The sequence below is a fragment of the Rhincodon typus genome, chromosome 6 (assembly GCF_021869965.1).
Source record: "Rhincodon typus isolate 14 chromosome 6, sRhiTyp1.1, whole genome shotgun sequence".
Classification (NCBI taxonomy): domain Eukaryota; kingdom Metazoa; phylum Chordata; class Chondrichthyes; order Orectolobiformes; family Rhincodontidae; genus Rhincodon; species Rhincodon typus.
The window spans coordinates 76,612,065-76,756,243 of record NC_063337.1 but is presented as its reverse complement, the minus strand read 5'-3'; the positions used below and the strand labels follow the sequence as shown (position 1 = coordinate 76,756,243).

The following is a 144,179-nucleotide window of genomic DNA, read 5'->3' as shown; positions in this document are numbered from 1 at the left end:
GGAATTACAGGATTCACCCTGTCAAACTGCAGCAATTCTGTGCAAAGAAAAACAAACAATATTCATTAATGATGACTAAGAGACAAACGATGAGAGCAATTACTTTTGAAATATTTTTAATACTTTAAGTTTCCAAAATAAAAATTCTGATTTTACAATGTTTGGGGATGGGAAGCATGGAATGATTATATCTAGACTCACACAGTGAAAAAATGACAAGTATCAGCTGCTGATTCACACCATGTTAACTTACATAAGTCAAATTGGGTGCGGTGTGAAACAAGCAGCTGATCTCTTTCTGAAAAAGGGTCTAGGCCTGAAATGTCAGCCTTCCTGCTCCTCTGATGCTGCTTGGCCTGCTGTGTTCATCCAGCTTTACACCTTGTTATCTCTATAGCTGATCTCATCCAATTAGTTTCCTGGCAGAGGCTAGATTAAAATAGCCAAATACTGTTTATTATTTTCCTGGCTGAGGGAAATCAATATTGAGTCAGGTCGAGAATTCCAATGAGCAACACTACAATCAATTTAAAAGCATATATTTATACTAAATTCAATTGTTGAGGATTAGCACGCCTGCTACTTCAAGGGGATACCTTGGCCTCAAGCCTGTCTCCACAGCTGACTCTTTTGACAGCCTTGTTTTAGTGGATTCAGGAACATGTGTGGTTCAGCCATGAGAGTTTAGCATTAGGCAGATTTAAAATAGCACAGGCTATTCATCTCAACACACAGAAATGAATCGTAATACATTTAATCACAAACAATTAATACTGCATTGTCCATCATCGCCTGCTTAATACTTGAGCTGGTTAGTCACTCCATTTCTTTCAATGCTTCTCCTCCTCTTGTCCAGTCAATCTGGCTGCCATTGTTTGCCTTCACTCTTGTCTTTGTTACCCTGTCCACCAAAGACTTCTGTTTTTATTCCCATACTTATCACCTCAGAAATCCCCTGGGGCCTATCCTTAACCTCCTGTTCCTCCTCACTCACATGGTTGCAACACTGGTTTGAAATGAGGCATTATTAATATACCCACCAGTCCTATTTCCATCCACATCATACTGTGCCAAAATTCTTGCCAATGGAACTTGCACCTACATGTGAATTTTGGATGGTTGGGATATTACCTTCATTTGGTCTTACCTTTAAATCCATCCATGTCTGTATTATTGCTGTACACACTTAAAACCAATTATTAATACTCACTGTTCCTCTGTCTTTGGTCCATTCCCTTTGGTCCACCATGGTAGCCCTGACCCTCATAGCTTTCCCATTTTCAAAAGTCATAAAACATATGAATTAGGGACAGGAGTAAGCCATTCAGTCCCTCAAACCTGCCCCACGATTCAAAAAGATCGAGGATGATATGCCCCAGGCCTCAACTACTCTTCCTTTCCAGCTCAACACCAATCCTTCAATATCTCAAAAATCTCTCTACCTCCTCTTTAAATACTTCAGTGATCTTGCCTCCACAGCTCTCTGGGGTGGAGAATTCCAGACATTACATTCACTACTCTCTGGGAGAAGAAACACCATCACATTTCAGTTTTAAATGAGTGTACCTTTATTTTGTAACCGTGTCCCCTAGTTTGTAACTTCCCTCACTAGTGGATATATCTTCTCAATAACTCGGGTCCCTCAGAGCCTTTTATGTTTCAATGAGAACACCACTTATTTTTCTAAACTCTAATCAATAAATGCCCTCCCTGTTTCATTGTTCTTGATAAATCACCTGTTTCACACCAGGAATCAGCCTAGTAAATCCCTTTTGAACTGGCTCCATTGCCAGCACATCCTTTAAATATGGGAACCAAAACTGTGCTCAGTACTGCAAGTGCAGTTTCACCAACAACCTATACAGTTGTAAAAAATCTTCCTATCTTGTTCAACCCCTTTAAATTAAAAGCAAAAATTCAATTTTCCTTCTTATTTTCTTGTTGCACGTGCATGCAATTTTTTTTTGTGTTTCCTGCACAAGAACACCCAGATCCCTCTGTGCTGTACTTTGAATCCCCTCTTTACCTCCTACTGTGAGATCACTGCTTTGCCAAATTCTACAGAGATTCCTAAGCTCTCATTTTCAAACATCTCCTTATGACTGTGACAGTCTGTCTCCACAGATGCTGTCAGACTTGCAGAGTTTCTCCAAAATTCTCCCTGTTTGTTCCTCAAGTCTGTCGGTTTGTTCATATCGTTGGAGACTTCTAATTCCAGTTTGCTGTTTGTTTCTCTTTATGAACACTGGCTTGGGTGAGTTTTCAAATGTTAGTTGCAAGTTTGGTATTTCTGCATTCAAATGATAGTGCAACATCAATGAATCGTTTTTGTGGCCATTGGCAGATCAAATATATAATGAAATGGTGAGGGAAACATAACTGATAAATAACAAGAAAAAATGTTTACCCCTTTTCTTCAGCTGCAACTGAAAATAAGCACAATTTTTCATGTGCTTAATCCCTTTGTTTCCTTGATTCATGCTGAAAATAAAGCTTTTGTAATACTTCATGGCCACCATTACTTTGAATTTTAATTTTTGTATAGTGGTTTTACAGTTTTGTAGCTGCGTTAGACATTGAAGTGCACCAAAGGGCTTTGAAGAATATTTCATGACTGATATAACTGATTTAAGTGAATTTTGTGAGGCAACAAACACATGCTAATGATAATACATTTTAGAAGCATTCTGGACATAACTGTTAACTATTAACATGACCATATCTATTGTAAAGAGAAGAAAACTGATTTTAGATCATGCACAAATGAAATTATTCTACATTTTTTTATTCATTCATGGGATACAGACATTGCTGACTGATCCAGCATTTAATGCCGATACCTAGTTGCCCTTAAAAGTTAATGGGGAGCTGCCTTCTTAAACCCTTGCTGTCCACTTGGTGTAGGTACCCTCACATTGCCATTACGGTGGGAGTTCCATGATTTTGACATAATGACACTAAAAGGAACAGTGATATGTTTCCAATTCAAGATGGTGAATAGTTTAGAGAGGACCATGCAAATGGTCTATTCCCATGCATCTGTTAACCTTACCCTTCTTGATGATGGTGGCTGTGGTTTGGGAGGTGTTGTCTAAGTATCCTTGGTGAATGTCTGCAATGCCCCTTGTGGATTATACATGCTGCTACTGGTGAGTGTTACTGGTTGAGGGAATGAATACTTCTGCATGAGGTACCAATCAAGCAGGTTGCTTTATCTTGGATAGTGTCAAGCTTCTTGAGCATTGTTGAAGCTGCATTCGTCCAGGGAAGTGTCCATGAAAGCACAGATCTGGAATGTGATGGAATGGTCCCCACTTGCTTGGACGAGGAGCACTCCAATAACATTCAAGAAACTCAATGCCATCCAGAACAAAGCAGCTCATTTGATTGGCACCCTATCCACCATCCCTTCACCAGTGATGCTCAATAGCAGTAATCTGTACCATTTATGAGATCACTGCAGTAACTCACTAAAGCTCCTCTGCCAGCACCTTCCAAATCCACAACATCTACCATGTAGGAGGACAAGGACAGCAGATGCATGAGACCATCACTACCTACAAGTTCCCTTTGAAGTAAAATACTATCCTGACTTGGAACTTTATCACTCTTCCCACATTATTGATAGTCAAAGTCCTCAAAATCCTTTCAAACAGCACAATCTCTCCATCCCAATGCTGCAGCATTTCAAAATACAGCTCAACAAGAAGGTAATCAGGAACTGGTAATAATTCATGGCCAAGCCAGCGATATCCATACCCCACGAATACACAAAAAACAAACTTCCTGGCACCTGACCTTGATTTACAGCTTTTTATATGACTGTCATCAGGTTCATGCAAACCCATCTAATTTCAAACCATCTGTTAATTTTGTTTCAATATTGTTTTAATGAATTAAGTCTAATCAATACAAATTCTCGTCAGGTAACAGGCATCAATCTTCTGACATTCATCTGAACCTTTCCAGGGTGTCTAATTCAATCAGTCATCTACAATTGAACAAAACGCCCAAAATAATTTGCTGAGTAAAGTCACCATAGTCCTACTGGACTACAAACTGCTGTTTCATTAGAGAGAGAGAGAGAGAGACAGCTGGTGGTGGTCTAATCTAAGGGTCACCACGTATCAGAATGTGAGAGGTTGAGAAAAGCAAGACTTCGTGGTAATCTTAGCCAGTGCAGGAATTGAATCCATGTTATTGGTATCATTCAGCAGCTGTTTTGCCAATTGAGCTAAAGCTTGGCATTTTTTGACCAGCTAACAGTGTAGCTAATGTCGCTCACGTTTATGTGCAAACATTACAATAACTTCAGAAGTGCACTTAAATGCAAATATCCAGAGGTTGCTGTCAAAAGGTTGCTGCAAACAATGTTTAATTATGAACCTTAACATTGGAATGCATTGAATAACAAAGTTGCCATGTTTGTGTGTAAATGTGAAATTAAATCAATTAATTAAATCTGGTCCAGTCCAGTTCAAATTCACTTTGAACAATATGATGAGTATTAATTACTGTCAAACAATCTCACTGGCACTAAAAGTTATGATCCAGTCAGGTTTTAATTGTTGTTGGAGATAATAAAAAGATAAATAAATAAATAATTTCTGTCCTTTCATAATCTTTCCAATTCATTAATGTTTCCCTCCTTTTATTTCTCTCCCAATACATGATTTGATGTAAAGTCTCAGCATTGGCTTAGATGTTATTTCTCTTGCTTCTAGTAACAAGCTTTCAGATACAAGTCCCAGCTCAAGCCTGGAAACAAAAAAAAACTAACAATGCTGACATTCCAGTGCAGGACTCAGGGAACAATGCACTGTCAGTGATGCCACCTTTCAGATGAGGTATTAATCCTGTTTCAGTGAATGTAAAATACTGGCCACTATTTCAAAGAAGAGTGGTGCCCTGGTGTCCTGGCCAATAATTAACCTTCAGTCAACATCACAAAGGTAGTTTACCTGGAATAGCATATTATAGCTCTTTCAAATAGGTTGGCAGATGTGGGGGCTTAATTTACTTGTTGTGGGCAAAACCTAGGGCAGCCCACATACTCCCTCTGCCAATTGAGGAAATTGTGCCCCACATGAGTGTTCTCTTCATCCTTGCTCTTTCCACAGAATCTCTGCCTGTTAGCCACTTACCACCTCATCTGATGCCTCACCACTACTCTCTGCCTTCACCCCTGCACTTGCCTGATCCTGGACTCCTGGACTCAGAAACTGGGAAATGCTTGCAAACTACAGTTTTAGCCACAACGGCTCTGCTGAGATTATAGAGTTGCAGATCAATCAGATTGGCCAGGAGCTGTCTAAGATGGAAAGTCCATCCGAAAGACAGAGTTGTTAATCCTGTCTCCATTTGATGACTGTCCCTAAGACATTTTAACAGCTTTGCAGATGCTGTGCTAGGTAAGGCTGCAAATAATTTCAGGTGCAGTGTTGGAAATTGTGAAAAATGCTATCTTGGTTATTATCATTTTGTTGTTTGTGGAATTTTGCTGTGCGCTTATTAGCTGTTTTATTTTCACTTCACTACATTTCAGAAGTATTCAATTGTCTGTAAAGAACTTTAAAATATTTATTATATACTGATAAATGCATTTCTGTTCATTTTCTTTTAACTGAATTTACCAATGCTAATTTACACCTTTGCTCTTGACCTTCCTAGTTTGTTACGGAAGTACACAATTTCTTGCATTTTTCACTTTGATCCCATACATCAAGCTTGCCCCTTTGGGACATTATCAGCTCACAATTACAGCAACTTGACACACAGAACAAGTTTGAAACCCCAGTATGATGGTCTAACTAACAGCAGACATAACTAAAGGTCTTCTACAAAATAAAAATCAGGATGAACATTCTGTGCTTTGTTTACATTGCACAAGTAGTACACTACAATAAATCTTTCTGGCAATATCTGCAAGGCAGTGGTCGTGAACTTTTAATGATTTACACACCATGAAACATTGGTGTTTCTTTCATTCACCATTCACTACAAAAAAAAAATCAAAGAAAAATCCATTCAGTCTATTTACAGCCTGTCGATTTAAGTGCCTGGATGACTCTTATTCTGCTGGGCTTTCCCCGAAAAAAAAGTGACATGGGGGTGAAGCTCCCACCACCACTGCCCCAGCAGTGTGCAAGAGAAGCCCAATTGCTGATTCAGGTTTCGTATAAGCTTATTATTATACCTGTGTTTTTTTAAATATTCTATGGTTCTTCCTATAAAAGCTAGAATTTATTAGCTTTTGTGACAAAATTTTTTTTGACAACCTAATGTTGATCATATTTACTGCACTGTGAACTTGTATCTCGGTCATTGATAGCATCCTAGAGTGAGATTCTACTCTATTGAGCTTTGTGCTTCTTTCTTACAAAGGTAATTGGAATAATGTCTTTGACAGTAAGAATCTTTATGAGGGCATGAGAGATGAATACACAAGTGTGAAATGAATATTTTAATTGGTGTTTCATTTTTTATTGTGGGATGTAACCTCCAACATCAGGTGCCAACATTGCTGGAGGGCATGGAGCAGATCTCTGGGACCACCACCTGCTGGGATTGTGAGGGAGTGCAGCTGGAACAGTTGAATGGATCTCAATGGAAAGAAGGGTGCTCATTGATGGGAGATGACTGATGGAAAATGGCAGCAGGCAGAAGAACTCCTCAGGCGAATATAAATAACATAATCATTCCATGTGCACAGTGTAATTTGTTCCTTGTTTATCCTTAATTTCCCTTCCTGCTAGAATTGACCTCATGTCAGTGGAATAAAGAATCCTTATTTCATGATTTTGGGCTGTCCATGTGTTCAAACCTCATGTCACATTTCCAAAACCTTTCAATTATTGTTCTCTGTTCTGTGGATGTTCTCAGCTGATCCATATCCTCCCCATCCCCTGAGCCCTCCTCATGCTGTGGAGATGCATTGTTTCTTCCTACCCTTACAGCCTTCTCATAAGCTTCTGGAAGGAGTGTATCTTTCTTCATTGTAAAAAAGACAGTCATGGTTGAATCTGCACAATGCTGAAGCACTGTCCTGGTAGGAGTGCATTAGAGCTATGTATGGCTTTAACACAACATTTGAGGATATCTATAGGCAATTCAGCAGCAGTTCTTATAAGAATGCAACTTTAGCTGCATTATGACCAAATTTCTTCACTCAAAGTGTTGTGAATCTCTTAAATTCTCTACTCAGAGTGTTGTGAATACACCATTATTGGTGCATAGGTGTGTTATGAGGATTGGTGTTGTGAATCGTCATATAATCTAAGCGTTATGACAGTGTCCTGACTGTTTGCATTCATATGCAGAAAAGTGGTTTGACACTACCTGCACAATACAACAATACCTTTTCCATTTATAGAATTCAAGAGTGTGCTATCTAGGGCTTTGACTGTGGAATACATTCTACTGATTGCTCTTTGAAAAATGTGGAAATACTGCCAGCTAAAGAACTAGATGGCTCTGTTTCCCTAACTTGGTAGTTCCATTGAGAACAATTTTAATTGTATGGCCCTCCTCACTGCTGTGATGAACTGCAACACAGTTAATGCAACTGATGTCACCACAAGCTACTTGAAACAAATCTCTTAGCTAAAAAAAATCAATAGTGGTCACTTTTAGTCCTATGTAAGAAATTGGAGCAGTTATTAGGCCATACGAACTATCAACACCATTCAACATGTTTATGGCTGATCACGACTTCCCACTCTATTTTTCTGCCAAAATCCCCTGATTCCTTGAAACACCATAAAAACTATCTATCTCAGCTTTCAATTATGGTGTATTCACAACACTCTGGATAGAGAATTTAAGAGATTCACAACAATTTGAGTGAAGACACTTCTATTTATTCAGTTCAAATCAATTGTCTTTTTACCCTAACGTTGTGACCCAGTATTGTAGAAATACTGATTGTGAAAACAATCTCTCAGTGCCGACCTTGATAAGTGCATTCTGAATCTTTTATGTTTCAAATGAGAAGAGCTCCAATTTTTCTAAATTCCAGAGAATTTAATCACAGTTTGCTCATTCTTGTATCAGTTATAACAATTTACTCAACCTTAGATCAAATCTTACAACAGAGTCCAATCTAGTGAATGGTCTTGGTACAACTGCAGTGCAAAAATATAATTTCTTACCTATGGGCACCAAAATTTCATGCAGTAGTTATAGTTTTCCTCACACCTGGAGGTAGTAACAGAATTGGCATGAGGGGAACTAATTGAATGACTTGACCCTGGAGAGATACCTAGCTCCTTCTCACTACCTTCCCAACTAAGTGCTGGGCAAGAACGTCGATTGGTGACTTTGTTGACCCAACAACAATCAGGACCCTTACATGGTCAATTAATAGCCAACAGGGTCTGTGACTTGCCACTTCCCAAATTGAATGCCTTCCTGTCAGGAAAAGAAAGTGGTTGATTCCCCAACTGGGAAATCATGGTGGCCTGCCTGCTGGGTTGTTGAGGGCTTAACTTACCCCAATCTGGGACAATCAGAGGCACAGTTGGGCACAATAGATTGCTTCTAAAAGACACGCATCTCCTCATTTATTCAAACCCCTATGACTCCCTTTTCCTCCCGTCATCCATCCCACAAAAAGCAAAAGATAAAGACCTATCTGCTTGCTGTTGGATTCTTTGAAGAGTTAGCCTCAATTGGTTGTCTTTAAGACCCAGAGGCTGCTGAGTCACCAATATCCAATGAGCCAGGACACAAAAGTAATAGGCTGAGAAACTCACTGAAGCACATTGATCAGCTCTTAACAAGTTAACTCCTAGGTGATATGGTGAGCACCTCCACTTAAAATTGATTGTCACTGTCAGTTCAAGTGCACAGATTTGGGCAAAATCTTGGTTTTGTGAACATGGCCTTTTAAAAAGATGGACATCTGCGCTGTAGATTTTTGGTTTGAAATGGATGACCTGCATTGGGAGTCAGGCCTTGTGACCCAGGAAGGCCCTGTGAGGCTTCTAGATTCTTGAGGTGAGCTAGACCAAAAACCTGCCTGGTTACTCTACTCTGGGACTGTGTTCAAAGACTAAAAATAAAGATAAACTCAAAATTCCTCCTCCTCTCCTCCCCACACTATCCATGCTAACCAATGCCCCTGCACCTTTACACATGGCACCTCTTTACCTTTGTAACACCATATGTCCATTTATCCATCTGCCATAGGCTCTTTTAGACCCAAGGCAACCTATGTCCTTTCAACAAGCCCTATTGCTGCTCATACATGCTCTGCCACTCAATATCCATCTGCCTACCCCATGATCCATCTCACATCCTGTGGCATCCCATGTCCACCTAGAATGCCCCCTCATACCCCACATGCTCCAACTATCCACATGGCTCTGCATAGTCATTCTACCAACCCACTATCAATATCTCATATCACCCCCTCACCACCCACTGCTCTTCTATCTACCAAGTCATCATTACTCAGGAAGCATCACAATTGAAAATAAGTCTCTTGACTTCATCACTTTGAAAGAAAATACACATGAAATAAACCCACAATATAGTCGAATTGCTTAAAAATTCCCTTGTGTAAGCAGACACTTCACTCAATGATTTATGTAAACAAACAATCCTCTTAAGTAGTTAATACTTTAATTCACAAACAGTTCCATTGAATTAGCAGGTGAAACTATCCATCAATAGGCATCCCACTGTGAAAATTGTCGTTTAGAAAATCAATAATGCAGCACAAATCCTGTCATTGTTTAATAAGAACATGGTCTCTAAAATAGCTATCACTGTTTTTTTTTTAACCTCCACTTTTATTGACAAATTTTTGACAACTTTTCAAGTCACAATGGGTTTATGCGCATTTGACACACAACTGAATGTGGGGTTCTGAAGAATGGTCACTTGACATTAAATGTAAACTCTGATTTCTCTCTATACTCCTGCCAGATCTGCTGAGATTTTCCAGCAATTTATGCTTTTGTTTATGGTTTCGAACATCTGAAATTCTTTTGGTTTTTTTTTACACACAACATGGTTTTTCACAACTCAAAACTCACAACTCCTTCCACCAAGGTATCTCAGGACCAGATCCGTAGTGGTACATTACCTCTCCGAAATGAGTGAAATATAAAATATTAATCCAGCCTTCAATCATCATATCTCCACTTTCCCTTTCACCCTCACACACTCCCAATGACCCAGGTTTCCAGCCTGTGGAATCTTGCATCCTCTGCCCACCCTTCAAGGCCTTTCATACTCCTAGAGTCTCCTTCCACCCATGATTTATTCCCCTTCATCTGCCAAAGCCACCCCATTAAGTATCCTGGGTGGGTGCAGCTTTTACAGCATTCAGAAAGCTAAAATCCTTCCAAAACATAAGTAGTCAGTCTAATTGGCACCCAATTTAAGACTTTCAACATTCACATGCTCCAACACTGATGCAATGTTGCAGCATTATCTACTACATTAAAGATGTACTTCAACTAATCTTGAAGGCTATGTAGAAGTACCTTCTAAATCCACAGCCTCTACTGCATAGAAGGACAGAAGCAGCAGATACATAGGAACGTATTCCTGTCTATTCTCTGTCGCCTTTCACTCCCTCATCAGTCATAAATCTATCTAATACAGCCTGGGAAATATTTAATAACTGTTCTCAGGGAAGAGAATTCCAATGGATACTCTGAGAAAAAAAAAACTTCCTCTGTCTGAAACGGGAGACATCTTATTTTTCATTAGCGTCCTCTAGGTCTAATCTCTCCCACAAGGCAAAACACCATTGCTGCATCCACCCTGTCAAATCTCCTAAGAGCCTAATAAGGCTCAATAAGGCCAGTTCTCATACTTCTAAACTCCAAAAAATACAGGTCCAGCCTGTCCAACACTTTGTCATGATAAATCCTTTATCCCAGAAATCAGAGACAACAAAGTTCCAGTGAATTATACTCTGACATAAAGTGGAAAACGTATGTAACACTGAAAGTTACTTTATGTGAAATCTTTATGTGACATCTTATTAATTAATAAAATCATACAAAAAATATAGATTTTGTCTTTTTTTGAAACAGAGAATGCCATAGTTTATGTGATCACTAAACTTCTAATATGCTAGGCTCTCACCAATTCATCAGTTGTACTCAAATCAATTCAACAGTTGTGTCAACTTGATACACTTTGACGTTGAAGCTTATTTGTATAGAGTCATGTTATAGACCCAATATATTCTTAGTTACTGCATGAGAGAAGTTTTATTTCTCAGGCATGGGGATTTCTTGTTTCTGAATCCATTTATTTGATTTGTTTGCAGGAATTAGCCTCAGAGCTTTACCTTGTATGAGATAACATAATCTTTTCAGACTGTTGAGCAATTACTAACACAAATCGGTTAATAATTAACTTTAGCTGTAAAATTGACTCGATAATGCCCACATTTTCAATGCTAGGCATACAGTTCTTTGTCCAAAATGCCACCCACTCTGCAGATTCTCATGTAGGATGCACCAAGCAGCTTTTGTTTTCCCATCAGTAGTTGTGATGCAAGGGCATGATGTGGGTTTGCAGCATAGGGAGATATATTAACACCTTTCTGGCCAGTTTATCTGCCCTGGCTCATTGACTGCAATGTAGTGTATTGTAACACAACCCCATGCCTTATCCTCCCTCTGTCACTGACCACCCCAACATTCTCTTGGTCACACTACTGAAATTTTAAGAAATCAAAAATTCCAAACCATCCGATATTCCAAGAAAAGGTCAACTAATCACCTCTATCTGTTCTCTCTGCCCTTCAGAAACCTTGCCTAGCCTGGTGCACTTACATAATGACGGACTGCAGTGCAGCTGGCAGAAGGATGATAACTTTTAGTGGTGGAAGCTGCATGTGGTCTTACAAGGTAACCACTGTCAGCTCTGGACAGAAGATCCATCTTTAGACTGCACCACTTTGGCATCAGGAGTCTGGGCTAGCTGGCTGATGGATTATTGCGGGCAATGGCAGTAGAGAGAGGACATTGAATGATGTCACCTGAGAGAAGTCAGCTCCAAATAAGTACTGCCATTTCCTAGGATGGTATTTCGACATTTTAGAGGACAACTTGTTGAACATTTAGCATTGATCTCCACAGATGTGACAACAGCCATCTGAACTTGCATATCGCAACGACTATGCTTCAATAATGACAATGTAAGCTTACGTGACTTTCATCTGAGCTTTCACTGCAGCATTTAGATGTTGTGTGATTTCTACCTGAGCTGTAACAAAAATTGAGACATCATTCACCAAATGTTGCAACCTGATTGGGCCCACATGTGTCTTGATGGAGTTAACCATAAATTCCAAGCTGTAAATTTATAAAGCCATATGCAAGCTCGGTGCCAGTCTCCTCCATGTTCCTTGATAGTGACCATAGTCTTGGAGACAGGCCTGTCGCCAGCCAATAAACATGGCATTTTATCAAACTTATCGATCAGTGACACAGCAAAGTGTTGACTGGAATGCTTCACTCTTCAATTTGTGTGGAATCTCACAGTCTGGCAGGCTGACAGCTGCAGGCTGCACATGCCCAGTGCCTGATCATGTGGAGATCCCACTTAGATGCTTCCCTCAAGTGTACATGCAGCATCAATACTGCACAGGAATGTGAGGTCTTCATCTTCATCAGACTTCTTCCTTTGGCAAGTCTCACCCTGATTCCAATCCTCATCAGGTTGCACTTCTGGAGTAAATGAAGGAGGAAGACACAAGGATGAGGAAAGATGGGATGTAAATGCTGTATGGTTGGCTCAACTGCACTTCTTAAATCAGAAGAGTGCTCGCGGGTAAGGTGAATATGGGTCAGAGGAGGATTAGATAGGAATGCACTGTCTTCTTCAATGCTTTCTGTCTCCCTTCTGGTCATGACCTCAGTTACACTGCCACAGGCACAGTCTGCCCCACAAAACGTTTGCCTTGCCTGTCCCCTGCCTGTTAGCTGCTGCTGCCATTGCTTGTTTGCTGTCTTTCCTGCAAGTGGGAAGAGTATCAGTCAGTATCATGCAATATGTCTGGGTGATAGGGTTTGAATAGCTGGCAATGTATCCAAGTGGTGAGACATGGGTGTGACACTCACAACACTGCTATGAGTGTGTGAGGGTGAGGTAAAGCCATAAATGTGAGGTACCATTTGGAACTGACACAGATTGCTGGTAGGTGCATGATGCAGGTAAGGTATATAAAGCAGCATGTGAGGCTATTGTACACAGCTGGTAAAAAGGGGAAAGCTCCAGATTTAATCAGAAGATAAATCATACGTCAACCACTGTGGAAAAAACATAATGAGGGAGAGAGTGCAAATGCTACAGAAAAGGCCAGTAAAGTTAACAGAACATATTGCAGAACTGCAAACACCTTTGAGGAGGAGGATCTAGTCATTATTGGACTAGATAAAATATAATAAAGGCAAAATATAAATACTAAAGAGAGTTTTTGAAAATCAAAGAGAAAGTTTAAGATTTACTGGGAAGAATACATAAAGATGAAAGAGTAAATACTAAATTATTTATTTTGTTCGTCTAAAAATAATATTGGAACCCTCTTCTTAATTCATTTACTGGATGGTTTTTGACAAGTATATTAATATTTGGGATTAACTTGAATAGAAAAGGGATGTGTTTTAACAGTCACTATGGATTGTAAGCATTTGAAAATCAGATCATATTGAATGCAGTACCATTGTAGCCCATAGAATGGAGAGAGAAGAATAGTATTTTGTGATTTGGCAGCAATTGGAGAGGGAGAGAGAACCTTCTGGTTGGAAAAGGTGGAGAGAAAGAGATAAAGCACGGAGACATCCCATTGTGTGGGAGAAAGGTAGAGTGTCCCAATTTGGGAATTGAAGTTAAGTCAGATAAAGGCATATTATGAAGCAGAAATCAAAATTAGGGAAGATGAGATACCCTATTGTGAAGGCGAGAAATAGGTAAAAGTAACAGAGAGAATATGTGTCACATTCTGAATGTTAAATGTTGTAGCATTGGAAGAAGAGTTGCAGTTAAACCTCTGCAGGCTCATACTGTGCAGTCTCCTGAACTGAAAGCCAGCAGCCTTCAGCAGTTAGCCCACAGTAGGCTGAACATTCCTCTGCCTTATTATGAAAATCCAGTAATGATGTGAATTGCTTTGCCAACTGTGCAGGAATATAATTATTTTATTGTGTTAAAGCTGCAATACACTGACACTATCTTTGAAGTTGACATATTGAAGCAACAATTCCAAGTAGTTGATATGGAAATTTCAAAATCAAATGCCTCATAATAATAACCTATATTGAATATTGTATTTGGGTGTTAATTTGCTGGGAAAAAAAATTAGTTCTATTTTTAAGGACAACAAAACCAGTCCAGCTCGTCCCCGCCTCCCTAACCTGTTCTTCCTCCCATCTATCCCCTCCTCCCACCTCAAGCCGCACCCCCATCTCCTACCGACTAACCTCATCCCGCCCCCTTGACCTGTCCATCCTCCCTGGACTGACCTATCCCCTCCCTAACTCCCCACCTACACTCACCTTTACTGGCCCCATCCCCGCCTCTTCGACCTGTTTGTTTCCTCTCCACCTATCCTCTCCTCTATCCATCTTCTATCCGCCTCCCACTCTCTCCCTATTTATTTCGGAACCCCCTTCCCCTCCCCCTTTTCTGATGAAGGGTCTAGGCCCAAAACGTCAGCCTTTCTGCTCCTATGATGCTGCTTGGCCTGCTGTGTTCATCCAGCCCTGCACCTTGCTGTCTCGGATTCTCCAGCATCTGCAGTTCCTACTATCTCTGATTCTATTTTTAAGGACCTTGCTTTTTGACAAAATCTTCTTGCAGTTGTTATCTCATTGCTTTACTTAACCATTCTCTCCTTTGTATTTCATTTTTTGTTTGCTTTTTAATAAGCTGTCAATATTGGTTCAATTTCTGATGAGGTATACTAATACACTTCTCATCTTTTGAAAATCCACACTGAGTGTAACTAAAGCTTTAAAAGTAGCTATTCTAAAATCAGCTTCTCTTCTCATCCCTGCTTAGATTTTGTTGAGTATTCAGTAGCTTGAAGATAATGATGATGTTTGTCTTTGTGACAGTAAAATCTGATCCTGTGCCTCAACTTATGAGCTTTTAATAGATAGGTGAGATGAGCTCATTAATCATCATGCAAAATTCTAGCTCGCACTAAATACTTCCATTACCTCTACATTCGGAAAATACATAACTGCATAAACGCATCTCTAATAATATATTTAGCTTGAAAATCTGTAATGTGATGGAGTAGCGTGTAAATGTTTCATGATGCATGGTTTATATTTTAGGGTTATTACGCTAAACTAACTCAGTATGTGCCTATTAATGAATAATTTATTGCCAGAGCTTCGAGAAAAAAATTATGTGATGTTATTTGGAAGGCATTACAATAAATGTTTTACTAAACTATAACTTAAGCATAAGTATTAAACAGGATTATTGAACAGTAAATGGATAATTGAAAATACAATAATGGCATGCTGTAGTCTATGCCATATTTCTAGATGTAACTATCCCTCCTTAAATTGGTTGAATGAGGAGGCAATGGCTTAGTGATATTGCTACTGAACTCATAATCCAGACTCAGGTTCTGGGGACCATGGTTTTATTCCCATCACAGCACATGGTGAAATTTGAATTTGATAAAAATCTGAAAATAAATGTCTAATGATGATCATGAAACCACTGTCGATTGGCAGAGAAAAAAAAAATCTGACAAACGTCCTTTTGGAAAGGAAACTGCCAATCTTACCTGTTCTGGTTGCAGACACACAGCAATATGGTTGACTCTTAACTGTCCTCTGAAATCACAAGATCAACTAGGGATGATCAACAAATGCTGGCCCAGCTGGTGATACGCACATCCCATGAGAAGATATTTTTAAAAAAAAGATGAACTATCAATTTTTTTTAAATCATTTACTGGATGTGGACATCATTGATTAGGCCAATATTTATTTCTTTATAATTATTCATTGATGGGACATGGGCATTGCTGGCTGGGCCAGTGTTTATTGCCGATTCCTTGTTACCCTTGAGAAGGTGATGGCAGGTTACATTCTCGAGCTGCTACAGTCTATTTAGCGTAGGTACTCCCACAGAGGCATTCATGTGGGAGTTTCAAGATTTTCAAGAAAAGACTGATGGGCACGAACCGGCCAGGTTTGTTCTGCTTTTTATGTATAGAACATATCTGGGCTATTTTCTACCTTGTCAAGTAGATGCAAGTGTTGTGGCTGTGCTGGAATAGCCCAGTTAGTGCATGGCTAGTTCTGGAGCTTACACCTTCCGTCCTATTGCTGAAATGTTGTCATAGCCAATAGCCTCAGTCTTCTGGGCTAAACTAAATGTGAATTTTAAAATAACTGCCCAAGGAGTCTCATGATGCACCTATGATTTTCTAATGGCTTTAGAAAACAACTTGATTTTATAAGACAGGCTGAGAAGTGTTATTTGAAAAATAAATTGGATAAAGAGAATTTGTGGATGGTTAATCCAAATATATATTCCAAAAAATCTAGAATATGCATATATTTGAATTGAATATCTGGTTCTCTCCTTGAACAAATGCATGGTCAATATTGACGTGATGATGCATCCCAAAAAGATGAACATTTTTTGAAAGGGATTTTGACTTGTAAAGCTCAACTACAACATGACAGTATCATGACTACAAATCATAACCTAAGGACATATCAAACTCATTTTTTTAAGGAGGGAGAGACACTGGAATGTAACACCTAATAATGACATATATAAAAGGCAAGAAATACACCAGAAACTGAACTGGCATCTCCTGGGAGTTATCTTGGGCTGTGAAGAAAAGATGACAGTCTGGGCAAGTGGTATGTTTTATGCTTTCCCCTTTAAAGAATATACATGGATGAGGGTTAAGAGTCAGTACACCCTGGTCTCTATGTGTTAAAGGGGTGTGCCGGTGGACTAGTGTGCTAGAAGCCAGCTAGCCAACAAGCTAGATAGAAAAATAGTGGATAAAAGAAGCACTTTCTTGCTTTGTGTGTTACTAATCACCATCATCAAAATGAAACACCAAACATATTTCAATTAACCAGCAAAGGCAAGATTCCTGAAATTCACCGTCTACCTTCTAGCGATCCACTATTTATTGAATGATCTATAGAGACTGATTCATTCAAGTTTTATTTGGACTCACTTCTCATATATAAGCTGAGTGTGCATGTGTTGCATTATTATGTCCTGTCGTATTTAGTAATTAATAATCTGTTAACTCAATAATACATGGCTAAAATGGCTCCTCTTAAAAAAAAACAAACTTAATTGGTTGGGAGAAAGGCATACACAAAGGAAGGATCCTTGTCAAATTAATTTTATTGTGACCAACCGAGGGGTTGTTTGATTAAAGAAGAGGAGCCAATTTATCCATTCTTAACTGGGATCTTATCAAATTAAGGTATCACATCTCAAACCAAGATAACTCACAGAACCTCGCCTGGGACCTGATCGTAACAATAGGAAGAAAAGAATCAATACCATAACAAGTTATAATGAAAATTTCTTCATTTTTGTTAAACATCTGTACAATAAGTTTCCATGTTCTTGGGACCCAGCAAAAAAATTGAGAACCAATTAGAGACAGTTGAGATGTTGTTGTACTCATCATCTAGGTACAACTATAACTTTTAGTTGAATTTTTATGGATTCAATTTAAAATCAAGTTAGCAAATACTAATTTTATAATATAATATCTTAAAGAAAGAAAAAAAGACAGGTGCCATCAAAAATTTGGTAGCCATCGAAGCTTATTTCTTCCACTCTCCAAAGAACCTACCATCAAAGCGTGTTTTAAATCATGTATTTGATTTCACTGCTTAACTGGGTAGTTAACACAAACATTACTTTGAAGATGTTTTTGTTCAATTCCGATCTATGTTCACTTTCCTCTGATTTAAAATTTATGTTCTCTTGTCTGGCTTAACACGAGCGTGTTTTTTTTTAGCTTCATTCTGCTAATGCAATTTAATACTTCAATAAATTCAACTCACAACAGGTTACTTTGTGCCTGGCAAACAGACTGCCAGGAGTTTGAAATGAAGGAAACATCTGAGCCACCCCAGTTGATTTTGAGGATCAGGATGACATGGAATGACACAGGAAGCAATTGCTCTGCTGACTTGATGGCTGCTTTGGTTGAAGGTTCAATGTCTTTCTGTTTAATCATAATGAGTGCTACTGTTAAGCTTTTCTGTAGGCTCTAAAGTTTAAAGCTTCCCTTATTGTTTATCATTGTCCATCTGTTTTAACATGGGAACCAAAGTTATTTTTTCCTATGCACCAACTCCAATGCACCTGCATCCCATTGGAAATGTGAAGAATGGAATTACTCTGAGAAATGTGGTCTAATCAATACATTGTAAAGAATGAATGTGGTATGGTTTTTATAATGAATGTTATATTTATAGTGCCACTATGCAACCGTCATCTACTGTTTTCCATTGGCATGAACATTTGCCAGGTGAGCCAGGTTCTTCTTCTTTTCTTTCTTTTTCTTCTTCTTAGAGCATTTTGTCTCTTCTTCCCCCATGGCCTCTGATGACTCCCAGCCTCCGGCGCTGACTCCTGGCCTGTTGCAGCGGCCTCCCGTAACAAGCTTCCAGCGTGGCATCCTCCCGGCCTGGCGCAGCGGCCTCTTCCCATAGTGGCCTCCTGGTGTGGCATCCTCAGCCCAGTGTGGCATCCCTGGCCCAGCTTGGTGGTCTGAAGCAATCTCCTAGCCTCATGAACTTCAAGGTGAAGCCTGCATGGCCTGGAGCCAGGGCCCAGTGCAGACTAGAAGCTAGGGTCTAGTGTGAGCTGTTGTTCTGAACTTTTATTTCTGCATTGCTAGACATTTTATCTCTCTACTGTCTAAGATAATTTAACGAAAGAAGTGTACCTATATACTTAAGTCAGCGCTGTGTGTGGCGACGTATAAACTTTTCACTATATTCATTGACTGTATGTGACAATAAAGGCTAATTCTAATCCTAAATTCGAAGACTCGACCTGACCCAGCAGTGGAACTCCGACCATCTGGAATAGATAGAAGTTGGCCACATGAGAGATCAACCTCCTTCAAGTTCATCAGAGCCAACTACACAGCCTGGCCAAGTTCAACTGCACATGTAGTACCTCGTTCTAGTCTAGTAGCCAGGAGTACTTTAGATAAGGTTTGTGAAAAAGATTTAAGGTTGCGATTGGTTCAGTATTTAATGTGGGAATTGGGAGTTTTTTCATGAAAAACTTCTTGAATGCTATTGGACCTTCGCTCATCTAGTAAAGTGGGTACTACTCCATCACATTCCTGTCTTGTCGATGACGGAAGGCATTGCAAAGTTTGAAGGTGATCTACTCACCACAGTATTTCTAGCCTTTGACCTGCTCTTGTAGCCATTGTGTTTATGTGGTGAGTCCAGGTGAATTCCTGGTCAATGGTATCCCTAGGATATTGATAGTGGGAGATTCAGTGATGGTGACACCATGTGATTAGATTGTCTTTCATTGGTGATGGTCATAGCCTGGCATTTGTGTGGCACAAATGTTGTTTGCCACTTGTCTGCCCAAACATTGGTATTGTCAAGATCGTGTTGCTTTTGGACAAGGACTGCTTCATTACTTGAGGTGTTGCAAATGGTGCTGAATATTGTGTAATCATCGGTGAGCATCCCCACTTCTGACCTTATGATGGAGGGAAGGTCATTGATGAAGCGACTAAAGGTAGTTGAGCCCAGTAGACTGCCCTGGGGAAGTCCTGCAGAAATGTCCTGGAGTGCAGCTCACTGACCTCCAACAATGACAACCATTTTTCTATGTGCCATGTGTGACTCCAACCAGCAGAGAGTTTGCCCCCAATACCCATTGATTCCAGATTTGCTACTGCTCCTAGATGACACACTCAGTTGAATGCGGCCTTGATATCAAGGGCTGTGATTCTTATCTCATCTCTTGAATTCAGCTCTTTGCTCCATGTTTGAACCTGACACTTTTAGGTCTGGCACTCCAGGGTCCATCTCCAGGCAGCCATTGAATTTACATCTGCAGTCATTTTCGGTTTGTATCAATCCCCAATCCCCCTCTTTGAAAAAAAAGTGCACATTGGCAATTAAAATTTCAGCAAGTCATGTTTATAGATGATCCATGGTTATGATCCATGATTATGATACACTGGGCAGTTCTTAGTTCTGAAGAAGGGTCACTAGACCTGAAATGTTAACTCTACCTTCTTTACACAGGTACTGCCAGACCTGCTGAGATTTTCCAGCAACTTCTGTTTTTGTACACATCGGTAATGTTTGTTTAAAGAATTATTGGATATTGTACAATTATTCGATACACAATTTAATTTTGATTCAGCTCTTGACCACATTACAGCCTTGGTTCAAATGTGGACAAAAGAACTGAATTCCAGAGGTGAGGCTAGAGCAACAGTCTTTGACATCAAGGTCACATTTAAGGCATCAAGGAGCCCTAGCAAAATGAGAATTGCCAGGTAACAAGAGGCAAACTCTTGAGTGGTTGGCACATAGGAAGGTGGTTGTGGTTGTTGAGGTCAGTCATCTCAGTTCTAGGACATCTCTGCAGGAGTTCCTCAAGGTAATGTCCCATGTCCAACCATATTCAGCTGTTTCATTAATGACCTTCCCTCCATCAAAAGGTCAGAAGTGGGAACGCTCGCCAATGATTGCACAATATTCAGCGCTATTCACAACTCCTCAGATACCGGAGCAGTCCTTGTTCAAATGTAACAAGATCTGGATTATATCCAGGCATGGGCTAGCAAGTGGCAAGTAACATTTACACTCCACAAATGCCAGGCAATGATGATTTCCAATAAGAGACAATCTAACCACTGCCTCTTGATGTTCAATGGTGTTACCATCACTGGGTTCCGGTTATCAACATCCTTATGGTTACCATTGGCTAGAGATTCAACCGGACACAACACATAAACACAATGGTTACAACAGCAAGTCGGAGGCTCAGAATACTGCAACGAGAAGCTCATTTCCTGACTCATGAAACCTGTCCAGAATCTACAGGGCACAAGTCAGGAGTGTGATGGAATACTCCCCTCTGGCCTAGATGGTGCAAGTCCAACAGCACTCAAGAAGCTTGACACCATCCAGTACAAAGCAGCCCGCTTGACTGGCATCACATTCACAGGCTTCCACTCCCTCCACCACCAATGCTCAGTAGTAGCAATGTATCCTGTCTCCAAATGCATCACAGAAATTCAATAAAGATCTTTACATCTAGATCCTGAACAGTTCCATCTAGAAGGACAAGGGCAGCAGATACATCAGAACACCACCAACTACAAGTTTCCATCCAAGCCACTCACCATCTATATTGCTGTTCTTTCACTGTGCTGGGTCAAAATCCTGGATTTCCTTCTTGAAGGGCTTTATGGGTCAACCTGTAGCACATGGTCTACAGTGGTTCAAGAAGGCAACTCACGACCATCTTTGCCTAGCCAATGACACCCTTGTCCCACGAGTAAATAAGAAATAAAAGTATGCATTCTTTCAAGCCCGCAAAATTCCCCAAAACATAAGTCAAATATGTCCGAAACGTGACTGATAGCTTTAGTGTTGCCTCTCAGCTAGCCATTATAAGACTGCTTTCACCAATGCTGAGGTTGTGCTGCCTGCAGCCGGACCCTCCAGACACAAGCTTCCAGCTGCCTGCCATTTCAACATACCAACATGTTCCACGGTCCACTTTGCTGTCTCAGGCCTGCTGCCCTCTCAGTACTCCAGCAAGGCTTAATGAAAGACAGAGGAACAACACCTCATGTTCCATTTGGGGACCTTACTGTGTTCGGTACTCAACATCGAGGTTAACAATTTTATAGCATGAATAGCCCACCTCACGTCTGTTACCCAACACCACAGCAAATCCTGTCATGAAATGGTTGCTTTCATCACAGCCAATCTATTTTGACTACTCGTAGTCCCCATTATCACTGATCTGGCTTCTCTTCATCCCTGGCTTACCATCAACAATCCCTTTGTCGGCCCATGTTTCTCTCTCTCTCTCTCTCTCTCTGGGCTCATCTCCATCTATTCAGCCATTCCTTCCCCCACCTTCTCATCAGCATAAATACCACCTTTTACTAGCTGCTATCAGTTCTGAAGGTCAATGGACTAAAATATGTTAACTCTATATTCTCTCCACAGGTACTGTCAGACCTGCTGAGTTTCTCCAGAAATTTTGGTTTTTGTTTTCTCCAGACACAGAGCTGTTTGCTCTTTCTTCCAATGCCTGTTGAAGTCAGAAGCTATTCACTAGCCATGTAGCAGCTGCTAGGATAGAACTGCACTGGGACTATGGGCTAGGCAAGGATACATGCAAGGAAGTACTAAGAGGATGCACAAAGTTAACTTTAGTTTTCTTTTTCTATTTATGTATTGCTGGATAAAACTATCATCTGAAAGCACTGCCGACATTCTCTAGTGAGTGAGGTATGTCAAGGGGACAATATATAACTGGGTGTATGATAAATGAATTGTGGATTCATGTTGTGGGCATGATGGTTTCTTTTAAGTGAAGCCTTCCATGAACTGCCTCTCACTATATCCATTTGAAGTGGTCAATGTTGCCTTATACCTTCTTCTTTTTCCTCCTCCTTTCCATCCCAGAAGATATTGACTAAATCCTGATAATTGGGATTGTAGAGAATGCATTGCACCACTACAAACAGGAAGACCTTGTGATGTATGTACTTGCAGAGATCCTACCCATTCTCAGAGTGAAACATCTTCTTTATGATTGTAATGAAATAACTCTTCAGAGGCTGGCATGCTATCACCAATCACCCTTTATTTACAAATGTATAACCTTTGATACTGTTCTGGATGCCTGGAAATGGTGGGACTATTGAATGACAAGAAAATATTCTGGACATTAACAGGAAAGTAGGAATGAACTGTTATGAATTTTTGGTGATGCTCCATACCAACTGCATAAAGACTGAACACTAACTCTTACAGTAGGGGATATCATGCTCCATTGAGGTAAGGAGGCCAAAGTGTGGGCAGTCATTGGTATGCTATACCATCAAGAAGTCAATCTTCTAGAAAACTACCAGCACTTTCTTATTGATCTTTGGAGAGGCAAGTGTGGTTCTCCCTCACCACCCTGATGATTCTGAGGACAGACAGTTACAATGCATTGCTAATGTTATCAACTCCCAGCTGGAAGAAAACATGAAAAGATGACTAATCTTCAGTCACTAGGAAGGTCACACCTACACTGGTTTGAGGGTCCAACCTTTGCAAGGGAAGTGACACAATTGTCTAATTAAGCAAGGTAAATTTGCCATACTCCTAGTGAATCACTGAGCCGCTCTCTCATTAGAGAGAGAGACAGCTGGTGATGATTCAACTTGAGGGCCACCACCTCCTCAGGTGAGAAGGAGAATTCTTCACGGTAAGCTCAGCCAGTGTGCTTTATCTCCTTAGTAAATTGCATTCTTGACGTACTGTTTCTGGATTATAGCAAGATGGGACTAGAGCTTCCACAATACTGTCTCAAGTAAGGCATCCTAAGAGAACCTCTCCTTCTTCCTTTCCTCACAGAAATTTCTCTCTCTGCTACTACCTTTGCAAGTCCACACACTTTGAAGAGCAAGTGTCACTGCAATCTCTGCTTTCACAGCTCTGAAAGATAGTGGTACTTTTTGCCTTAAGTTGGTGATCCTTGAATAACTCCAAAATCCTCCAGCAACTTTATCTAAGAACACTTTGTCAAAAGTATCTCAGCTGCAGCTTGTGAATAGCCTTTTGAATAGTTCAGAGCTGATCTCGCTTCTTTGCTTATGTCAGGAGGAATAAGGTAAGTCGTTTATTTCAGATTCATTGGTCAATTTTGTCATTGTACCACTATTTCAGTCTGTTGCTATCTGTGATGTGACGATGGCATACGTTCAGCAATTCAGGCTACACAGACACAATTGTGTTAAAAGCCACACAACGCAAATGTCACACACTAAGAGCCTTGTTCAAAGCTGAGGTGATGTGGCTTCAACAGCAAAGTTGTTTGGGTGTCACTATTGTACTGTTCAATCCTGCCATTGACTATTATTTGATGTTCGTATGTAGAAAAAGATAGTAGCACACCAAACAGGATTTCACTGTGCTGTGAGAGGGAATAGTATATTGCCTATTGTAATTTCCCATTAAGTGCATTCTTCATCACAGCTGGTACTAGTTGTGGAAAAGAGGGGTCGTAAATAGATAGGATAAACAAGACTTAGGGCAAGTCACTTTTGCCCATTCTTCGCCTCTGCTGTTTGTTGACATTGTCAGTAAATGAAAACTTGGAAAATAAAAATGGATAAAGCAATTAATGTTCACAGAAAACATAAAGTTATGAAGATGTTACATATTAAATGCTTGTGTGTGGGTATATAGAGTTGCAGAAATTAGTGAATAAGACTAAAGTCAGAAAATATGTTCATTGCTTCATATTAATGATATTCTATTGTTTGATCCCTTGCTCAGTGTAAATCCATCTAATCTCAAAATGCAATTCCTTTAAAATCATTTTGCATTTTGTGTTATTTGTCTTATGAGATACATTAAATTACAAACGATGATTATTTTCCTTCCTTTTTTTCCACATAATTTCTACAATTTTTTCATTATTTATTTGGAATAACTTATTTTTACATCTTTTTTTGTCTCCCTTGTTCCCAGTTCTGGGCACACAACTAAAAACTTCAGCACATTTACTGTGCCTTCAGTCCCCTGCATTTTTACCATTGCCTTCTAGGCCTTGATATATTCATAGCATTAACCTCCAGCCCTATTTTATGAATTTATCAACAAACATCGCACACTGAATGGAGAATATGGTGGTCTGTATTCCTTGAGATAACTTTCCTTTAATCTTCAATCGGAAGGTCCATGGACTCACTCCATCTTTCTGGCTTGTGAGTGGAATAGCATTAATTCAATTAGGCTTCTGTTGTAATGGGAGTAGAAAGAAGTGAGATTTTAAAAAAGGAACTGCATATATATCCACAAGGTTACATAAGTCAGGCACTACAGAGATATCATTATTAATGGAGCTCGGCATTGAAGCCAAAGACTTGTTGTGGAGATATCAACAGCAGGAGAACATAGTGATTAATAATGAAAAGATGTAGGCACAGAAACATGGAACATGGAAATCTAGCAGCGCAATCAGAAAGAGCTTGCAGATGCAATAATTTAAAATATCATAGATATGTTCCTATAGTTAAATGTAACGCAGCCGTAAAACATGGGGAATACAATCTGAAAAACATAAAATGTCTAGTCATGTTGCATATTCAATAACATTTTCACAGTGCTTAATGTCTTTCATTAGCAAAACACAACTGTTCCTTCATCTCCAGAATAAATGAAATAAAAAAAAAATATAAGACAGCCTATGTAAACAAAAACAAAATGAAGATGAAAAGACATTAAAAATAAAATACTTGATAACCTAAAAGACTGAAAATATAGTATTCATTATCTAACCATGACAGATTGTAGCCATGGAATAAATCACTATCTGAGGGCAGAGGACTGCAAATTTGAAATAATTCATTACCTTAGAGTGAATTTAAAACAAGAATAATTTATCGAACTATCAAAGACAGTAAATATACAATAAATAATTATCCAAGAGTAGACATATTTTAAAATGTCTCTATTGTCTCTTGTTTTATATAAAACTTCTCAGTAGCATATCCTATAAACCAAGGTTGCAGTGTAATTCCTGTTTCTTTTTTAAAGGGATGCAGCTGGTGCTGTTCCTCTGAGTTTTGTTGGTGGTTTAAACAGTGCAATATATAAAATCAGTTCCTGATTTTGAGAGGTTCATTAACATTGGTGACAGATAAGAGTATAATTGAGGCATAAGATTCACTGCGCAACTTACGATTTGTAAATATGAGAGCCACACAGAACTCCGTACATGCGTGATCAACTTGTGAGATGACATAACAACAAATGAAAATTGTTCACAGGTGCACAACTTACACATATAAAACGGGTACCTTAGGAGCATGCGAAGCTGGCCTGCTAAGCAGGTGTTTTTAGACCAGGATGACAGGTTGAGAAACAAATGGTTAGGGTAGAGTCTCTGCAGTAGTTTCCTGGTCTCCCACCGAAACTTTGGCAGAGAACTGATGAAAACCCCCAGACAGGCAGTGTAAATAACCTTGAACATCCTTTCCTTCGACTTGTCACTTAAGTTAATGCAGATGATTGGGGAACCGCAATCAAACTTTCTGGCCTTTTATTCAGCATTTTCAATGTGAAGTTTGCATGACGCATTTGTTGATTTTCTGGATAAACTACCATATTTACACCATTTGTGTTGATCAATGCTTCTCCTTATTGTGGTCTGAATCATTTTTTTTTCTTTGGCTAGCTGTCAATTTGGTCGAGTTTGTCATAGAGATTCCTCCCTGAGTTTTCCAATGCCATTGTCCCAAACTTGCCTACACACCCTATCCCATGGTGTACCTCTGCAACAATATTAGCCTAATTCTGCCACTTGCCATAGCTGGAAGAACTTGCAGTCGATCATTAACTCTGTCAGTGCTACCATTGTTAAAAGGCTGTTGTGCACCTGGACAAGCACTGTATGTTCAAAATTGAACTGTACAATTTGTGATAGTTGCCCTAGATTGCTCTCCAGGGTAAGTGCATTCTGTTAGCACTCACACTCAGTCTATTTCTGCTACTGCACATACTTCCCACCAAGTTTCATGCTCGACCACTCTCATTATTGTATGCAACATCTCCCTCACTCTTTGTCACCACTCCCACCTTGTCCCCTGCAAATGGCCACATGACAAACCCTGCATGTCCTCTGCGCCGTCAGTGTTCATGCAGATGGGCAAAGGTATCCTGAGCAATTGAGTAGGCAGTGGGGAGGCTATACAGTGTGAGTAATCTGCAAGGATTGGGTGGGTAGCAGCAAGTGAGGGAAGGTGTCACATGTGATAGTGAGTGGTACAGCATGAGCCTTAAAGATGGTGGGATTTGCCCACGTGGAACAGAAAAGGTCATTCACACTCTTACGACATGAGTGGGCATTCCTTCGGATGGCTAGGCTGCACAGGCCAATGTGGGCAACTCAGACCAGGTTGGCAGGGCCTGGAGTTATATCTTTTTCTGCCACTCCTGGAATAAGAGGACACCCCTCCTCTGCATCACCCATCAACAAAGGTCTCTTTACTCACAAAGCAGAGCAACAATTTCCATTCATCTGCAATATTCGGGCAAAGGTCACAAATCATTCAAGGCAGGTCCAGACTGACTGTACTTGTTTGGATGCACAACAGACTTTTAAAGACAGCATTAGTGACTTGATGCTTGTCCGTTCCACGATATCTGGGCCTGGTGGGTTCTTCCAGTGGAGTGGTAGAATTGGGCTCTCATTGCACAAGACGGGTGTCAGAGGGACGAGGAAAGTGACGAACGAGGCAAGTCTGGGACAATAGCACAAGAGAACTTGTTATGCTTGCAGCGAGTAACTCTTCATAAAACTTAATAAAGGTGACACTTAGCCGAAATATTATAAGATTTACTCCAATTTTTTTTCCATTCAAGTTAACCTCACCAAGTGAGCTTTCAGGCTCTTGGGTGGGTTAAGGGGGTGTTGACACTGAGACTCTCCTCCTGCCCTTGAATTTGAGACTCTCTTTCCACTACCCCCATCGTGTGATACTCCCAAAGCAAAATACTCAGCTTCTTAACAGTCAGGATTTTCTTGTCTGACAACCTTAGGCTTTCGTGGCTCTCTGCAGATTCAAAAGGTGCAAGACATCTAGGTTGAGAAGCCCACTACTCTGCACTGATGTGCTTGATTTGTCTTTGACCATGAGCTTTTTCCCTGATGACGGGCTCACTTGCCCTGAAGTATGTTCCCTACCCCAAAATTAGTGCATAACAAGGAAAAACAAAATGATGAAATACCTGAATTGGAATGGATGTGAAGAAGGGATGTGTTGAAAGTCATAATTCAGTTACGGAAGATACCACATCAAGATGAGTGACCGTTGAAAAAAAAACAGAAAAAGCTGGAAACTTAAGAAATCAGGCAGCATCCATGGAGACTGAAGTACACTTAAAATTTCAGATTGATCACCTTTCTGACAAAATTAGGAAAATGTATCGAGTGAAGGAGTGGGCAAAGGAGCAAAAGGATAGTTAGTCTGTTATGGGGAAGACAAGAGAAATTAAATAATAAAAGAGGTGCTCAGCAAAATTTGCTTCTATCCACTCTTGTTACAATCTAAGTTGGAGGAGATGTGCTATTTCTTTTTCTCATTCCATGTCTCCAATGGTCATCATGAATTTTAAATTTATCCAATATGGTCAAGTGTGTTGGTTTCAGACTGTGTCACGTTAGGTATTAAGAACATGTCAACCAGATTTCTTTAATCAGCAACAAATAACCGGCTTATTATATTAAAATTATCAAACTTACCCAAACAAAGACAAATATTATTGACTAATAGTTTGGATTATGCAAACGTGTATTCATACACTTTTAAGAAACTACATCATGCACATACAGAAGTCTCAGGAGAAACAAAACAAAAACTCTACAGATCATAAACACCAAAGCGCTTTGGCTAAGTTAAACTCATGAAATAAGGATATGTCAGGGTTATCTCAACTGGTTTTCTGATCCTTTCATTATTCTGTGTACAAACTGGATACTGGACTGGTACGTGTCCCTAGAAAAAATGTTGATGAATTCCCAATGATTCAGACGGTGGGATAGATTCTGTGAAAATCCTTTGTAGGGTCTCTTCTCAAGTGGCAAAGATGATGGTAGGTGAGTTGTCAGCTCTCACTGTTTTCTGAGAGGAATTGAAAAGAAACAGAAAGGGAGCACCATCCTGTTGAATCTGAAGCTCATCTCAAATTCTCTCTCTGAGTTCCAAAATGCAGTTGTCTTCAGGAGAGACAGTGCCATGGTGTAATATCATTGGACTGGTAATCAAGTTTAATGATCTAAGGATACGGTTTTGAATCTCACCACAGGAGATGGCGAAATTTAAAAACAAAATTATGAAGTTAAAATCTAAACTGACAGTACCCAGGTAACCATTACTGATTGTCATAAAGAACTCAACTTGTTCATTAATGCCCATTAGTGAAGGAAACTGCTGACCTTGCTGCGACTGACCCACTTCAATGTACTTGACTCTTAACTGCCCTCTCAAATGGTCCTAAAGTGTCACACAGCTCATGAGAAAGTATGGATGGACAATAAAATGGCCTAGCCAGTGGTGTACACATTTCATGGACAAATAGAAATAATCTTATTCCATGCAAATTGGGCCATTTGATTTCTTTCTGAAAGTTTGCCAGACCTTTGGCTCCAACAGGGTTCCCTGTTCTTTACAGGTGCCTTATCTGTACCAAATGCCTTATCCTTTGTTAAAAAGTTTAAGACATATCTATGTGTCCACATAATATTTTTTAAAAATGGAGTCACATCTGTTCATAATATTCTGCAACAGTAATCAATCCCAATAACTATGTCTTCAGCCTTGCAGAAAAAAAATGTTGAAAAGGTAGGATTAGGCTTACCTGTCTTAACCCAGTTTAGTAAATAGCTTGTCAACAGTTATAGTCTTGGATTGCACTTGAAGGGTATATGGTGATATGAGATACTGGAGACAATTGGAACAGTGGTGCATTAGAGTATCATGAGTTATTCTCTTCAGGAAATGAGGAAATTAAAGGTGCAAAAAAAATTTTAAAATTATACTTGAAGTAAGCTTGGCAGTAAACATTCATCACTTTCACTGCATCATCCAATAATTGCTCCACACAAGCACGTGGAATAATTGATGTATAGGAGGAGAAGCAGTTCTTTAGTGGGTTGGTCACAGGGAGCGGAGGGTAGGAGAATCAGAAGCAAGGGGGAAAACAGTTGGCTCCCAACGGGCTACCTTTGCATGAAATCCAATTCCACGACTACTGTTTTACGAGTGCTTCAATGAGATCTGGTTATCGAGTTATTAAGAGACTGATCGTAACACTTCTTCTCTCGGTTATGTAGGCAGATTGCGATCACTGTTGCTGAGTTACTGATAACATTTTTTTTTAATGCATCCGCACATGAATGGATATAAAGAATCTCCATATGTAACGGCGTGAACACATGATAGCACCCACATCTGGTTGCAGCATGGGGTAAATCCACATCACAGTCAGCTCACAGCACCATCTTTTGCTTCAACAGCTTGATGTCTCAGATGACAAAGATAATGTGGTGACTACAATCTCTAATTGCAGTCTCTAATTAAGGCACTTCTTTAAATCTTGATTTTCGAACACAGTATTGCTTTGAGTGTGTAGGAGTAAGTGTATTTTTATCGCAGAATGTGCAATAAACGCAATTACTATTTCTTGGTTCATTTACCTCCAGAACGTTGTGATTTTTCCTTGTTAAAATGATGGTAGGCACATACTAAACAGGAGTTTCTTTTTGTTTGTTACGACCTCACACTCATTGTAAGTCACTTTACGTTTGTCCCTGTCCTTACTGTGTTCATATGATAAACTTCTAATTGACTTTTAATGGTACTGGGGAAATGTTTATTCATTTATTGCTGCACTTGCTTAGTAATAAGCAAGTACCAAAAACATACAAATTAGAAGCAAAAGTAGCCATTTGGCCCCTTGAGCCTGCTCTGCAAGAAATTTCAATGCTTTATGTGTGTATGCCAATGGTGTTACACACAGGTGCTGGAGTTAGTCTTGAAACTAATAGAGTGGTACATATTGAACCATTCTGGTCTGTTAACTAGAGCATCAAATATCAATAAAATGAATAAATAAACATCAACTTTCTGGCTCATTATAGGCAATCGTTTCTCACAACTCACCGTGTTGGGAAAGAATTCCCAGCCAAATGAAATATTCCCTTTCATTCATCCTCACACCACAAGGTTAACTTGTCTATTGAAAATATGAAAAGTTACTTAGAAAATAATGGAAGAGAAAACTGAAAATAAGCCAATTTTTTAAAAATGGATAGCTCATTTAAAGTAAAAGAAAACCAGTTACTTTCCTGCAGAAGTTACTGTGAGCTGTAACTTTTAAATTGACAAATCAGAGACATTTTACAAGTGAACTAATTGCTCTGTACTTTTTACAAATCACTGGCAACTTCCACAGAAGGACAGCTGAACACCAATGGCCTGACTAGCCAAAGAATGATCCTCTCAACATTGGGATCAAGAAGCAAAGACCACTGATCTGACTTTCTAGTTTATTTCTACCTCTGCCAATAATCTAATTGGCACAGTGGCTCGGTGGTTAGCACTGCTGCCTCACAGCGCCAGGGACCTGGGCTTGATTTCACTCTCAGGTGACTGTCTGCGTGGAGTTTGAACATTCTCCCTGGGTATGCATGAGTTTCTGCCGGGTGCTCCAGTTTCCTCCCATAGTCGGAAGACATGCAGGTTAGGTGGATTGGCCATGCTAAATTGGTCGTAGTGTCCTGGGGTGTGTAAGTTAGGTGGATTAGCCATGGGTAATTCAGGGTTACAGGATAGGGGGATGGGTTTGGGTGGGATACTCGTGTAGGGGCGGTGTGGACTTGTTAGGCTGATTGGCCTGTTTCCACACTGTAGGGAATCTATGATTTTCCATATTTGACTGTCTGTATGTGTGTAAGTGAGTTTGTAAGGGGATTAGTGATTTAATTAGTAGTATTACATGCTAATGGTTTACATCTTCCAATTAGGCTTCCAAAAAACAAGGTAAGGGTAAGTTATAAGTTAAGAGTCCTTGTTGAGGTAATGTATTAGCGTGGATACAGCATTAGCTAATGGGCAGGAAATCATGAGTGCAGATATGGGGTTCTTTTTCAGGTTGGCAACCTGCAATCAGTGGGATTCCACAGTGATTAATGCTGGGATTGCAATATACAACATATATTAATGACTTAGAGGAAGGAAGCAAATGTACTGTAGCCAAATTTGCAAACAACACAAAAAATACGTGGAAAGGCAAGTTGCGGAATGGATACAAACAGTTTACAGAGAGATGTTAGTAGGTTAAGTAAGTGGGCAAAAAGTTGGCAAATGGAGTATAATGTGGGAAAATATGAAGTTGTTCATTTTTGGAAGCAAGAACAAAAGTACAGTTGTTTCAGTGGAGAAAAACTTCACAAAGCTGCAACACAAAGGGATTTGGGGATACTTGTGCACAAAAGACAGATAGCAAGCACACAGGTGCAGCAGGGTAGTCAGGAAGGCTAAATGGAATGATGGCCCTTATTCAAGAGGAACTAGAGTATGAGAGTATGGAAGTCTTACTGCAACTGCACAAGGTGCTGCTGAGATCGCATCTGAAATACTGATAGCAGTTTTGGTACCCTTATTTAAGGAAAAATATCATTTCATTGGAGGAAATTCAGAGAAGGTACACTAGGATGATCCTGGTTTGGAGAGATTGTCTTACGAGCAAAGCCTAAACAGGTTAGGATTCTACTTATTGGAGTTTAGAAGAATGAGAGATAATCTCTTTGAAACATATCAGATTCTTAAGGAGCTTGACAGGGTAAATCCTGAGATGATGTTTCCCCTCATAGGAGATTCTTGGACCAGAGGGTATTGTCTCAGATTAAAGGGGCACCAATTTCAGACTGAGAGCCTGAGAAACCTTTTTTCTCTGCGGGTTGTGAGTCTTTGGTAATCTTTACCACAGCGACCTCTGGGAGATGAGTCCTTGTGTACATGTAAGGCTGAGATAGATTGATTCTTGATCTGCAGGGGAAACCAAGGATTACAGGGAAAACGTAGAAAAATGAGAAATGTCAGATCAGCCATGAGCCTATTGAATGGCAGAGCAGGCTTGAGGGGCGGAAAGACCTACTCCTGTTTCTACTCCTTGTGGTTCTTATCTGTTTACCCATTTCTATTGTTTAATCACTTACAATAAATAACAATTCTTGTTTAGTACAGAAACCTGGTCCGTAATTTCTACAACTTTGGGCTGAAAGTGTACTCTGTGTACATTACAAAAAAACTTTGGTGTGTTTTCAGGAAGAGTGGAGTTTGCTTTGTGGTGTGCTACCCTAATGGGTTGTAACAATGCCATGCAGATAATCTTGTTATTGTAAATGATCAGACTGCATTCTTCAGACTAATGTAGTGATGATTTGGTATAACATGTACAAAAAAATAAAATCTCTAAATGTCTTTAAATGTTTTATGCAATACAATGGCAGGAATGAAAACTGTAGCTTTGTTATCTTAAACGTTTGTCTGTTATATATTAACTTGCTTATAATAAATGAGTGAACATGTTTATTAAAACAGCAGAAACATATGACCATGCTAATTACTGGTACTGTATGATATGATTTCACACCACATTTGTAACAAAATTGTATCCTCAGTACAACATACCCCTTTACTAAGCCTTTTGATGTGTAAAAAACAACAACGATGTAGGCTTTTCCGATTGTTCTTTAAGCCTAAACACATTACCTCAGTCATCTAATACTTACTTGCTTCATAGAGGGCAGAGGGCCTAAATTCTGCCGGGGGCAAACAGATTAGGATTCTGAAACAAAAACAGAAGAGGCTGGAAGTACTGCACAGTTCAGATGGCATCTGTATAGAGAGAAGCAGAATTAAAATTTCAGGTCTGTTACCTTCTATCAAAGTTGTGAAAATTTAGCAAAGTCACAAGTTTTGAGCATCAGGTGAGATAGGACAAGGAAAAAAAATAACATCTGCAATTCTTGTATTTCCAACATCACTCCAAGCAGGGCATGGATGGATAGTCGTCCGGCATCCTCATATCAAGTAAGTCTGCCTGATAGTTTTTAGGCCTCTCAAAGGAAATCCCAACCTTCAGTGCCCTCCTTGTTGTTCAGCATTAAGGCCTGCAAAAAGGCCTGAAAAATGTATAAACTGAAAGTGGCTGATCTGGAGGATTGGCAATGTTGCCAATTTGTCTTCTCAGGAGCAGGGATTTGAAGGAATTTTCAGTGAAATGTCATTATGCTGCGCTTACAAGCAAAATAAACTTGTGTCAGCCATGCAAGTGATTCCAATCTCAAAGGGCCTCTGCTCCACTGTACTTACATTAGCATGGTAAATTCTCCAAGAATTTTGGAGGTACTGTCATTTCAAATTTAGAAAACTATTTCAGATTTACATTAGATTCTTTATATTCTTCTTCACTTTTCATCCACCATTGTAGCCTAGAAACTAGCAACATTTATGAGTTGTAACTTAAATGTAATGAGGTAAAAATGGACTTGACTTTTTTTCTGGGCATTGAAGACTGGCCTATGTCCATTGAGATTGAGGTGGGTACCACATTATTTTCATGTATATGTCTGCACATTCGTAGTGTTGGCCTGAGTCTGTTTCATTGCAGTTGTCTATTCCTTCAAATTACATCTTTTTTTTAAAGAAATTATTCATGGGTTACAGCTAAGCCAGCATGTATTGTCCTGGAGAAGGTGCTGGTGAACTCTTCTTAAACTGCTACAAGCTTTGGGGAAACATGTACAACTGAACTGTTAGTAAGTACTGTTAGTAAGGTAGTTCCAGGACTTTGACTCAGCGACAGTAAAGGAACTGGAACATTGTTCCAAATTAAGATGGTGTGGCTCAGAGAGAACTTACAATCAGTATTCCCATGTACCTGCTACCATTGCCTTTCTTAGGTGGGAGAAGTTACAGTTTTCAAAGGTGCTATCACTAAATTCTTGATCAATTACTGCAGGGATATTGTAGAGCGTGCTCGTTGCTGCTACTATGCTTTGGTAGTGGAGGGAATAAAAGTGGAGAGTGGTGGATAGGATACTCATCAAGCAAGCTGCTTTGCTTTGCACAGTATCAAGCTTCTTGAGTGTTGATGGAGCTGCACTCATCCAGGCAAGTGGAGAATGTTCAAATACACTCCTAATTTGTGCCTTGCAGATGACAAACAGTCTTTAGGGAATTAGTAGGTGATTTTCTTGTCACAGAAATCCCAGTGTCTGACTAGCTTATATAGCCACAGTATTTATGTGGAAGTCCAGTTCAGTTCATGGTCAATGGTAAGCCCCAGGATGTTGGGGTATTCTGCAACAGAAATACCATTGAATATCAACAGTCAATAGTTAAATTCCATCTGCTTGAGATGGTCATTGCTTGGGACTTGCGTTTTATGACATTTATGCCACTTATGAGCCCATTGTTACTTATTGCTCAGGTCTTGCTGCACATGAACACGAGCTGCTTCAGTATCTGAGGAGTTGTAAATGGTGTTGAATGTTTTGCAATCATCAGCAAACATACACACTTCTGACTTTATGATGCAGGGTATGTTATTGATTAAGCGGTTGATAATGGTTGAGCTGAGAACAGTGCCCTCAGAAACTCCTCCAGAGCTATCCTGGAGCTGAGATGACTGATATCCAACAACCACAATCATCTTCCTTTCAGCTAAGTGTGACTTTGACCAATGAGAGTTTCCCCTGATTTCCATTATTTGCTGTTTCTGCTCGGGCTCAGTGATAGCCCTTTTGTTCAAATGCTTGTTCAATGTCAAGGACAATCACTTTCACCTACTCTCTGGTGTTCAGCTGTTTTGTTCATGTTTGGATGAAGGCTGCAATGACATCAGGATCTGAGTGGATCTGGCAGAATCAAAACTGAATCTGGAACTTATTCATTAAGGGTGGTAGAGACAGAAGCTCTTCACACTTAAGAAATATTTAGAGGTATACTTGCTATGCTGAGGCATACAAGGCAATGCAGCAAGTGCTGGAAAATGGGATTAAAATAGTTAGGCAGCTGTTTCTGACTGGCTCAGACATGACAGGCAGAAGGCCCTATTTCTTTGCTGTAAATCTCCATGACTCTCTGATAACGGTTACCCAGTTACCATTAAAACATCTGCTTAATTCCAGCTTTTTTAAAATTTAATTCAAAGTTTACCATTTGCTGTGGTGTAGTTGGAATCCATGTGCCTGTAATAGTAATTTAGCCTCTGGATCATTAGTCCAGCGACAATACGGCTAAACCACCTCATCTCTGCAGCTCGCAATTTCTGTGCATAACAGGGTAATCCAGCAGCATTTTCTGAAGATTATGGAGCACAGTAGATCTGTTGCTCTTAACGGCAGGCTCTAATTTAAAGGGAAATTGCACAAGAAGAAAATGCTTTAACGTAAATTTTTGCAATGTTCCAAAGACACAGATGTGGCCATGGAAACATTATTGGTGAAGGTGGCCAGTACAGAGGTACTCGTGGGTGCCAGGAGACCTTCATGTACCATCTTCCGAAAATAATTGGATCAGATGGCCAAGAAGCTCAGTCCTCAGACTCTAGATCCTTTGGTCTGAATGCAATGCTATAAGAAGTCTAAAGACACTCACATAGAATTCCTACAGTGAGGAAGCAGGCCATTCAGCCCATCAAGTCTCCAGCAAGCCTCTTAAGCGCATCCTATCTTGACCCACCCTATCACTGCAGCCCTGCATTTTCCCATGGTCAATCTACCTAACTTGGACTGTGGAAGGGTACCACAGTACCCAGAAGAAACCCACACAGACACAGGGAGCACATGCAAACTCCAGACAGACAGTCACCCAAGGTTGGAATCGAACCCAGGTCCCTGGCGCTGTGAGACAGCAGCACTAATCACTGAGACACCGTGCTGCCCACTTGTATCCAATGAGTCATTACATGCCGATCCCAACCCCCCACCATCATCAATGGGTACCTTCAGTGAAAACATCTGAGCTGTTGCCTGTTACTGTCAGCCACGTAGTGGGGTTTCCTTAGAGCACTGTTTTCTTTTTTCCTTCCATGGGCTCTGGTGGCTGGACAGGTCAACAGACTGACGGCGGAACTCATGAGGGTTAGGGCCAAAAGCCCCAAACTCATATGTTTGGTTAAGGTCACCTTCACATGAGATTTCCTGCCCAACCTGCTGCTCACCTTGCTCATTGCACCACAACCTCATCACTTGACCTGTTTCCTCTCCACCTATCCTCTCCTCCATCCATCTTCTATCCGCCTCCCCCTCTCTCCCTATTTATTTCAGAACCCCCTTCCCCTCCTCCATTTCTGATGAAGGGTCTCGGCCCGAAACGTCAGCCTTTCTGCTCCTATGATGCTGCTTGGCCTGCTGTGTTCATCCAGCTCTGCACCTTGTTGTCTCAGATTCTCCAGCATCTGCGGTTCCTACTATCTCTGATTCAACTTACATAAGCATTCAGGATTCACAGCTAAAATTCTGACCACATCCCCATACACCTACCAATACTGACAGGCTCACATCTGTCTCCCACTGCCTATAGTTACCTTCATCTATGGCAGATCACTAAAAGAACAACCCTTGCAGGACAAAATGCAACAGGGTAGAAGGAAGTTCAGCAGAACTGCTGTAAATATAAAATGCCTGCATCTTTAAAGTCCTAAGAAAGAGATAGTTCCCTGTACTATAGGGCTGGTTGCAGTGAAACCAACTGCATTTAATGTCATAGAGAACATCGCGGATGATCTCACCATCCTGTGTTTTATCCATTCACATTTTTGAGGTCCTCCTGCATCCTGTTATTTGGCATGGCGAGGAAGATCCAGATAATGTCACCATAGATTTTGTTGCTTTCGACCCTAACCTCTGTGAGTTCCCGCTGTCAGTCAGTGGACCTGTCCAGCTACCAGAGCCCATGGAAGGAAGAAAGAAAACTGTGTTATAAAGAAGCCCCACCATTTGGCTCAAGCTAACAGGCACCAGCTCAAATACTTTACTGAAGGTAACCGTTGATGATGGTAAGGAGTTGGGATCAGCATGTAATGAGTCTTTGGACACAAATGGGCTGCGGCCAAGCCAGGGGTAAAAGACCATCCATTTGTCGCCTCTCTGCAGAGGCAGGTGGCAGATGAATACTGCTGAAGAGGATACAGATGAGAACCTCACTGAAGGTGCAGACAAGAGATGCGGATGTGTATGCACATCAAGTTGTTGGGTGCATTGGCTGAACTTCCAGTCTCCTGTCACTATCAGAAACATGGAGGAGCTTGGCTCCAACTGGGTAGATAGTAAGGCATAGTGCTTGCCTACTCTACAGCCTCTACTCCATCTCTTTGTTTTGATACATACCAGGGGCAGTGGTACAGTTGCTCTCTTAGTTTTTATGTGAAAAGGACACCTGCTCCATTGCTATTCCAACGATGCAGATGCAAGAAATCACCAGAAGATCTCCAAAGTACTCTATACGACTTTCAGAAATGTTGCATTGGAAGAAGATCAAAATAAATGACCTTACCTTCATTTTGGGTGTTTGACATTTTAAATAACGCCTGTGCTGGTCCATCTTGCAACTTAACAAGGTTGTAGTTTGCAAAGTGAACCTTGAAGATTCTGGCTGGATATTTGTTCCCCAAATAAGAAATCTAAATTAAGCCGTGGAATCTGAGGACTGCATCCATTCATAACCTCCCAATGCATGCAGGGAACCCTCCTTTGTGTGCCTTTCTACCCATACATTGGTCATGCAGGATGCACAAGAAGTACCCATTGTCTCAAAAGATACAAGGAGATCAGCAGAATGTATCGGTATACAAGTGGCACTATAAGAGGCAATTTCTCACTAAAGGCTTGTGAGCTAATATCACCATCAATCATTTGTAAGCTTATAGACCTCTTCCTTAAAGATCCGTGTTGCATAGTCAGCGCTGGCAATGTTGTTATTAATGATCACTGAGCTTGCTGAAAATCCTGATTGCCTCAAAGTTGCTGTGCTGTACAGCAATGAGGGTCTACAAAGGTCAATCAATTTAAGTGCTCATAGCCACACTGTTCATTTATTTAGTAGCTTAGCTGCTTAGTTTTCCTTTTTAATTAAAGTGTAACATTGAAAAAGGAAAGTGAGTAAAAGGCAGAAAGCACGTTGCAAGAAAATGCCATAACCTGAAGAGCAACTGAACAATAGATAGATTAACCTGCAATTAAATTCTGCTCAAATGAGAAATCAATACACGCATTTAGATTATACATACTCACTACCTTTGCTGAACTACTTTTCATATTTCTTGGAGATTACAGTGTAATTGCAAATAAGCAGTATGGTAAAAATAAAATATAAGTGTTTCATAATAATCTAATTAGAATCAATGCTCAAGTTCACACTGCTACCCAATTTAACATTTGTAGCTAATTTACATTCATTTAATTGAATTATCTACTTAACTAGTGGTAGATGTGTGATGAAGAATGCAGACTATCGCATCAGAAGTGCTGACCAAAGCCCACGTCTTTAGCCAGATCAGAACATCCACAAGATTGAAATTATACTCTCTCATTACGTATCAACAACTTTGCCAATACATCAGAATGTAAGAAATCGGAACCATTTAGTTCCTTGAGTCTATTTCAACAGTCAAGCATACCTACTTCATCTGCACTATCCTGTATTGTCCCAATCTTGAATATTTTAACGTACAAAAACCTATTTGACTCTGAACATGTTTAGTGCCTAAGCATTTGTAGTAATCTACAGTAGAGGTTTCCAAAGTTCACAACCTGTTCATTGAAGCTATTTCTCATCTCAGTCCTATATGGCCTACCCTTCATTTAAGATGATAACTCTAAAATATGAAAAGACCTACGTATTTTGTTTTACACCCCTCTCTGTAGGGGGTAGTGTAAACAATGTTGTTCAATAATGGCTGCCTGCAGTTGAGCATGTGTTCGTCTTACTCAGTGTACGACACAACAGTGACCCTGAGCCCTGGACTTCACATTGAAGGGGTAATCAATTTATCCTGTCCTGCCGTGAAAGAATTTTATATTCAGATCATCTCTCATTCTTCAAAAGTCCACAGAAAATCAGCCTAGTAACTCAAGCTCTCCTCATAGGACAATCACTTCATCCCAGAAGCCAATCTAGTGAATCATAAATGTTCTCCTCCCAAGTCAAATATACGCTTCCTAAGGCAAGAAGACTATAACAGCACACAGTATTCCTGATGCGGTCCCAATAAGACTTCTTCGTTCTAATACTGCAATTCATTTTTTTTCCTAATAAAGCTAAAATAACATTTGCTTTCCTCATCATTGTTGTTCTGGCATTGTCAACATTTTGTGATTTATTAGAACAAAAGAGACAGGAACAGGAGTAAGCCACATGGACGAAGGAGCGTGTACTGGCATTAAATATGATCATGGCCAATCTTTAGTTTTGTCACTACCTTCTTTTGCTTCTCTATATCATTCAGTTCACTGGGAGATCAAAATCTGCCCATCACAGGCTTAAGTGTATTCAGCAACAGCATATCCACTAATCTAATCTTGGCAGCAAAAAATTCCAAGGAGTCTCAGCCCTTTGAGCTTGTTCTTCATTCATGGGATAGTTTGGCCAGCATTTACTATCCCAGTTGCCACTGAGAAGGTGATGAAGAGCTGTATTCTTGAAACACTGCAGCCTATTTGATGCAAGCACACTCACAATGTTGTTAAGGAGAAAATTCTGTGATTTAGGCCCAGTGATATTGAAAAATGATGATATATTTCCAAGTCAGGATGGTGAGTGGCTTGCAGGAGAATTTACAGATGGTGGTGCAGCTATCTATCTGCTGTCCTTGTCCTTCTTGATATTAGGGGGCCTTGTGTGGAAGGTTCTTGATGAAGTGCCTACAGTGAATTTCTGCAGTGCATCTTGTAGGTGGTAAACAGTTCTGTGACTGTGCCTTGGTGATGGAGAGAGTGAATGTTTCTGGATATGGTGGCAAACAGACTTATGTCCTGGATGGTTTTATTCTCACCGAGTATTATTAGAGCTGTACTTATCTACACAAGTAGAGTATTCTATCGCACTCCATTTTAATGCCCTACACATGATAAACACATTTTGGGAGGTCAGGAAGGATTATAAAGGAACACCTGCATAGGTCTCCCGGAACTCAAATAACTGATCTCCAACAGCCACAAACATCTTCCATGTGTGCTAGATAGAGTGAAGAACTTTACCCTAATTTTAGTCTTAAAAGATCAAGCTGAGAATACATTATAGATTCTTCAGTCAGGGGAAACAACCTCTCAGTGTCTACCTCATCAAGTTGTTTCAGAATCTTGAGGATTTCAATGAAGTCACCTCTTATTCTTCGAAATTTCAGGGAACATAAAACCAAATTTATTTCTGTACAAGAACATTCAGGCTCGTCTCAATAACTATATTTCCCTGCCTCTTGCCATTCAAAGTCTATTCTGATTTTCTATTTTGCTGAGTAGATAACTTATTTTTCTACATTGTTGTGGAATCTCCATAAGCTTGTCCACATATTTAACCTATCAAAATCCAAATACTTTGCTTCTCTTCACAGCTTTATTTCTACTTTAATATTGTTTTATCTGCAAGAATAGATACATGACACATGGTCTCGTCATTTAAGTCATTAATATAGCCTGTAAAAAGCAGAGGCCAAGCACTGATCTTTGCAATACTCCGCCAGTGACTTCCTGATAACCCAAAAATCTACTGTGCTTTCTGTCTACTGACCCAAAATCCATGCTAGTATGTTATCCCAAACTCCACAAATCTTGTGTGTGGCACTAATTCTTTTTCTTTTCAACTCGAAATGCACAACATCCACTGATCTCTTCTTATACATGCTACCAGTCTCAAAAAAAAAGTGAATAATATGCAAACACAATTCCCCTTTCATAAATCTATGGCAACTCTGCCCAAACTTGTTATAATATTCGAATTATCCTGTTATCCCATCCCTGATGATAGTCTCACATCTTCTCAATGAACAACTAAGGCTCAGCCGTCTATAGTTCCCTGTTTTCTTCCATCATCTTTCGTTGAAAGTTTGTGACTTGTCAATCCATAGTGACCAATCTAGAATCTGGGCAGTTCTGGCAGATCAGAATCAAATCACTCACTTTCTCTGTAAGTCACCTCATTTCAAACTAAGTTATGAGCATCATGAAAAGGGATTCTGTCGAACTTCAGATCCAGGAATTTCTCTAGTATTATTTCTTTGAATGTCCTTAAGTGTCTTACTTTTGTTTCCTCCTTACTTTTGGAGTGCTCTTATATGAACATACTTACAAACATAAGAATTAGGAACTAGAGTAGACCACTAGGTTCTTGACCTGGCTCCACCATTCAATAAAGTAATGACCAATCTGATTACTCCACTATCCTACCGACCCATGATGACTTTTCACCCCCTTAGCAAGAATCTATTTCCTTTTCCTCAAAAAATAATCAGACTTTGCTTCTCTACTTTGAAGAAGAGACTTCTAAAGACTCTGAAAACAAAAGTCTTCATCTCTATCTTAAATAGCAACTAATTCTTAAGCAGTGACCCTAGTTCTTGATTGTCCCACAAGAGAAGTATTATCACATTCATTGCATCAAGAGTCTTCAAGATCTTCGATGTTTCATCTAATTTGCCTCTTATTATAATTTGCAGCACATACAAGCCTAGCCTGCTCCAACAAGTCTGGTAAATCTTTTTCTGAATTGCTCCCAAACCATTTATATACTTTCTTATATAAGGAGACCAACACTGTACACAGCACTCCAGATGTGGTCACACCAACTTTGTGTATAATTTAAGCATAACCTCCATAATTTTATATTCAACTCACATCACTTGAAACACAAACTTTACATTAGCATTCCTAATTAATTACAGTACTTGCATACTAAAACTTTACAATCCATGTAACTCAAAGATTGGTGTGTGAGAAGTATGTTCTCGGGCACTGACATCAGTATTGGGGAATGTGGAATCTGTACCATTAGAAAGGTTTCATCTGAACTGTGTTCAGAATCATATTCAAGAAATGCATTAGCAGAAAGTAGAGAGGATTTTAAATAGTACAGGCAAAGGATCAAATTTGGGAACATATGTTAAATTTATAAAAAAAATTGGAGACAGGGCAATAAAGCAAGGTATGATTATATGGGAAATTATAAACAGACTTTGATAGGAACAGATAAAGAGTACAAATCTTATTGGTAAACCAACAGTTAAAAAGTTCCAAAAATTAAAAAAGGAGCTAACTAAAGGCTTTATAACTGAATGCACCTAGCATTCAAAACAAATGAACTGATTGTGCAAATAGAAATAAATAATATTTGATGACTGTTACATGTGACTGTAGGGTGATATGTATTGGGACCTGAATATTGAAGAACGTAGGATATTTAGGAAGGACAATAATATTAGCACAATAGAAAGCGATGGCATGGAAATATTTTGGGTAAAGATGGGAAATGATAAAAGCAATAAGTCACTCGTGAGAGTGACAGATAGGGCCCCTAGCAGTAACAACAAGATAAGCTGAAGTATAAATTAAGAAATAATAGAAGCTTGTCAGAAAGGTATGGAAATAATCATGGGGATATTAAACTACACATAGACCCAAAAAATTAAATTGGCAAAGTTGGCCTAGATTAGGAGTTTACAGAATGTTTTTGGGAAAAGGTTCTTATGACGCCTTCTGGATTGAACCAGAAAGCAGACGGTACTAGACCTTGTATTGTTAAATAAGATAGAATTATTGAATGCTCTTCAATGAACATGCCCCTTTGGAGCAGTGACCATAATATGTTTGATTTTCACATTCAGTCTGAGGGAGAGAAGAGTGGTTCCAAGCCTAGTATTCTAAATTTAAATAAAGTCAATTATGAAGTCATGAAAGAACAGCCAATGAAAGTGAACTAGCAAATTAGGTTCAAGAATATGTCAACAAAGATGTAATGACAGACATTTAATGGGATACTTCATAAAACACAGGATAGATAAATTTCAGCAAGAAAGAAAAATAAGTCAGGGGTGGGGGGGATGGTGGGGTTTCCCAATATCCACGGTTAACTAAAAAGTTAAGAAAATATCAAACTTACAGAAAAAGCACATATTTGCACAAAGATGGGTGACACATGACAAGATAAATAGCATATAAAAACAAGGAAGAATGAAGAGAAGATTAAGGAAAATTGCAGTATAAGAAAATGCTAGAAATATAAAACTTTAAGAATTTCTACAGATACCTAAAAATAAATGGTGAGAATTATTCCTACAGCCGAAGGGATTAATAAACAAAGTAATGAAATCAAGAATTACACAGGTATTTTACGAGTCTTCATTTTAGAAGGATCCAAGGAACATCCCAGAAAATGTGGAAATCAGAGGATAGAAGGGAGGGAGTGTCTCAAGAAAACTAGAATAACCAGGAACATAGTATTGAGCAAATTATTGGAGCTACGGGCTGACAAATCTCTGGTTCCTGATGGACTTGATTCAGGTCCTAAAGGGAATTAGAGAGTAGAAGTGGGAAGGATGATTCCACTTGTGCGAGAATCTAAAACTGGGATTACTGTTTAAAAATATGGGGTCACCCTTTGGGTAACACGGTGTCTTGGTGATTAACATTGCTGCTTCACAACGCCAAGGACGTGGTTTCAATTCCACCCTCGAGTGACAGTGTAGAAGTTGCATGTTCTCCCGATTCAGCATGGGTTTCCATTGGCTGCTCCAGTTTTCTCCCACAGTCCAAAATGTGCACGTTTGGTGGATTGGCCATGCTAAATTACCCATAGTTTCCAGGGATGTGTAGATTAGGTGGATTAGACATGGGACATGCAGGTTTACAGGGCTAGTGTGGGTCTGGGTGGGATGCTCTTTGGAGGGTTGGTGTGGACATGATGGGCCAAATGGCTTGCTTCCACTCTGTAGGGGATTCTATGATTTCAGACAGTGACAACAAACAATTGTTTCTCTCGGGTGGTCGTGAATCCTCAAATAGGTTGATTTCAGACGAGAAGATCCATTCCAGCAGAAGGGAATCTTTTTTTAGCTTTTGGAAGTCCTTGTGTCACTGGAGCTGGAAAGAAGTCAAGTTTTTTTTGAGCAATTTAAGCAGACAGGCTGAAGAAAAGCCTATTCCTTCTCCCTGAGGACCAGTCAGTGAATTAGCCTGTGACTGCTCGTTTCTGGCAAAGAGATCAAATCACATCTGGTGGACATGCAGGAAGTCACCACAAAGAAATGCTTGAAGCCTCTTAAATACTAGGGAAAAGTTAGGAGGCTACCTCATCATGGCTGAGTGTCTGTAAAGGATGGGCTGAATCCTTTTTGCTGTTTATGAAAAGAACTTGCCAAATTGGCTTAATTATCATGTTTGTTTGTTTGTTTATTTTTGTCAGTGTAACAAACTCATGTTCTTTTGCTAAAGTACATTGACAGCTCACATGAATATGCTGAGTGACTGGCCACCATGGTAACTAATTAAAAAAAAACACATGATCTTTTCAGCCAGGTTTCACTCTGGAATCTGAATATTACAACAAACTGGGATCAAAACATTTGCTTTTCAGGAGGCATTTTCTAAAGTACCATATCAAAGACTGCAGAAAATAATAGGTCTTGGCGTGAGAGGTAACATATTGCTATGGAAATGATTGCCTAACCAACAGAAAACAGACCGTAGAAATAAATGGGTCATTTTCTGGATGACAAGATATAACAAGTGGTGTACCACAACAATCAGTGCTGCATCTTCAAAATGTTTTACAGATTAAATGAATGGGTTAAGGGATGGAAGGATGGTTGCTAAATGTTGCTGACAGCACAAAGGTAGGTAGTAAAGTAAAATACGAAGAGGACACAGCAGGCCACAAAAGGGATATAGACAGCTTAGGTAGAGATCTGGGAAAGGAGCAAAATGTGTAATTGTCTGACAGGGAGAAGGAAAAAGTATATTATCAAAATAGTGAAAGATTGCATCCCATCATTTGATTACTGTTAGCCTTTTATCATGAAGACAGCTACAAGATATTTATGTATGTATCTCTGGCAAAACTTACCTTCTCAGGTTTCTTGTCTCTGCCTCCACGTAACCAATGTTAATTCTCAGTAAACTCCTGCTTACATACAGAGTTAAACTTCTGCAATCTGGTTTCCACGTCCCTGGCTACTCTCATATCCCTTTACTCTTCTCTTCCTTTACTAAATTCTTTATCATTTTTGCCATTTTTAAAAAGCCTCTAATCCTCAATTTTACCTGTATGTATGTCTGTCATTATCTACCTACTATTACATCCTTTTGTCTAGGTTCCCTTTTTTTTATTTTAGTCCACATGCGCTTCACACCTACACAGCTTGCTTTGTTTGAAGATTTAAATACCGTGGTCTAAAATTTAATGTAATGAAGAAAAATTCATTGACCTGGTATGGTGAAAAAATCAGAACAGGATTGAAATAAAAACATCTGATTTGGAATGGGCACTGATGTAATGGGCCCAATGGCTACTTAGTAAAAGACTTCTATAATCCTATGAATCAAACTAGAACATTCTGTATACCAACATTATTAGAAAAAGCAACAATAAGGAGAAATACTCCAACTAATCCAATATTCATCTATCATTATATAATTTTTCAATGCTTTGAAGAACGAAAAATGCAAACCAGAATTTTATTTGTCAAACATTTCAAGTCACTGTCACATATTTTTATTTCCAAAAAGAACTGCCATAGAGAGTTCGTCATATATATTATCACTTTTGTCTGTTGGACCATTCTGCAAATCAATAAAAAAAACTCTTGGGTAAATGCACATCTTGTTTCACATTTACATATATAATGATGAGATAATGAATTTCATTTGAATAATTCTAATTCAATTCCCTGCACAGAACAAGCAGAGCCAATGCTATTTCAATACATGTGAAAAGCTCTGCTTTCAGTATCTGACCTTATGTAAAATGACTACTGTTTGGAAAGAATTCACACACTAATCAGTACTTTCCTACCATTAGAAATGTAATAGATGAGTTTAATGTCCAGAGGGAACAAGGTTGCAACTGCCCACATACTGTTCACAGCTAGATAGCAATTTAAAGTTTTCTTGCATTAGTCAGCAATGGATCTGAACCCAGGTACCACAAGGTGTGCTGACTCACTCAAATAACCAGATCTCAGTAGCAGATTGTTTCTGAATAGTTTGTCACTTTTTTTTAACATAGTTAAGCAAATATTTTTAAATTAGTCAACAAATATTCAAAAGTACTTAGTGGGATAAAGTTGTTGAACATCCAAATTTGCCCAACCCAACAACGTCCCACCCCAAAAAAGGTTTGATCCCTTCCCCAGCAGTTAACTGGAGACATAGTTTTAGCTAAGCATTTGTGCTGCCTTTCTTGAAAGGTCTCATATCCCAGGTTTGCAGAGGTTTGATGAAACATAGAAAGAAATGGCAATGTATTCTTCAGATACAACAACAGCAGAAGAAAAAATAGGATCGATGAGAGATACATATATTAGAGGCAATGAAACTAAAATAACAGACTGATTAAATAATTACATTATCTTAAATTTTACTAATGACAAATACATGGTAGGCACGATACTAGAAAATGTCTAAAAGGATAAAAAGAAATTTAGGAGAGAAATATTGGATAGGTAATCAAACTTAGAGAGGATACACACCTGATCTGGATGCACTTCGCACATGCAAATTAAAACAGGTTAGAGGAAATATCACACAGGAATGTTTAAAAATTCATTAGAAAATAAAACAATGCTGCAGGGTGGTGACATTTCCTTGAATTATGAGGAAATGGCCTTGATTTACCGATTCATTTCTGCAAATTACCTCAAACTACTAATGCTGTCTATTATCACAACAAAATAACTTCCCTCTTCAGTTTAGCAAAGGTCAAATTTATATGTAAATTAACTATGTTAGTGTCACCATGTCTTACTCCTTGCCCTCGTACTTTGTACTGAAATTAACTGGCAAAAAAACAAGTGTTCAACATTGCCAAAAGTTGACTCCACAAATAAACCAGTTAGTTGAGCTGATGAAGAAGTAATCTATAAGCTGTGTAAGTCCCCTTTCATTCTAAGATATTTTCTAATCAACCTGTTCATTGAAGTTATTACACTCCTCTAGAGAAGGTGGGACTTAGAACTCAAGCCTCCTGGCTCAGAGGTAGGGTGCTACCATTGTGCCACAAGAGCCATTCTATTCATTCTCTTTTAAAAATTATTTGACCTATTTTTCTAATCGACCTATTCAGAGATGTTAATACATACCTATGGAGCAAGGATAGGGACACTACCACAGTGCCACAACAGCTCTTCCATTCATTTCAATCTATATTTTTAATCAACTTGTTCAGAGATGTTATTACACACCTCTGGAACAGATGGGACTTGAACCTGGGCCTCTTGGTCCAGGGAAGGGACACTACCACTGCTCCACAAAAGCCTTTCCATTCATTCCAATCAGTTGTGGGTTAACTAATGTCAGCTGCTTTTGATCTGAATTCCCCCGAGTCAGGGATAGCCCATGTACATTGACAAAAGCATGAAGCTTAATTTTGCTCTCCATCGTTGGATAGCCTTCCAATGTTTATTTCTGGAGAAAGTACATTTGGAAAGGTACACGAGGATAATGGATTCCTTGCCCAACAATACCTCCACAAATAAGGTGTTCAGTGCTTTTAAGGCTGGTAACATTCCTATTATTACTGTAAAAAATAACACTTTTGTGTACTTTTCTCAAAGCATTGAACTGCTTGAAAATTGTTGCATGTATTGTAACTTCTGTTCATATTCCTCCATGGTCTCAACTCTGTTTCTGTAGTTTTCTCCTACAATTGTGCAGAATCTTTTTCATTGCTCCACTGAAGACAGCTACACCTTCAGATGCCTAGGCCTTAAGTTTTTTGCATTCGCACCTGCAACTTCTCCCACTCCCATCCTCCTGGTCAGTTGCTCCTTATAACCAAGTTCTTTGATTAAGCTTTAAACCAGTGATGGTCCTAACTTTTCTTTTATGCGACTTAGTGTCAAGTTTTATCTGATAACACTCCTATGAAGGACCTTTGGATGTTCTATGTTTAAGATGCTACATAAAAGTTGCTGTAATTGTTGTAATCACAAGCAACTCCACTGCACAGTTCAGTGCCCAACGGACCATGGAGTTTCCAAGTGTAAATTTGAATTTGCTCATATCAGCCAGGAAATCTTCAGGCACGTACCAAATATCACCTGTTTCAGTGCTAAAAAGAATGTTTGTGTGTAGATGTTGTATCAGAACAAAATTAACCATGATGTAATGCCCCACATGTTCAAATAGTCAGTAGTTTTATTCCATTTTAATTTATCCCTGCAAAATGGCCATTTGGATACGATCAACATAGATCATCAACAATTAAAGACTTTAAAAGATGAAGGAGGAATTGTAAAAGAAAGCATATGGTCACATGATAATTCTCAGTGATAATTAAAACTCAGAAAGATAAAAAGAATGTGCATATGATGGTCACTGTATTATTATCATTTCTTAACAATTCTTTTAAGTATAAGTTAGCATAAAATGAGAACAAAATATAAACTAAGGAGAAACAAACGAAAAAATAATAATTGCAAAATCTAAGAAATACAAATGTATCTAGTAGTTGTTCACCAATGTTACACATATACATCATCAAAGCAAAATATCAACAAATATTTACGTTAATTTTTTCAGGTTATCAAGACCATTCTCTCTACAAGCCATTTAAAGACTCTACCCAGCACATTTACTGCGACGGTAGAAAGTTCTGGAAATATTTTCTGATCCCAAGACATAATCACATTAAATCAGAATGCACATCCACCTCACCATTGCATCACATGTTGCTGAACCTCTAGGTTGCAGTATCCATAGATAACATTACACTGCTCCCAATTCATCTCAATAAGGGCCAGATTTGTATCAATTACATAGTTGCTTATCACAGTCTATATTGATCCCTACAACTTTGATCAATGTATCAATCAACATAATTAAAAGACTGAATCAAAACCAGGATGTACAAGATAGATGTTCCAGTATTTTAGGGAGAGGGAGGAACAGACTGGTTCTTGGGATAAAACAACACGGGCCTAGTTTCTTCCCGAGCTCCTGCAGTCTACTACACCAATGTTTCATGCTTCCTTCTCTACTTCTCATCACTACAACCTCTTTGAAGTTTCAGGCCTCACTATTTAGAAGCTCTTGTGCCACATAAGGCTAATTACCTAACCAGCTGGCAGAAAGATGATTGTAGGCATGGGAAATGTTCAGAATCCTTCCAATACTTCATAATGTTATCCAAGATCAACCTGTGATGATATGAAAACAAAAAAAAACTGCAACTAGTCAAAAATTTTTCTTCCGTGTTTTTAGATTTGGCATTTTTCAGTATTAATAATGTTAATCCTAACAGCAATTTAACCCTCTTCTATTTCACACATATGTACTTTGTATGTAATTGTAATTCTTTGTCTCTGCTTTATTTCCATTCACTCATGCTGTATTCTGTACGTTTTAAAATGCTGTTCATTTATAATATCTTTTCATCCTGTTCAGATAAAGGATCCAGCTGGTATGTTAAAATGCCTGGTCTCGTTGCAAGTTGTGCTAAATAGGGATGTTTCTCAACATCCAATGGATTCCCAGTGCATTAAACCAGGACTGATTGATTTTTACTCAATACGAGCAATTTGATAAATAGGGCAATTTAATTTCTACCATGGTGTCCTAATTAATGGACTTTTGCTAACAATGTGTTCTGAGAATGATGATACTGTGAATAGACAAAAAAAATGTCAAATCTATCCCCACTTCATTACAAAAATCAGAACATCACTAATTTCCTAATTGGTAATGAAATGTCTAATTAACAAAGACATCCAATTATCTGAAGAAATTCTACTTGCCTCTGAAAGCTCTATTCTAGTGTTAAAGAGGACAGACCTTCATCACAAGCTTTGAAAATCAGCCAACCTCCTATGACCCTTGAGGAAGTTTTTTATTCACAGAAGGAAGTTATTTTAAAAAACATGAGTTGTTCATTCAAAACTTCTCTTCACTTTTACATTTTTTTCATTAAGTTCTGCAGGTTGTTTAGAAAATAAATTGTGCATTTAAAGCATTACATATAACTCTGATGCTTGTTTCAGAATAATACTGCAAAAAACAATTAAAACATGCTTGCATATCCACATAAAACTCTTTCACATATACATGGCTATTCCCTACACCAACCTTCCCTAACCCATAAGGAACATTGATGAAAGAAGCAACAATGCTTGGAAATTAATTGCTAATCATACTGGACCTCCACTTTGAAATGTACAAATTGAGTTGCATTAGTGTGTGTCATTTGCTAGTTTTACTGTTTTTTGCGTTCCAGAACATTTCAACATTCCTTTTGCATCTCTCACACACCCTCTCATTTCCTCACAAGCTCCTCTTCTACATAACACACCACCCTTCCCTACATTTCTTTCCCCCTTGCACACAAACCTTCCCACGTCGATACTGCCCCCTCCCAGCAACCTCCTCTTAAACTTACACCAACTCTTCCACAGACACCACCACACGTAAATCATGGTTCTTTACACATCCACATGCACACCCCATCCATCACATACATTGTCTGCCCTCCCCTCAAATATCCCTCCACTTACATCACTCCTCCCCATCTGTACCCACCCTTCTCCACAAACCCTGCACTCATAGCCCTCTTTGACATACACCACCTCCTCCTCTGCTGCTCCGCATACAGCATTCCCTCTAGCAGCAGCCACAGCAACCACTGAATGTGGCTGAACAGCATGAGAACTGAAACTCTGACGGGTAGATTTGAGAAGATAGGTCCATCTCGCACCCCACTTGCCTGAATTGGTGCAGCCCCAACAACACTGAAGAAGACTGACACCATCCAGGACAAAGCAGCCCACTTGATTGGCACTACATCCACAAGCATCCACCCTCCCCACAACCGATGCTCAATGGCAGCAGTGTGTACTATCTACATGATGCACAGCAGAAATTCACCATAGATGCTCAGGCAGCACCTTCCAAAACCATGACCACTTCCACCTATAAACACAAGACCAGCAGACACATGGGAACACCATCACCTTCAAGTTCCCCTCGAAGCCACTCAACATCCTGACTTGGAACTGTATCACTGTTCCTTCACTGTCGCTGGGTCAAAATACTGGAATTCCCTCCCTATTGGCACTGTGGATCAACCCACAGGACTGCAGCGGTTCAAGAAGGCAGCTCACCACCACCTTCTTAAGGACAACTAGGGATGGGCAAGAAATGCTGGCCAGCCAGCGACGCCCACATCCCACAAATGAATAGATAAAATCATTCTCTTTGGTTCATCTGCAACAGTTGCTCTCCTATATTGGGCTCACTTTTAAATCCTTTTATCCCACAATTAGTCAGTGATTTCTCTTCATCTTTCTTGTATACAGTGACTCAGTACTCATTTCCTGATTTGGAAAGGAATCTAATTTGAGCATTAATTTTACATTCTACACAGCTCATATGTTCTCAGATTATAAACTGCATTTAAGATTCCTCTACAAACACTGTGATAAATTCCTTAACCCCTTTAAAATAATATTAAAGTAACAGTATTATATTATGGGCTTTGAAATTATGTTGTGTTTATAGTATAATTACTTAGCAAAGTTAAATAAAACTTCTTTGATATGTTAACAGAATCATTAAAACATTAGAATAGCTATTAAATGAACAGACAAGGGAATTTCATACAAATGTGTTAGTCATACACTAATTTTCACACTGCATAATTTAATAATGATGATTCCTAAAATATGTGGACAACCCAAGATATATTCCCGATTTGTACCAAAAAAGATCATTATAGCGTTAAATTAGAGAAGAATTACGCCTTGTAATACTGATGTTCTCTCAGGTCACATTTGGTCAGGTGCAGTATAGAACCATGCTGAACAGGGGTATTTTAGAATTTAATCTCTGATCTGTATTTCTTTGGTAATCCCACTAGGGTTGCTGCAGCAGTAATAAATTAGCCAAAGGACCCTAGTTTACACAAATATAGGATCATCCAGGATTCCTGCTTCAAGGCCAATTGCTGGAAAATGAGGGCATGGATGAAAGGATGATGAAAGGGTTCAGCAAATTTGTGAAGCTCCAAGCAGCATTTAAACCCGCACAAGAAACAAGGTGATTTTCACTAATTAATGTAGGGTAATTGGTGCCTGGAAAACTACACTACTACATCAATGACTATTCATTTGACGTTAGCATTTAGCTATTTTACATGATTGGAATATTGTAAATTGTCATATTGATGCTTGATTGATCTTTCAAAAAAAAACACAGGATGTAGTTCAGGGCTGGTTATTGTTAAATTCTGAACACTGCAACAACATGGATTGTTTTCAAAACAAAGAAAGGATTTTATGAGCTGAGACACAATGTACGACCAATAGATTCTCTTAACAAGGTATCCGTTGCCGCGACTTCCAGCACTTTGTACTGTCAATCCAACATGTTGACCACTTAAGTGACATGGCAGTTCACAGATCAATGCGAAAACAGATGATCATCCCATGTACAGCCTCGGATACTTACAATAATTTTTATGCACCACGGTGCCACCAGTTTCTGCAGTCAAGGAAAAATACCATGATGCTTCAGAATAAAATTTCAGGGTCTCCTAAAGTTTAAACAGCTGCAAAACGTTCAAGAAAAATTGAGATTGATAAAAATTTAAACTACCCATAAATATGAGCATGTTCTTTGTACAGATGGGAATTCTGCTGTTATGGGGGCTAAATAACTAAATCAGTCTTCAGATTAAACCAGTCATTTTAATGTTGAAAAATTTACCATTATAAAACTCTAAAATAATCCTATTAAATGTCTTCTAAGTGACATCTCCATAGTTTGTTCTGTTTTATTATGTTACATAATGATGACTTGAACAGGTTACATCATATCACTGATGCAGCTTGAGCAACTGAGTGACATAAATTGGGCATGCTTATGTGTACTTTATATATTTATTCCCAAAATTTAAAAAAAAGATTCCATTGGCCATTTTAACTCCTATAGCACGGTACAAAACATAGTAACTGCTCTGAAATTTAGATGGAAATAGGCATTAGCAAATACAAAATAACACCAAAAAACATGGAAAAATTCATAATATAAAATAAATAGTTACTAACCATGCACAAACAAATATGGTCTAAAACAAGATGAATTTGCAGCTTACACCTTATCTAAGCAATAATAGCACAAACTGCACAATTTATAATCACAGGAAAAATAAACAGAGTTCAATACTGGATCCATGACTTCATAAAATACAATTAGTACTCATGAATGGAGCATAGTAATAGCTATTTCCTCCAGCTATGTGGTGTATCCCTGTGGCGTTGAGTTCATGCATGACATGCATCACCTTGATTCTAATTAGACAGTTCTGTACAATACATTCATGCGTTCGTGCAACTTTACAACCATAAAACCTAAATGCTGAAATCTATTTCCCCTTTTTTTGTATTTTTTTTACAATCTTCCATATCTCCAAACTGCAACAAATGATTTTTATATTTTTTTATACAACTGATTAATTTGTCATTTACATTCGGAATATCAACATGAAAAGAGCGTTGAAAAGCACATTATTGTCTGTGCTTTCTTCAGAAATAAATGTATGTTTCACAGCAGGAGAAAAATTGTTAGTTCTAAGAGTTATATGTACTTTCTTAGCATGTCTACTTTCTATTTCTCATTAGAAAGCCGAGTTCAACATTCTGTTGCAGAATTTTAGCAGAAGCCTACAGTATCATTATTTACATCAGGAGCTTAACCATCAATGTCAAGACCTCATCTCCACATAATATGCTGTTTAAAATCACACACTATATTTTTCAGCATTTGAATTTATGAAGCCTAGTCTGAAAGGGAATGTGTAACACAATCGTATACTCTGTGAGGTCCCTCTGCGTGGTAAGGCCCATTGTGCCAGTAAGAATCACACACTGTTTGCAAGGAGTTAATTTCTGAAGCAGAAGAGTTGTTTTCCCGTTTTCTCGATCTCTTACGATTTCTCAAGATAAACACCAGCATGCCAACAACTGTAAAGGCAGATGTGACAAAGACAAGTAAAAGGCCAGGTACCAGTACTGAAATTGAAACTCTGCTAGTCTCCAAATAGGGATTCACGTGAGTCCCTGTCTCTGTTGATATGGTAATGTTACTTGATGAGGAAAATGTTAGATGAATTTTTGTGTACAACTCCGGGCACATCAGCTCATTGCTTATAGACTTTATATCTCTGTTCCAAAATTGCTCGGGAGATGCACATTTTAATTCGCTCACAACAACATCAGTGCCCATCCTCTCAACCCACTGCTTGAATGCTATGATGTTACATGAACAATCCCAAGGATTTCCATGAAGGTCGATTTGCACAACAGAAGTTAGCTGATCCAAAACACCGGTAACTGGGAGATACATAAAATAATTAGTGTGTAAACTTAGCTTGGAGAGGGAGACAGAAGAAAACACATCAACAGGCAAAGACTTCAAAAGATTGTTATGCAAAAACAATTCTCTCAGATTTGGCATTGAATTAAATGTGCCTGGCAGGATTAACTGAATTAAATTGAACTCCATATTCAGATACTCTGTATTTTGCAGACCGGCAAACATATCAGGGATGAGAGTTTCCAAGTTATTGTTATCCAGGTACAGCCAACGCAAATCAGTGAGATTAAGGAAAGTGTTGTTTTCTATTAACTTTATGGCATTATTTCCCAAATCCAACAAAGTCAAACTGCTGTAATCCAGGAAATGACTTCTCCTAATGATTTCTATATTATTCTGTCTTAGGAAGAGTTCCTGTGCTTTTACTGGTTTGGGCTGGAGATCACCCATACTGTCAAGCTTACTGCCCCTGCAGTTAACCTCAAGACCTGATTCAGGATTATTGATAGAACAGCTACAGGCTGTGGGACATCCAGCTAATAAAAGATGGCTATTGCTACTGTTTGGTAATACGTTAGCGGAAGGTCTTGTCTTTTGCTGCCAATTTCCGCGCGGCTTCGACAGTCCTTTGTGCACAGACGCTGACGTTGGTGACCTTGGATGCTGAAAGGCAGGGGTTGCAGGCAGTCCAGTAGCCCCTTGAGCAGGTGGAGCGGCAAGACTTAAATCATTATCAATCTTCCAAGGACATAAATCGTACTCAGATGTTTCATTCAGGTCGTTTCCTTGTAATCGCATAGGTGCCTCACAAACTACTCTTCCGATCAGGGCTGAATGAGAGATGTGTTCGAGCCATTCTTGAAGGGAAAAATAATACAGATTGGAGATAATCCTCATATTTTGTTATAACAACCATTGTTAGCTGCTGCCAAATTTTAAAATGTATCACAAAAGTATCTTGGCAAAATAATTGAGCAAAGTATGAACATAAAGGATCACATTCAACTCCAGACCCATTTCCAACAATAATTAGTACAACTTCATCCTGTGAAAAATTGCTAACGTAATATATTGGAGGCATTTTGAAACTGCACTATTTCATCACCCCAGCTTTAAATTTCTACCAAGTCCTAGAATGACAAGCAGCAAAAGAAACAAACCACGAAAATAAAACAATTGTGAAGGAGAATATCACAGGGGGAAAGAAAATGGCTCAGAAAGCACCAGGCTCTGTGTGTGCTGCAGTGTTTGCCAAGTGTTATGGCGACCAAGGGTCATCCTCAAAGAAGTAACACAACTGAAACTCTTGCAGCCTGCGCTGGAGCCCAAGAATCTCATCAATTGACTGAGCCGCCTTTCAGCCTCTCAAAGCCATTCTGAATGCAAACTGTGTGGGTCAGTTAAGGCTGCATTGTTCTGAGCTGTGAACTCGCGTTCACTTCAGACTTGGCATAGACTGTCAGAAATTAATGTACCCGGCTCTAGCTGCCTTCAACCAAAGCAGGCAGGCGGACCGCTACGACTACTCAAACCGTTTTACCCAACTCTGCCATCTAGTGTTAATATTAACTAATGATGATTATGAGCCCTTCCATTCAAAACCCCCTCCCTCCAAAACCCTTTTCAATGGCAACGCCGGCCCTTCCAGCTCACCTTTTAGGGGCAGCAGATCACAAGTGCAGTCCCAGGGGTTGTCCTCCAGCAGAATCTCCGCCACCCCGGGGATCAATTCCAAGATGCCATCGTAAGGCAGCGTCTTGAGCCGGTTGCCCCGCAGATCCAGGTGGGTGATGGGCACGTTCTGGAAAAGGTCCGGAGGCAGGGAGCTCAGCAGGTTGTCGTTGAGGATCAGTACCTCCAGCTCGTTGAGGTCGTGGAAGGCGCCGGGGTCGATGTCCCGCAGCAGGTTGAAGTCCGCCTGCAGGTACTCCATGTCGTCCAGCCCCAGGAAGGTGTGCCTGCGGAAGCCCTTGATCTTGTTGTTGTTGATGTGCAACCGCTTGAGCAGCTGCAGCCCCAGGAAAGCCCCCGGGATGATGTCGTGCAGGCCGTTGTTCTCCAGGTGCAGGGTGACCGCGTTGTAGAAGTTGGCGAACTCGTTAGGGAAGAGTTTGGACAGCGAGTTGCGGTGCAGGAAGAGCTGGTAGAAGCGGGAGGTGGGCGCGCTGTAGTGCTGCAGGTCAGAGATGCCTCTCCTCTCGCAGTCGATGTGCAGCACGCCTTCCACCTCGGTGCAGGAGCACATTTTCTCGCACAGGTCCGTGGTCGTGTTGCCCCAAACTAAAGCCACGATAAGCTGCAGCCCCAAGAGCAGCGCCAGCCACATTTTGAGACAGCAGTCTCCCATATCTCATGTCATGAACGGTCTCAGCGGAGGGCGGGGGAAGAGGAGTTTGTGTTGGGGGGGGTGCAATCTTCTTAGCAAATAAAATCAAATACGCGATATCACAGATTCCCCCCTTTAGTCTCACCGGAGTCCAGCGTGTCAGGGCCTGGACGGTTTGCCTGTCAGTGCAGGCAGAACAGAACCATTCGAAGCCCCGCTAGTTTCCTAAAAGGAGTAAGCATCGCAAAAAGCAACACCCCCCTACCCCCCACCCCCCAACCCTCCACACACGCACAAAAAAACTACAAATACTGAAGTAAGTGCACAATCAGGCATTGCCATCCATGGTGATCAGGCTGCGAACCCCACTCCTCTGTTTGCTGGGCCTCCCCTTCCCACCTTCCGTCCCACACGCACACAAAATAAAACATAAAAATCCGGACTCTCTTTAGTTGCACTTGGTGCCTGGTCCAAGCTCCCAGCTGTCCTGCTGACCGGTGAGCACAATGTGCTGAAAGGCGAAATTCTGCAATCTCTGCATATTCCGTTCAGCTAGCCTCCTGTTCTCGTTTCTGTTTCTCTTTCTCTCTCTCTCACTCACTCACTCTTTTTTTGTCCAGCATGTGCTCAGCTCCTCTGACGATTCCAGTTTGGTGTCTCTTTCTCTCCTTGCCCCCACCTCACTTGGAAGAACTAACGCACACTGCCGAGATCCCGGTGCCGCGGAGACTAAACCCACACACACAGACTCACGCACAAAATCTCGTCTTATCGATGCAAGTGGGAGGAGGGACTGAGAGAGAGCGAGAAAAAAAAATCAATTCACACCATCCAGCCAGATGTTACGGGCATGAATACGGTTACGCGTCCAACCCGAATGGCTTCATTTGCAAGTAGATTTTTTTTTTCTCTCGCCAATTTTATTTTTGCTCCACTCCACTCCGGTCTCGAGCTGCTTTTTGCCGAGGTATATCACTCAAATCCCGGATACAATTACACAGACTGCACATCAACTGAATGTCTGGAAAAGGGGGCAATTATATCTCCTGCAGTTTCTGTTTAATGCAGAAAACTCCATGGATTTTTCTGCCCCCCTCTGTCTCTCTCCCCGGGCACTTTTCAGCAATGGTGAGAATCAGAGTCAAGTGTTTTGACTCCAGAACTGCCAGGCAGGGCGAGTATTCACAAAAGCACGTTCTGTTTTGTCCGCTTCTGTTACTGTGCGTATGTACATTGGGTTCAATGCATGCACGCAGTTTTATATTCCTTACGTATAACACTCAAGGCGTGTGTCATTCCTACAGAAACTAGACGCCTCCACGTTAAAATAAAGAGACTTGGGGGTTGAGGAGATGGTTACTACGCTGTTTTAGCAACTTTTCTTGGTTAAGTGGGAGGTAGGGAGAGACCCGGCGTTGCAACTCAACCTTCTTCACTTTCTTTATTTTGGGGGGTTGTTAAAAAATGTTAAATTTACAAACTCCCCCATCCCCCCGTCTTTGAGATATTAAAAGCGGCCGGCAAACGGCAGCTTTCGCGCCGAACAAAAGCGGCAATTGTTTATTTCTTTTTATGCTTAAAACTGGCAGCCACAGCGGGGAGCAGGACCATCCAGCTCACTGTTTTGCGGGACCCTGAACGTTCAGTGCCGTTGCTTTTTAGAGCGAGAGAGAATGCGGGTTGGTGCTGTTAGATCTTGCCTGGTACAGTGAAAAGAGTACTTTCCTACACCCACCCCCCGCCCCCAAACCTCCCTTCCTCGCCAACGCTTATCTCCCCCGGAAACTGAATTTGCTGTTGTCTCTATCAGAGAAACAACTGCACCGCCCGAAAACAAATGTAACAGGGAAACCGCGATGAACCAACTATTGGGACGTGAATCAGACCATCTGACAGCTTTCTATTCTGGTGCAAGTTGGTGACGCGATGGGAGGAGAAGGGAAAATAGCAATTAACTTCCCCCCCCCCCCCCCCAGTCAAATTTGTTGAATGCTCTTTTTTTCTCTGTAGTAATCTACAGTTTGCTATTTCAATCTTTGAGAGCCGAGGAAAAAGGAAACTGGTTCTTCATTGACAGTATTTTCTTTCTGTCATTGTGAGACCATATCAGCAGATCTGCAATTTTTATTTTAATATGAGAGTCATAGAGACCGCCATGAACGATTCCGATTGCAGAGTGCAAAACCTGCTGGCTGTGCAACGGCGAGATGAAATTTGATAATCCAAACTGCGTCTTGTAGGATGTGCAGGTACTGTCTTTACAGGATTAAGTGGGGGAGGGTTTGTGCAGGATGGAACGGGCAGTGGAACGGAAAAATAAATGATATTGTTTGCTGAAAATGAGTGTCTGCAAATGATATTTAATCAGAACGACTCACTGCACAATGTGTTATTAGCAGCAAACCAGTGAAAATAATTGGAGCTTTGACGTTCCTCTGCGGTAAAAGTAAGCTGTCAGACATCGAATCGAACGATTATACTTTTATGAACACTTATGAAAATCTCCACGGAGTTTCCGTTAGGAGAAAAAAAAAGTTGGACTAATTAGCACAAAATAATAAACGTCTGCTTAAACAAAACACAAGTAAGCATTTGTCTTGCTATATCATTAATTTAAGTTACTGATATTCCTTTAGCATTAGAAGAACATATTGACAAGTATGAGTAAATACTACCCAGCAGATTATTCATAGTTTTGAAGTCTATTACGATTTGGCAGACGATACTTTGTCATTTTGATCTTACACTTGAGGTTTGTTACAAATCACGCAACATATTTCATAGATGTGGAGAAATTCTGATCTGTAATAAAATGCTAGCGTAAGAATAGATTATAAAAAAGACATAGATATGGTAGAACAGCCTACGCCATCCTGCTGCAGCTACTGCAAAGGCAACCTGAACCAAATGAAGATTGATGACAAACAAGGAAAGTTAATAATGAGAGGGTAGAGGCTGATACAGCACATGCAGTCTGCACAACAGCAATTCATACAGGACGGAAGCTGTCCTCTCTGCATTACTCAGCTCTTTGTATTTTATGCATATAACCCAAACTAAACAACAAGAATTCAGAAAGCAATTCAAAGCATTAACGTCTGTTGCACTAAAACCTAACTTACTGGTATGTATGCCTATTAAAATGTAGTTTGTTGCAAAAGTCATCATGCCTGATGTAAATGGTTTATTGAATTGGCTTTTGAAGTAGTCTGCTGAAATTAATCATGACTGTGGTCGAGATTTAACTAATTTCAAAGCTGATGATTTATATGGCCAAAGGCAGCTAATGCTGTGCTTCAGTTTATTTCGCCACACAGTGCTCAGTTCAGTAAGCATTTGTGAGCTTAATTATGGCCAAACTGCTTCAATTTGAGCTGACAGAGAGATTCTAAAGAAACCCTCAGCTGAACCAGTTTGGTAACAGCAATATTAGATTTAAAGCTGGACACTTACAATTTGATTCCTGATCTTTGCTGGCATTTTTATTTAGAGGATCTGACAGTTGATGGAATGGAGGGAGAGAGAGAGATCATTAAATGGAAAAAGATATGTTACTGTCCATATTTGCACAGTGCAAGGATGCTTCCTGGTGGAAAGCCAAGTAGAACAGCATTGAGGATGGTATCATCAACCCTCACAATGAAAGAGGATACTCAGGACGTGAAAGGAATTAATCAGGAAAAATGGAATGGAGCATTAAAGTAATTTTTATTAGCATAGTTGATATATGTTGTTATCTGGTTTCTATCTATTAAGACAAAATGCACCATTTGGAATCTTACAGTTTGTGGGAAATCAGCACTAAGGTTGCTTTCCACAGAAGAAATAAGTGACAGGTGAACATGTGAGACATTTTAAAGAGAGTTCTGGGCCATGTTTTCTGGTGGGTTAATTTATTTATTTGCCCCAAACCAGCCAATCCAGTGACAGTGACTAGCACAAGGAATTTCAAGTATGGGTTATTTCCATTGCAAGTTGAGTTTCCACTAGTTTCTTTTTCAATCAGTTTAAAATAATGTCATGCTAGAACGTGTCAAAATCAAATTCTGAAAAGAACTGGTCTGTCCCCGATCAAATGATTCACCATGGCTGCTAATTTTTGTTTCTGTTGTTTCTGCTAATTGTACCCATTTTCAGGTTTCTGAGGTGGCATTAAAATATGTTTTAAAGGCTTCTGATGAAATTTAGTTTCTAAAGAAACTGACGACTGGACACCAAAGTAACTGGTAAATACTTAAGTAAAGCTTATTAGATTAATTCTCAGTTAATTAAAATCAGGTTGCACACAGATGGTTGACTTGACATTATTAAAAGGGCTTATTTTTCATGATAATGCAATTTTCATCTGTACAAACAGAACTGCTCCAGGTCACCACTTAAATACATATTTAAATATTTTCACTGCATAGTTTTATTGAAAAAATTACATTCAAAATGCAGCCTAGTTATGCTGATTCATATATCTTATGTTCACCTGGTTCACAATATACCTATTTCACACATACATCTCAATCAATTCCCTCAAATCTAACCCTCTTTTTTCAAATATTTCCAAATTATTTACCTGAACTCCAGCCCATGGCTAGTCTGTACCGCAAATAAATCACCTGTTTTGGTGGTGGGGGGTGGTATCAACATAGAGCATGCAGATTAAACAATCAGGCAGCAAATGAAAGCCCTGAGTTTAGTAACTCTGAAGCAGACATCCTGGTAATCTCAGGGGACACTCGGGGCTGGAGAGACCTAAACTCTTCCTGTGCATCCAAAAGAAGCTCTTGGCCTTGGCTCTTATTTCTACAAGGTTGTTCTAAAAGACTTCTAGTTAAAATTGCCATTGTGCCCAATGAGTTAATTGGCACCTGATGCGCATATCTAAAGCAATTCAGAGATACTAAGAACTGCCAATGCTGGAGTCTGAGATAACACAGTGTGGAGCTGGAGGGACACAGCAGGCCAAGTAGCGTCGGCGGAGCAGAAAAGCTGACATTTTGGGTTGGGATTTCTGACAAAAGGCCCTGACCTGAAACGTCAGCTTTCCTGTTCCTCTCATGCTGCCTGGCCTGCTGTGTTCTTCCAGCTCCACACTGTGTTATCTAAAGAAATTCAGTTGCTTTTAGTTAGTGTCATTGACACCTGCTCAGAAGTGCTGGTTACAATTGGAAGCTGTGGGAAACCAGCCTGCTTGGGAGTTAAATGCATCATATTAATTGCTCAGCTGGTTTATCCTGGATGAACTGAGTTAAAACTGCCCTTTAGTGCATGTGTACCACTCAAATAACCTGTTTACTGCCTTGTAAAGTTAAGATACTGCTAAATGAGTTGAATACACAGAGGCATATTTTCTTTGCCATCCAGACATCATCCTGGGAAAAATACTGCAGCATACCCAGTGAGACAATATTAATAAGGTTTCTTGTTGAATGCACTGACTGCAGAAAACAATGATCGACACTTCTTAAGAAAGTTGCTAATTTAAGATTACCTTACACTATCACTAAGTATTGAGAAATCAGAGTTAACATTTCAGGTTGAGAGACCCTTCCGCAGAACACTGGACCCGAAACATTAATTCTGATTTCTGTCCACAGATGCTGCCAGATCTGCTCCGCTTTTCCAGCAATTTCAGTTTTTGTTACTGATCTCCAGCGTTTGCAGTTCTTTCGGTTTTCATTTACTATCAGTTATCAGATTTCTAGAATTGCAGAAAGTGTTACTTGTTAATTTGCTTCCTGTTTACTACTTGTCCATGCTGAGCCCTCTCACTACCCTATTATTGCTGAACATGTATAACCATTCTTCAGCAAAGGAAGCTGTTACTTACAACAGAAAGACTTGGGAAACTAATGATTTCAAGAAGCTTTACACATATGAGAATTGTAACACAACCTAACTACATAATACTCAATGACTAAATGATACTATGGTAATGGCTTATTGATACTCAGGATGGGCTGCAGGTTGAGCACATCTCTGCTCGTGTGACATCCAAGGGCTACTTCAATGACAAGATGAGACAAAATACGAATGAAAGGAACCAAACATTGGGATAGTTCAGGTATTATAAATGTTGCACTTTTGTTAAAAGTGATCACATCCCTGCATTGAAAAACATGTACAGAATAGGACAAAACAAGCCACAGGTTTTTCACAAGATCAGATGACTATCTTGGCTCTCCCCTGTTTATTGCATGTAGTATTATGCAATGCAAATTCTGCATCATGTGCCTTGAAGCTACCATTTTGATGATTCTCCCCTTTCTGTTGTTGTAGGATTGGAGCAGTCTGCTCACATTGCTAGCCGTTCAAAACGGGACAGCATGTTACAGCAGCCTACATCTAAAAGTTATTGTCATAGCAATAAAATATGGACTGTTGTTTTTCTTATACCATGATCTATTTTAATACTGGGCACTTTCATGGATTGAAATCAGTTTTAAAACAACACATGGATTTAAAATAGCCACAACAATCAACAGACCATGTAACTTATCCAAGCTTCATATCATCATTATCATCATCATCAATGGTGGTCCCTCGCAAATGAAGATGGCTCCCTCCCACTGTCAGGATGAGTCTGTAGGTGGCTGTACAGACCAATGTTGCTACCGCAGACTCTGTTATACTGCGGGAAGAAAGTGTTTGCAGGAAGGAACTGGTGGGACGTTGGTGTGGCAGCACGCTCCTTTCACTGTTTTCACCTGGCTTCCGCTTTCACCTTTCTCAAGGTGCTCAATGCCTTCCCAGATGCTCCTCCTCCACTTTGGATGGTCTCGATCCACTGATTCCCAGGTGTCTGTGGAAATGCCGCACTTCACCAGCGAAGCCTTGAGGGTATCACTGAAGCGCTTCCTCTGTCCACCTGGGGGTCACCTGTCAGGAATAGAGCACCTGCTTGGAGAGTCTAATGTCAGTCATGCGAACAATGTGTCCAACCCATCGTAGCTGATGAACAATGGTCAGTGCCTCGATGCTGGGGATGTCGGCCTGGTCGAGGACACTGAAATTAACCTTTCATTGAAAGACATTGAAACTAATCCAGCCAGTAAGTGTGAAATGGTCCTCATCTCCTGTGTTGATGTTACACCTGTATTTTACATATTGAAGATGAGGGACATCAAGTTTAGAAACAACAAACTCAGATATGGAAATACACAAGTCAACTTGCATTTCAGGGAACAGCTTTTGGCAGAGCAGATGGATGTTTGGTTGCTACTGGAAGCAGCTGAAGCAAAGTCATGCAAAAAGGAAATATGGTATTGGCTGAGGAAAAGTTGCAATTTGCTGCCTGCATAGCAAGAGGGATACCATCAATGACCCTTAATTCATGAAAACTGTCAAGAAACCATGAAGTCAGATAGCTCTGCCATCTGCTCCTTTTATGCAGTGGACAAGCAGCGGGGAGTGCTAGATTTAATTGTGTTTCATGATTTGTCAGTCAGTACATGTGTGGGCAACACATTAGCTAATTCTCCAGGTAATCAAAGATCCCTATGCTGGTTGAAAGAATATTGATTCACAATTGTTGAATGTGATGATGACTTTGTTTGCCTCTGCTGGAGGTTGACTACTTTTCCTTGCAAGAGATGGCATAGCTTAGCAAATGACTTGTTTACCTAGAGTCTGTCATATTATTGGCAAGTAAGTGCATGGTTGCTGGCAGAACGGTGGATACAAAAGAGTATTCAAGCACAAGCGCCTGCTGATCTTTCTTGCATCTTCCTTCAAGCTAGTATACTAATGATTGGGGCCCTTTAAAAGTGACTGCAGTCATTAATGTGGAATTACCCTGCTAACCAGCATGGTTCAGGGCTTCCTGTTGATACATGGGCTATTACTCATTGATCTGGAGGTTAAGTTTGAATTGCAAGAGCCCTTTCCATGCTGTATTTTGCTGTTGATCTTTGGTATAAATAGCAGATGGTGGGTTTCCAGGAATTTTGCAAATGATATTTATCTGCTTGTAATATTCCAAAAAGACATTCTGATGTCACAAAATAAAGACAAGATCACAAAATATAATAAAGATATAATTTTAAAAAAGTGTTGCTTTAAAAATCCAAAAAAAATGATTGGATAATAAATAATTCAACATACATTTTGCCCTTTCAGAATTTATTTCTACGGGAGCTTCTCTTCAGATCTAAGCTGCTCAAATGTACTATGCAATCCCATTGCAATCAGTGCAAATTATTTATGCTTGGAATTCTATACATTACGGTTTACTTAATTATTGAAACAAATTCTTTCAGACGGTGTTGGTATGAAGAACCAACAAAAATTGCATCTAGTGGGATTTCACTGGGAAAGAGGCAGGAATGTGTAGCGTTGAATTCTTGATCGATGCCCAAACGAATTTTACCAGCAGGAATGAAAAGGCTGCCTGGAAAATTCATCTTCTGTAACATAATGTTCTTCACCTAAGCATATGCGTACAGGATGGAGGTTGTATCATAGAATGGAAACCATTGTAAGTTTGATCTGTTCGTGTAGAGTTAGATACCATCCTAATATCCTGTATTTATCAAAGGCAATTCGTCCTATTTGCTGTCCAATATAACAATCAAATAGATTTCATGATCATTGCTTCTGTTAGACATCACTGCAGTGATTAAATAGTTCATTATAAGTAAAATGTAATAATAAAATCAAATCAGTAGCTTTCTAATTGCAGCACTGGACAATGTGCAGTAAAGTAACAGCAGTTACTTTTTTCTTACCAATTTTGTTGTAATATTCATGTTTCCAGGGTGAGTTATGTCAATTCATAGCTGGATTCCAGCGTACAATGCTTTGTAGAGGCACAGCGTGACACTTTGCAGGAGGAGAAAACTGGCCCCTTACTAGTTTATTCTTGTCTTGATTTGTTTCTATGTTATGATCCCCAGAGACCAATTATGGAACAGCATTGATAAAGCATGTGGTGCTGTGTCCGCATCCCTGGCCACATGGTGCCCCCTGGTGCTGCTTTTGGAAAGTAATGGGCTGCTTGGCTTGGAGCATTGTCCTGAATAAAAAAGTAATGATTCATCCTATAGTAGAAAAGTGAACCATACACAAATCTTGAATCTACAGAACAGTAGCACTGTGTACATTTTCTAACATAATAAAAATGGTAACAAAGTTTGCTGGGGCAGATTGGCAGGTAGGTAAGAAGCACATAAAACTGGGGGCAATACCATGGTTGGCATTCCTACAGTCAACCAACCTATCCCACTGCAATTTTACCTGTGTATAATTAATGGCCACTTAAGGGCCTCTTACCTTTGCTGCAAGGATTTTTTCAACAGTGGTGTGAAATATCCAATGGGCCATGAAATTATCTTTGTCTCCATACTCCTAGCAATCATCTTCACACCTCTGCCATTCACCCACCCACAACATTTTTATTGCCTTCTACAACAATCCTATTGAGTTATGCCTGTCCTGCTGAGACAAGCAACTTGACAATCATACTTCCCAAACCATACTCTATCTTTTGTATGACAGCGCATGGCAGAACATGCATGAAGTGCCAGTGAGGCTCAGATTCAATCCTGACAGCTCCTGTCTCTTGGTAGGTTTATCTATTGGCTGCAGAGCTAAGCCCGTACAAACTTCTACTTTTATTATGGCTATGAAACCAATGTCAAATATTTTTGAGTTTGTTTTGCCCAGAACCTAACAGTAACCATATTTGACTAATGTGTACACACTTGGTCTCCGATATAATGAAGCTGTAGGTTCATTAGCTTGGCCTGCTGTATTCATCCAGCTCTACACCTTGTTATCTCATAGGTTTAGCTTCTTCTTGACTTGGATTCTCTACACACTGGATCTTCTCACTCTTTGCTGCTGCCACAGGAAACAGAAAATGGAGATTCAACCCTTTCCTGGAGATGGAGAAGAGTAATTGGAGGAAGAATCTTTTGGCTGCTGTTGAAAACATCTTAGTGGCTGGTTATGCCGCAAGAATAGCAGAAGATTAGGAACATGTTCCTGCCCATCCATTCAGCTATGGCACATTGTTATCATTGAAAAATTTAGGGTCAAAACCTCACATGTTGCCTATGTATCTCATGGTGGATTAATGATCAAATACCAGGATGGTCTGTTGCCTCCCTGGTGCCAGGATCAAGGATGTCTCTGAGTGGTTGCTTGAAATTCTTAAGGGGGATGTTGAGCAGCCAGAGGTCATGGTGCATATTGGTACCAACGACATAGGTAGAGAGAGGGATGAGGTCCTGCGGAGTGAGTACAAATAGTTAGGAAAGAGGCTGAAGAGCAGAACCTCGAGGGTAGTAATCTCTGGGTTACTACCAGCGCCATGCGCTAGGGAGGCAAGGAATAGAAAGACAGGACAGGTGAATGCATGGCTATGGAACTGGTACAGGGGGCAGGGTTTCACATTCTTGGATCATTGGGACCTCTCCTGGGGCAGGGTTGACCTGTACAAGAGGGTTCGGTTTGCACCTAAACTGGAGGGGAACCAATATCTTCACAGGAAGGTTTGCTAGTGCTACTCTGGAGGGTTTAATCTAGAGTGGCAGAAGACTGGGAACCAGAGCAGCAGGTCAGCAAGTAGAGGGATTGAGGGGAAGGTAGATGTTAAGACCAGTAAATCAGAAAGAAAAGACAGGCAGAGACAGGTAAATGAATACGATGGTTTGTTGGGCTGAAGTGTGTTTATTTCAACACAAGGAGTAATATAGGTTAGGTAAATGAGCTTAGAGCCTGGATCAGTACATGGGACTATGATATTGTTTCTTTTGTCTTTATTCATTCACAGATGAGGGCATCACTGGCTAGGCAGCATTTATTGACCATCCCTAATTGCCCAGAAGGCAGTTAAGAGTCAACCACATTACTGCAGGTCTGGAGTCACATGTAGGCCAGACCAGGTAAGGATGGCAGTTTCCTTCCCTCAAGGGCATTAGTGAAACAGATGGGTTTTTTTACAACAATCGGCAATGGTCATCATTTGATTTTTAATTCCAAATATTTATTGAATTCAAATTCCAGTATCTGCAGTGGCGGGATACGAATGCGGGTTTCCAGAACATTATCTGGGTCTCTGGATTAACGGTCCAGCGATTGTGGCCATTACAGAGACTTGGTTGAGAGAGGGACAGGACTGGCTGCTCAACATTCCAGGGTTTTGTTATTTTAGACGAGATAGAGAGGAAGGTAAAAGAGGTGGAGGAGTTGCATTACTAATCAGAGAGATGTTACATCTGTACTCAGAAAGGACATATTGGAGGGCTCATCCACTGAGGCAATATGGGTAAAGCTCAACAATAAGATGGGTGCAATTACACTGATAGGATTATTCTATAGGTCCCCCAAAAGCCACCGAGATATTGAGGAGCAAATATGCCGACAGATTATGGAACAGTGCAATAAAATCAAAGTTATCATCGAAGGTGACTTGACTGGACCTTGTACTGGCTAATGAGCCTGGCCAGGTGACTGACCATTCAATGGGAGAGCATTTTGGAAACTGATCACAACTCCTTAAGTTTTAAGATAGCTATGAACAAGGATAAGTCAGGACCTTGCGGGGAGGTACTAAACGGGGGGAGGGCAAATTACGTCTGTATTAGACAGGTATTTGGGAGTGTTAATTGGGAGGAGCTGTCATCAGGCATGTCCATATTTAACATGTGGGAACTGTTTAAAGGCCTGCTGGGGAGAGTTCAAGACCGGCATGTTCCAGTAAGGAGGAGGGACAAGGATGGCAAGGTAAGGGACCCTTGAATAATGAGGGAGGTTGAGAATTTAGTCAAAGGGAAAAGAAGACGTATATGTAAGGTTTACGAACCTAAAATCAGACAGGGCCTATGAGGAATATAAGGAAAGCAGAAAAGCATTCAAGCAGGGAATTAGAAGAGCAAGAAAGGGCCATGAAATGACCTTGGCAAGCAGGGTTAAAGAGAATCCCAAGGCATTCTATAGATACATTGAAAACAAGAGGTTAACTAGGGAGAAGATAGGATCACTCAAAGATAAAGGAGGAAGCTTGTGCTTGGAGGCAGAGAATGTGGGTGAGATCTTAAATGAGTACTTTGCATCAATATTCACCCAGGAAAAGGATATGGAGGATAGATTTGTGTGATGCATGCTAATATGCTGGGGCATTATTAGATCAAGAAAGAAGTGGCATTGGATCTCTTGAAGAACATTAAGGTGGATAAGTCCCCAGGGCCTGATGGTATCTACCCAGGTTATTGAAAGAGGCAAGAGAGGAGATTGCTTTGACCAAAATCTTTGTATCCTCACAAGCCACTGGAGAGGCCCTGGAGAACTGGTGAGTAGCTAATGTTGTTCCTCTGTTCAAGAAGGGAACTAGGGGTAATCCAGGAGCTACAGATTGGTGAGTCTCACATCAGTGGTTGGGAAGCTATTGGAGAGAATTCCTATGTATAGGATTTACGCACATTTAGAAGAGCACAGTCTAATTGGGGACAGTCAGCATAGGTTTGTGCATGGCAGGCCATTTCTTACTAACTTGATTGAATTTTTCAAAGAGGTGATGAAGGTAATCAATGAGCGTTGAGCAGTGGATAGTGTTTACATGGATTTTAGTAAGGCTTTCAATAAGGCCCCTCATGGTAGGCTAATCCAGAAGATTAAGATGCATGGGATCAAGGTGACTTGGCCACATGGTTTCACAATTGGCTTGTGAAGATAGAGAGTAGTGGTGGAAGGGTGTTTTTCAGGCTAGAAGTCCATGACTATTGATGTTCCATAGAGATCCATACTGGGACCTCTGCTGTCTGTGATGTATATAAATGACTTTGATGAAGATGTAGGTGGGTGGGTTAGTAAGTTTGTAGATGATACAAAGATCGGTGGAGTTATGGATAGCATAAAAGGTTGTCAAAGGATACAGCAGGATACAGATCATTTGCAGATATGGGTGGAGAAATGACAGGTGGAGTTTAATCCGGGTAAGTGTGAGGTGCTGCATTTTGGGAGATCAAATGTTAAAGAAAAGTATACAGTTAAAAGCAGGAACCTGAACAGCATTGAAGGATCTTAGCATTCAAGTCCATAGCTCGTTGAAAATGGCCACGCAAGTAGATAGGGTGGTAAAGAAGGCATATGGCATGCATGCTTTCATTGGTTGGGGAATCGAGTACATGTGTCAAGATGTCATGTTGCAGCTTTATAAGACTTTGGTTAGCCCACATACAGAGTATTGTGTTCAGTTCTGGTTGCCACTTTACAGGAAGGAGGTGGAGGCTTTGGAGAGAGTGCAGAAGAAGTTTACCAGGATGTTGCCTGGATTAGAGGGTATGAGCTCTGAGGAGAGGTGAGAAAAACTCGGGTTGTTTTCTCTTGAGGGGAGAGGCTGAGGGGAGACTTGATAGAAGTCTATAAAATTATGAGATGCATAGATAGGGTTAATGGACAGAATCTTTTTCCTAGAGTTGAAATGTCTAATACTAGGGGACATGCATTTAAGGTGAGGGGGGAAAGTTCAAAGAAGACGTGAGGGGCTAGTTTTTTATACAGAGATTGATAGGAGTCTGGAACATACTGGCAGGGGTAATGTTGGAGGCAGATACGATACAGGCATTTCAGGGACTTTACAGCACATGAATACGCAAGGAATGGAGGGATATGGATCAAGGGCAGGCAGAAGGGATTAGTTTCAATTAATGTCATTTTCAACACAATACTGTGGGCCAAAGGGCCTGTTCCTGAGCTGTGCAGTTCTATGTTCTATGTACTACCATACTAAATGACCCAGTGTATCGAATCTTTTGGATGTGGGAATTTTGAGCTCCCCATATTTACTTCAAAGTGTTGGGGGAAAAAAAATGCTTTGAAAGACTTAAAGTTTTGAGTAAATCCAGCTATAACATAACAACACCTAAATCCATCCAGATCATGCCATTATCCTTTCAGATAAAGGACTGGATTGCTGTAATTTTCAGTTAAAGGAATTTTATGTGCCCAAGTAAATTACATCATACATTGGTCCAGCTGATACTGGTTTATACATCTGCATGCACGAGAACAACCTAAAGTCATTAGGATATATCATGATGACAATTTGAGACCATGTTATAAGTGATTTTGGATGCAGCCAAAGACAAACCTCGTAATGTTCACCTACTGTTATCCCAAACCTGAGCAAAAACAACACTTAATGAATGGAACAAAAGCAAAGATGTTTCAGTAAATTTATTGCATATTGTACCGAAGTGCAATATCTGTGTATCATTTGTATTTCCTGTGTTGTGTGCTCACTTTGTAAGTGCATTCTTGAGATTATTCTCCCTTTGCAACCTTTCCAGCAAATGGAAGGTGACTTGAACAACTATGGACTTCAGATTGTTGAAATAAACTGTACAGCGATCTCTACATTGATATAAACTGATAGCAGGACAAAGAAGATTTGAAATGTTACAGGAACTGATTCCATGCCTTACAGTGAGGTATGAGAAGAAACAGTGTGAAGCTTGGACAGGATTACACAAGCAAATAGCACAATATTTTGTATAATACTTACTCTAGTGGTGATCGACAGTTCCTTGTGGCACGGTATGTTTGTATGAAGACAGATAACTTTAATGATAATTACAAAAAACAAATGCAAGGAGCTGTGCCATGATGATGTCAGATCACATGGGAATGCAACCCAAGTGTGTACAGTTCCAGAGATGTCCCTCTGTAACCATCTCCTACATACAGTATATATACTTAACAAAAGTTGGCATTGTTCCCTGAGCTGGCAGTGGATTGCCACCGATCAACAGACCAGACAGGGTCATACTGTACCAACCACTTGTATTTATGTCACAACTTTAATGTAGAAAGACATTGAAAGAGACTTTATTTTCTCTGACTGATTATTTGATCCTAACTGTAGTTCTTGCTGCAGTTCCAATATCAGCAGCCATGAAAGTAATGTGGAAGCATAGGCTGTGATCATATACTGTCGTTGGGTGTTGCACTTGGTTGCTGAACAGGTGGCAAGGACCCTGAGCTGATTCTTCACAGCACCGCCCATTGTAGCTTCCTCAAGTTAGGTAGTTTGAAGGGCAACGGCGGGACTTTCTCCAAAATGAAGTCCCCAGAATTGAAAATTCCACCCAGCAGAGCTGCCAGTTTGTCGGAGGCAGGCAACACTCACACATGACAGCACTATTGCAAAGATCATGGCTCATGACAACCAGGACCATGAGGGCCAAACTGTCAGGAGTACCTTTTATGGATGTGACAGGGAGTGGGGTTTAGCATTTGGATGCCACCAGCAGAGGTGAAACTGATGCCTCAGCAAAAAGGCCATGACAGTGTGCTTTCAGCAGCCGAGCCTTATCCTATATTCAAGCCCTTGATCGTGGGCAGGTTGTGGCATCTCCACAATGCACACAGCAGAGAACCTGCCCATGTTGGTTTTCCAGTCAAGCGAGCCAATACTTTGGCCATTTGACCTGTTGAGCCTGTTTCACTATTTAATATGATCACGGCCAAACATCCAACTTAGTTTCCTGTTTCTGCCTTCTCCCCAAACTCTTATTGATCCCTTTAGCCCTGAGAAGTATGTCTAATTCCTTCTTGTGTTTCAACAGCATTCAATAATGGATAAATGTTGAGCAGAACACCTTGAGAAATTTCTTGCTATTCCTCAGAAAAAAAACACAAGATTTTTTTCATGTTTGCTTAAACATGCAGAGAGAATTAGAACTTCATATCTTGGTTGTAAGATAATGATCAGAACCTTCCACTCTGGAGGGAGCTGGCCTGGGGATGTGAGATGGCAACTTAATTAGGCAGGAGCCCAGAACCACACGGGGTCCAAGTTCAACTTTCTGGCTCAGCTACCAATTGAGGAATTTATGTGCTCAATTAAAGCCACAAAGGACTACTCCCACTTATGTTACAAGTATATTAGCTCCAGGCAGGACCAGTAAGTGGTCGCTCATGCAACTGGTAAATCAGTCTGTCATTTGGGTTCATGAGGGAGGCGTTGTGGGTGCCAGGAGTCCCTCATCTGCATTAACTTCTGGAGAGTCCAGGAACTGAACATGCAGAGAGTGGTGGCCACAGAAAGCCACTCCTCCCCCTTCCTCTGCCCCCTTCCGTTGCAATCCCAGAACCATTAACACCCTCTCCAACCCATACAAAATACACTTCCCTGACACATTGACTCTTGTGACCTCGGTTGTTTTTCCAACTGCAGCCTTCACAACAATGTTGCTGAGCCCTTTTTTGAAAAAGGCCCTCTCCTGCCCTGAAAACTGTCTGATTGGCAGAAGATATCATGGCCCTCGGTCTGAAGAGCCATTTTGTGTGGTTCACCACCTTTAGAGAAAGCAAGTGAGACATCAACCAAAATTGAAGTTTAAGCCCTATGTCTCCAATAGACCAATACTAAATACTGTAGTGAAGTATCTTGTTAGATTATGCACTGAATGCTGGAAAGGTGTTGGACCATGGAGCTTCTAACTCAGAAGTGAATGTGCTTTCACTGAATGAAGCTAACACAGGTACAGCAATGATATTGAGCCATTAACTTCTAGCACCACATCTGTTAGCTTCGAATACCTCGTATCCCCTTTCAGTTAATGGAGATAATGGATGTTCCATGCATTTGTGTTGATAACCTGTACTTTTAAAACTTATAGAGTCATGTCTTTCCCTGTATTATCGACAAATGAAGTATATGGATATCATTTGCTTGAGGATTTTATACAGACTTATTTACAGCTAAAGCAAATACAGACAAGATGGGAGTAAACCACGTATACACCCTCTACTCTGGGTTGCTACATTCTTTGTTGATCGAGTCCTGTGGACACATGAGGACATTCTTCATTTGGGCTCATTTACTTGTTGGGCTCTGAAAACAGTCATTAAAACAACCCTGAATGGCAGGTAAACCAAAGGGAAAATTATCTTTTTCATTCAGAGCATGGATGATCAGCCAGGACTGAAGAGAATCAGGACAAAAGTGTTTTGATCAATCGCCAAAGCCAAGAATTTCAAACTTAACTATTCAACCAATAACAAGAAAGCTATTAGTAAAATCCACTGTAATGGCTGAAACATTCAACTATCTTCTCTTCACAAACAGTTCATAAACTGATCCATATATCTCCCTTTTTTCAACTTTTACTTTGGACTCACCTTTAATTTCTAATCTGCGTGCATATGTGTTGTGCTAATAATTCATCGTGTTTTGTAACCAATAAACTCACTCTTATTGTTAATTCAAGAAAAAAAATAGATTAAACTGTGACCTTTTAAAACACAAGTCACTTAGGGCAGAAAGAAAAGCATGCACAAGGGAAAGGATCTTTATTAAAATTAACCCTGTTTTGATCAACCAAGGGACAAATATCTCTGTGGATAACCAGATTCCTATTGTGGTGTGTATGACTCTGACCTTTTGTTGTCCATGTATTTGATAGTTCTGCACCTGCGTGCTGATCATGCATCATCTTCATCCTTGCTTTTTTTTAAGATGTGTGTCCTATATCTTGGAGAATTTGGACAAGTGATGGCTTAGCAAGGTTGTCCTGGTTTGCCTTCGAAATGTGATCTCTATCAGTGAGGGTAATCTTGTATCTAGAAGTATAGATCAGAGAATCCCTACAATGTGGAAGCAGGTCATTCAGCCCATTGAATCCACACTGACCCTCTGAAGAGCATCCCACCCAGACCCACCCCTTACCCTATACCTGTAATCCTGCATTTCCCATGGCTAATCCACCTAACCTGCACATTTTGGACTATGGGAAGAAACCAGAGCACCTGGAGGAAACCTATGCAGACACAGGGAGAATGTACAAACTCCACACAGTGCAGTGCTTAGCTGTCATGTTGCAACGTGAAAATTTTCTGTTTTTGCCCTTCTGTTCAGGATTAGTGATTTTTGGTGTGAAACATTCTCTTGGCAAGGCTATGAGATTTGGTGTAATGTGGTCATGTGATTCATGTCCCATTTGGTACTCATGTTCCTAAAAGGTGTGCCTGTACACAATAGCCCATTGTCAGAATAATTTCTTCAGATGCAAAGAACAAACTGAACATGGCACTCAATATGTCTGTCATGGATAATCTTGAAGTGTCCTTTCCTTATTTAACAGTCAGGAAGTTGGAGAAATAATCGGTATCTAAGGTAAAGTCACCTTCATTCACAGCAAATAGATCTGCAGCAATCTTGGATCCATGAATGAATGGAATCTCATGCAGTTGTAATGTTCTTCAAGTTATTGTGACTGTTAGCTGACATATCTCACATATCCTCATTAACTTTTCAAACTCACTATTAATCCCTGGCCAATGGATCATATCATGAACTAGTCAATTCTCTGTTCTTTGCCCTTAAGTCCATAGTATGATTGAGACAATATGTCCTCGTGGAGAATGTCAGGCACAAATACCTGTTTTCCTTTGAAAATTATGTCTCTCAAAATACCAAGCTCATCCATGTCGAGCCATGACTGGCTCCTTGTTTATTGTGGCAGGCCACCCTTTTATGATTACATTTAATAGCGGGGCTGGTTCTCTGTTTCTGACTGAAGTTGGTCACATTTATGCTGGCCAACATGCAGTAGACTGATTTTGAACCTGCCTGGGCACAATTGTTGCAAACCTCGAAATGACTCAAGTTCTTGGTTTCTTGTGGTGCAACTGACAATATGATGATTCCTCAGATAGTCGCAGTGTTAAGATCCATACACCCTGCTAGTCCTGCTGGTTCTGGTTCAGCCATGTTGATTGCATAAACATTTATGGTTTCAATGGAGACTTGCTATAACTATGTTATATTTTTAATGAGCCATTGCAATCAATGGGTAACACATTGTATGCAGTTACTTTTGTGATTACCAGATTACACTAGCTTCTGTGTCAACCTTGTTTTTAATTACTTGTGGCAAAAGGCACTAGTTGTCCGATTTTGTCCACGTGTTCTGTTCACAATGTGAAAAGCTAGTTTATACTCTGATTGGAAGTTGTTTCCTCTCTGGATCTCAGGTCTTTCTTGCTGTGAATTTTGTCAAGCGGCTAATATTTACAAAAGTCACTGACATATTACTTGCAGTTGTTGCTGCATCTGTTATTTGTTTGATTACATCTTGCACATCTTCTGTTTGGCTACATCTGCTTGCAACTTAGGAACCAGATTTCTCCCACTGTCCTTTCCCACTGCATGCCTTGCACAAATCTTGGAAAAGTGGCTGCAATGGATTGCACTTACTACACAGCTTGCTTGAATTTAGAGTTCTGGTTAATGTATCAGTACTGTTAGCTCCGCTTGGTAGTAGAAGGTGCAATTGTTTGGCTAAAATGGCTTCATATTTTCTACAATCTTTTATACTGTGTCAAAGTTTTCATATTTTTCTTCCAAGAGGTATTTTTCAAATGTTTCAAATCAATCACCAAGAGCATTAGCCACTCCAATATTTTAGATAATGAAAAATTGTGTGCCTTGCCTTTATCATACCACTTGCTAATAAATTGATTGACTGCTTCCTGTGGTTATTGCCTGCAGGATATCAACTGTAAGTGATGAACTCTAAAATGTCCTCTGGCTCAAAGTTGCTGTTTCAGCACTTTCCACGTGATTGGGGGATTGTTTTGGTCCTCTTCAGCTAAGCTAGAAGTATTGATTCCCATTTCCAATTTGTATCTTATTTTCACAGTTGCTTCTGCAGTTGAGCGGTTCTGCAGTTTTTGTATGTAGCACTGCAGCAAAGGATTAAAGTCAGATAGGGTATATGTAACCTTCCAATTCATGCTTGGGTGTTTTGAAGGCATTCATCTGCTGTTGTTTGTTTTTGCTATGTTCGCTAGATGATCGGGAATATGCAGTAGTCTTATGATAGTGAACAGATTCCATATGTGTCTTCAGCTTTATAAGCTACATTTTTGTTTAGCTCTGTGTGCTTTAAACACTGCAATTGGTATGACTATTTCTCATTTAAATTTGTCATGCTCAATCTACTCTGTTCCTGATTACAGCCCACTTTATTTTCTCATTTGTTTCAATTACCACACACATTTTGTTTGTTATGCATGGGGATGGTACCCATTTGCTGTTTAAATGTTAAATGGTGGGAGCCTGAATTAGCTCGGTCTATACAGAGCCCTAAGCAGCATTAAAATGCTCACAATGGTAGAGAAGAACCTATTTAAAATGTTATGAACATAGAAACTTAGAAGATATGAGCAGGTGTATGATACTCAACCCTTCAAGCCTGCTCCACATCCTTCATAAATTCTTGGGTGAAATGCCCAGGTAAAAGTATAAATCATACTCAGGTGCTGATAATAATCTTCCAGAAATACTGCCCCAAGGAGACTGTTAGACTGAAAATCTAAATGTCATTGGTTTAATACTTGAATGAGTTCATAAAACTATGGTTAAATGAATTGATTGGTACTGGTTTTCAATGCAGAGCTACACTAACAGCATGAGTTCAGTTCCCACACCAGCAGAAGTTACCATGAAGGACATTATTTCTCAACCTCTCCCCTTGCCTGAGACAGGGTGATCTTCAGGTTAGACCACCACCTGTCGTTTTTGTCTGATATGAGGGCAGCCATGTAAGACTACTGTCCTAAGGAACACTCAGCAATACCAACCATGGTTATATATCAACTCTCATAACAGCAGTGAAGATGGTTCTTCAAACCTCTTAAATCAAACTTGTTGTTCCTAATCAATTGGTCAGTTGTTGGAACTGGGTCAATTTCATTGGATTCAACTATTTGCACATCTTGCCTTGCAGAGCAAAATGAGACAGTTTTTGATTTTATCTGGATTCATAAACATCTGTATTATTGTTACCATATAATTGATCTAACTTATCCTTTTAAGAATATTAAAATAAGTAATAGGGCAGACAGAAAGTTTTTTGCTCTAACTACGTATCGAGAACAAGGAGACAGTCAGAAGTGTTACCAAAAATAGATCTTCACAAAAAACTGGAAATTTGAAGCACTCTTCCCATGGATCTGTTGATGCTAGGTCAGTAAAATTGTGAAAAAAAAGATCTTTGTTGGATAGGGATATTCATGATAGCAGAACAATTTGGGGTAAATGAAATTGAATGAAAAACATTTTTTAGTTATCCAATTGAATTGTAGAACAGGCTGGGGTGCAGGAGCAAACAATGACCTACTCATGTTCTGTGTTCAGAATAAAAATACAAATCTGGAAGATGAGCAGAAAACACTGGAATTTCACAGCATCTGAAATGAGAGCTATTTATTTGGGGTCTTTACCTGTCTTAGAGTTTTTAACTCAAAATTCTTCTCTGAGCTGTCCCAGTGGTGTTATTAATAAAATAGATTTTCGTGTGCTTTGAGAAATACTCCACAGCTCTCTTTCAATTTTACAATCATAAGTTAGAAAATTTTCTCGGGTTTATCAAAATCCCATCTTTCAACTAATGAAATGTCTGTCAAAAATATGAGTTAAAGGAACTTCCTTTTCTATATTAATAGTGAGAACTAAATGAAGACTGCTGTGTACAGTGGCTTGAAAATATAAGGGAACTGAGAATTTAATAACCTATGTTCTGTATTTTTAACTTCTCAATCCTTTTGTCATTGGAAGTGTTGGTAAATGTTGTTAATAAGTGGCTGAATGAATGGTTTACATGAAAATAGATTAACTTTGAGCTCCCTTTATGCAGTCTCCAGAAGTAGTATGCAGTACAGTGTGCCATTCTAATATGTTTTGTCAGCCCAAAAGATAAAGTTGGTAGAATTACTTGCCCAGCTGGCTAACCTAATATAAACAACATGCAGGACCCAGTTACAGTTCCAATTTGCTGCCCCTAGATGTTGCTGTTGTATTTTGCATCATTTGTACAAAGTATGATGGTGGCACGAAGTTGGTACTAAAGCCAGTGGTTATTAGGCATCTAGGTTTTGGCTATAGTTATACCTATGCATTGGCATCATGACAGAGGAGTTCAACTACATCAGCATGATTGGATTCTGGAGTCCATTAGTACGAGATAAGTGAAAGCACCTTCCACAGGACTTCACATAGGTTACAGTACAACTCTAGCCCTATGTAAAACCACAATTTATTCAAAGCTCCTTTGTCACTGAAATTTAGTGTGACATGGCAGTGTAATTTGGGTGTACTAATGGTGAATCATACTTTACAGATACATCTTTAATTGGTAGCTGCTATGTAACTACCCTAACTTTATTGCAAAATTCAGAAGATAAAAATCAATCTTTGCGTGTTTTCTGCCCAACATAAATTTCTGATTATTTCAATCAGTTTCTGCCAGACTTTATTGAAGGGAGATGTTTATCTTAGTCAGTAGGATAAATCATATTTGAGGCCAGGTAGATGGGACTCTGAACGCAGTACACTGATTTTGAGGACTCATGCATGGGTGCAAATTATAATCCAATTGAGGGTTAAATCCTAGGTCAGGAGCTGAACCCTGAAAAGGTACAAACATGGATTTCTGGGCCTCCTTTATAAAGGAGCCATTCAAGGATATATCTTTCAGGGGACTTGGCAATCTCTCCATGTGGCATGAATCCACATAATTATCTGTTTCCTCAGCCAGGCTGATGCCTTGCTGTTTGCCTCCAGTCGTGCAGACACTACCTGCCAATATTTAGGTAAAGTCAATTTCTCTTCGTGCCAGTTACTCAGTAGATCACCAGGGAACTCATCTTGTCACTTCTGTTGGAGTGCCTACCTCACTCTGTTGATAACTGTGTGAAAATTGCTGTTAGTGAAAAGATATATTCCAAGAAGAATGCAGCACTACTATTAAACAGTTTGAGAGTCTTATCATTTTGTTGCTCTCCTGTCTCATTCATGCCTATCTGAAAATTATCGTAGCTGTGTAGAGTGAGTGTGAAATTGTACTTGTACTGTGTGCTAACTTAGATGTGCTTCTTATTTCATTATTGTTGGTTCTTAAGGGGGAGATCACAACATCTTAACTTTTTTACATCCATTAATTCCATATATGTACTTTAGGAAGACTTGTAGCAATGCTTATGTTGTGGAGATGACCACTATTATTATTTTCTTTTACCTTTCTTTCTTCCAAGTTAATACAATGGACATCAGGAAAATCATTTAAATTATAGACAGTACAGTAATCAATGAGATGATGAATGTTTTCTCTAGCCCTGCATTTTTCCACTAGACAGCAATAGCTGAATGTCATGCCTGCTTCATTCAAATGGGCAGATAGCTTTCTGAAAGTATGGACACAATTGATGACACTCATGTGGTCAGTCTAGGCTCTGGCTACAACTGGCCTGTATCAACAGATGACGATCCAACTACAACAGCATGCAGCTTATCATCTTACCGCATGTATCTAACCTTGTTGGTCAATGTCTTCTTCCAGTTAGCAGCCACCCATTACTTTGAATCAGCAATATGTGGTGACCTCATGGGAACACAAAGGGGAATTGGAAGATAATCTCAGGCTTTTGTTCCCATGTTGGATGCATAGAGTCAGGAGAAAATCCTGGCTCTGCAAACCTGACATTTTAAAAGTGGACACCCAGATATCTCATGAGCCAACAAGGTGCAGAGCTGGATGAACACAGCAGGCCAAGCAACATCATAGGAGCAGAAAGGCTGACGTTTCGGGCCTAGACCCTTCATCAATCTAGGCCCGAAATGTCAGCCTTTCTGCTCCTATGATGCTGCTTGGCCTGCTGTGCTCATCCAGCTCTGCACCTTGTTGTCTCAGATTCTCCAGCATCTGCAGTTCCTACTAACCCAGATATCTCATGTTTAGTTTGGGCAAGTAGGCAAGTGGGGCTGGAGTGGTGCTGCTAAGAACAAACAACTCACAAGCACATAAGAGGCTGTCAGCTTCCAAGTTGCATTAGCAGAAAGCCTGACTCAGGGCTCTGGTACTGTGTTCAAATATTTAAAAATAAAGAATCAGACAGAAATAAAAGCCCTCCTACTCTCACCTCTTCACTCTTCATACCCTTATCCAAGCTCATGCGTGACAACCTGTGCTGTTGTACCTATCCCATTGAAACCTCATCCTTTCTAACTTCAGCACAGCAATTAAAGCCACAAGTTGATCAATCTAGCCCACATCTCCCACCCACTACTCCTTGCCCTTCCCTTTCCATGCTAACTCAGTAACCAACATGAGCATGATGTTCTTTCTGGATGCCTCCTGAGTTATCAGTCTGCAGATATCACTATACAAAAAAAAATCATTGATACAAAAAAATTGAAATTACATCAACTGATCATTTATAAAAACAAACATTTCATCCAAGTTCTTAATCAATTAAGCCAACAAACATTTCCATTCCATGAGCAGTTGGAACTGTCCTGCAGTAAGCATCCCCTTTGAGAAAATAGTAATTTGGGAATTCAGTCTGGTAACACCAAACCTATAGTAGTTTTATGTAAACAGGCACTTTGAAATAAGTAGTTTTTTTTTAAAACCTCCACACTTCTTTTGTTTGTGCAAGGACTAGGTATTTGACAAATTTCACAATCCCAATGTATTTTTGTGCATTTTTATGCACAGGAATGCAATTTTATGATCCCAAAGGCCTCCAACAAAGATACCCCGACCTGATCCAAAGGGCAACCTTGCCTCTTCACAGGGGAGAAATGTAAAACATTCCCTCAGCCCTCATTCACATACAGTTTCTTTGTAACTTAATGCCCTATACACATTCCCACAGCCTTTCATACCTCTTTGCCAATATAGTGCCTCTTTTCTCCCCATTTCGACTATGCCACTTACTTTGAGTATCCATGAGTACCTGTGTGTATCGGAGAAAAAATATATGGTTCTATTCCTTATTTTCTTATATTGCAGACCAACACACTATTGAGAAAAGCATTGTTACTTGTAGATACCCATTCTAAAAGGTCAACATCTGGTGCCAACAATTGTCACCTGGAAAAATAACACCATTGTTTCTCCCTCATCTATGAGTGCCCATTGCTGAACTTTGGTAGATTTCTGCAATTAATTTTGTTTTGTATTATTATGCATAATCCTAATCTCTGTAGTACAGTTCTCTAGGACAGTTTGTTCCATCGTTTCTTCACTACCTCTAGCATGTGATTGCTGATACTCATCACCATTTCTTGATTATTTGCTTTTCATTGTTCTATTCTTTCAAAGAACCATTCAATTTAGTTCCTGGCCCCAGCTTATTCCCTACAACTCCAAAAATTTTGCTTTGCAAACATGTCCAATTATTATGGAGTTTTCTTCCAGCAACCTCTTATCCATGCATTCCTGATCATTAGAAATCTCCATGTGAAAGAAAAAAATGTCCTAATATCTCCTATATTTCTTTGATAATAATTGTCATTGTGAAGAAGATCCATGTTAAGATGTCCACCTGTTAATCTGGAATGAGGAGTGGTTGAAAGGAATGAAAGTTCTACTGGTTAAACACGGCATAGGAAGAGGTCAGAAGCAATAGCACAACCGATTTCTGGAGTCAGAATTACCAGAAAAAAGATCAAAAGCTATGTCACGGCCATTTAAAAATTGACAAAATGAATATGAGACACAACTGGCTAAAACAATATAGTTCAGATCTTGCAGGTAGACAATGTATGAAATCAAAGGTATACGACGAACAGGACCATGGAAGGAGCAGGATAGAGGTTTCTTTCTCTCTCCCCCAATTTCAATATCACAACCTTTCAGTTCTCCTCCACATACACCATCATGACTTGGAACCATATCACTGTCACTAAGTCCTGGAGCTCTGCCACTCATAGAACTAAGGGTATATCTAACTCCCGTGGACTACAGCAGTTCACAAAGATGGCTTACCCTCTCATATTCTGCACGGTATTTAGGGATAGGCAATAAATGCTGGGTCAGGCAGCGATACCCATGTACCATGAATGAAATGGAGGAAAGTGAGATGGAATTATATGGAATTTCCTTTGGCGCTTGTCCTGTCATTTTCTAATGCAGGCTGTACAAAATAACTATTCAAAGAAGCCTAACCATAGGCATGAAGGAAAAAAACTCAAGATCAGTGCAGGATGTGGCTCTGAATATCAGTAATTCTAAAAAATCTAGGCAGCAAGATAATTGAATTTGTGGAATTGTTTTTGTTTTATCTCAGTTGAATGGCATTTTAGTAGCATGTCTCAAAATTTACTTGAGTTTACTTCTGTAATATATCAAGTGCAACCTTTGTGTTGGCTTGGATGTTGCGAGCTATGTGATAGAGATGAACAGTGCATTAAAGGATAGAATAGAGACTATCAACGTAGCTTGCTCATATTGCAGCATCATATGTCTTTGGCTGTTTGCAATAAGTGAAGTACTGAATGTACCCAACTAATCTGTACTTGTAAACTTGCAACACAGAAGTGATTCCTCAATTGGACATGAATTATTGAATAATCTGAGAGTGCAAGGATTTACATCAGAAATCAATTTAGGATTAACAGTTGGACTCCCAGAGTGGTATATTTGCAGGTACTAGAAGCTACGTGATACACATGGCTATGTTCTTTGCAAAAAAAAATCACATACACATACTGTGCATATTTCAAGTCCAATAATAGGTGACAGGTATTTTCTGTTTACTTCTCAATGCAATGCCTTGACCAGGGTCAACCTGCCTATTTAAAGTTTCAACAAAGCTCAGCAGTCAACTGTCAGTCACCATTAACTGGTGCATTCCGTATGGCAACACCTCTACCAATCAGAGCTCACTTGCCAACCAGTCAACACTGTCCTCTCATACGGTTGGTTTACCTCATAAAGTGGTATTTCATGAATTGTTTTGATGACTGCAAGACAAGAAGCTTTGACAAATGTGTCTTTTTGTTCAACAATACTTGACTAATTTGTCGAAATGTTAATATCATTTGATATCCTGTGCATGTTTTGGCTACCTTGGTGGCATTCCCATCATTGTTTTGGAAAGGGTTGGGCATGACTCAATCTCTCAAATATGAAGGAACTTGCTATGACTGTTGTAGTGATTGGAATGTGGGCAGCCGGGTGGATCTTTTAGATATGACCTCCCTGAGTGGGGCTATTAATCTGGGCCAATCAGGGAGTCCTCACTGACTGATATAAACAAGAGTGACAGAGGTTCTGCTCACTCTAGGAGCTGGCGCTGAGCTAGCTGGGTCAGTGTAATTTACTAAACATGTGTAAATAAAGGGTGAGTTGGTGATGGGATACTAGCCATTGTGGAGTTATTCCAGTAGTGACAAGACAACAGCATGCCCCTGAAAAGATTCACTCGCAACAGTTGTCTTTGTGTTGGGGTAAACATTTCAGGCACTGTGCCGTTATTTGGGAGGCTTGATTTGTTTAATTCTGCCGTTGAAGACTGGGCCAGTATGTGGAAAGAATGTGTTTTTTTTTCTGGGCAAATGACACTGGGGCAGATGAAAGGTAATGACTAATTCTTCTGACTGCTTATGGATCCACAGCTTTTTCAATTATTAGGAGCCTAACTATCGCTGAGGCACCAGATACTAAAATCTTTCAAGACTGAACGGATATAGCTAAGGAATATTATGACCCCAAGCCTCCTATAATTCTAAGATGCTATTGGTTTTATTTGGCTGTTGGATAACTAGGGAAACTATATCAGGACTTTTGATGAGGTTAAGAAGACCAGCAAAAACTTGTGATTTTGGTTTAACCCTAAGTGAGATGCTGAGCTACTGTTTGGTATGTGGGATTAATGATGTGACCATGCAAAAGCCCTACTAGCTGCAGCCCAATGGGAATTCAAACAGGCACTACAACTGCTTTGTCATTAGAAAATATGGCAAGTGGAGCATATAAGTTACAGGACATTCCAATAGAAGTGGACACCTTCGCCAGGCCGACTGAGCTTGGACAACACCACTTAAGTGAAGGCAAATACACAGCGTTACTCAGAACATATTGTGAACAGAGGGACTCCAAGTCAGCCTACAGCAAAACCCCAAAACAATGCCAAGCCTCAGCCGAGTGGTTAAAGTTTGTACCAATATACAGTATTGTCACTTGTTGTGTCAACAGCCTGTGCCATTTTCCAGCAGGTGATGGAGAACATTTTATAGGTCGACTGGAAGTAGCTGTTTATCTGGGTGACGTGCTAACAACCAGGAAGACCAATAAAAAGCATTTAGAGAATTTGAACATAGTGCTGAAACATTTGTCCAAGGTGGGCATATGCCTTAGGAGGGAAAAATCTGTGTTTCTGGCCCCACCAAGTGACCTATTTGGGCTAAAGGGTCGACAAGACTGAGTTACACCTGTTGGAAGATAAAATGAGGGCAATCAAAAGTGCCCCGGCTCCCAAGTCTGTACCAGAATTCGTTGGGCTGGTGAATTATTGTGGAAAATTCATACCTAACCGTGCCTCCATTCTGGTACCCTTACATATGCGATTGAAAAAGGGTCGGCCTCGGAAATGGTCTCGTAAGGTGCAGCCTAAGGGAAGTGAAGTATCATTGTCGAAGGTGTTGGCACACTATGATCCCTAGCAAGATATGGTGCTGACATGCAATACCTCCCTGTATGGTATCAGGATAGTGTTGGTTCACCTGTGTCCTAATGGAGAGGAACGCCCAATAGCATATGCTTCCTGGACTTTGACTGATGCTGAACAAAGGTACACCCAGATAGAGAAGGACGATTTGGTGGTCATCTTCAGTGTGAGAAAGACCTTTATGGACATAAATTTGTGGTACTAATGGACCACAAAGAGCTGCCAGGGCTACTTAAAGAGGTCATTGCCATGCCACCCATAACTTCAGATTGAATTCAGCGGTGGGCTCTTATTCTGAATGCATACAATTACAAGTTGGAACACTGTCTGGGAGGCCAAGTGGCAAAAGCAGATGCCTTGAGGCACCTCCCACTGGCAGATACACCACTGGTGGTGCTGCGATTAGTAGAGCCCGTTCTGGTTTTCAACTTTCTGGACTCCCTTCCAGTCACCGCTGACAATTTCAGATGGTGGAAACAAAAAAGGATCCCGTCCCGGCAAAACTAAACCTGCTGGTGGTGATGGGGGAAACAAAAGGGCCATCACAACCAGAAATGAAACCTTTCTGGACCCAGCAAGACCAGCTCACAATAGAGCACAGCATCTTATTATGAAGAGCAAGGGTGATTATCCCGAGCAAATGCTGCCGCTAGATGCTGGCTGATCTTCACCAGGGTTATCCAGGAGTTTCCAGAATGAAGATGTTATGTCTGGTGGCCAGATTGGATGCAGACGTAGCTGTGTTGGTTGGGTAGTGCCCAGAGTGCCAACAAGGACAGAAATTGCCACCAACAGCTCTCCAACATTCGTGGGAATGGCTGGCTAAACCCTGGACTCAGTTACATGTCGACTACACCAGCTCTTTCATGGACTCCATGTTCTTGATCATTGTGGATGTCCATTCAAAATGGTTGGACATGCGTAGAGTTCATTCATCAAACATAGGGATGACAATTGGAGTGCAAGCATCTTTTGCAATACACAGACTCCCGGAGTGTTGGTCACAGACAACAAGCCATCATTTACCAGCAGGGATTTTGAGTATCCCCTAAAGTTGAATGGCATTCGGCATGTAAGGAAATCTCCATGCCGTCCATCATCCAATGGTCTGGTGGAAATAGCAGTCCAGAGTTTGAACACAGGCTTAAAGAAACAACCTACAGCTTCGCTTGATACTAAACTGTCCTGCTTCCTGTTTGATTGGAGGACCATCGCCCACAAAACTACAGAGACAGTTCTGACAGAGTTGCTAATGTGGAAAAGACGGTGTGCACTAGGTTGAACCTGATTTCCTGGACCTGGTGGGTCAGGGAGAGTGAAATGGTATCAGGACTGCCAATGCCAGATACAAGACACTGCTGAGCGAGAGGGACAGTTTGCTTCAGGGGACGAAGTTTGGTGTCAAAATCAGGGGAATAGCCCTACACTGGTAAGACGTATGGTTGATGTGAGGTCAGGTCCCGTGACCTACAAGGTTTGGGTAGGTAAGGCAGCCCTGAACAAGCAATTGCACCACATGAAAGCTGCTACCTTGCAAATGGGGCAGGAACATAACGTACCGAGTCCCTCAGAATATCCAGCAAGGGTGTCAGAGCCCATGGGTTCTCCCCTTCCACCTAGTGTCAAAGAAACCTCTGAGGACAAGATGGACACAGCAGATGTAGCAGCTTCGATGCTGTTACCACCTAGAGAAGATGAGTTTCGGCTGAGACGCTCCGGGCTCAGGAGGCGGGCTACAGTTGGATAAACAACATCAACATCAAAGGCAGAGTTGGAGGAACTGGGCCTGGTGTGAAAACACCCCAGGAGGAGCTACAGGACAAAGAATGGGTCTACGTCTAAGGAGTTAGAGGGGGAGGGTAGTGATTGGAACGAGGTCAGCCAGGTGGATTTCATAGAATATGAGTTCCCAACTGGGGCTGTTAACCTGGGCCAATCAGGGAATCCTGGCTGACAGGTACAAACTGGAGTGTTCGGGGTTCTGCTCACTCAAGGAGCTGACTCTGATCTAGCTGGGTCAGGGTCATGTACTATGCACGTGTACTTAAAGGGTGACTTGGTGATGGGATACCAGTCTTCATGGAGCTATTTCAACTGTGCCATCTGGTAGAGGTGGTAACAAGAAGCTAAGCATCTTCTTAATGATCCAAAGTGGAAGAAAGAGTCACCCAGAGGCACTGGAACAGATTTTATGACAGACATTTCTTGTTTGTGGAACAGCAGTAACTTTAAAAATATGTCCTGTGGAGTGCAAATTCTTTTTTCAATATAGCAAAAAGGTTAGATATCACTCTGGCTGAGATACTGCTGACTCTGAGCGAGGAATATTTAAAACTTCTCAAAAGTTGTGAAAACTGATTTTCATTATTTCTATCTTAAACAATATCTATTTCTATCTTTTCTAATAGAGTATAAACACATCTGCAATGCTGCAATATAATTATTTTCTTTTAAAACACAAAATGGGAAATATAATCTTAAACTAACAACACATTTCTTTAATTAAGAGGCAACTTGAGAGAAATTTTGAGCTGGCATGTTTAGTGTGTTTGTGAGCATGCAACAGGTTTAAAAAAGCAAACATTTCTGTAGTGTCACTAAGTTGGTAGGAACTTGTTGACTTCCAATTCAACCTGAGCACAATCTGCAGCAAAGTTTAGATTTTATTGAAAGTACTGTTGTCATAACAAAGGCACAACAGTAGTCCGTGAATATACCTAAGGCTGTGCACCTTAACACAGTTGCTGTTTTGAAGTTGTGATTCAGATAGCTGGGCAAATCAAGGGGTACTTGCCTTCCAGCCAAGCTGGCTGTCTCCACGATTGCATTGTCAGCAGTGTGCCACATAATGAGCCCATCGAAAGAGGATTACTGCTAAGCGAAGAGCTTATCCATAGCTCAGGACAACACTGATAATCCTGAGACTATCACCAAAGAAACACTATGGTGTAACTATGTCATTCAATATCCTTTTATTGAAGAGATTTTTTTTTACCTGAGGCACTATTTTCACAAACTGACCTCTTCACTGCTCCCAAACAGTGGTCCAAATGCACCATCTCAATTTAGTTTGATGCACTATCTCAATGAGTGTGGAAGTCCATCTTTTGTATTTGTAGTCATCCGATATTGTGCCAGTTGGAAACAGGAACTATGAACAAAATGATAATAAAATCAATATAGGTTGGTGCTGTAAAAGTTTTCAGTATCTCTGTCCTCAGCCTTTTGCAATTTGATGCTTCCTGTTGCTGACAGTGTCTGTTTTGTGTGTCCTACATACTAATTTTGCTTTCTGTGCAGCAAATTCCCATGGAAGGAATAAGTGTAGTGGCTGGCTGCTGGTTGCTAATGACAGCCTTCTGGGAATTAAAGTAATAAAAGATCTAATGGAAACCATTGAGGACGTAGGAAAGGTGGATAGCACTTCGAATTTTAAAAAAGCTGCAGACAAAACAGTTAAAGGAACTGGATTTACCTTAAAAAATCTATGAATAGCTAGAATCACTGACTGAGATATAATTAGAATTAGAATCCTTTACTGAAGGCAAATTCAGTGGGATTCATTTAATAAAGCTGTTAAGGGAGACAGGAATTGTTTATGAAGGCAACAATTACATAGATTCAGTTAGAGTCAGTCATAACCAATTATGAGAAAACTATAAAGCCTCCATTTAACTCCCAGAATGCAGGAATTCTCCATTTCATCTGCAGAGGATGTGAATCCTCCATTTTGACAAAACAACAAGAATCCTATATGCAAGAATAAGTCCTTTGTAAGCATAGAAAGTAAACAATCACATTAGAAAGACATGATTAGTATCAGAAATAATACTGCCAGGGTGATTTAATTTAGGAATTGACCAAATAAAATAGAATTGGACATGGAACCTAGCATTCAGTCCCTCTAGCCTGCTCCGCCATTCTATAAGATCGTGGCTGATCTCTAGCCTAACTCCATATATCTGCCTTAGGCTCATGTGCTTTGATATCCTTGCTTAATAAAATTTTGTCTGTCTCACATTTAAATTTAACAATTGTATTAGCGTCAACTGCTGTTTGAGGAAGAGAGTTGCAAACCTTTGCTACTCTGCATGTTGAAGTGCTTTCTAACATCTCTCCTGGTCGTAACTCTTCAACAATGTCCCCTGCTTTTACAACCTTCAACTAGTGGTAATAGTTTATCTTTATCTACTCTATCTTTCCCTTTAAAATCGTGAAGACCTCAATTAGATCACCCCTTAACCTTCTAAATTCTAGGGAATAAAAGCCTTATTTGTCTAATCTTTCCTCATATCTTAATCCCTGAAGTCCAGTCATCATCCTTGTAAACCAGCGTTGTACTCCCTCCAAGGCCAAAACCTCATTCCTCTAGTGTGGCACACAGATCTACTGATAGTAGTCCAAGTGGCGTCTAACTAGTTCTAACTGTATAAATGCAACATAACATTTGCATCCTTATGCTCCAGCTCTTTAGAACTGTAAAATCTCTTCTGATCATCTTTTATGTCCCATGCAAGTTTCCTTTCATAATCCTTTTTAGCTCTCTTTTAAACTGCATGGTGGCCCTTTATTGATTTTTGTATTTGTCCCATTCTGGGTGATCTGTACTAGCCTTTGCATCTTTATAAGCCCGATCTTTTAATCTTTTATGCTGTCCCTTACGTCCCTAGATTTCCATGTTTTTATTGTGAGGTGGATTGTTTCCTTCTCATGGGTACAAACTGCTTCTGAGTAGAATTAAATGTTTCTTTGAATACCATCCACTTCCCAATTTACTGCTGTCACCCTTTGCCTCATTGCATTAAGAGTCTGCCTTATTTAAATATAAACTTCTAGTATCTGATCTTTGCTTATTTCTTAAAAACACGACATGAAACTCAATCATATTGTGATCACTATTTGACAAATGCTCATGAACAACTAGGTCACTAATTAAATCAAGCTTATTACTCATTACTAGATCTGATATTGCTTGCTCTTATTGTCGCATCCATGACATATTGCCCCAGGAAACTGTTCCAGACATACTCTTGAAATCCACAACCTTTCTGCCAGGTGTTTGTCTGTGTTTCCCAGTCTGTGTTATCATTAAAATCCTCTATTAATACTGCTCTGTTTTTGCTACATAGTTGCCTCATTTCAGCATTTATACAATATAGCATTTCTGAACTGCTGCCAGGTGGTATAGACAGTTATTATGGTTTTAATTTCTTTAAGCTTCCTCAGTTCCACCCATAAGGCCTCCATATACGCAGTCCCTCTTTGTGAAAAAGCTGCCCCCTCACATTCCTTTTATATCTTTTCCCTTTCACCTTAAACCTAGGCCCTCTAGCTTTGGACTCCCTTGCCCGTCATGATTTTATAAACATCTATAAGGTCAACCCTTAGCCTCCTACGTCTACTGCTCTGCCATCATCTGTCTTCCTGGTCACCTCATCAAAAAACTCAATCAAGTTTGTGAGACACAAGTTCCCGTGCATGAAGCTATGCTGATTATCCCTAACCAGTCCTAGCCGTTCCAAATGCAGGTGAATCCTATCTTTCATAATCCCTTCCAATAACTTACCCACCATTGATATCAGACTCATCGGTCTGGACTTCCCTGCAATTTCCCTGGAGCCTTTCTTAAATAATGGCACAACATTAGCCACCTTCCAGTCATCCAGCACCCATGGCTGTGGATGAGACAAATATCTCTGCTAGGGGCCCCACAATTTCTTCCTTAACTTCCCACAATATCCTGGGATAGGCCTGATCAGGTCCTGAGGATTCATCTACTTTTATGCGTTTTAAGATCACTTGGATATGGGATTGTGCAGTCTCTACTCCTCCATTTTACAGAATGGCTCCAGGATTGGTTAAGCATTCTCATCTGCCACAGGTTGTATATTTCCTTCCTTTGCCGAATCACATCATGTACAATGTAAACTGCTGCTTCTCAATAAACTATCAGAAAATTACAATAAATCATTGACTGCCTTTATTAGGTAACTGTGATCATGAACCCCTAAAATCAACAAAGGTGGTGCATCCCCCACCATCAGGCCAAGACAAAGGAGCCTTGTTGAGAGTGAACTTCTACAACAACCCCAACTCAGTGTCTCACACAGGTAGAGGTGCCAAATATTACAAGGTACTAGGAATGATCATCTTGGAAGATATGATAATGTCAAAGTAGAACATAGTCACAAAGCAGCCAGAAGTCAAATACGAACACAAACACACACACACACACACACACATACACACAAAATGGTTCATGAATTAGAGGTGGCTACAATAGATAATAAAGCCAAGGGTATTCCTAGGTGAGATAGGTGATCCAGACTATGCCTTTTGGCAAGAAGATATTTATGCCAAGGGGTATCTCTGTAATGTTAAGATCAATTATTGGGGCAAGTGACACTACATTTACAAATTGAGTTTCTTCAGCCATGGTACACCATCTACAAATGACAACAGTGTGAATATATTCTGCACATTTAGCACTGAAGATTTAAAGTACACTATAAGCAACTCTCCAACATAAGGGGTGTCAATGAGAGCAAAGGACTTACGTATGTATTTCACAATGAATCATTTTCACCCTTGAGTATGAAGATGTCTTGTCCTCAACCTTCTAAGTAATATCAAAGTGTTAAAACAGCAAATGATGGAGTTTGTTTTAACACGAGTACACTAAATTACTAAATATATTAAGGAAGCTCAACACTGAATGTAGCATCACCATAGAGAACAATACCAAATTGTTATATCTCTATATACCCAAATCTCTACTCAGCCTTTAATGAAACATCTGAGAAACAATTGAAGCGATGATAGGAATTAGCACCATTGCCCTAGGGACAAGTCAACCCAAGTATTGTTTAGATATGTCTATAACACCAAAGCCAGCTGGGTCCTTCCAAAATGTTTGTCGACCTGTAGCTCAAAAGGCCATGGTCAGAAAAATCCACCATGTCTATAGTTGTTGAAACTTTACCTAAATTGCAAATGCTATGGGCCCTGACAAGATTCCAGCAATAGCACTGAAGACATGTGCTCCTGAACTTATGACCCCTTAGCCAAGCTCTTCCAATATAGTTACACCACTGGCATCTATGAGACAATGTGGAAAATTACCCAGGTATGTTCTGTACATAAAAAACAGGACAAATCCAATTCTGCCAATTATCACCCTATCACTCTGCTCTCGATCATCAGTCAAGTGATGGAAGGTACCTTCAACAGTACTATCAAGCAGCACCTACTCACCAATAATCTGCTCAGTGACGACCAGTTTGGGTTCCGCCAGGGTCACTCAGCTCCTGACCTCATTACAGCCTTGGTTTTATACATGGACAAAAGAGCTGAGTTCCATAGTTGAGGTGAGAATGACAGTCCTTGACATAAATTTTTACTATGATTTGATTTCGATTTTATTGTCACATGTGCTCAAGTGCAAAAGTATAGGAGTACAGTGGAAAGTGCATAATGTCGCCATCTTAGGTACAAGTACCTAGGTACAGAATCTTAAGAACAAGGTAGAAAGAAAGAAAGAAAGAAAGAAAGAAAGAACACAGTTAAAAGTTAAAAACTGCAGTAATTATAGTACAGCATAAAGCATACAAAATAAGTTTAAACATTACACACTACAGACCTTCTTATTTTTAAGAAGAAAATAAAAGAAATGAAGCTGAAAGTTCAAACATTACAGTCTTTCTTAAGTGCATAGCCACGATGGAACTGTACGTCAAGGAATCACCTTGAGACCAGATGTCCATGCTGAGGCCACCCTGGATTGAGAGACCACCATGTACCTGCACAAAAAGACCACCCTGCCAGGCCGAGAGACCACCACACTGGGCCACTGAGAGATCGCCACAATGGGCTGAGAGTCCACTGAGCTGGGCCAAGAGCCTGCTGCACCAGGCTGAAAGACCACCGTGCCAGGCGAAGGTCCATCACACCCAGGCCAAAAGTCTGCCTCGCCAGGCTGAGAAGGTGCTATGCCATACCGAGATGCCACCACGCCATGCCAGCAGGACAACAGGGCAACTGTTACATGTAAACACCACAAACTTCAAGTTCACCTCCAAGCCATTCACCACCCTGACTTGGAAATATATCGCCGTTCCTTCACTGTTGCTGTGCTACATCCTGGAATTCCCTCCCTAATAGCATTGTGGGCCAACCCAGAAAACGTGGACTGCAGCGGTTCAAGAAGGCAGCTCATCACTACCTTCTCAAGGGCAGCTAATGATAGACAATAAGTGCTGGCCGGCCAGTGATGCACACATCCCACAAATGAATTTTTAAAATTGGAAAAACATAGGATTTTCGCAAAATTTGTTGCTCTATAAGCTCTGTCAGGTGTCATTCAATGTACAGACAAGACAGCTTATTACATTAATAGAAATTGCTGGGAAAACTCAGCTGGGAAGGCAAAGCAGAGTTAATATTTTTGATTCAGTGACCCTTCTTCAGAACTGGATGCAGCTGAGAAAAAGTTGGTATAAATGCTGAAGTTGAGGTGTGGGATGGCCAGAAGTAAACAATCGGTGGAGATGAAGCCCAGATAGAGAGAACTCTCTTGAGAATTCTATTGACAGGGACTCAATATCAAGGTTAGTAATTCCAGGCCCTGAGCACCATCTCCAATATCATTACTTCACCTCCCACACACCAGGCCTTGTTATCATATGGGCTGCTACCACAACCCATCCTATTGTCAGCTACTAATGGTCCCAATTAGCAGCTATTGATTCCACATATGCTGCCAGATCTGCTGAGTTTTCCCAGCAATTTCTGTTTTTTTTCTGATTTTCAGCATCTGCGATTCCTTGATCATTATTTGTTTACCACATTTATAATTCTATTTGGGCAATTTTGTTTCTTCAGACTGCGTTTTGGGATCACTTCAGATCCAGATATTTTTAAATAGACTGTGTCCAATATTCTACAAAATATTCAAGGCATCATACACCACATGGGGTCTCTCACATCTGATTTACACCCACCTTATCACCCACTGTTCCCCCAAATACTTACCACTCAGAGGATGTCCACTGGAAAACCAGCACCCATACCATCTTTAAGTGCTCTTTGCACCTCTGGACAAGCACTGTCATTGCAGAGCTGCCCTGTATGGTTCCTGACATCAATGTCCCACTTTGCTGGCAGGGTCCTGGAAATCCTGCTGGATGGGGCGATGCCAACATGGAGCTTCTGCACCCTCAGGACTAGTAGTGGAGGCTGAGTGTCTTACTCCAGCCCGTATATAACCCATATCTGCTTGTGAAAAAGCAGGCAGCTTCTGTATTCATAGGGAGACTGCTGTCACTGTTCATTAGCTGCACAGATTCCCATGTACCCAAAGATTATTAGTAACCATTTTTTTTTTCTGTTTTTCAATGGGATCAGGGCATTGCCTGGCAAGGCCAAAATGTGTTACCTATCCCTAATTGCCCTCGAACTGAGTGGCTTGCTAATCTATTTCAGAGGACATCTAAGTCTCAACCACTTTATTCTGTGTCTGGAATCAAATGTAGGTCAGACATGGTAAGGAGAGCAGATTTCCTTCCCTAAAGGACAGCTGAGATTTTAACAATTAATGCTTGCAATAGTCACTGTTACTGCAGCAGCTGTTGTGGTCCCAGAGCAAAAGTCAATGCTTCTGGTTTATTAGTGCAGTAATATTAGAATGATGGCACAATCTCCTCTCCGTTTAAAGCCTGCCTGTACTACTGAAACTAGCCTGTATCTTGGAAGGGGGCATAGCATCGTGGGAGAGAATGGACACTCAGGTTTTCAGATGCTGTCCTGAAGGATTTTGTGGACGAGAAAGAAATTAAGACAGGTATCCCACATCTTTGGAGGTGGCAGCGGTGGTGGTGATGTTGGGGTTGGGGGAAACAAAGCCCTCCAGGTACATCATGAGAAGGCAGTCATGGTCAATGCTGAGTATAATGTGTGAACCTATACACCTTGGCAGGATTTATAGAAGAGCAGTATGTTATTTCAATGAATGGAGATTATCAACCTGCAGTATAATAGGTATGCAGATGTCATGAAAATGGCATGCAGGTACATTAAGTGATTAAGAAGGCAATGGAACATTGATGTTTATTACAAAGGATGGAGTATAAAAGGAGAGAAATTCTGCTACAATTGTACAAGAGAACACAGCTGGAGTAATGTGTACAGTTTTATTCTTCTTACCAAAGGAAGGGATATCACTGAATTCGGAGCAGTTCGGAGAAAGGTCACTCAACTGATTCCTAGCTTGATGCATTGTCTTACGTGCAAGGATTACACAGTCTGGGAATTTCTATTGGAGTTTAGAAGAAGAAGAGACCATCTTATCGAAGCAGAAAAAATATTGAGGGAATTTGATTGGGTGCATTCTGAAAGGATATTCCTCCCCCTGTGGAAGATACCAGAACAAGAGAACAGTGAAAAATAAATGAATTCTCAGGAAGGGTCACCGGACCCGAAACATTAGCTCTGATTTTTTCTTCGCAGATGCTGCCAGACCTGTTGAGCCTTTCCAGCAACTTTTGTTTTTGTTCCTGATCTACAGCATCCACAGTTCTTACGGTTTTTGTTATGAAAACTAAGCGGTGTCCTGTTCAAGATGAGTAGAGCTTTTTTTTCCTTTCTGAAGGTCATTGGTTGGGTGCCCTGAACACAGTGGAGTAAGAGTCTTTGAATCTTCGTAACATTGATTTTGAGAAATTCTTGAAGGGCAAGGGAGTCAAAGGATATAGGTGTGGCTGGAAAATGGAGTTAAGATTGCATCTGATCAATCATGATCTTATGTATCAGGGCAGGCTTGAGGGGCCAAATGATCTATTCTTACTCTTATTTCAGCTGTTCATATATTTGTAATCCCAGAGGCATATGCCCTAGAACATGGATGCAGTGCCAGAAGAAATGTAATAATTTCTCATTAAAGGCCAAGGTCATCCAGTACATAGTTAAATGCCATATCTAATGAATTATGCCTCTGATCGTATTAGCTACTCAATTCATCATCGTCCCATCTCTCAGCAACCAAAAACCTCTAAAGCAGGGGTTATATCTAACATTCATATGCTTTACCTTCCTCTCACTTCAGTTAGTGCTGGATATCCAACGTGGCACCAAATATATTGCACAACACTCACTGACCCCTTCTGTCTCCATCTCAGCAGCGCATGGCACACATCCAGCAAGAACTAGCCAGAAGGGGAGAGGTATGCTTGCATGTTCTCATGCTTTAGAACTAAAAATTTACTTTTACATCATTGAGTCTCATTGCTGTAGAGGTTAATTATTATTTAAGATTTTAAAAAAACTTTTTCTGTGTCATTTATCCGTACACTTTACTCCATCTTTATCCCCCTCTTCATTTCAGTGACTGATTTGACATTGAATTAACAAACCTTCCTAATAATTCCAGGCTCAGACTTGGTGCTAATCAATAACAATTCTTCAATCTACTGAGTAAAAGAGATACACAGTTGTCTGCCCTGTTCAGACGTCTTAGATTCCTATAGAGGGTTTAGAGATGTTTTGGTTCTAAGGTTAAGCAGGTATGTCTGGCAGGTTAAATACAAAGTTCTGTAGGAAGCCTGTGCAAATAAACAACTGTAATAAATAGCTGGCCTTCCTTTGCCACTGAGGGTCATTAATTGGTATAGATTAAGTATGAAAAGTTTAGAGGTGACAGAACTCTTGAAATGTACACAGAAGAGTTTTTTAAGCCAGCATGAAAAAGGCGTACAAGGGAGGGGTGTGTTTGACCTAATTTTGAGGAATGAAGCCGAGCAAGTGGTAGAAGTCATAGAGTCGCTTACAATGTGGAAACAGGCCATTTGGCCCGACAAGTCGACACCACCCCTCTGAAGAGCATCCCACCCAGACCCATTCCCCTACCCCTGCATTTCCCATGTCTAACCCACTTAACCTAAACATCCCTGGACTCTATGGGACAATTTAGCATGGCCAATCCCCCTAATCTGCACATCTTTAGAATGTGGTAGGAAACTGGAGCATCCAGAGGAAACCCACGCAGACACGGGGAGAATGTGCAAACTCCACACAGACAGTCACCTGAGGGTGGAATCGAATGCGAGTCCCTGGTGCTTTGAGGCAGCAGTGCTAACGACTGAGCCACCATGCAGCCATTGGGCAAGCATTATGGACCATCATGACCATAATTCTGTAAGATTCAAGGTAGTAATTGAAAAGGAAAAGAACTGGATCAGAAATAAAAGATCTGAACTGGAGAAGGCCGATTTTAACATGATAAAGCGAAATCTGGCTAAAGTAGATTGGATGCTGCTGTTAGAAATTTATGAAAATCTCCCTCTGAGTAGTGGGAATCTTCGGAAAAGGAAATAGTGAGTGGTAGGTTCAATATGTTCTTGTAAATGTGAAATAAGTTGGCGAGTGCAAAAAAAAGCCAAAAAGCCCTGATTGTTGCAGAATATCCATTATTAGATAAGGAAAATAAGGGAAGGTTATGGTAGATATTGAGGGCTACAGTCAGCAGAAGCCCTAAAGAAGGATAGAAAGCATATAGGATTACTTAAAATGTAAAGAGGGGCCATAAAGAAAAAAAAAACACTGGTGGGTAAAATAAAGGGTAACCCAAAGAATGAAACGATATTAGCGGCAAGAGGATAACCAGGGAAAGAGTAGGGTCCAAAATGAAAACCTGTGGTGTGGAGCTGGAAGATCTAGGAGAGGTTTTAAATGATTACTTTGGTTCAGTATTCACTATCAAGAAAAACATTTAGATGTAGAAATCAGGGAGGATAAATTTGAACAAGTCAACATTGAGAGGAAGGGGGTTTTAATGGTTTTAGTACACATTAAATTGGATAATATCAAATTGGATAATATCCAGATGATATTATCCCAGGCTGCAGTGAGAAGCAAGGGAGGAAGTTGCGTGGGCTGTGACATTAATTTTCAAAACACCTCTGGACATAGGAGAAATGCCAGAGGATTGGAAGACAGTTAATACCATACTGTTATTGAAGAAGGGCGATAGGGATAATTTCGGGAATTATAGCCCAATGAGTGAAACATCAGTCGTAGCAAAACTTCAGGAAAAAGTTTGGAGGAACAAAACTTACCTCCGCTTGAAGAGATAGAGATTAATCAGCATGTCTCTGCTGGGGGGACGTCATGTCTAACGAATGTTGATGTTGATTGATTTTCCTGAGGAGACAACTAGGTGTGTGGATGAGTGTAATGCAGTTCATGTAATTTATATGGGCTTCAGTAAGGTTCCTGACAAGGTGTCACATGGGAGAGTGGTAAAAAGGTAAGAACCCTTGGGATCCAGGGCAATTTGCCAACTTGGATCCAAAATTGGCTTAGTTTCAGGAGGCAGAGGGTGATTCTCAAATGTTGTTTTTGTGGCTGGAAGCCTGTGTCCAGTGTTTAGTGATGGGTCTCTTACTGTTTGTTGTATGCATTAATGACTTAGTCATGAATTTAAGATGTATGATAAGTAAGTTTGCAAATCACATAAAAATTGATAATCTGCTAAGTAGCAAGAATGAAAAACTTTATACTGCAGGATGATGTAGTCAAGTTGGTCAGACTGACAGAACAATGTTTGGAGTTTAGTCTTGTAAAGGTTGAAGTGATGTGTTTTGGGAGGATTGAGAAGGCAAGGGAGTCAACGTTGAATGAGAGGACCCTGGGTAGTACTGAGGATTAGAGGGATCTTGGTGTTTAAGTACATAGATCCTTGAAGGCAACAGGGCAGGTGGATAGGATAACTAAGAAAGCATATAAGACTTTTGCCTTTATTAGTTGGGGCATTGAATACAAGAACTGGAATGTTGTGATGGAGCTGTATTAAACATTAGTTTGGCCATAGCTGGAGAATTTCTTGTCATCACACTATTGGAAGGATGTGATCGTACTGGAGAGGGCATAGAAGAGATTCATCAGGATATTTCCTGGACTGGAGTGTTTCTGCTATGAATAGAGGCATTCCAGAGGCTTGGGTTGTTTTCCTTGGAGCAAAGAAGTCTGAAGTGGGACCTGAATGAGATATATAAAGTTTTGAGGAGGATACACAGGGAGAAACATTTCCCTCATCTATGAAGGGTCAATAACCATTGGGTAGCATGGTGGCTTAGTAGTTGGCACTGCTGCCTCACAGCTTCAGGGATCCAGGTTTGATTCCAGCCTTGGGATTCTGCCCATTCTCGCCATGTCTGCTTGGGTTTCCTCCGGATGCTCTGGTTTCCTTCCACAGTGCAGGCTAGGTGGATAAGCCATGCTAAATTCGCAACATTGTCTAGGGGTGTGCAGGTTAGGTGGTTTCCATGCTGAAATACTCTATGACTGCCATAGCTGCCATTAATGGTCACAGTGGTTGGTCTGCTTGCTGGCTGGGCAGCCAGCGCAACCCCACCAAGGCTACTTCTGGATGGAGTTAAAAGTTGTTTAGTGCATACCCAGATGGTGTCGGGGTTTCTGAGGTCTAAATGAGAGGTACTTCATCTAAAAGAAATGTTGCCCAATCAGAGACGGCTCTTCATTACCAGCAATGTCATCATGAATGATGGTACTGCTGGAACTATAGCAGGTCCTGGGAGGTGAAACGGCCATGGTCTGTGTCATATTCAGGTAAAGGAGGCAGCCTTGCTGGGGTCACTCAGGGGAGGTGGGGTAAGGGGTTGATTTCAATGGCAGCATTTCTGCCAATGCAGACCTTGCTTCTAGCAGATCCCTCCTTTGTGCAGTGTGCATAAACAGAAGTGGGCCAAGACTCTTCAGTGATCCTTAATTGGCCATTTTTGGGCCTCAATTGGAAAGGCTGACTGCAGCCCTCCCACGAGGAACTTTATTGGTGGTAGTTGGGAAAACATGTCCATCTGGCCAATTAAATGGCTCCCTGGCCTCCGATCTCCCAGGATGGTAGGGGTGGAGTTGTGGGGTGCTAAATCACACTAAGTCATCTTTATTTGAAGATGTGTTTGAAATATAGCTATTGTCTTAAGTACAAGGTACAAATCTTCACTCACATTATTTACTTACTAAACAAAGGAATGCATTTAGGTAATTTGAGACATGTTAGAAATTTACATTCCCTGTAAAGAGTTCTGCATTTACCAATAAAATACCACATGTTATTGACAAAGAGCACATCCAGCCTTAAAAAATGAAAACAAATATTATTCTTTAGCAGACAGGAGACCCTGTGATCTGCGGATCTTCACAGCCAAATATCCAATTCACAGGACTAATTGATGGGTATTAATTCCTGCAATTAGTCAACACCTCATTGCCATAGCATCACTGTGAAGAGAGAGACAGTGCTGTAGTGGTAATGTCACCAGGCTCATAATCTAAGCTAATTCCATGGGAACACAAGTTCAAATTTTACCACAGCAGTTCACGGGAATTTAGATTTTGCAACTTCTGAGGACTAGAATGGTCAAATGCAAATAACTTGAACTTTGTCCTTATTTGTTCATCTAGCAATTCTTGAGTTCCAATGAGTTCTAAATGTTGGAATCCAAAATGCACTTATGAGAGGGTAAGGGGAAAAGTGCATTGAGAAATATACAGAGAAGCTTTGGTGGGCCTAGACATGTTTTGCTATTTCCCCGACTCATTTTATTTTCCTTACTTTTTAGTATTTTCCCAGTGAGAGTTTAAAATCATGATATTTTATCACGTGCTCTGAAGTGTACAAAAAAAGTCTTAGCAATTGATTTGTAAAAGTTTTTCCAACAAATAATGCAGTACAAAATAATCCATTATTCAAATCGATGTTCAAATTCAGGTTATCCTACCTAAAATTAGCTGACAGCCACTTTCAGCAGTGGGAGAAAGGGGTGATTCATTTAGTTAGTTTCAATATTCTTTCAATTCTATTTGTAATGTGAGGTAGTGCAGAAATCTGTACATTCCCCTGAAAATGATTACTTGACTGTACTCTGCTTTGCAACCAACCAGCAAAAATCACAGTTGGAGGCTGAGACCAGCACTGAAGTAGGCAGGAAAAGTAAAGGGGGCAAGGGTCACTAATCTTAAAATTGAACAGAGCATGCAAATCTTAATGAAAGTAGAAAACTCCAATCACTCGACAGCCAAAGATGAACAAATCCAAAACTATTCTTAGAAGATGTTAACCAAAGGTTAAGCATGCATTGAGTTACTGACGACAGGGTGTCTACACTTGAGGGCACATGGCATTGGCCAGCCAAAATGGTAACATTTTGAGAAGGGAGATAAATTCTAAAGGGTTTCGCAGAAATAGAAACAGAAAGGGTTGAAGAATTAGAAACCAAACAACGTTATTCAGCCAGTAGTAAAAGGCTTAAGAAGCAATACCTGAGGAAGAAAGTTCTATAACCATAATAGGAACATAACAAGTTTCTTGAAGCTAAACACCAACTTCAAAAACAAATAAAAACCTGCAAAAATAACAAGATATATTTTATCAGATGCATAAAAATGCATCAAAGTAATTTCATGATACAATGTGGTAGTAAAGGGGATAGCAATTTTTGTTGAGTAAATCCAGTCTTTCCTCGCTTAAGGTCAAATTTGGCTGTGTGCTGTACAGTATTCCCAATGTCATTTTTAGAGTTCTTAATATTTTATTAATTTTTTTCAATGTCTTTCTCAAATTAAATGCAGAACTAGGGAAATATAGAAAAACCTACGAACGATAATATTGCTAAGTACCAAAAGCAGTTGCTTAGCCTGCGAAAGATTTGGATAAGACTAACACATTTTATGGCAGCATTTCAGACCATACAGATGCCCTTTTAGAGTAATATGAAAGCTAAGAATGGTGTCAAATTAGTGCAATAAGCTTTTCCTTCCCTTATCTAACTGAGATACCCTGTCTAATCGGAGAGTTTTAAACCACATAAAGCAGTACTTCAGCCAAAAGCCTATGATTATAATACAATACACATTTAAACTAAGTTAAATAGAAGGAACAAATATTGGTCTGTCAGAGGTCGATTGACCATTTTTAAACTCATTCACGTGACTATGTTTGCTTAGGCAGAATTCCATTCTGTTTTATGAAATACATGGCATATGATAAGCCAGCTACAATAAAAAGTGAATATTGTTATGGGGAGAGAAGAAATCTGCATCTTTCGTCATGACTAATCTATACCTTCTGTGCTATGAATATGTCACATTCATGTAGGCAGCTCATTTTCATTTTAAATATGCTAAGAAGTGTTGATCACCATATTTCCTGTATTGTAAAACATCAAAGAAAAACAACAAGATTGCATTAACATGTCAACAATTTGATGAATATATTTTATAACTGTGTTGTTTTCAATTCACCCTTCAAATGAGAATAGTTAAACAACATGAGAAATTCTGAAAACCACAACCTAAAGGGATAACGAGCAATACAATTATAAGCATGCTGTATATTGTCAGGAACTCAGAATATAATGATATAATTATCTTCTAAACACTTGAGGATGGTTATAATACATGAAAAATTATAAACAATATAGCTTCCTATGTGATTTTTAGCTCCATCCTATGCTATTGTGAATGAAATTTTAACTTGAGCTCATCTGAAACACTGCTCCCTGATTTTAATGACCAAGCTGTTCCATTTACCCATCAATCCTGTGCTCCTCATTGGCTCCTTGTCCAGCACCACCCTGATTTTAAAGTTCTCATTGTTGCTTTCCAATGCCTCCATGAGCTTATCTTATTCCATCTTTATAATCTTTCCGAGCTTTACAACCGTTTGAGATCTCTGCGCTCCTCCAATCCCCATCTCCTACGCATCTCTGATTTTATTGGCCTATCATTGGCAGCCATATCTTCAACTGTTTAAGCATCAAGTTCCGGTATTCCTAACCTAAATCTCTATGTCTATCCATCTCTCTCCTCTGAAACTATTTTGTGATCATCTATCTTGATAGCTTCGTATGAGGCTTGGTGTCAAATTCTGCTTGATAATAGTCTTGTGAAGCAGCTTGGGATGTTTTACCATTTTAACAATGTTATATAAATTAAATCATTAAGATCATAAGCTTTCACATTACTGTCTGGGGAGGCAATAGCCTAGTGTATTATCACTAGACTATCAATCCAGAAACTCAGTGAATGTTCCGGTCTGTGTCTGGATGGGATGCTCTTCGGAGAGTTGGTGCAGCCTCGATGGGGCCGAATGTCCTCTTTCTGCACTTAGGGATTCTATGGTTTTAACAAGTCAATCTGTGTGTGTGCAAAGTGTGAATTTTATTTTTTTCTCTCACTGGATGCTGTACCACTCTAACCACTAGCCTGTGTTCGACAAGTATGAATTGTTTTTGACCTTATTAATGCTTACTAAATTGTGTATTTTGTGGTTATGAACGTCAGATTCCTCCTAATATTTTATGTGTTGTTATTCTTGCTTTCCATTAATTTGCCAAATAATGGACAGTGCAGTATTTTATTAAGATATATGCACATGCATGTATATGTATACACCCAAGGCATTAGCTTCTTTTCTCAAAGTGAGGCTGAACAACATTTGGTGGGTTTTCAGCGTTTATATCCGTGGTACTTAGAATCTAACCACACAGTTCTGCAAAGAGAAAAATGTCATTAGAGTAGCATTAGGGAAAATGGTTAGCACATTTCCACATGAATCCCTTCAGAAAAACATCCCCAGTGAGATTTGCCACCTGCACAGACTGGCTGCTGAAACCCAATTCAAGTCACAGTGGAGCAGCTGCACCCATGCAACAAGATTAAAGACAAGGTGTGGAGCTGGATGAACACAGCAGGCCAGGCAGCATCAGAGGAGCAGGAAAGCTGACGTTTCAAGATTTCTGAAGAAGGGTCCAGAACCGAAAAGTCAGCTTTCCTGCTCCTCTGATGCTGCCTGGCCTGCTGCGTTCATCCAGCTCTACACCTTGTTATCTCAGACTCCGGCATCGGCAGTTCCTACTATCTCCAAGGTTAAAGCCAAATGTTCTCTGTGAAGTTCCTTGAATTCTCTCCCCACTTTGAATCACAAAGCAAACTGAACTGCAGCATTAACATTATGCTGTACCACATACCCATCTCTGCAGGTTCCACTGACGGTAGGATATACTTCACAAATCATCCACCAGAAACACGGATTGGGAATTAATGGATTGGGGAAACTGCTGGGTACAGTGACGATGTGCTTGAATTCTTGAAGTGCACTCCAGGAGAACAAAGCTGTATACTTGGTGTAAAAAAAATGTAAAGTGACTGATTTTAAATTTAGATGGGTATTGCTTAATTATTCCTCATTGTAGATAACAAAGCAAGGTCAGTCAGCATGTTGGTCTCTGAGCTTGGCATAGCCTTGTATACTTTGCTCACAAAATTGAGTTCCAAAATCCTGTTAAGCTATGGGAACCCCAAAAATGAAACAATCATCCAGGGTGTCTCTGGTCACTTCAGGTAGCTGGTGGATGATTTGTAAAGCATGCTGTATGGTCAGGGGAACCAAGCACTGACTGACAGGATATTATCAGGAATATACAATCATACAGTGATATGAATTGGATGTAGGAATAGGCCACTCAGATTTTGAGCCTGCTCTGCCGACTCAATTTGATCACTGATGATATGTTCACTTGACATTCACTCATCTATTCTGCCTCCACTATCATTTGAAGAAGAGTAAAAGAAAGATTTGTGACCCTCTGACAGGAAACATTTGTCCTCAGTTCTCCACATCACTGATGAAAGAAATGAGTGATTGTGGATGTTGTACCAATCAAGTGGGCTGGATGATATCAAACATCTTGTTGGAGCTGTGCACATCTAGGCAAATGGGCAGTATTATGTCACATTCTTGACTTGTGCCCTGTAGATGTTGGGCAGGTTTTGGGGAGTCAGGAGGTGAGTTACTCACTGCAGGATTCCTAGCCTCTGGCTTGCTCTTGTTGCTATGGTTTTTATATAGTAACAAAACTATGGCTTTAAGAGATATATCTTGTCATTTTTTTTTGAAGAGGGGGTTTAAGACAGAGGTACTGGACTGTCTACTCAAAGCCACAAGGTAAATAGCTTGTGAGTTTTGTTTGTAAAATCTGGGACAATAGAAGCAGCATGAATGGATGGAGTCAGGCTCCCACAGAACCAGGGTTTTAGTTTAGCTTTCAGTAGTTGCCTGGGTTTTGAGGTCAGCTGGGGAAGCTATTCCATCTCTCTGTTCCAATAAAAATCTGGAACTCTTTCTTGCCAGAATTTTATTTTAATGTTCTTTCATCCTGGATTTGAGCAACATTGTTTATGAGACAATCCATTTTACTGAATTTGCCTTAACCAAGGTGTCTCTTTAGGATATTACTTTATATTGGAACAATTGCTGTTTGTCCAATAGAGTTAAGTTATTCTAATTCTTCTTGCTTTTGTTTGTATTTTAACTGGGGTAAGAATAAAGTGTGTTTTACTTAAAGCCAAGTAGTGTGACCAATCGAATTACATCTGTAACACAGCACCTTACAGTTGCCTTTAAATTTGATAAAAGCTAGGGTCTAGGCTATCTCCTTAATATATTTGTAGGCAGTTTGGTCTGGCCCATAACAGTATGCTAAATCTGTTCCTTTTCAGATCAATGATAACATCCAGAATGTTGACAGTAGAGACTTTGCTGATGGTAATGCCATTTAGTTTCAAGCGATGGTAGTTAGATACTTCCTTGTGGGAGATAGTCATTACCTGGAGACAAAATAAAATCTAATGAAGGTTTCACTTGGACACACTTGATACTGTAAAGGACTCTCATTCATGACCCTAATTAGATTTGTTTCAAAATCCCCTCAAATAATAAATCTGTTGTAAAACCAAAAATAAAAACTATTAATCACATTGAAGATGTATAACACAATAATGGACTCTTAAACTGTTAATCAAAATGTGAACTCAGACTCCAACTCCTCACTCACACTGAGAGAAGTACTTTGAACCTCAGACAAGAATTCAGACTGGGTTTAGCTGTAACAATAATCCACAGGAAATTTCAGTAATGAAGTTTATTGAAACTGCAAAAACAGATGGCTAATGTTCCTCTTCACTCCAAGGTACATCAGATGGTCTGTCTATCAATTATTTGCAACAGTAAATATCTTTATTTTATTCCATTTGCAAACTGTAACTTTGATTTTCTATTTTTAAAAGGACTGGGGTCTTCAATAAAATCAGATCATGATACTTAAACAGACCTGTTCACCCTACATGCATTCATGACTCCACAATACAAGTTAAGGTCTTTCAGAAAGTGAAACTGGGATATGTTTGAACTCAGCATAAAATTCAAATGGTCTTACTGATATCGTGTTTCCTACTTGTATGGTTTATGCACCAATTTCTTCACCTTCTGAGAAAAGCAGGATCTGCCAGAAATGAGGGTCATCTAAATCTACATTACATCTAAATTCCATATGCCATTTTTTAAAGGCCATGAAAGGGGACCAAATTCCACAAATATCCAGCCTCGAGTCTCTAGTTTCTTGAGATGTCATCCCAAATTTAATCTAACATTCTCCAATATTTAAATCTCTCTGCTTCATGGCATTCCTTTGTCAAAATCCTGAAATTAAATATATCTACCATACAACATTTTGCAATAAATTTATCCATATCACTTCCAATACTGCAAACAAAACACAACAGTTCAAGCTAATATACTCTCCTTGTGCTTGTCTTTTATGTGCTTCTGTCTATCTTCATGCTTCTGTGCCATACTACCCAGTAGCTGCAACATAGTTAGCAGGAAGCTGCTAACATTCAGTAGAGGGAGATGGCATATAGACGTACAGAATGATCCTAGGAATGAGCGCATTGTTATGAATGGCAACAGCCCGTGCAGATAGAAAAATGACAACAATGGCATTGATTGATTACACTGGAGCTGTCATTCCAAGACAGGGCAGTATGTTCTTGTTTCACAGAACCACTACCGCTCCCCTGAAGGGGTAGGGGAGATACGGCCAAAGCAAGCTGACTCATTAAGGTTTTGGAGTAGATCTGTAGCTCGGGTTGTGGGTGTTGAGGTTGGTTGGCTCGCCGAGCTGGTTTGTTGTTCCGCTGACGTTTTGTTACCGTGCTTGGTAACATCCTCAACAAGCTGACTCATTTGCTGGAAAGCAGTTTGCTGGAATTCTTTGAGAGTCTGCATGCCTCTTTGCCTACTATTATCCACAACCATGATGGCAGCATTCTGTGTGGTGACTGGATTTAATAAATATATGGATAGGCCTCTGAGGTAAGCTATGACCTCAGTAATCATATGTTATTTTATCTGTTGTAAGGTTGTAGGCACTACCTGGTGGTGGCTCATCCTGTGTATAGTATTCGTAAAGATTATTTAAAATAAAGACCATTTAAGAACTCACTTGGAAGTTTGGCCTAAGTATGTATGATGAACCAAAGAACCCGTATGGACCTTCCAGACCAGCTCAGAGATTTTGTGTGACTTCTGCCTGTATTGTGATTGACACTAAGGTTAAGTCACCAGATGCTATGCCACAGCTCATGCTGGAATTGCTTTCATGGAGTTGGCAACCCTTTCCACTCATGGAGCTTCAAGCTCCATGTACAGATATATGTCAAGTTGGTGGTGGACCCCTCAAAGATCCTTCAAGGTGGTAGCAGTCTGCCTGACAGGACTGCCATTACATATCGAGTTTTATTGTGCATGACCATCTGTGTTTTTCTGTATACTGCCTCACAGAAATCCTTACTGTTTGAATTGGTTCTAATGTTATTCACGTCTTGACACAAGCCCAGGCCATATATCTGAGTAAGTATTAAACTATGCTTATTGTTACACTGCACATGATATTAAGGTTACAGAGTAGCGCACTTTGAGCTGTAAAGGAACCATCTTCTTAGTAGTATACTATCACATGAATCCTGAGACCATGGTGACATTATTGAATAAAGTATTGGTGTATCTACGTATTCATTAAACGTATCACTACACATACCTGAGTTCTTTGCAACAAAAGTCATCTTCTAGTAAACTGGCAAACAAATTATTCTTTCCCCTAACCTGGCTGCACTCCGCTCATGCTTACTGACTCATCATATGTTAGTAACAACTCTATACTACGTTCTAAGCGACATGAAGTTCCAATGTCAGAGTTGGTATCAGATAAAGTTCTTCATCAGAGATCAAATACACCTATTGTCTTAACTTATACAATTGCAATGATGTGCAGGCAACAAGTCTTTGATACCTGCACACAAAAATCCAGAAAGCTGTGTTTGTAGCTGGGGTTAAAAGCAAGTAGTCCCTAGTCACATGCTGCAGTTTTCACCTCATGTCACATAACAGGATGAGGGTAAGGTAGGTATTAAGAAGAGGCAGTGGGCAGGAACATACGATCATCCTTGATGTTCTTGACTGCACAAGATGCAATGAATTCTGTTAAAGGCAAATTCATGACGCAGAGTATCATCTCATTCAGAGGCTTCTAGTAATTGAGGAGGGCTGTCTCCCTCCCATTCTCTACTTATCCCCTTCTTACTGCCTTACCAGTCAGGCCTGGTGCGTTGAAGTAAATGCACTTTAAAACAAAAGTCTTCTCCTTCTCTCTACTGTGCCCCTGGCTATCCTGAATAGTAAACTTGCTCTTGATGGCTAATGTATTTTCCCCTGAGTTCTCAATAGCCCCTCTCTTATTCAGAGCCCCAACCCCTGCCAAACTGGTTTAAACCCTCCCAAGTAACACTAACAAATCTCCCCGCGAGGATTTTGGACCCACTGCAGTTCAAGTGCAATCCGTCCCTCTTGTACAGGTCATCTCTACCCCAGAAGAGATCCCAGTGATCCCAGAACTGAAAACCCTGCCCCCTACAACAGTTCCTCAGCCACGCTGCTTCGCCTGGAAAGGAACGTTTGGGCCCTTGGATACTGAGGAAGGAGGAGGTAAATGGGCAGGCATTACACCTATGGCGGTGTTGCAAGGCAGAGTGCTATAGGGCTGTGTGGTGGCGGGGGGGAAGGCATTGGGTGTGAAGGAAGAGTGGACTAGGGTATCCCAGAGGGAATGGTCCCTGAGGTAGGCAGACGAGGGAATGTAGGGGAACATGTGTCTGATGGTAGCATTTTGCTGGAGGTGGTGGAAATGGTAGCTGATGAACTTCTGGATGTGGATGCTGGAAGGATGGTAGGCAAGGAGGAGGGGAAAACTGTTGCTGTTGCGAGAGGGAAGAGAGAGGGTGAGGGCAGAAGTGTGGGAGATGGGTCAGACCTGGTTGAGGGCCCTGTCAACAAAGGTGCTGGGGAGTCCTTGGTTGAGGAAGAAGGTGAACATTTTGGAAGGTCTCTTGTCGAAGTTGGCCTCATCTGAATATATGCGATGAAGACAGAGGAACTGGGCAAAAGGAATGGAGTCTTTACAGGAAGCAGGGTGTGAAGATTTACAGTCCAAGTAGCTGTGGGAGTCAGTGGGTTTATAGTGGATATTAGTGGTCAGTCTATCGCCAGAAATGGAAACAGAGATGTCAAAGAAGGGAAGGGATGAGTCAGAGATAGACAGGTGAAAGTGAGGGCAGGATGGAAATTAGAAGTGAAATCGATGAACTTTTCCAATTCTAGATGAAGAATGAAGCAGCACAATGATATCATTGATATATCGGAGAAAGAGTTGTGGGAGGGGTCTGTAATTGGACTGGAACGAGGAATGTTCCACATACCCCATGAAGAGACAGGCATAACTGGGGCTCATGTCAGTACCCACGACCACCTCTCTGACCTGAGGAAAACGAGAAGATTTAAAAGAGAAGTTGTTGAGGGTGAGAACGAGCTTAGCCAAGGGAGGAGGGTGGTGGTAGGTGGGAACAGTTCAGACCTTTGTTCCAAGAAGAAGCAGAGCCCTGAGACCATCCTGGTGGGAGATGGACGTGTAAAGCAATTGCATTTTCATGGTAAAGAGGAGGCAGCTGGAGCCTGCAAATAAGAAATTCTGAAACACAGTAATGGGAGGGGAAAGCCTTCTGGTTTAAAATGTATTTATTTCAATGCACAAGGCCTGACTGGTAAGGCAGATGAGCTCAGAGCAAGGATTGGTTCTGGGGACTGACATATTACAGCCATAACAGAAACATGGCTGAGAGAAGGGCAGGACTGGCAGCTCAATGCTCCAGGATACAGAAAGTACAGGCATGATGGAAGTACAAGTAAGTGAGGAGGGAGAGTTGCCCTTTTGATAAGGGAGGACACAACAACAGTGCTTAGACAGGATATTCTTAAGGGGTCATCAAATGAAGCCATATGGTTAGAACTTAGAAACAAGAAGGGGATGGTCCCTCTGTTGGGATTCTATTATAGACCCCACCAAATAGGCAGTGGGTACGAGAGGAGCAGGTATGTAGCGAGATTGCAGATACCTGAGGCATAATAGAGTAGTTTTGGTTTGAGATTTTAATTTCCCTTCTATTGACTGGGCCACCCAGAGTGTAAAAGGCCTAGATGGGGTGGAATTTGTCAAATGTGTCCAAGAAAGTTTCCTAAATCAATATGTCGAGGGTCCTACTCAGGAGGGTGTGGCACTGGACCTCCTCTGAGGAAATGAGGTCAGGCAAGTGACTGAAGTATCAGTCAGAGAGCACTTTGGGTCCAGTGACCATAACTCTCTTAGTTTTAACATTGTCATGGAAAAAGATAGGATAGGTCCACAGGTTAAGGTGCTAAACTGGAGCAGGACCACTTATGGGGTCATTAGGGAGGATCTGACAGAGTCTGTTTGAAGGAAAAGGAATGACTGGCAAATGGAAGGCTTTGAAAAGTGTGATATCAAGAGTCCAGAACAGTGCATCCCTGTTAGGGTGAAGGGAAAAGCTGGCAGGTTTAGGGATCCCTGGCTGATGAGGGATATTGAGGCTGTGATCAGGAAAATGAAGAAGGCATATGTTGGATTTAAGCTATTGGGCTCAAGTGAATCCCTAGATGACTGTAAAATGTGTAGGAGCACACTCAAGAAGGAAATCAGAAGAGCAAAAAGAAGGTATTAGGTCGATCTGGTAGATAAGGTTAAGGATAATCCCAAGAGGTTATATAGCTATATTAAGAGTAAGATGGTGAATAGGGAGAGAATAGGTCCCCTTAAAGATCAGCATTGCCATCGATGCATGGAGCCACAGGAGATGGGGGAGATTTTTAATGAATATTTCTCCTCAGTGTTGGCTGAGGAGAGAATCATGGATGCTAAGGAAATAAGGGAAAAAAGTGGGGATGTTTTAGACCACATATATATTATCAGAGAGGAAGTATTTGCAGCCTTAAAGTGCATTAAGGTGGATAAATCCCCTGGACCTGATCAAGTCCATCCTCAGACATTGTGGGAGGTGAGGGAAGAAATTGCAGAGACCCTTGCAGACATTTTTGCTTCATCTTTAGTCACTGGTGAAGTTCTGGAAGACTAATGGCTAATGTTCTTCCACTGTTTAAGAAAGGTAGCAAAGACAAGCCAGGGAACTACAGGCCAGTGAGCCTGACATCGGTGGTAGGCAAGTTATTGGAAAATATACTGAGGGACAGGATCAACCAACATTTGGATAGTCAAGGTCTGATTAGGGATAGTCAGCATGGATTTGTGCACAGGAATTCATGTCTGACAAATCTTTCAGAGTTTTTCAAAAAGGTAACCAAGAGGATAGATGAGGGTAAAAAAGTGAATGTTGTCTATATGGACTTTAGTAAGTTATGTGACAAGGTCCCACTTGGCAGGCTAGTCACATAGGTTAGGCCGCATGGGATCCAGGGAGAGCTAGCACATTGGATTCAAAACTGGCTCGATGGTAGGTAGCAGAGAGTGATGGTTGAAGGTTGTTTCTCAGACTGGAGGCCTGTGACTAGTGGTGTGACACAGGGGCCAGTGCTGGGACCTTTGTTATTTGTTATTTACATAAATGATCTGGATGTGAATGTATAAGGCATGATTAGTAAGTTTGCGGATGATACAAAATTAGAGAGGAAGGTTATCAAAAATTACAGAGACAACTTGATTAGAATGGGAAGTGGGCTGAGAATTGGCAAATGCGATTCAATACAGATAAGTGTGAGGTGTTGCACTTTGGAAAGTCAAACCAAGGTAGGACTTATACAGTAAATAGTAAGGGCCTGAGGAGGGTTGTGGAACAGAGGGACCTAGGAGTACAAATACATAGTTCATTGAAAGCAGCGTTACAGGTAGATAGGGTGGTGAAGAAGGCATTTAGCATGCTGGTTTTTATCGGTCGAGGCATTGAGTACAGGAGTTGGGACATTATGTCACAATTGTCTAAGTTGTTGGTGAGGTGGCACTTGGAGTACTGTGCACAGTTTTAGTCACTGTGGTATAGAAAAGACATAGATAAATTGGAAAGTTTGCAAAGAAGATTTACATGGATATTGCCAGGACTAGTAGGCCTGAGTTAAAGGGAAAGGTTGGCCAGGATGGACTTTATTCCTTGGAACATAGGAGAAGGAGGGGTGACCTTATTGAGGTGTATAAAATCATGATGGGCATTGATAGGATGATTGCATTTAGTTTTTTTTTCCCAGGGATGCGGAATTGAAAACTAGCGGGCATAGGTTTAAGGTGAGAGGGCAAAGATTTAAGAAGGACCTGACAGGCAACTTGTTCACGCAGTAAGTGGTGTGTATACGGAATGGGCTGCTGGAGAAAGTGGTTGAGGCATGTACAATAGATACAACTTTTAAAAAATATTTGTATAAGTACATGGATGGGAAGACTTTATGGATATGGACCAATTGAGGGCAATTGGAACTAGCTGAGTGGGCATCATGGTCAGCTGGACCAGTTTGGGCTGAAGGGCCTGTTTCCATTCTTGTTAATCTATGACCTGCACTTCACATAATCTAGTCTGCTGCATTTGCCTCTCACAATGTGGTCTCCTCTACATTGGGGAAATGAAGTGTAAACTGGGTGACCGCTTCGCAGAACATCTACATTCTGCTCACAAAAAAGACCCTGAGCTCCCAGTTGCCTAGCACTTTAACACACCACCCTGTTTCCCGGCCAACATCTCTATCTCAGGCCTGCTGCTGTGTTCCAGTGAAGCTCAGCGCAAGCTGGAAGAACAACACCAAATTTTTGACCTGGGGACTCTGCAGCCCTTCGGACTCAGTATTGAGTTCAATAATTTTAGGGCCTGAACTGTCCCATGTCCTAGCGCCCTTCCCCAAACATAGTCTGCCATTATACATTACCTATTGTTAGCCACTAACAGTCCCCATTAACAGCTATTCAATGTCTTAGCCAGATCGTTATCTATTCCTTTGTCCATCTGCTCTTCTGTCTATGGGCTGTATCGCCACATATCATTTAGACCTTTTGCCCTCCCCCCACCCTATCTTCTGCATACAAACAACATTTTTCTAGCTACCATCAGTTCCAAGGACCTGAAACATTAACTTTGATTTCTCTTCACAGATGCTGCCAGATCTGTTGAGCTTTTCCAGCAATTTCTGTTTTTGTTTCTGATTTACAGCATCAGCAGTTCTTTTGGTTTTTCTTTAAGGAGTAACAAGGGATTGATTAAGAATGGGAATATAGAGTAAAAGAGTAAGCTTTCAGGGAACATAAGAGCTGATTGTAAAAGTTTCCAAAGTTATGCAAAGAGAAACTTACTGGTGAAAACTAATGTAAGTCACTTACAGTCAGAAATAGGAGAACATATGCTGGGGAGCAAAGAAAAAGCTTACGAACCATATTTATACTTCACTTCTGTTTTCACAAATGAGGACACAAATAATGTACCAGAAATGATGGGGAACACAGGGTTTAGTGATAAAGAGGAACTGAAGCAAAACTGTATTAGTAGTGAAATGATGTTGGAGAAATTGATACAATTGAAGGCTGATAAATTCCCAGGGCTTGATAATCTACACCCCTGAGTACTTAAGGAAGTGGCCCTAGAAATAATGGATGCACAGGTGGTCATCTCCCAAGATTCTTTAGAGTCTGGATCAGTTGTACTGTTTGAAGGGGCAGCTGATGTAATCCCACAACTTAAAATGGAGGTAGAGAGAAAACAGGTCATCATAGACAGAGTCTGATATTGGTAATGTGAAAGATGTTAAAGTCCATTATTATGGATTTTATAACAGACACTTAGAAAATAGAGTTAGAATCAGACATAGTCAACATGGATTTATAAAAGTGAAATCATGTTTTGCAAATCTACTGGAAATCTTCAAGGATATAACCAATAGAGTTGATCGGGGAGCCAGGAGATGTAGTTTATTTGAACTTTCAGAAGACTTTCAACAAAAGGGACTAATGTGTAAAATTAAAGCACATGGGATTGTGGGTAGTGCATTGAGATGGATAGAAAATTGATTATCAGATTGGAAACAAAGAGTAAGAATAAATAGGTCTTTCTCTGAAAAGTACGCAGTGACTAGTGAGCAACCACAGGGATCGGTACCCAGACCATGGTTGTTCACAATATATGTTCATGATTTAGAAGAGGGAACTAAATTCGAAATCTCAAATTTTGCAGATGAGACAAAGCTGGGTGGCAGGGTGAGCTGTGAGGAGGATGCAGAGATGTTGCAGTGTGATTTTGGACAGGCTGAATGAGGAGGCAAATGCATGACAGATGCAGAACAATGTTGCAATTAAACAGGGCATTGTTTTGGCCACACCTGACATATAGCATGCAGTTTTGGTCTCCTTATCTGAGGAAGGATGTTCTTGCTACAGAGGGAGTGCTGGAAAGGTTTACTAAATTGATTTCTGGGATGACAAGACTGATGTATGAGGAGAGATTGATGCAGTTAAGATTGCATTCATCTGAGTTTAGAAGAAAGACAGTATATCATAGAAATCTATAAAAATCTAAGCGGAGTAGAGAGGTTAGATGCAGGAAAATTTTCCCAATGGTAGGGGAATCCACAACCAGGAAGCATAGATTAAGAATAGTTTGTAAACCTTTTGGGGCTGAGTTGAGGAGAAATTTATTCAGCCCGAGAGAAGAAACCCTCTGGAATTTGTTACCGCAGAAAGTGGTTGAAGCCAAAACATTGTTTTTAGGAAGGAGTAGATAAAGATCTTGTGACTAAAGGGATCAGGGGATATTGCAGGAGGGCAGGAGTAGGGTGTTGAGCTCAATGATCAGCCATGATTATATTGAATAGCAGAGCAGGCTCAAGGGGTTGAATGGCTTGTTTCTAATGTCTCCAGCACTGGATCAGAAAAGTCTGGAGCCCTTTCCTTTTTTCTGTTGCTAAGCTTTCTGAGTTAGGGTTAGAATTAGGTTCTTAAACAGACCTCCAGCAGCAGCTTCTGTACAATTTCAACTTTAAGTGGACGGGGTGCCTTTAAGATATGCAGGCTAGCTGTACTTTGTGCTGGCGATGGACATTGTTGTTGTAGCTAGTCTATAGTGTGCTCCATACTTCTTTATTCATTCACGGGATGAGGGCACTGCTTTTAATCAGCATTTGTTGCTCATCCTTAATTGCCCAGAGGGCAGTTGAGAGTCAACCACATTGCTGTGGGTCTGGAGTCACATGTAGACCAGACTAGGTAAGGATGGAAGTTTCCTTCCCTAAAGGACATTAGTGAACCATATGGGTTTTTCCAACAATCAGCGACAGATTCATGGTTATCACAAGATGCTTAGTTCCAGATAATTTTATTGAATTCAAATTCCACCATCTGCCATGGCAGGATTCGAACCGAGAACATGATCTTGGTCTCTGGATTAATAGTCCAGTGATAATACCACTGTGCAATTGCCTCCCCTCATTTGCCAACCACATTAAGACTGGGAACAGGAAGATGATTCATCATTGCCAAGATTTCTAGAAGGCCTTTGACAAGGTGCCACACAGGAACTGCTAAATAAGATAAGAGCCCATGGTGTTATGGGCAACTTATTGGCATGGACACAGGATTGATTGACTGGCAGAAGGTAGAGATGGAGGATAAAGGGTTTTTTTTCAGGATGACATTATTGATCTGGAGGGAATTGTTGCTAAGTTTGCAGATGACACAAAGATAGGAGGAGAAACAGTTAGTGTTGAGGAATTATGCAGGTTTCAGAAGGACTTGGACAGGCTAGGAAAGTGGGCAAAGAAGTGGCAGATGGAATACAATGTGAGAAAGTGTGAGGTTATGCACTTTGGTAGGAAGAATGGAGGTGTAGATTATTTTCTAAATGGGGAAAGGCTGAAGCACAAAGGGACTTAGGAGTCCTAGTTCAGGATTCTGTTAAGGTTAACATGCATGTTCAATTGGCAATTAGGAATGCAAATGCAATGTTAGCAATCGTTTCAAGAATGCTTGAATACAAGAGCGGAGATGTACTGCTGAGGATGTAAAAGGCTCTGGTTAGATTGAATTTGGAACATTGTGAGCAGTTTTGGGCTCTGTAACTAAGGAAGGATGTGCTGGCATTGGAGGGGGTCCAGAGGAGGTTTACAAGATAAAAGGGCTGAAGGGTTTCTCACATGAGGAGCAGTTGAGTTCTCTCAGTCTGTACCCAATGAAGTTTAAAAGGATGAGGGGGAATCTGACTGAAACTTACGGAATGCTGAGAGGCCTGGATAAAATGGATGTGGAGAAGATGTTTTCACTACTATGGCAGACTAGAACATGAAGGCACAACCTGAGAGTGAAGGGACAATCCTTTAGAACTGAGACGAGGAGGAATTTCTTCAGTCAGCGGGTGATGAATTTTTGGAACTCATTGCCGCAGAAGGCTACAGAAGCCAAGTCAATGTGTGTATTTATGGCGGAGATAGATATGTTCTTGATAAGTAAGGGGATCAATTGTTACTTAGAGAAGGCATGAGAATGGGGTTGAGGACCATATCAACCATGATTGAATAGTGGAGCAGACTTGATGGGCTGGATGGCCTAATTTTACTCCTTTATCTTCTGGTCTTCTAGTCTTTTGTTGGAGATGGCTCCAAAGGATAAATTCAGTCAAGGTGATTCTGGAAGTCCAAGCATTAACCTGGGAAAACAATTTTGAGAACAAAAGTTATTTTTAGGTGACCTATATCATTGGGAGAAGATGGAAGTCACTTTTCAAAATGCTGTAGACTTAATAAACAATAATAGGCAGTTTATCTAAGTGGAGAGTGAATACATAGTCAAAGGTTAGCCTCAAGTAAAATTTGAGAATTAAAATTCCCCTCCCCGTCCATATTTTAGTAAAAGTTTGGAATAGAATCTTAGCTAGAGTAGTTAATGTTGTATTGTTCAACTCTCCATCTGGCAACATTGTCGTGGACTGTGTGGATTGTAGCAGTTCGAGAAGATGACTTCTTCTGGTCTTCTCAAACCTTGCCAATCATGCTTACCTTTGTTTCATACTTTCTTGGACGTGCGCATCGCTGACAAGCCCAGCATTTGTTGACCATCCCTCATTGCCCTTTGACTGACTGCCTCCACTTGGCTTCTTCAGAGGGCAGTCGAGAGTCAATCACATTACTGAGGGTCTCAAGTCACATTTAGGCCAGACCAGGTAAGAATTTCCTTCCCTAAAAGACAATAGTGAATCAGACAGGCTTTTGTAACGATAGTTTCATGCTCACCATTATTGAGGCTAGATCCCAATTCCAAATTTTTTAATTCAATTTTAATTCTACAAACTGATGTGATATGATTTAAACTTATGCCCCCAAAGCATTAACCAAGACCTTGAGGTCACTCATCTAGTGACATTACCACTACACCACCATCACCCCACCATACAAAGCTTGCCTATACAACCAATGGATAAAAATAAATCTTTATTTATGGATGCACACATGCACACCAAAATGAGAACAGACATATAAAATTCAGTACAAATCAAAATATTTCAACATTTCACTCGGACCATGCAAATATCACAACCCTTCCAAGATGTATAAAATCTGGTCGAATAAACACTCTGAGAGCTTTGCTTGGTTGAATCTTTGAGCGGCATGATGACCATAAGGACCATTTTCACCCTTACTGCTGGACAATGAATTGGTGGTGTGAATTGCACATGTGCTATAGATCCCACCTGATTTTCATCCCATTGTCTTAAGGTTTTTGGTGGGTTAAGTACAGTCTGACTTTAGAATCAGACCAGTGAAAAGAATAAAATATTTGATCCAAAACATTTTTTTCTTAACATGGCAGCTGTGCAGTTATGCAGACTTAAAACTGAATACAAACTTTGAATATGCTATCATCCAGAGGAAACCTGTTTTATTTCAGGTAAAGATTACATTGATCAGGAGAACAATTTATTTCACATCTGTCCTGTCAGATTAATATCATTTTTTTTTTAACTTGCATTTCCTGAATCCACAGAGGATTTACAAATTTGCAATTTAGACATAGTTCTGTTTTTGGATAGAATTTGTAGAAGTAAAGGGAAGAGTTTACAACCCCAAACAGGTGAGTTTCTGGGCAGTGAATGTGGGAGGGGTGGAGAAATGCCATGACCATCTTTACCATCTGCCACTGCACCAGCCACAGTATTATAAGCTTACCTGTGATTGGACCAGTTGAGGTCCTAGAGTAATCAAGTAATGACTGCTTCAGGGGCATTTGTAGCCTCCATTGTGTTTCATGGGTGGTGGGGTGAGATTAGTAAGAGGTGGGAAATCCACAGGTAACTACTTGGGCATATGGTGGATAAATGTGTTGAGTGTCTCTTTTATGGGTCCCTTGTTTTGATAGGAGGCCCACCACTCCTCTTCATACACCCCAAACACCTTCACTTTTCCCACGTCCCCTACACTGTCTAGTCCAGCTCTGATCCACCTCACCCCCGCCACTGGAGCCTGGTTGCTAGGCCTGAGCAGTGCACACCCCTCTCCCTCTCAGCCAAGTCTCTGAAGACTGTAAGAAGTCTCAGCAGTGACTATTGCTCTTGTGATTAGTGCTGGGACCAGAGAACCGTCAGCTGTTTCAACAGAATGAGATGCCCTTTACAGATGGGGGTAGAAGTCTCACCTCAAGGTCATTAACATTCCGATGAACATTAAATCACTGCATGGTTAGAGGATTGAGTGCCTTGCAAAATATGCCTGCTTTCTCTTCTGCTTCTGCCTACGTCACTCAATTACTGGGCACACTGTCCAGACCAAGATTTTCCCTGTCTGTGAATGCCTACAAAGTAAAGAAACATTGACAAGTTCCACAAAATAACTATGTGCACAGCAGTGAATCATAGAGAACATTATGTTAGCATATATGTCTTTGATATCTCTAGCATTCTGAAAATCATAGTTTTGACAGGATTGTGTGTCAGTGATGCATGATTCATTACTGTACAGTTGTCAGTGAGGTAGCCCAGTTTGTTCTTAGGATGCTTCCTACATTTTAGTTAATTCTGGCATATTTGACAAGATGAACAGCAGACAATGTATAGAAGGCTGTAAGATTGGTACATTTGTTCTTTCTTTTACTTTCTAGCTTTGTCTTTTAAAAATTGTACACATGCTTATTCTACCTCTTTTCAGTAGTGAGTGGATTACATCCAGTAACTGATGTCTTATTGTAAAGAGTCTAGACCCCTGCAGAAGGCAGATACAATATGTCTCATTGTACCGCCAGCTGTACCAAAAAGAGAGCCTTGAGACTCTTGATAATGCAGTTTAGACACATCTGATGTGTTGTGATGCAGCCAAGAAAAAAATCCTGCAGCATTTTTTCTGACTTTTTTTGCATACAAAATATCCCTTTGGCTCTCAGCCTCAGCTGGAATTGAACCAGATTTTCAGATAGGTCAGAATCCAAGTTAAAAAGCTAGCTGACAGATCCTTAGTGATGCAGAATATGATGGAGCAATAAATATAAGCTGCATTAATTTAACAAATATTTCTGTTGTATTGGCACTTTTGAAGTTATATATGTCTTGCTTATTCAGCTCTCTCCAATCAGCAGAATTATTTTTTTTTGGTGGGGGGTTGTGGAGTGGAAAAGAGATCTAAACATTGAGACCCAATGGAAATGGGCTGGCAGCACCCAGACAATAGCATGCAGAAAATGACCACCACATACCCAACATCAAAGTGACCAACTCCATTTTTGTTGTGGTATTAGGAATAGCTGAGAGGACCATGTCAGGTTTAGGTTTTGAAATTGGAATCTGAAGTGGTCAATAAGAATCTGGTAGTGTTTAAATGGGTGAAGGCCCTGCTCACTTGCTTAGTACCAGCTTAGTTGAAGCAGGCGAGTTGAAACTGAAGTTGTGGCATTGTGGTAATGTAACTAAACTAGCAATCTGAGATTCCGTCTTATGCTTTAGGCACTGAGGTTCATATCCCAACATGGCAACTGGTGGGATTTAAATTCAATTAATAAATCTGGACTTCAAAGCAAGCCCCAGTAATGGCGACCATGCAACCTTTGTTGTAAAAGCCCATCTGGTCCACTGATACATGTTAGGGAGTGAAACCTTCCTTCTTTGCTTGGTCTGACCCATAGCAATGTGATTGACTTTCAATAGCATCTGAAATGCCAAGCAAGCCCATCAATTTGAGAGCAGTTAGGAATAGGGACCAAATGCTTTCCTTTTCGATAATGCCAAAATCTCATGAAAGAGTAAGTAACAAAAAAAGATGAGACAACAGGCAGGATTCATTTCAATTTTGTAGCGCAGGAGGTCTGCCCTGGATCCCAGAAAACTAATCTAAATTGCTGGGAGGCTGGCATTGCCATCCCTCTGCCATGCTTGGAGGCTCACGCACCTATTTCCTTATATATAAGCCTAGGCTTAGGGACCAAATATTAAATGAACTAAGTAATGGTAACATTTGGGGACGATACAATATTTTTTCTTCCAGAAGGCATCATTAATTAAATCAGCCATTAGATCTCAGAGGCAAAGCAGGATTGCAATGTATAAACATCTGTTTCTTTCTCTCAAAAAAAATCAGAAAAGAGACTACAGTCTCAATTCCAGTCAGCATAAAGTAATTTTTTTTTGCTGTTTTTATACTTTAACACTGCTTCACACTTCCATTAGACCAACAGCATTTTATTATAGATTGTGAAAGGAAGAAAAAATAAGGTGCACAGCATCACAGAGTTACTTCTCTTTTATATTTTTCTAAAAGCAAACATCAAACCTCATTAGCATCATGAAATGAAAGTATTATTGGGCACTATGGGGCAAATGTCAGTTTAATTAGACCCAAAATATACACCAACACCCATTAATATTGTGCTGATATTCCTGAAAATATTGTAATATTTTGCTAATTGAACGATGGTGGTCTGAAACTTCTGGTAGAATGGGGTTTGTTGAGTTTTGCTCAGCCTTCACTTGTTGTCAAATGCAGCTAGCAAATGATTCATACATCTACTGCCTCTTGTCTCCTCCTCACTCCAGTATTACCTATCTCATCATTTTAAGCAGGAATATCCTGGCTTGTGAAAAATGGGAGACAGGGGAAATCTGGAAAATAAATAGAGGGAACCTTGATGGGACAGCTTCCTGAGGCTATCTCATCAACAGGATATTTCACAGAGGTAGGACCAAGACTGAGATTGGCAGCCCATCTCATCAGTTTAGCAGATAGGCTGTTTAAGAATTAAAAGTCCTATTAAGGATTTTTCTTTCCAACTCTGCATGCAAACAGGCCACAGGCCTCATGGAGCCAGCCTTCCTGCCACAGTCCAGAGTCAATAAATCTGGGTGGGGATGCCTGCTTGTTTAATTTTTGACTTACTTGTCTCAGAGCTGTTCAAAGTGGAGGTGCTCGCTCAATCTCTGACCTGCCTCAGCAGTGCCCAGCTGTCATTGTGGCGATCCTGAGGCTTCAAAGCTTTTGGCACTCTGGTCCAGCAACATCAAGGCTCAACCCATCATTGAATTCACAGGCACACGAGATGATCAATTTGGAAGCCACTTCCGGGAAGGATGTTAAGCCAATTCCAGTCCCAGCAAATTAAGGTGTGGAGACCCCAGTTAGTCTTGATCTCAAAAGAAATTGTAAAAACCTGGCCTTTGAGAGGCATTGTCTTCAAGCTGATCAATACTTTCGTCAAACGTCAAATAAAACATTTAACCCATCTTCATTCAAAATACTAGTCAAATGATGAATGAACAGAGGTCACTTTACAAGGGTATCACGTACTTTCTCCTTTGCAGAACAAATGAGCAATAAATAATTGAATAGCCAAACATACGTAAATACAAATTGAATCAAACAAGTATATTGAAAAGGAAGCTCATCTATTGCAGCTTATGAGGACTATACTGTTTTGAATCTTATTTGATTTAATTTTTGCACTTGTGTGATGAAATTCATGACTGAGTTTCTGAAGACATAATAGAAAATTCCTTTGTACAATAAAGAAAAACATTTCTAATAAAAAGCATAATTTGAACATTTTTGACAGAACATAAGTTTAAAATATATCTCTCATATTGAACATGGGCCATCTGGTGATTCCCTGAGTAATATACCATGTAGAATAAAAGATACCTTCAGAGACTAGCAAGGGGGAGTGTCAATAGGATGTGTGCAGTTTGGGATATTTGGGTGAGGTCATAATTAGGCTCAGAAATGATGCAGCATGGGTAAAATACTTGCGATCAACCTTGAAAAATGATCATCCATGAAGTAGAAGATGTTCACTGATGCCTGAATTTGTTTGTGGAAGAATACAATCAAATCAAGCAACGTAGAGTTGAATTCTTTGGTTTAGATCTCTTTGTTGAAGTGGAAATCAGGCATAAGCCCATTTCAATGGTCTGCCCGACCCTGGGTGGCATTTTATTGGTGGTGGCTGATTACAGGGTCACCAATGGGCCTATTGGGAAAAAGAAAACACTCCCCACATATCCCTAATCAGAGAGTCGGCAGCTCAGCAACCTCAAAAGTTCCCCAACAAGCATGGACCAGTGCTGAGGCTGCATGCCCAATAAGAGGGTGACTCAACAGTAAGGTTCCCTGAAAGAGTCATTAGACTGATTGACAAAAATCGAGATCATGCAAATCAGTAATAACAAAAATCTTATTACATAATTAGTAAATGAATAAATCAATAATTGCTCTTTGAACTGTTTTAAATGTACACTAAACAATGGAGGGCTGGATTTTCAATGAAGAGGCAGATAGCTTGACTGTGGAAATTCTGTGGCTTGTCAGACCTATCTGGTTGCAGTTGAGCAGGACAAAGTCAGGCTGGCTGGCTTTGGAAAAACACCGTCGGGGAGTGGAGGATTGGGTGTGTAGTGGAATCAGGTTATTTGGAAGACACCCATTGGTTCTTTGAAATTTTGTTCCAGTTATTTTAGAAGCTGTTATGTCTTCTAGCTTTCACCCCACACATATACTTGTCCCCCATATCCCATCAACTTCTATCAATACCTAATGCCCCCTCAAGCCTCAATGCCTTCTCTTGCCTCCATGTCACTTATACAGCCATACCACTGTTAGGGAGGGGAGGTTGAACCCCTCTGATATTTAAATTTGAAACACAACTTCCAATCTGTTATGGTGGGAGTAGATGTCCACTTCTAATATTTAAACCTAAACCCCCCCAGAGAAGCTTGCCTCACCTCATCTAATCTGTTGAAAAGGAGTGGTTAAATGAAAAAAAGTTCCTGATATTCACTTTATAAGCAACAAGTAACAATTTATTTATTTAACCCTGACAGCGAACAAATTAACAGAACTACTAAGAAATTGAACAATTCCACCTTAACTACTAACTATTCCCTAACTGAACAAAATTCTACTGGTGTGTTGTTCCAATAAACACAAGTCCCACTTATATAAATCCAAGTAATAATAAAAAAATTAAAACTTAGATGCTCAAAGTTCACAAAGGGTGTGTCTTCCGGAAAGTTCAGTCTCCTTCGCTGCCTCTCCAGTCATAAATGCCTTTCTTCTGCTGATCCTTCTGTCAGGGGTGTTTTCTCTGTGAATTCTTCTGTGAAGACTTTTAGCTAGAAGCGCAGTGATACCTTTTATGGATAGATAGTGCTTTCTCAGCGAGCTTAGAGATTTCTGTGAGAGCTAGATGTTTGTTCCTCAGATGGTGGTTTGCTTTCCCACTAATTTTCAAAAACCCTCTTCTTATATACCCTGATGACCTGTCAATTTTCTTATCATAGCATTGGTCTGAGGTTGTCAAAACCATAAGATTTAAATTCAATTGGTTTTCAATCTCTAAGCATTTGGTTTAAATTAATTGGCTGTTCTTCAAGCTAGTTGACAAAACATCAAAACAAGCCTAAGGTTTCCAATTACACACCCAACTGATATGCGTTTCAATTTCAGAACCGTCTGCACCTACTCAGCTGCTTACAGGCACATTTTCTTTGTAAATCTCTAAGTTTGGAAAAGCACTTTACCTCTTAAAGGAACCACGCACTGTACCCTCGATCATTTTTTTACAAACAAATTCTACTTTCCTGCCTTCCAATTCATGAGTATTCTGCACCACTTCATAACACCACCTTCATAGCCACTCAGAAGTCATGTTTAGGAATAATCTAACAACACACTTGATACAGAAAATTCTACCTCTCATTTATGACAACTACTCAAAGATTTTGAAACCCTTTAAGTGCTAATATTTTTTTGTAGGAAAACAAACTTCTGTGAAGTAACTGCATCAAATATGGGTAATCCTTTAATAACCTTAATAAAATGTCACTCAAAATGTGAGCTCAGCCAACAGCACCTCCCTCCCCCAGCTGGAATAACAGCTTTTATAGCTTTTGTAATACAGCTAAGCATTCAAAAAGACCTCAGGACACCCCTTGGAAAAAGACAACAAAGAAATCTGTTCAAAATGCAGGAATATACCATAATGTTTTTGTCTTCTGAGTTATCCAACTATGGAAGAAAAAGTCATCTTTGGTATATTGTGAGCATGGTATTAGTCTTAAAATACCAGGCACAATTTTGCACTCTTATTCTCTAGATAAGAGGAGTGAATACACATTGACGGTCTAAAAATAATTGACTTTCAATTATGGTTTATTTTTAAAGCCTTTTACCATCAGAGCACAAAATGCACACTTATTTGGCTCAATACCAGCAAAACAGGGAACTACAACCTCAAAAGCAAGTATGTACCTAAGAAGGCTACTATTGGTAACAAGTCATTACCTTAGCTGTCAGAAAGGTTTGTCTGAAGACACTACTTTCTGATGAAATAAAATAATTCATGACCATTCTATTGTTGATTATGCAAATCACAGAGATTGTCAATAAATTAGAATTGGAACTTAGTATTGGGTTTACACGTTGAGGTACTTCAAGTTCCTTCAGATGCTCATAGACCAAAGTAACACATCAGATTCATTTTTGCATAATAGTACAGAAACCTCGTTTGATTAACAGCACATGGGAATTAATCTCTCCACTGAACTGCAGGGGAATGTAAATACGTACGGTCACATAAGTTGACTTGAAATGCAAGAGAAGGTACAGATAATATGCTTCAATAAAGGATCATCAGGAAATTCATGGGACTGGCAGATAGACTTTTGCTAATTTCATAAGACTTGTACAAGACAAATATGTGTATTCAGTGGTATATTTTGTTCATCTGATTTACGTCAGAACCCTGCGAAGATGATTCTAGTTCTAAAGCCAAATAATTTTATTTACAGTACTTCAAAATATGTCAGAACCTACAGGATCTTCTTTTCCATGTGGGGTAAAATACTGTTGAGAAGGCTGGACTTGTCAGCTGACTGGAGAACCACTTAGATGCCCAAACCTCCCTCGCCTGTGAAAGCACACCAGAACTTACACCAATCAAGTATTGGTGAGACCATTGACAGGCCTTTGCCTGAATCTATCGCCCCAGGGTAGAATGTCCTGCCCAGCAAGAGATGCTGACCAATTAGAGGCTAGTAGTGTTTTGGCAATGCCTTAGAAAAGACTATGGTTCCTGTCAGGTAGCCCCCAGTATCATAGAGGACCAATATGTAAAGCTAAGTGATATTTTGAGGCACTGGTTTCTGGGGTTGAGTGTTGAGGAGATTGCAGGGCATTGGTTGATTTTAAGCGGATACGCCCTAACAACACCCTGTACGCACATCCTCCATTTAAGGACAGAGTGCCTTTAATCAATGGAGCCATCCACCAACCTGGCAAGTTGGCCACAAGATTGGTCTGTTGGCCTTACTGCATGGCAATGGGCCCGTCTAGCTCTGGTTTAATCCCAATGAAAACAAGCTGAGACCCTTAAGTGGTCCTTGATTGTTCTTTAAGGGCCTTAATTGTTGATGCAGCAGGATTGAGTGTACACCTCCTTCCTCAATCTTGATTCTTGGTGGAGATGTGAAGAAAACAAGATTTCAGTATGCCACCTTTCATGGTCTTCCCACTTCCCAACATGACTACCTCTGGAAGCCCAAGATTCCATCCCTGGTCTAAACCAGAACATGGGCCTTCTCTCTGGAAGCTTTTCTGTTTAATTAACTCCTGATTTCCAGTTACAGACTTAGAGAACAGACAAAACATGGATCATCCAGATATCTGATGTGTTAAGTCTGCATCCAAATATTTGACTTGTGCTCTCATGGGCAAGAGATAGTAGGAACTGCAGATGCTGGAGAATCTGAGATGACAAGGTGTAGAGCTGGATGAACACAGCAGGCCAAGCAGGATTAGAGGAGCAGGAAGGCTGACGTTTTGGGCCTTGACCCTTCTTCAGAAATGGGGGAGGGGAAGGGGGTTCTGAAATAAATAGGGAGAGAGGGGGAGGCGATTAGAAGATGGATAGAGGAGAAGATAGGTGGAGAGGAGACAGACAGACCCTCGACCGTGTCTCCCGCATTTCCTGCAACTCACCCCTCATACCCGCTCCCCGCAATAACAACCAAAACAGAATCCCCCTCTTCCTCACGTACCACCCCACCAACCTCCGGATCCAACGCATCATCCTCCGACACTTCCGCCATCTGCAATCCGACCCCACCACCAAAGATATTTTTCCCTCCCCACCCTTATCTGCTTTCCAGAGGGACCACTCTCTCCGGGACTTCCTTGTCCGCTCCATACTCCCCTCCAGCCCCACCACACCCGGCACTTTTCCCTGCAACCGCAGGAAGTGCTACACCTGCCCCTACACCTCCCCCCTCACCCCCATCCCAGGCCCCAAGAAGACTTTCCACATCAAGCAGATGTTCACCTGCACATCTGCTAATGTGGTATACTGTATCCACTGTTCCCGTTGTGGCCTCCTCTACATCGGGGAAACCAAGCAGAGGCTTGGGGACCGCTTTGCAGAACACCTACGCTCGGTTCGCAATAAACAACTGCACCTCCCAGTCGCGAACCATTTCAACTCCCCCTCCCATTCCTCAGACGACATGTCCATCCTGGGCCTCCTGCAGTGCCACAACGATGCCACCCGAAGGTTGCAGGAACAGCAACTCATATTCCGCTTGGGAACCCTGCAGCCCAATGGTATCAATGTGGATTTCACAAGTTTCAAAATCTCCCCTCCCCCTACCACATCCCAAAACCAGCCCAGCTTGTCCCCCTCTCCCTAACCTGTCCTTCCTCCCATCTATCCCCTCCTGCCACCTCAAGCCCGACCCCCATCTCCTACCTACTAACCTCATCCCGCCCCCTTGACCTGTCCATCCTCCCTGGACTGACCTATCTCCTCCCTAACTCCCCACCTACACTCACCTTTACTGGCTCCATCCCCGCCTCTTTGACCTGTCTGTCTCTTCTCCACCTACCTTCTCCTCTATCCATCTTCTATCCGCCTTCCCTTCTCTCCCTATTTATTTCAGAAGTCCTTCCCCTCCCCCATTTCTGAAGAAGGGTCTAGGCCCGAAACGTCAGCCTTCCTGCTCCTCTGATGCTGCTTGGCCTGCTGTGTTCATCCAGCTCTACACCTTGTTATCTCTCATGGGCTAGACTGCTTAGTTAGGGAATGAAGTCTGCAAAGTGTTGCACTTGCATCTATTCGGTATTTCTCAATTTTTGTAAATACTGAAGGTCTGTCAGCATCACCAATTAGATTCCAAATAATTGAACATAATCATCTGCCAGTTATTAATATGTGAATAGTCAATGCTGATCAGCTTCCATATCTAGCAAGGTTAGTCAGATGAGGGAATGTGTCAGGAAGCCACCTTGGTGCAAGATTCCATCATTTTTCTTCTGGCTCCATTTTGCAATCCACTTCTATAAGACCGGTGACATTCAGTCCAATGGCATCAGCTTGTGGTTCTCCTCATGGCCTCCTGTTCTTGAACATCATTTCTCTTGATTTTTTTCTGACCAACTCTTATTGCTCTACTTGTGGTGTGATCTGTCAGGAGCTCTATAACATTTGATCTTGTGCTCCTCTTATTTATATTACCAATCGATGCCCATTCAGTTTATCATCCTTGGTGGAATTCTCAATGTCTCAACGTGTTGTGGCTCTAAGATGTTATTTTCACTGCAATAGCAGGCTACTTATGGTGTAGTGACAACTCACTATGCGCAGGTAAGATCACATATGCAGCAAAAGTATGCAAATATGAATTAAGAAATATAGCTTGGATCTTTGGCACTTTAAAACTAAACAGCAAATCAAAATCAATTGCTAGTGAATTGTTCTTCTTAAGAAGTGATCACCTTGAGGTGGCAGGATCTACAAAAGAGCTGGTTGAAGCCTCATTGCGAATCTTATAGAAATCCTGTGGGGCAAATATTTATTTGAGACAATTCCGTGTAAGATACAACAACATGACCTTCCATTTTTAGTTCTTGGCTGACCTCAGTTTTAACTAGAACATCAATTAAACTTGGATTACAAACCTAAGTTACTCAATTAAAATCATATCAGAGATAGTAGGAACTGCAGATGCTGGAAAATCTGAGACAACAAGGTGCAGAGCTGGATGAACACAGCAGGCCAAGCAGCATCACAGGAGCAGGAGGGCTGACGTTTCGGGCCTAGACCCTTTATCAGAAATGGGGGAGGGGAAGGGGGTTCTGAAATAAATAGGGAGAGTGGGGGAGGCGGATAGAAGATGGATAGAGAAGATAGGTGGAGAGGAAACAGACAGGTCAAAGAGGCAGGGATGGAGCCAGTAAAGGTGAGTGTAGGTGGGGAGGCAGGTCAAGGGGGCGGGATGAGGTTAGTAGATCGGAGATGGGGGTGGGGCTTGAGGTGGGAGGAGGGGATAGGTGGGAGGAAGAACAGGTTAGGGATGCGGTAGAGGGAGGGGAGATCTTGAAACTTGTGAAATCCACATTGATACCATTGGGCTGCAGGGTTCCCAAGCGGAATATGAGGTGCTGTTCCTGCAACCTTCGGGTGGCATCGTTGTGGCACTGCAGGAGGCCCAGGATGGACATGTCGTCTGAGGAATGGGAGGGGGAGTTGAAATGGTTCGCGACTGGGAGGTGCAGTTGTTTATTGCGAACCGAGCGTAGGTGTTCTGCAAAGCGGTCCCCAAGCCTCTGCTTGGTTTCCCCGATGTAGAGGAGGCCACAACGGGTACAGCGGATGCAGTATACCACATTGGCAGATGTGCAGGTGAACATATGTTTGATGTGGAAAGTCTTCTTGGGGCCTGGGATGAGGGTGAGGGAGGAGGTGTGGGGGCAGGTGTAGCACTTCCTGTGGTTGCAGGGAAAAGTGCCGGGTGTGGTGGGACTGGAGGGGAGTGTGGAGCGGACAAGTGAGTCATGGAGAGAGTGGTCCCTCCGGAAAGCAGATAAGGGTGGGGAGGGAAAAATGTCTTTGGTGGTGGGGTCGGATTGCAGATGGCGGAAGTGTCGGAGGATGATGCGTTGGATCCGGAGGTTGGTGAGGTGGTACGTGAGGAAGAGGGGGATTCTTTTTTGGTTGTTATTTTGGGGACGGGGTGTGAGGGATGAGTTGCGGGAAATGCGGGAGATATGGTCGAGGGCATTCTCGACCACTGAGGGGGGGATGTTGCGGTCCTTGAAAAACGAGGACATCTGAAATGTACGGGAGTGGAATGCCTCATCCTGGGAGAGGATGCGGCGGAGGCGAAGGAATTTGGAATAGGAGATGGCATTTTTGCAGGAAGGTGGGTGGGAGGAGGTATGTGCTAGATAGCTGTGGGAGTCGGTGGGCTTGAAATGGATATCGGTTTCTAGGTGGTTGCCTGAGATGGAGACAGAGAGGTCCAGGAAGGGGAGAGACGTGTTAGAGATGGTCCAGGTGAACTTAAGGTTGGGGTGGAAGGTGTTGGTGAAGTGGATGAACTGTTCGAGCTCCTCGTGGGAGCACGAGGCGGCGCCGATACAGTCATCAATGTAAGGGAGGAAGAGGTGGGGTTTAGGGCCAGTGTAAGTACGGAAGACGGATTGTTCCACGTAACCTACAAAGAGGCAGGCAAAGCTTGGGCCCATGCGGGTACCCATGGCCACCCCCTTTGTCTGTAGGAAGTGGGAGGAATTGAAAGAGAAGTTGTTGAGGGTGAGGACGAGTTCGGCTAAGCGGATGAGGGTGTCAGTGGAGGGGGACTGGTCAGGCCTGTGGGACAGGAAGAAGCGGAGGGCCTTTAGGCCATCTGTATGGGGAATGCAGGTGTATAGGGCCTGGACGTCCATGGTAAAGATGAGGTGTTGGGGACCGGGGAATTGGAAGTTTTGGAGGGGGTGGAGGGCATGGGTGGTGTCACGGATGTAGGTAGGGAGTTCCTGGACCAAGGGGGAGAAAATGGAGTCGAGATAGGTGGAGATAAGTTTGGTGGGGCAGGAGCAGGCGGAGACAATGGGTCGACTAGGGCAGTCAGGTTTGTGGATTCTGGGAAGGAGATAGACAAGCTTCAAAATCTCCCCTCCCACTACCGCATCCCAAAACCAGCCCAGCTTGTCCCCGCCTCCCTAACCTGTCCTTCCTCCTACCTATCCCCTCCTCCCACCTCAAGCCCCACTCCCATCTCCTACCTACTAGCCTCATCCCGCCCCCTTGACCTGTCCGTCCTCCCTGGACTGACCTATCCCCTCCCTAACTCCCCACCTACACTCACCTTTACTGGCTCCATCCCCGTCTCTTTGACCTGTCTGTTTCCTCTCCACCTATCCTCTCCTCTATCCATCTTCTATCCGCCTCCCCCTCTCTCCCTATTTATTTCAGAACCCCCTTCCCCTCCCCCATTTCTGATGAAGGGTGTAGGCCCGAAACGTCAGCCCTTCTGCTCCTATGATGCTGCTTGGCCTGCTGTGTTCATCCAGCTCTGCACCTTGTTGTCTCTTTTATTCAATTAAAATGCTTCTTAGCTGTTAAGCTGTTTATTAATTGTGTATTTTTTTTTGAAAAAGAAGGGTAACATGAAACCTATAAAAGTCTTTGTAGTCTGCATGTAGTAAACAGTTACAGAAGCTGTATTCTTTGAAAAGATAGAACTGAAAAGCACCTGCTAATGTGAGTCCAAGCCTCATTATCACTGCCATTACAGGTTTCCTGATATTTCTTAATGTATACACCGAGGCTGGCTCTCACTGAGGAGAACCTGCTTAAACCTGATCCTGACTGTGAATCAGGATAACGTACAGACATAAAAGACTCATTGCCTTTTGTCTGTGTTACTACATCAACTCTCAGCAAGAGTGAAATGCATAATTAACTGAATATGTGACTGACTGCTTCGTTTCAGAGACATTGAGAACCATGAGGACTGCAGAGCATAAGAGGAAAGAGTCCATGTCATGCTGCGATTGCAATGAACAGTGCCAAAGTTTCACTCCATGATGCAAAAGCCTTTCAAAACTTGGAACAACTCTGTTGGAATTCCAATGCCTTATGTAGTCTGATAATATGCAAGTTTTCAATATAAGATCAAACTAGTATTACTGTTGTTTTATACTTAAAGCAAGAATTGCTTTCCGAAGGAAAGGCAATCAACCTGAATGAATAACCATGTGTGTGTCTCTAGAGATGTTGTCAAGTATTTCCAACATTTTCTAAGACCAGCAGGAATAGGGGCTAGAATGAGCTACACAGCCCTTTGAACTTCAGGGGTCAGTTAGCTTAGTTAGCTGGACAGCTGGTTTGCACTACAGAGTGACACCAGCAGTGTGGTTCAATTCCATTCACTGGCTGAGGTTACTATGAAGGACTTTCTTTCTCAACCTCTCCCCTCCCCTGAGGCATGGTGACCCTTTTGTTAAACCACTACAAGTCATCTTTTACTAATGAGACAGCAGTCATATGTTCTGGTAAGACTCTGGCAGTTTTACTGCTTTATCATTTAATAAGAACATGGTTGATCTTCAACTGTAATTTCATGTCTCAATTCCCATTGACTGCTGGATCATATCAGAGAATTCCAAAACTTCACAGTCCTCTGAGTGAAAAAAAAAGTCTCCTCAAGTCAGTCAATCCCCTGTCCTGAAAGTATGATCGCATTTGTAGCTCGGGAAACAACCCCTCAGCATTTACCCTGTTATAGAGTCATAGAGTAATTCAGCATGGAAACAGGCCCTTTGGCCCAAACTGGTCCATGCTGACCATGGTGCCCACTCAGCTAGTTCCAATTGGCTGCATTTGGTCCATATCCCTCTCAACCCTTCTCATCCATGAACCTATCCAAATGTTTTTGAAATGTTGCTATTGTACATGCCTCAACCATTTTCTCGGCAGCCCATTCCATATACACACCACCCTCAGTGTGAAGAAGTTGCACCTTAGGTCCTTCTTAAATCTATACCCTCTCAACTTAAACCTATGCCCTCTAGTTTTCAATTCCCCATCCCTGGGAAAAAGACTATATGCATTCATCCTACCTATGCCCCTCATGATTTTATTGACCTCAATAAGGTCACACCTCATTCTCCTACTTTCCAAGGAATAAGGTGCTACCCTGGCCAACCTCTCCCTATAACTTAGGCTTACTAGTCCTGGCAACATCCTCGTAAATCTTCTTTGCACACTTTCCAATTTAATTATGTTTAACTGTTGTGCACCCTAAAATGTTCAATGAGATTCATTCACTCAACCCAACTTCAGAGATTACATTGACCATTTTCTCTTTAATCCTCTTACATACATAATAAAATCCGATTTCAGAGGACAGATACATGTATCAATATTAGTCTAAATGTTTAAAGGTGGTTGGGCAGACAGCTCTTACAATATTTGACAGAATAAAAATTTGCTTATGGAATATTCAGATTTGTAACCAAATTGTAGTTGTGACTTTTGCTTCAAGCTGAAATAATTCTTTATCTAAGAGCACCAGGTGAGAATAATTTTTGCAATAATGTGCATCTAGTTAAATTTTGTTCAGGTATTGAAATTGGATCAGTTTGATTTCTATTAGTTGTAAGTTCTACATCTGGCTGGGACCTCATTCAATCAAACCATAACATTTCCACTTGTGTTCTGCCTAGCAATTGTATCTGCAAATTATTAGTTCAGACATTCTTCTTATCCATTCATTTTTAAAAAAGAATACTACCTGAGATCACATTTGAAGCAAAATTAAACTTTGAACTTTGTACTGTCTCTTATGCCAATTCTTTCTTATATCGGTTGGCCTTCCAAATGAAAGAAACATATTTAACATATAATTGTTAATGAAAAATAAAAACACTGAGTAGTTCTATTCAAAACTGTTAAAATTGCTGCAGCTACATTAAATTCATCTCTCTGCAATCTGCATGCTTTATCTCCCAAAACACCATATACTCAGATACTGATTGTTTGTGAAAAATACATATTTTTATGTATTCATCTAAAAAACTGATTTTTTTGTCACGTAATGATTGCTGCCATTTTTTACAGAGGCAAAAATATTTTGTATAACAGCTTTTAAGTTTTGCTCCATCTGGCATTGCAGATTTTGTGTTATAACTGGTGACATTGAGGGTTCCACTTGGCAGTGATAGGATTTATTATGAGTGGTCTTCTATTCCTCATTGGTATCGTTCCCTGGATGAAAATTGACAAAGATATGATGTCAATTTCTGCACTGAAAATGCTCAGCTCAGCTTCTCCATTACCTCATTCCATAATGTCTGCCTGCATGTACAATATCGAGTGCTGCAATTTTAAGAAGTTGAAATCAAGCTCCCCAACTTTAATATTCAGTTTGATGTAAGCAGAGCTCTGACTACACACTCTTCTAGTCTCAAAGATAATGCACTATAATCTCCATAACATCACCTTACCTCCACCTTTGCTCAGCTCATTTCTTGTCAAGACCTCATCTATGCTTTTATTATCTTCGATTTTTGTTCTAATAGTTTCCTGAATGGCTTTCATTTTCCAGAAACTTCAGCTAAACAGAAACTCTAATCCTTATAACCCTACTTGCACTCACTCATGACCTCTGTGCTTGTTGATCTACATTGGTTTCTGGTTCACAAACATCTCCAATTTAAAATTCTCAACTTTATGTTCAAATCTCTTAATAACTTTATCCCCATCTTATTTCTATAAGTTCATTCACACCTATTACTCTGAACATCCTATCAATTCTGATCTCTTGTGCATTTAATACTTGCTCTAACCATTGGTTATAGGCTCTCTGCTGTCCCATAACTGTCCTGTTATGCTCAGAAAATCCTTCTCTAAAACTTCCACCTCTTGTTTTATCTTTCTTCCAGCAAGACGCTCTAAAACCTACCTCTTTGACCAAGGTTTTAGTCATCTGCCCTGATTGGTTATGTAGTGTCAATTTTTGTTATAATGTGCTTTTATAAAGTTTCTTCAGGATACTCCGTATTAAACATACTATGTATATACAAATTAGTGTTGACAGAGTAGAATGAGGACAAAGAAACAGACCAGTGATAGAAGGGATATTGACAAAACAAAGTAGAAATTAGATTAATAATTTGAAAAATAGGAACAAGTCAGAAGATAAATTAAAGAAAGGGAAATAAACTAGAAAAAGCCAAACATCAGCAATTGATATTTACAAATCAATTTTTACAACCTCAAGACATCTGAAAATGATATAAACCAAATAATCCCAAAATTACATTGCCATCTCAGCACTACAATAAATTTTGTAACTATGGAGAAAATAAAAACAGAATAGACAAAAAACATATGAGAAATTTAGAGGTAATTGATAATCATTGTCATGAATGCTGCACTTCACAAGATGACTGTTTTAAAATGCCCTTTTAACTCCAAATAAAACAGCTCTCATAGTAAATTCCCAGTATTGATCTGAGTCCAGAGAAATGGCCATGTGATTTCAGATTGCCATGAGGAAAGGAATTGAGAAAATGAAGAGGAACACACTGAACCCATTTCCAAAACATTTCACAGAAGCTCACAGGACACAGGAAAATCTATTGCTGAGAGCAAAGTATTCTGTTCTATAGGAAGTGGTGGGAACACCAGTAAAATTCTCCTCGGGAGACAGACTTATGCCAAAGCTAACTAAATTGTTTAAAGGGCTCAGACACAGAAACCTATGGAAGTCTGAGTTTTCAGGACTGTCATGGTCTGAGGGAAAGCTGGATTTGTCAAGGTGTGCCCTGTTGGTGACAGTCATATCTGGAAAATGCAATGGAATGGGACTAATTGGCAACTGAAGCTGGAAGATGTAATTTGTCATAGCAAGAAGAATTTGAGCTCATCCAAAGAGCTGGAAAGCTTTTGAACTGCGCAAAATACAAATATTTCTGCAAACTGTCCGAGCATTGCTAAAATCTACATTTTGCTCTGATTTCCCTTCTTTATCCACGATTGTAACCATTCCATTATCAGTAAACAGTACAGGTTCATTTTCTTCTGAATTCTCCCAGTTTCCACTTATAGCTTCATATAAATAAAAAATATTTTCTCTAAACAGATGTAAAATCTATGTGAATTTGTCTCATTTTATGTCATGTTAAATATTGTGATATGTCCTTGGATGAATGGGGGAATCTCCTATCCAAAGCTGAGGCTTACTTTTAGTATTAAAAATGTCTCTGTTTTATTTCCTCACTGGCAGCCATTTTGGAAGACATCTGTTAGACACACTCAGGAAAATATGCATCCAGAAGGACGAAGACAGAGCTTCAGCCAAGCAACCATTTAAAGAAGACAAATTATTTTAATAATGTCTTGAGGACATTTCAGAGTTATTTTTACTTTTCTGGCTGCCATTTGGATTTTATCAAGTCTTTGTGCCAGTTCTCTATGTTTATCATTTTCTTGATGCATTCCATGTCTTGGCACTAATGGCTTGCCAAAGAGCATTCTTAGATTTGATGTGTTTCAAAATTGTCAAAAGATGCTGGAACTACAGTGCCGCCAATTATCTGATTGCCTGGAAGGTCTCTAAGGCAGAACTTCATCCTCAGATGTAGTGAAGATCTCACCTTATAGCGATTTATGCTGTAATTTCGCTGTAGGACAGCATTTGGCATCATGGGAGAGCTCCTCTGCCAACATTTTAGCCAAGGACAATGGACTGCAGCACCTTCTAAAATTCAGCCCATAGTGAATGCCACTAGTGAATCACTATCTTAATGTGTATATTCAGGCCCTACTATATATGGGGAAAACAAAGTGAACGCTATTGTAATAAACACTGTACCACTCGTTAAATTTAAATCTCAGATTGAAACCTGAGAGGCAGTGAAAAATGTAGTAATTGCTTGGCTAAATTCTTCCAAATGTACGCATACGTAACAGAAGCAGATTAGTTGGGACCTCACCAGTCTGTAGATGTATGAATTTATCATTTTATTATTTTGAGAACGCCTCAACCACGTCTGTTAAGCTTTATACATGGGGAATCACAAGTTAGTGGGAGCTGACATACATGACTGTAAACCAACGCATAATATTGTTTTTCAAGGAAAAAACAGAGTTAATGTTTCGGGTCCGGTGACCCGACCCGGACCCGAAACATTAACTCTGTTTTTTTCCTTCACAGATGCTGCCAGACCTGCTGAACTTTTCCAGCAACTTTGTTTTTGTTCCTGATTTACAGCATCTGCAGTTCTTTTGGTTTTTATTGTTTTTCAAGGATTTGAGATTTTCTCAGGGGCTACTTTTTGGTTTCTGGTGTCTTCTTTCTTAGATGTCAACTCCTTTCCTCATACTGACTAACTTAATTATCAGATGATTCAGTCACATGATAACAATACCTTCTGGATGTGTGTTGAGATATGTAATATTTGGACTCACAGGAGCAGAATTTGAAGAATTCATCAATATTTGATTGAGTTAAGCTTTTTTTTTGTTATGCGTACTCAAATATAAAAGCACAGGGGTACTGTGAAAAGTGTACAATATCGCCTCACACAGCAACATCTTAGGTACAAAACTTAGGTACAAGTAGTAACATAGGGAAACAATGTTAGAAGTAAACCATTATTGTTGTTTTCAGTATGAGTAGAAAAATAAAGAAATAAAGTTAAAAGTTAATATTGCAGTCCTTCCTTAAATTAAGTGGACTTATAAAGGAATAAAAGTTCAACTGTCTTTCTTAAGTGCACTACTTGAAAGGGCTCAGTCTCCTCTGCTTTGGCCTGCTCTCCGGGAAACCTCAGGCTTCCTGCTCTTGACACCGCAGATGCTGGGGAATCTCCCTCACTGACGCTTCAGGCTCACTCTAACCACATTGGGCTCAGGCCCACAGCCACTTCCGTGCACCGGACTTCTCAGGACCCACAGCTAATGCCATGCTCCCCGTGATACCATCACCGTTGCTGCACTCTCTCCAGAACTCCAAAGACAAGAGGAAGAGAGAAGAAAACAAAAGAATGCAGCAACTTGGAGCAGGTGGGCCAGTGCCGCTTTCTTGAACAGCTGGCTCGCTGACCCCTCCACATTGCTGGGTCCCACTCTTTCTCCTCCGTGCTGCCGGGTCCCACTCTCTCTTGTCCGCATTGCTAGGCCCTGCTCTTTCCTGCTGCTGCTGCTGCCTTAAAAGGCCTTAAAATGAAGAGAAATAAAATAACCCAAAAGGAAAAAAAAACAAATAAAGCAGACGGAGGCTGATGATCCCTGGACCAGGAGCTCAAATGTAGCGCTGCTCCTCCTTTGCCACCATCTTTGACTTCTTCAAGGATCTATAATAGGATCTGTAATAATTCACTAGCAATTAACATTAAAGTTGTAACATATAAGGAAAGCATTCATTTCTTGGCTATCTGTATTTAAATTGACACACGACAGCAGGCATAAGTTAGTAACATTATTTTTCAAAATAAATGACAAACTCTTCTACATTCTAAAATGTCATCAAACCTAGACCCAACTTCTACAGACTGGTGAGGTCCCAACTAATCTGCTTCTGTTACGTATGTGTACATTTGGAAGAATTTAGCCAAGCAATTACTACATTTTTCACTGCCTCTCAGGTTTCAATCTGAGATTTAAATTTAACGAGTGGCACAGTGTTTATTACAATAGCATTCACTTTGTTTTTCCCATATATAGTAGGGCCTGAATATACGCATTAAGATAGTGATTCATCATTCACCTGCAAAATGTTCATTACATCAGTGACTTCAAGTTTTCTTGGCTCCCAGTTAGTTGAGTATTTCTTTGTTGACCTGCTTGAACTGTTCTTTCCTTTTCAGACTCTCCCTCCAACCACCCACCCTTTGCAGCTTAGATAGACACTGGGAAGTTGTTGAATGGACCATAAAATGGCAGACAGCCTGTTACATTCACAGATGAAACTGGCAAATTTATGTAACAATCTGTTTGGTGATTTTTGTTTAAAATAAGCAATGTTTGAGATCCCAACTACCTACTAAGAGGATTAAGCCACAAGATTTCATGGTTTTGAATAAACATCACTGTACAAGTTGGAAAAGTAAAATAATCTTCTGAATATAGTATAGCTATTTTTGCTCAGACATTTAAAATTAAAAAGGTTAAATTGCATAGCCTTCCCAGACCATTGGACTGCTCTCTCATTGGAACGATGACTGTTTGTGGTTTAACCTAAGGGTCACTACATCTCAGGCGAGGGGAAAATTGGAAATGAGACTCCTTCATGATCATCTCAGCCAGTGTGAGGAATGAACCTACACTGTTGGCATCACAAACATTCCATTCAATCAACTGAGCTAACTGACTCTATATCCAGAATTATCTGAGGTAAAATATGAATTAACAGAGAAATTGTGTTCAAACACCCTACAAAGCACTAATGCACAGCTAATGAAAATTACAATCATGGCAGGTCACAGATTTATCAACAACCCATCCAGACATGAATGAATCTGTGGGACAGCAGATCTCATTAAAATTTTATATCATGCTGAAGGAATTTGAATGATTCACCTTTGGAATTTATAGCATCTGACATTTTTTGGTCAAAAAACCACTCCAACGGTTTCAATGATAGCTCATCTCATGGTGATTCAATTTGTTTTTCCTGAGGCTGTGTTCTATTGTATTCACAAAGCTGTACTCCTGCCCATAATTGCCAGCTTGGCACTGGTTCTTTCACAGGCAGTTAGCCTTATTAAGCTGCCACTGACATTGTGTTTCTTTGAATTCCAGTCTCCTGAGCTGCACCAAGTAAATACTGCTTATGGGCTTCCTTGAGCTATAACTGTCAGCACCAATAAATGGCTTCTGGGACTTGAATAAGCTCCCAGCTCTGAAGAGCCAACAGCAGCACTTTTATTGTATGGAACCAGCATCTCCTATGGCAGCTCTTCTCTATCTGACTGATAAAAGACTGGAAACTACTGTTCACTGACCCTTGAATTGATCTGGGTGACCAATCAAAATGCTCCAGAAATTCCCACTATTGTTGCCGGGCGGAATCAAATGTTATAAAAATTGGGACATCCTGCACCCTGAATGTTATAATTTCCAGCTACATACTTTTCTACAGCTGTCAGCTTCAGAAAAACACGCACTGATATATGAAAAAAAATTACAAGCCTCATTGAAATGTAAGTTACTGAAAGTAAATTTCAGATGAAGCTGGAAATACGTGAGCAAACCACACAGTTGAAACCATTGCAAAGTTGCTTGAGAATGCACATCCATGTCTCTGTGGTGATTTCTAGGTGCAATAAGGCAGACCATGTATCAGATGTACAATATTCAATTGTGCTAGGCATTAAATACCACAAGAAAAGATCCTTAATTTGAACAGTGGGAGTTATTTGGCCAATTTTTCATCTGTTTTTGTTGGTTCAGAAGTAATCTATATTTTCAATGTATCCATTTCAATTATCCATGCAATTAGTGACAAGCCAGAAGAACATACAGATGAATGACTGTTTTGGAAGCAGTATTCATGATTCTCTTTTCACTCGAGTTCTTGGTGTCATTTCAACATACCACCATGTTCTCTGGCCAACATCTCTGCTTTGGGCTGGCCACAGTGCTCCAGCAAAGCTCATGGCAAAGTGGAAGAACAACATCTCATTTTATGCTTGGGAACTCTACAGCGTTCTGAACTCAATATCAAGTTCAATAATTTTAGGGCCTGAGCAACTTCTCCTACTTCCGTACCCCGACCCCCACACACCATGTTCTTGTCATCACGTGGAATAGTACCACAAACAACACATCGTCAGCTATTAAGGGTCCCCATTAGCAGCTATTCATTCTCTCAGGCTGACCTTTACTTATTCCTTTGTCTGCCCAACTGTTTTTCCCTTTAACTGTGCCCCATGTCCACCTATTCTTTACTCCTTCATCCTCTTCCATCTCTTCTCTAGTCCTGAAGAAGAGTCACTGGAACCCCAATGTTAACTCTGCTTTCTCTCCACAGATGCTGCCAGGACTGCTAAGTTTTTCCAGCAATTTCTGATTTTATTTCTTGGTGCCTGAGTTGCATAAAACAGTCAGACTAGGAGGATGACTTCATAACCAATAATGACTATTTAAAATGGGCATCATGACACCTGCATGGCTGCCAGGAATATTAATCCAACACAAATACTATGAGACCCATGTAACCTTCAGGAATATCAATACTGATACAATGAGTGCATGCATATACCAGGATCATTACTTAACATGCTACAGCCATGGCTTTTGAAGCGTTTTGGTTGTCTAGACATATGAAGATACATTGAAGTAATGCAGTGACATGAATTCATCACTTTCTGCTTGCATGATTTACAATTTTACCATCTTAAGCTGACAAATTATGAAGATGATAGAGTCATAGAGTCACAGAGCACCGAAACAGACCATTCAGTCTAACTAGTCCATACTGACCATAATCCCAAATTAAACTAGTCCCACTTGCATAAACTTGGCCAATATCTTCCAAACATTTCTTATTCATAAAAATCGAAGGAACTGCGGATGCTATAAACCAGAAACAAAAATAAAAGTTGCTGGAAAAGCTCAGCAGGTCTGGCAGCATCGGTGAAGAGAAATCAGAGTTAATGTTTTGGGTCCAGTGACCCTTCCTCAGTTCAGGAGCCATACAAATTCATTCTCTAATATAAAAGCAGCTTTGAATATTACCTAGTGTTATGATCTTGGTAACATAAACTATTTATATTGAACTTCAATTTGTGGATTCTTTTTAATAACTGAGACCTTTGTAGATTGATATATCATTTGAAAAGGACGAATACTGACTGGGGCAGCACGGTGGCTCAGTGGTTAGCACTGCTGCTTCACAGCACCAGGAACCCGGGTTTGATTCCACCCTCAGGTGACTGGCTGTGTGGAGTTTGCACATTCTCCCCCTGTCTGTGTGCTCCGGTTTCCTCCCACAGTCCAAAGATATGCAGGGTAGGTGGATTGGCCATGTTAAATTGCCCATGGTGTTCAGGGATGTGTAGATTAGGTGGGTTAGAGGGGGATGGTTCTGGGTGGGATGCTCTGAGGATCGGTGTGGACTTGTTGGGTCGAAGGGCCTGTTTCCACACTGTAGGGATTCAATGATTCTATGAAAACAGACATTGTGATCAGCCAACAAGGTTGAGCTGAGCTCATGAAACCATAAGTAAACAAGAATCTATATGAATCCAAAATTAACATCATCATAAATGGGTACTGAAACTCAAGTCTGTAGTCACACCTTTCTGAAAGTTTCACATTGGGATGATAGTTGCTTGCAGGTTCTCCTTGCAGTTCCTTGCAGTTTAAAGAAACAATGAGCAGACACCAGAAGTTCCACTGGACCCAAAATGTTAACTCTGATTTTTCTTTACAGATACTGCCAGACCTGCTGAACTTTTCCAGCAACTTCTGTTTTTTATTTCTTATTCAAGTACTTGCTTAAATGTCTTTCAAATATTGTAACTGTACCTACATCAACCACTTCCTCTGGAAGTTCATTCCACACACAAATCACGCTCTGTGTAAAAAAAAAAGTCCCTCACTTCTTTTTTAAAAATCTTGATCCTCTCACCTTAAAAATATACCCCCTAGCCTTGAAATCTCCCATCCTCGGGAAAAGACACCTGCTATCATCTCATCGACACCCTCACGATTTTATAGAACTCTATATGGTCACCCCTGAACCTCCTATGCTCCAGTGAAAAAAGTCCCAGCCTATACAGCTCCTCCTTATAACACAAATCCTCCATTCCCAGCAACATCCTCATAAATCTCTTCAGAGCCCTCTCCAGCTTAATAATATCCTTGCTATAACAAGGTGACCAGAACTAGACACAGTACTCCAGAAGAGGTCTCACCAACGTCCTGTACAACCTCAACTCAACTCAAGTTGTAGGACACCAACTAGGTACAGTTGTAAAGCAGCAGATAAATAATCTGGGCAATCAAGGTGCTACAACACGAAAAGCATTTAAATAAAGCATGTTTTAGTTCTTTATTGGCATTACTTTCTGCACTAACCCTGATACCATTAATGCCCATTGTTTAATCTTAGATGCCTTAGTTTGTACCATCAGAAAATAAGAAACCTGATTACATTTCAAGTAGAAATGGCTTGCAGTTGTTGAAATTTGAGAACTGACAAATGTAAGGACTCAGAATAATTTATCTTTGAGCTTGTTTTGCTGACAATGGAGCTAAAACCCGATGACTATTCCAGTACTCATGTAAATCAAGTATGTGGTTTTAAAAAAAAGCCTAGAATACAACTGGAACTCGGCTACGTATGGCCCTGGCTTTCTCTGCCAGTTTCCGTGAGAGTTCATCTAAGGCAGAACATCCAGAAAATACCTGCAGCAGATTACTCATGTTAGAGTGGGGCATGGTAAATGGCTGGATATTGGGAAATGGCTGTGCTGTGGGCCAGTTGACAAAGCTTC

At 40.5% G+C, this 144,179-nt stretch overlaps 1 protein-coding gene across 1 annotated transcript; it reads right to left on the bottom strand.

Annotated features, from left to right (window-relative positions):
• Positions 1-54,711: 54,711 nt before the first annotated feature.
• LOC109914056 (SLIT and NTRK-like protein 1) lies at positions 54,712-57,853 on the bottom strand. Its single transcript, XM_020513628.2, has 2 exons — positions 57,007-57,853; positions 54,712-56,210 (listed from the first exon to the last, which is right to left on the bottom strand). Exons 1-2 carry the CDS (start codon positions 57,698-57,700, stop codon positions 54,817-54,819), a joined length of 2,088 nt encoding a protein of 695 aa, XP_020369217.2. The 5' UTR covers positions 57,701-57,853; the 3' UTR covers positions 54,712-54,816.
• Positions 57,854-144,179: the final 86,326 nt, after the last annotated feature.

Bases quoted from the DNA above. Each gene is read 5' to 3' on its own strand.
- LOC109914056 (XM_020513628.2), bottom strand. From the start codon at position 57,700: ATGGGAGACTGCTGTCTCAAAATGTGGCTGGCGCTGCTCTTGGGGCTG. The intron at 56,211-57,006 runs GTGAGCTGGAAG...TTTCCCTTCAAG, and splicing joins TGATCTGCTGCCCCTAAAAG to AATGGCTCGAACACATCTCT.